Source organism: Lithobates pipiens, unplaced genomic scaffold (assembly GCF_037356315.1).
Source record: "Lithobates pipiens isolate NorthernLeopardFrog02 unplaced genomic scaffold, aLitPip1_a1.2 Scaffold_18, whole genome shotgun sequence".
In the NCBI taxonomy this organism is placed as follows: domain Eukaryota; kingdom Metazoa; phylum Chordata; class Amphibia; order Anura; family Ranidae; genus Lithobates; species Lithobates pipiens.
The window spans coordinates 559,717,892-559,840,476 of record NW_027507758.1 but is presented as its reverse complement, the minus strand read 5'-3'; the positions used below and the strand labels follow the sequence as shown (position 1 = coordinate 559,840,476).

Sequence of the window (122,585 nt, the reverse complement as noted above, 5' to 3'; positions counted from 1 at the left end):
GAGCTTGGATTCTTTTCTTCTTAAGAAAAGGCTTCCATCTTCCCAATTTTTCTTTATTAAAAGTCTTGCAATCAATAAGCATAAAATCACTATATATATATATATATATATATATATATATATATATATATATATATATATATATATATACATATTTACATAAATTAAAATAAATATAGCAAATCTGCTCTCAAACAAAAAAAGAAAAAAGTCTTTACAGCAAAAACATAAATCCTATTACGACTCACACCATTAAAGCAGACATGAAACTTGTGAGGTCAAGAAACAAACCCGCACCCATTATGCATGCAACCCTTCTTCAAAAAGAAGATACTAACCAACAAAAGCTAAGGGAGTGTAAGAAACAGAAAAAGAAAAGAGCTCCTCACCCAGAGATGGGCAGTTCACCAAAGGCAGGTCTGATATTCCTCCACGTTTATCCAGACTGCCCGAGGCTCCCTGCCCTTCTCAAGGCCCCAAATTTTCCCAACCTCACCCAGAATATCATGCACCACCACCTCAACAGAGAGGACTTTCTTCTGCAGGGTAATCTGGCACCGTGCATTCCATGTGAAGTAACGTACAACTATACGAACTAAAAACAGTGTATCCAAATCAAAATCCCAGTGAGTCGGGAATGCCCCATACACCCACTCCGCATAACTCATGCGATAGAAAAAGGGGATGCCTAGAGCCCTCCCCACCCTTTTATCCACTTCTATGTTAAAGGGACACTGGAGCAAAAAGTGGTCCATAGACTCCACTTTACCAACACACTCCGCTCTAGGACAATCCCGATCATCCACAGGGCGATGCTTCAAGTTCCCTCTCACATAGAGCCTTCCATGGAAAGCGAGCCAGGCTTGATCCCTAAATTTCAAGGTGATTCTTTCTAAATTTAGTAAACGTAACCCTTCCCTCATTACAGAGCCTGGGCAATCCCTTAAGGTCAGTGACACACTGAAAGCAGCAAAATCCCAAAATCCTCTTTTCCAGAAACTTCCTGGGGAGGGACTTGATATCCTCCACTGTCACCTGCCACTGCCGAAGTATTTTCAGACACGGGGCAACATAAGCCGGGAGCTTGCCATGTCGGGCTCTCAGACTTTTCACTGACTCGCCATCTTCCCAGCATCGCAGAAAAGGCCTAAAAGAAGAATGAATAATACCCACCCATCCTGGCGGGTTCTCTGTTAGCATGTTACCAAGATTGTACTTTAAAAACAGTAGAGAAAATAAAACTATTGGGTTAACCATTCCTAGGCCACCCTCCCTCCTAGACAGGTAAGTTACATTGCGTTTGATCAGGTTCACCCTACTTCCCCCATAACAGTTGAAAAAAACAACTGTACACCCTTGCATAGAGAGATACTGGCAAGATACAGACAAAGCTGACATATAAAAAAAATTGGGACCAGGTACGTTTTGATCAAGTCAACCCTCTCCCTCAAGGAGAGCTTCCATTTGTTCCAGCTTGCCACTTTGGCATTGGCACACACCAACCTGCTTTCCCAATTTCGATGACCATAGTCACCAGGACCAAATTTGATGCCCAACACTTTAATTTCCTGCTGGGGCTCTGGGAAGGCATCCGGAAGTTCGAAGCTTTCACCCTCCTCACCCATCCAGAAAACATCACTCTTTTCATGATTGACTTTAGAATCAGAAGCCTCTGTGTACTGCTCTATCATAGAGACCACCTCCTACGCCTCCTCCGTTCCAGTAACGGCTACATCATCGGCATAGGCCACGACCCTAAAAGGTGGCACACCAACAATGCCCAAAGGCACCCCACACAAAGATCCACTCTCTAGCCTTGGGTCGATTGCGAATACATATAACAGGGGGCTCAGAGGACATCCCTGGCGCACGCCAGAGCCAACCTCAAAAGGCCGCCTAACCCAACCATTAACCAGTGGGAAGCTCTCAGCCCCTCTATATAATGTCTTCAGCCAATCTATAAACCTCCCCTGCAGGCCGTATCTACCAAGTAGCAAATACAGGTACTCGTGATTGACTCTATCAAAAGCCTTCGCCTGATCCAATGCCAGCAAGTACTTTCACCATCCAGCAGCCCTGCATCGTTCCAAAGCCTCCCGGACAGCTAAAATCACTGAAAAGGTACTTCTACCCTGGACCGAGCAGTGCTGATGACTGGACAATAAATCGCGTGCCACTGATGACAAGCGCCAAAAAAGAATCTTCGCCAAGATCTTTCTATCAACATTGAGAAGACTGATGGGGCGCCAGTTCTCAATCATTGAGGGGTCTTTACCTTTTGACAGAAGAATCACAGCGGATTGCCTCATGGAGGGAGGGAGCGAACCCTCTTCTAGACAGCTGTTATAAACCTCTGCTAAAAAAGGAGCCAGAATGGACTTAAAACACTTGTAGAATTCATCCGTCAACACATCTGGCCCAGGCGATTTTTTTTTTGGTACCCAGCTTCTCTATAGCATGAACTACCTCATCCACTGAAATTGGTTCTGTCAAATCCATCAAAGACAATGTACCACTTCCCAATCCTGGAGTAGAATCCAGAAAACTTTCCATCTTGTCCCGACAAAGGTCCCTTCTTCCCAGAAGGTCTGCGTAATATGATCTGAAGATCTCCAGGATCCCTGATCTGGACTTCACCAGGGAACCCGTACTATCCCTCATGACCGTCTAAACTGCTATGCCTTGCTTACAGTTCTGGTAAGGATCAGGTGAGTGATATTTTCCATAATCCCTCTCCAGAACCAAGGAGGCACGCCGGTCATATTGACACTTTCTAAGAAGAAACTTCACCTCAGAGATCTCCTCTATACGAGACAAGACGATCAAGCTTCCTCCACAAATGCTGGTAGGCAATGTACATACCAAGCTGCTTCTTCTTACTTATAGCCTTGAAAAATCCAATCGCCCTTTGTTTCACAAGTTCCCACCACTCTGACTTACTGCTGCAAAAGTCCAGAATAGAAACCTGTGCCTAAAAAAAATCCTCAAAGGATTGTCTTACCTCTACATCTTCTAGGAGAGCCGAATTCAGTTTCCAGGTACCCCTTCCCCTGGGTGGAGTGTCCGAGGCATTCAGAGTCAGACAGCATACAGTGGTCAGAGAACTCCACCGCCCTCAACTCAGGAGCAGAGAAAGCAGAGTTCTCCTTTAAAAAAAAAAACTATCTATCCTACTCTGATTATTCCCTCTCTGAAATGTGAATCCCGTGCTGCCATGGCAGTGCTTAATATGCACATCTACCAGGCCTGCTTGTCTCACCATATCTCTAAGAAAAACGCTATCGTACAGAGCCTCTCCTGTCTTCAGGCCTAATTATGGTGTTAAAATCACCTCCAAAGACAACCTGCTGGGACATAAAAAGGAAGGGCTTGATCTCTGTGAGGTATTTCCTGCCCCATCTTGACTGCGGTCCATAGATATTGATCAGACGCAGGTCCTGCCCCCTAACAGACGTCCAAGACCATGCATCTCCCAATCTCTACCTCAATTACCCGCCAGAACGTTACCATATCGGTTTTAAAAAGGACCGCAACTCCGCTGCAGGGCTCAGCCACAAGAGACCAAAAGGAGGGACCGCATCTCCACTCCCTTTTTGCTAGATGGACATCGGCCAAAGTATTGAGCCAGGTCTCTTGCAAAAATAAAATCTCGGCATCAAACTTGCTGAGCAAAAATAGGGCAATATCACGAGCTCTTGCAGATTTAATGCTGGCGACATTAATGGTCGCCACCTTTTATTGGAGTGGGAACTGCCATTAGGATGATGGGGTAGTAGTTTCTTAACCTTTGCCACACTCTCATCACCAGAAACAGCTCAATTCAAATTATGTGACTCCCCCTCATCCATGGATGATAAAGAGAAGGCTATATCAGACATCCCATCACCTGACAAAACTGAAAAAGTATTACCAAGAGGAACCCCTCCTGGGTCCGACTCTGAGGAAGAAATAACCACCTTCTTTTTCTTCCTCCTAAACTTCCCCCACCCCTCATTATCCGAATCCCCCTCAACATAGGGTGAGACATGGGATATGGACACCCTTCCATCAGCCCCACCCCCATCCAGCACCCCCACATTCCCCTGACCACGTTTGCGCTGCTGAGGGACAGGGACTGGAGGCTGAGAAGGAAGATCCACTAAACCTGCCCCCCCAGCAGCTTCCGCTAGTCTGGAGGATCTACGTACAGCAGGACCAGGGACCACCACATGGGGGACAGACTCGGGGGACCACAACACTAGGGGAAACAGAATCCAAAACAACAGATGGAACAGACACAGGAGGGACAGACTCAGGGACCACATTACTAGAGGAAACAGAATCCGAAACAACAGATATAACAGACACAAGGGGGACAGCAACAGTTTCAGCAGCCTCATCCTCCTTATCTAGCCTCTGCAGCTCAGCCTCCAATCCTGGCAAGTTATGTAAAGCCTCCGAGCACTGACTATAAGGATGACCGAGCTTTTGGCACAAATTGCACTGAATTTCGGCACAATCTTTAGCCAAATGGTCCAGATCCTGGCATAGTGAACACTTCTTACGGGTGCAAGTAGATGCAAAATGGCCTTTTTCACCACATTTATTACAGACTTTGGGCTGACCCTGGTAGAATATAGTCTGCCAATCTCTCCCCAGAAAGGCTGAACAGGGCAGATGTTGGACTACATTTCCCAGCATCCCCAATTTTAGTGACACTGTCCAGGCCCCTGTCCATATGCCATGTTTGTCCAGGACCTTCTGCAGTGGAGTGAGGACCTCACCATATCGGCGTAGCCATACTATTAAATCAGCCTCTGGTATGGATTCGTTGCGCACCAGGAACGTCACCGATTTTATCAGAGGCTGCCTGGAAATCACCTTTGGCACCAAACCACTCCACTGCGGAAGGCCCTTGCACCTTCCATATCGCTCCCAGAATAAATCCAGACCCTCAGGCTTTACAAAGGACAAATCAAACTCATAACTCCCCACTGGGCAAATCAAAGCAAATATATCCAAGGCTTTAAACCCCATTTCCAAAACTAACTCCCCCCCCTTACTGATGGGGTCCCCTCCCAACTGAACCACATTCCTCCTCCTGTACCCACTACCCATTCCACCACCAAACCTCCCCAAATTGTGACCACTAACATTTGCAACATTCCCCCCACCCTCCTTGGTGCGACTCCCCAAAACTGACGCATAACTGCCCACTTTCTTCCCAGCAGAAAAAAACATTTGTGTGTTTTGAACCGTCTGACATTTCTAGCAGATATTGATTGTACAGATTTGGTCTGCACAATCGATGAGTCTTTCCTCTGAGCAGAGAGAGAAATGTCATTTTTATTTTTCCCAGCAGTATTAACCCCTTCACCATGACCACCACCCACCATATTCATTGTTTTATCATTACTGTCATTCTTAATACTTGCTGGTATATTCACATGTCCTGCAGTCTTCCCAACAGTGTCAGTTCCCACTGCTGTGCTGGTGGAATCTTCAGCTGGCCTGTTCTCTTCCATCAGGACAGGACTTTCTGCAGAGGATAGTGCAGGCTGGACTGACACATCCATGGCTTCCATTGCACATGGTGCAGTAAGCTGACCCCCTCCCCCACCAGCATCAATCAGCTCTGTTGGAACACAGAGAGGCTCAGGTGAGGCAATCTCATTGCAGGTGTCAGTCATACTGTGTGAAACCCATGCAGCAAACTTGGTAGTGGAACTACAGGTCTCAGCAAATGCAGGTGCAGCAACATCCCTGTTCAGGGGGTTTGGTGCAGGTTCATCTTCATTCCCTGGTTGATTTTTCTGCACATCCTCAGGGACCTCTGATAGATCATCAGAAATTACAAACTTGTCTCCTCTCAGGGGTGACTCCATCCGCTGGATGAAGGTCAGGATGCCATGCTCACTCTCAACCCCCTGGCTGGTTGCCGCCAGCGATTCAAAGGCCTTACATGGGGGGAAGAGGAGCAGAGGCAGATGGACCCCGGTCATCCATATCCTAAGGCTGATCCACTGAACATGCTGAGGACTGGCTGACAAATCTCTCGTCAAATTTTTCTTTAAATGCACCACTTTTTTCTTTTAGTTTTTCCAACAATAAGGTTTGCTGCTTTACTTTTTCCTCCAAATCCTGTAAGGCTTCATGGCTGTCCGATTTTTACTCCGGGCCTGGAAGTATTCGGCTTTGAAGTTTTTATGCTCCGCTTTAAAAACTTTAAGCTTCTCCTCCGCTATCCCAATCACCTTAAAGCGATTGACAACCTTCTGGCTGAAGACACTGGCATCCACACCAGTGCCCGGACCTATAGACAGATCCTCCATCTCCTCCTCACTGGGCCCGTGTCATCAGAGGAATCCCTCTCAGGGCCTCCCCCAGGATCAGGCATTATTCCTGGGCCAAGCTAGCAGGCAAGGCCCAGGCTTGAAAAAAAAGGGCTGGATCTCACAGAGAGCTCTTTGGGTGTGTCCTCCTTCCATCTTCCCACTCTTCCCCATAGCCTAGACATATGAAGAATACGGGAGATTGCTGTCACATGTACCGCACAGCCGGTACTTGCCAGCTATTCCTGCAGCTCCTTTAATGCTGCTGTAGGCCTCTTGCCATCCTCCCAACCAGTTTTCTTCTCGTCTTTTCATCAATTTTGGGGTGACATACAGTTCTTGGTAATGTCACTTTTGTGCCATATTTTCTCCACTTGATAATAACTGCCTAAAAAAAAAAAATATGGAGATTGGACGTTGGAGATTAAACATACCATTGTGATTGATAAAGCCAAGTATGAATCTGGGAGTTAATTTAATTTGTTTTGATTAATGTCATGGTCCCCTGATATTTAAATGCATAATAAATTAAATAAATAATACATCATTCTGAATATAATAAAAAATTGCTTTACTTGCAGGTTTTCTTCTGTAAGTATTTTTAGACAGTGGGTGCTTTTGATACTTCCCTCATAATTGAGGACTATGTATATTACTAGTTACTCTTTATTTGATTTTCCAGTATACACAAGCATCTTACTCCTGATGATTGGCATGAAGCCATGAAACGTGTTGGTTTACAACTTAAGGTGCCTACACAATGTCTATTTAAATCATGTATTTCAATTGTTGGCATATCCATTATGTGATTTATGTATTTAAGATCTGTAATTTTATTTACTTAAATATATATCTGGATGTATGGTCTTGATTATGCCTATTTATTTTTTGCATTAAAATGTATTATTATTAATAGAATGATCATGTTAATAAGTTTTCATGATTATATTCAGAATTATGTATTATTTATTTCATTTATTATGCATTTAAATATCAGGGACTACCCCTAGGGGACCACGACATTAATTTAATCAAAATTGATTAAATGAACTCCCAGATTCATACTTGGCTTTATCAGTCACAATGGTATGCTTCATGTAAAGTCCTACGTCCATTCCCCAATTATTTTTTTACAATACATTTTGGGATGGAGGAATGCCATTGTTTAAATTAAGGTTGCGATGGGTCACACTTGCTTTTGTTTTTGACGATGACTGTCTTCACTGCGTTCCATGGTATATCTAAAGCCTTGGAAATTCTTTTGTACCCATCTCCTGACTGATACCTTTTAAAAATGAGATCCCTCTGCTGCTTTGGAAGCTCTCTGTGGACCATGGCTTTTGCTGTAGGATGCGACTAAGAAAATGTGAAAATGTCAAGAAAGGCCTACTAGAACAGCTGAACTTTATTTGAGTTAATCAGAGGCAGTTCAAATAATGGCAGGTGTGTACTGACTCATATTTAACATGAGTTTGAATGTGATTGCTTAATTGTGAACACAGCTACATCCCTAGTTATAAGAGGGTTTTTTTTATTTCCATTTGTTTTTTAGTTGAGTTGTCACGTTAAAGTTGGAAAAAGTTCTTAAATGATTTTATCTTTGTCTAATTTTTTTACATCTGTCATTTTAACAGGGGTGTGTAGACTTTTTATATCCACTGTATAAGACTTTAGACACCGGAAATGCATTGCTATTTTTCAAAAGAAATTTAACAGAAAAGGCTACTGCTCCAGAATGCTTAACACCTATAGATGTTCTCTATAAGATAGTAAATCTTCCCTTTTTAATTTGGTTCCACTTTAATATACAGCATCCATTTAGCAGAGCTGATATGTAGGAATTTATGTCCCTGAAGTCCAAGTAAAATTTGCACTAAAGTACACAAAAATGAACAATAGAATTTGAGTATACTGATGGATGATGTCTGGTGACCATTAAAAAAATGACAGCTTGGCGAGGCCATTATCACAGTGTGGGCAACGAATGTTCAGTGTGAATAAACACCCAAGGTAAAGTGATTTACTTTTATTGTCGCTCAATGTAATTCCACTTACTGAAAACTTGCTCTCAGGAAAATGTGTTAATTAAAGGCATTTTGTTTATTTTGCCTTGCTAAGTAATGTGTGTGAACGTGGGAGTTCAGACCTGCCGGTGTAACCTATAGCTACAAAGAATCATTGTTCTGAAAGATAACAAAAGCAAGAAATAGTCAACGCATAAGAGGACTCTTATACTCCGAGAAATATTGTCCTTGCTGGACCTCAAGGATACTGGAACAAGCCAGAAACAAATTTGAGCTTCCGATATTGTTTTGGGTGAGTATTATAGAATGAATTTAAGTCATTGGATTACTTTAACAACAATAGAGAAGCAGTTTCAGGAGAAAAGTAATCAAATCGATCAAATGGCAGTGTTCATATTGCTTTTAATGCAGGTTTCCTTTACAGTTAAACTCCAGTCAATTAGCTATATATATGTGTGTGTGTGTGTGTGTGTGTATATATATATATATATATATATAAGAGAGAGAGAGAGAGAGAGATAGATAGATATAGAGTCCTTGGTACTCATACTGTGCACCAGCACTAACTTATTTGTAACTACTTCTGTCTGCAGATCAGTCGGTCCAGGAGTACTTTTGAGCCCATTTCAAGTGGTTCTAAAGTGAAAATGTTTTTTACCTTAATGCATTTCCTGCATTAAGGTAAAAACATCCAAGTGCCCGTTTTACCCACCCCATCCCTAAACACTAACCTGACTCCTGTCACTGTTCCAGAGCTGTCTCGGCTGCAGTACCCCTCCCCTCGTTTCCTGGCCACACAGAGATCAGTGGGAGCCGTAGGCTTCTGCTGCTGTCAGTCAAATTGCTGTGAAAGGGAGCCGGGGCATGGCTTACTGGCTCTGTGTATATATGGATGCATATTGCCTGGCTCGCAGCACATGTGAGCCTCCATCTTGCTAAGGAGGCACCTGGAGGAAAGAGGAGCAGGTAAGTATAGCATCCAGCTGTAATGAATGTTTGCCCCGAAAATGCATTGATTGTCTATTGACCTGCTTGTTGTAACTAGTTGAACGATAGAGTTTGGACTCCTAGTGTTTTGTTTTCATTTGGCATTCTCTTTGACCTATTACACTGTGTTGTAAAGAAGGAGACCTGATTATTCTCTAAATGAACACCAGTCTTGCCCCTCCACCAGTGGGTAGAGAATGTGTGTGTGTGCTGGTAGAGGGAACTCCTGGGGAAAAAGCCAACGTGTGTGTTCCGGGAGAGGGATCTCCCTGGGAAAAGACCAATGTGTTTGTGTGATGGAGGAGGGATCTCCCTGGGAAAAGATCAATGTGTTTGTGTGCGTGTGTGATGGAGGAGGGATCTCCCTGGGAAAAGATCAATGTGTTTGTGTGCGTGTGTGATGGAGGAGGGATCTCCCTGGGAAAAGATCAATGTGTTTGTGTGTGTGATGGAGGAGGGATCTCCCTGGGAAAAGACCAATGTGTTTTGTGTGTGTGTGATGGAGGAGGGATCTCCCTGGGAAAAGACCAATGTGTTTGTGTGTGTGTGTGTGTGTGTGTGATGGAGGAGGGATCTCCCTGGGAAAAGATCAATGTGTTTGTGTGTGTGTGTGTGTGTGTGTGATGGAGGAGGGATCTCCCTGTGAAAAGATCAATGTGTTTGTGTGTGTGTGATGGAGGAGGGATCTCCCTGGGAAAAGACCAATGTGTTTGTGTGTGTGTGATGGAGGAGGGATCTCCCTGGGAAAAGATCAATGTGTTTGTGTGTGTGTGCGATGGAGGAGGGATCTCCCTGGGAAAAGACCAATGTGTTTGTTTGTGTGTGTGTGTGTGTGTGTGATGGAGGAGGGATCTCCCTGGGAAAAGATCAATGTGTTTGTGTGTCATGGAGGAGGGATCTCCCTGGGAAAAGATCAATGTGTTTGTGTGTGTGTGTGTGTGTGATGGAGGAGGGATCTCCCTGGGAAAAGATCAATGTGTTTGTGTGTGTGTGATGGAGGAGGGATCTCCCTGGGAAAAGATCAATGTGTTTGGTCTTTTCCCAGGGAGATCCCTCCTCCATCACACACATAAACACATTGGTCTTTTCCCAAGGGAGATCCCTCCTCCATCGCACACACAAACACATTGGTCTTTTCCCAGGGAGATCCCTCCTCCATCACACACACAATGTGTTTGTGTGTGTGTGATGGAGGAGGGATCTCACTGGGGAGAGACCAATGTGTGTGAGTGCCGGAAGTGGGATCTCATTGGGGGAAAAAAGCATTCTGTATGCTGGAGGTGTGATGTCACTAGAAAAGAACCAGGAAGAGACAGAATATCCCAGTGGTAAAAAAATAAAACATTGAATTAGCCATTATCCCCATTGGGAATGTGAAATAGTTGTAATAACAAAACTCTAACTTAGGCATTATATTATCATGCATATCTGCCCAGAGTTTAGCTTTAAAAACAACTCTCTATCCTGACAAATTTAAATCTTTCACATCCTGTTTTTTACCCCCTCTCATTTTTGATTACTGGTTTGGCACATCAGCATTGTTAAGCCTGTTTTTTCTGAGCAACAACTGAAAATGGCTATCCATTTTGTTCCAAATTGCTTTTTAAATACAGTAAAGTACATTTTACCTTTTTATTCATAGCTGCAGGTAGTAATGTGAAGTAATCATGCAGGCCAAAAAAGGCAAAAAAAAAAAATAGCCACAGGTAGTCAATTGCCATTATTAGATTAAAAAATAAAAAGTTTTTTTTTTGTTGTAATGCTTTTTACGCTACTTATAATAAAAACATGTACACTCTTAGTGCAGGGTCTTTGTTACAGTGATAATGGGAATTAGACTGGGGAGAACTGTAACAAGGGGTGATATTTGTGAAAAAGGGCAGAATGCATGCTCAGTATGCAGAAATGTATAGGGTAACTGGTTATATGACAGCCCTAATTAATGTAACAGAGAGGTTTAAGTAGCGCTCTAACTTGGGAAAAAAAAAGTAAGTGACATTGACACACAAAACATGAAAATAGAACCATGGTCTACCTTTTTTAAAAGAAATGACTGCTGCGGCACTTAAAGTAATTGTAAACACAATTTTTTTATTATTTAGTAGCAAACGGGTTTAAACTTACCTGCTCTGTGCAATGGAATTGCATAAAGCTGATTTGAATCCTGTCTAAATTGCCCTAGTGTATGAATGTGAGTTAGGGACCTTAGATTGTAAATTCCTTGAAGAAAAGAGACTGATGTAGGCATACAATATGTTTTTGTAAAGCGCTGCATAAATCAATGGTGCTATATAAGTCCCTGAACAAATAAAAATAAATAAAGCAGCCCCCAAACCTCCTGTTCTCAGGTCCCCTGCTGGCACTCCTGGCTCCTCTTCTTTTCGGTCTGCCACCAAAAGAAGCCACTTCCTGTAGCCACACACCAACTCTCTGCTAAGCTGAGTTGCCTGCTGCTATAGACACAGACAGCAAGGCTCTGCCCTGCCTCCCATTCCCTTGTCACAGGATTTGACTGACATTTGGTCCTGCTGCCTTGACAAAGTCTGCAAGAGGGGAGAAGGGAGAGAGCCACTACAGACGACAAAGCACTAAATCAAATGAGAGCTCAGGTAAGTATGGGAGGCTGTGGTGGTGAGGGGGCATAGTGCTACCTAAATATTTTTTTTACCTTCTTAAAAGGAATGTATTGGGTAAAAAAAAATGTTTATGCTTCAGAACCACTGTAATTGGAAGCACACCTGCACTTAGTTATACTTTGGTCCCCCCTGCAATGTCACACAAATACCTGTTGATCCATCTAGTGAAGTCCACCTCTTGCTGCTTTTTGTGATGGGGTGTGAATGCTGCTTTACAGTTCTTGACTTCAGAGCAGCATTGACACCTTCACATATGCAGTGTGTTCCCCATTAACTCATTGGGCATCAAGTGGAGGCCTACCCCATGGTGGGTTCTTCTGGACTACTCAAGGCGGCAAGGGTCCCTTGTTATAACACAGGGATTGCACTTTGCCTGAACATAGCTCTGGGACCAGACGAGAGCTACGGTCATGTGAAAGTCAAACATTAAAGTACCGGTAGTCCCCCCAACTCAGATGAGCCACTTGTGTGTAGTGTTATATGGAGTTCTTCTAAGGATAGAGACTCATATTCTACACACTTGAACAAGTGCTTGAGTTGCATTAGGAGGCACACCCAGAGCCTATGCCAACTCCATCAGTCAGCATAACTCTATCTCACTCCCGGTAGCAAAATGGGGTCGTGCCAAGCACACAGCGTGGACCTCATGCATGCTCACTTAACTCTTGTTCCTCCGCACCCAGTGAGCAGGACATAACTCTCTATAATGCTAATCTGCTCCCAGGGACCGACGTAGACAGACCGCTAGGGAGGTAGCCGTGACACCGGACCCCCTCTCAACTGGACAACTTGTCACCTTACCAGGTACCACAACAACAACAGCTGTTTTCAGTTAACCTTTTGTTGCTCTGATGTTACTAGAACCTTTTTTTGTGCTGTAGTTGACTCAGACGCTTGTATGTGCTCCAGGGTCCTTTGTGCACCCCTTGAGTAACTTCATAGCAGGCTTTGTGTGGTTAACAACTTTTACTAAAAGCTCAGCATGATAAACACAACATGGCAAAACATCCTTTTTCTAGCTAACGCTAACAGTGGCTGGCCCAGGGTACCTGCGTAGGTAAAGTTCTTGTGGGTGTAGTCTGTAGCTGGCAAGATTTGATTAGAGAAGTTCATGACTTGGGTGTACTCTGAAGGCCAGTGCTCCGTAGAAGAACTACAAGTATCAGCATGTCCTGCAAGGTTTCTTTTGTTTAGCCCATTGATCTGTATTCTCTTGAGACTTGATCCTCTGCCTGTTTATATGCTATAGGGCAGGACAACCCCCCCCCTCCCCCTTAACCTTGGCAGCCATACTGGTCTGGCGAACGTGAACACAGTATTCATCCTGCCTAAAAGTGTATGTTTTAGAGTGGGATGACAGGATGTTTTAGGGGACATGGCTATGAGCATTGTCATTGCTTGTCAATCGGCATCTGGCCGCACCTACACCTACCCACTGCTTTCTCGATTAAGCACATTGCCTCTGCTGTTGAAACCCTCCCAGTGTGAGCTGTTGTGTCTGTGAGGGGGAATGGATGAGGCACAAAAGAGGGAGATTAATGCCATGTACACATGACCGGGCTTTTCCTCAAACTGAACTCCGTCTGACTTTTCAACTGACTTCCATCGAATCGGACTTGTCTACACACAATCACACCAAAGTCCGACAGATTCGACCGTGATGGCGTACGACCGGACTAGAATAAGGAAGTTCATAGCCTGTAGCTAATAGCTGCCCTAGCGTCGGTTTTCATCTGTCAGACTAGCATACAGATGAACAGATTTTTCGACCGGACTCGAGTCCATTGGAAAGATTTGAAACATGTTCTAAATCTAAAGTCCGTCTGATTTTTCGACAACAAAGGTCTGATTAAACCCACACACGGTCACATTGTCCGACAGATTCGTTCCGTCGGACCTTTGCTGTCCAAAAGTCTGGCCATGTGTACACGGCATTGGGCTTACCCAGGAAAAGAAAATTCTTTTTTTTGTTTGTTTTTATTTATTTGTTGGTATTGAATTTGCTTTGTCTTTTACATAGTTACTGGATTTGGGACCTGCTGTGGCTGTCACATTTCTTTAGAGACCTAAATGAACTTTAGAGGGGTCATTCTTATAATAATGAGTGATAACAGGGTTAGTCAAAGAAATTAACACAGAAAGAAGAGAAGGGAGAAAACAACAAAGGGCAACACAAGACTGTCACTGTATAGTTGTAGCATCCCAGCCTTGGTTAGTCCATGTTAGATAGATAGATATAGGTGGCCTGGTGCACTGCAAAAGACAGAGTTGCAACCTTCCTTGCCCTGCTAAGAAAGACAGCTAATGAGATGAAAGCTGATGAGCAACAATTATCCCCATTCTTTTTTTCCTAGCGACTCTTCACTTTGACAGCTTGGGTCCTAGGCTACCAAAAGTATTAATAGTGAGTCATTATACTTTTGCACACATATTTTAAAGCATAATTCCAGGCATGATATGGTATACACTTAGCAGCTGCAGCTAAACAATTTGATCATAGGAATACTTGCATAATAGTTTCTTCTGGCTTGGGATTTAGTGGCATGGACAGGAGAAGGCAGGAAATCCCTACACACACACACACACACACTCACATTTTGGGATCTTACAGTCTTCACTAGCAGAAGGCAAGGGGGGGGGGGGTGGGGGGTTAAGGGGCCTCCTCTGAACCATTCAGGAGGCAGGATAGCTCTAGACAGCGGATGGAGGGTGAGAGCTGGAGCTGCCGGAGTTAACTTTTCAAGTGTCCCAGCAGGTGATTGGTTGCTAAGACGCCCTTCATTCTAACAAACAGTCACCCGCTGGGACACTTGAAATGTTAACTCTGGCAGCTCCCACCCTCCACCCAGAGCTGCTTTGTCTCCCGCTGTCAGCATTGTCCTCGTGGCTGCCTTTCCGCTCTGCTATGATGACAGCAGGTGAAGAATGGGCTCTTAAATGGTGGTCAAGATGGCACAGCTTCTCAGTCCACACTTGGCGCATGGTCTGGCATTTAGTGATGCCTGCTGTAAGAGGTAATTATTTATATGAAATAATTCCTATTTACCTGGTTTTAGGAAATATATACAGTATATTTAGTACAGAATACAAAAAAACGACATGTTTGCAGTTTTTGTATTTTTTTTTCCGCATTCATTTTAGACACAATAGAATTAAATAAAGGATTGAAGAGACAATAGGATTAAATAGAGACATCGACAAGAATGCTGCATCGGTAGTTTGAATATGTGAACATACTGTGTAAAAGAAATTGGTAAGAATGAATCCATAAAATTCTGCTGTTTATAGCTTCATGTGTTTGTTCAGCAACTGCTCCATATATGGATAAGCTGCTTTTTCCAAGAACTTCACTGATATACTGGCTACGTTTACTGATAATGGGAAAATTATCTTTTCAGAGCGATGGGAGTAGAGAAATGTCTTTGACACCTTAATTCCATGCAAACAATAATCTGCAGTCTGAATAAAACTCTATCATTATCTTTGTAAACTGAATAATTTATGTTGTTAATACTGTGGAAATGTTGGTGCCACAGATACTTCCCCAATGCGTTCACCGATGCTTACAGCTAAAACCTGTATTTATTTAGACAAGCAGATATCTCCCAGTGAATGGCAAGAAGAGACATAAGCCTGTTGTATGAGAATTGGGATTTGATGATCCACAAAGATCTGAGGAGATCAGCCCCAAAAGACTAGCAAATGGTCTCTGGAGCAGCTCAATGTGCACACCCAAAAATAAGGGAGTGAGCTGAGAGAGCCCCCCATAGCAGGGATATGCAATTAGTGGACCTCCAGCTGTTGCAGAACTTCAAATCCCATGAGGCATAGCAAGACTCTGACAGCCACAAGCATGACACTCAGAGGCAGAGGCATGATGGCACTTGTAGTTTTGTAACATCTGGAGGTCCGCTAATTGCAGATCCCTGCCCTATAGCGTAGGGTTCAAAAGGTCCATCAATTGAAAAAAAGGTAAGTGACTTACATCTGTTGAGGCTGCGGTCAACCCTATGGGGTGGAAACAAGCAACCTTTCCGTGCCTGTGTGTGTGGAGAAAGCCCTGTCACCACACAGGATGAGGATATTTACTCTTGATGCCATGGAATTCCCAGTCCTTTATCCTTTATGGGGTTCTCTGGTGGTTGTTTGAACTAGGTGAGTAAAAAAATGTAAAAATAAAAATCCTGTTGGTGCTCCGATCAGCAGAAGCACTTGAAGTCCTATGTCTACATAGCTGCCACCTGGCTACATGTCTAAAAATGGATTGGAGACATCTGGTTTAACGAACATCAAATTGCTTTATTTCACCAAAAAATAAAGCATTTCGACATCTCTGACTAATTCTCAGTCATGTAGCTAGATGCCAGCTACTGCAAAATGAATTAAGACTATTCAGTTCCCTCCTAATGCCCAGGGTGTCTATTGTTACATCATTTTCTGTGGGGGAACGGTTCTTCCTGTCAGAGAGCAGAGGATAGTGGAACCTGAAGTCCTGCTGCCAACCCCCTTTTGAAATACAAATCCCAGAAGAGCTTAATCAAAAAGGGATTATGGGAAAGCCTATAAATTTGACAGTGTTGGTCAGGCTCACTCTCTTGGCCCAGGGACTTCAGAGAAGACGGTGGGATGCTGCCGTTCTGCACATACATTCAGCAGCTCAGCCCATGCTAGGAAAAGATGACACACATCTGCACAGTTTTAATACAGATCACTACTCTGAGTGTTCACAGCTGCTCTCAACAGACCAGAGACTTTCACAGTTCCCATCATTACTCATCATGGTTGCCAACACATTAACAGCTGGCTGCACGCTCACTCCTCCTCTGGTAAAGGGGTATAAGACTTGCTCGGCTCATCCTGCAGTGCCGAAGATCTTATCTGAACTGGGATTGGTGTAAGGACATTTGCTTACTTGTTGAATAAAGACACTGCTGGCAGGCATGCGTATACATATATTATAAAGTATTGGCACACCTGCCTTTACACACACATGCTCTTTAATGGCATCCCAGTCTTAGTCCGTAGGGTTCAATATTGAGTTGGCCCACCCTTTGCAGCTATAACAGGTTCAACTCTTACGGGAAAGCCATCCACAAGGTTTAGGAATGTGTCTATGGCTATGTTTGACCATTCTTCCAGAAGCGCATTTGTGAGGTTGGGTACTGATGTTGGAGGATAATGCCTGGCTCTCAGTCTCCACTCTAATTCATCCCAAAGGTGTTCTATCAGGTTGAGGTCAGAACTCTGTGCAGGCCAGTCAAGTTTCTTCACCCCAAACATACTCATCCACCAGGCATGCGCATTGGCTCCCAAGTGATGCAGCGGGCACACCCCCTAGACGGCCAGGATGCCAAGGACGTCATATGACACCCACCCAGGATGGGAGATCCTTCCTGCGGATGTCATTTGACTATGAGCGGGGAAGCAATTGGTTAAAGTTGAACTTAACTCTCTCAATCAACATTGACTATTTTTAATCCTCATGCTGCTAGCATTAGTAAATAGATAGGAACGTATATCATATTTACTTGTTTTAAACTTTTTTTTTTGTACGTTTCTTCAGTTACTTCCTGGTTTCTTGTCAAATTATGCCATACATTCCAGGAGTCTTTAGGAGGGTCAACAACTGGGTTACTTTTTTTGGGAAAACCCAGGAGTCTTCAGTTGGAGAGGAGAAGGGGTTTTCTCTTCTAAATCCAGTTTTCCTCAACCCTTTTTTCAGTCATGGCACCCTTTAAAAAGGTATGTATAATCTTGAGGCATTATGGACAGTCTCGAGGCACCTCATTCTAAAATGTAAAAACTATTCTAATAGTTTTACATAATGCAGCAACATCCACACAGGTGTGACACCCAACCATGGAGGTGATTTAGGCTACTTTCACACTGGGGCGGGCAGGCGCCTGCGGTAAAGCGGCGCTATTTTTAGGTTAGCGACGCTGCCCCATTGTTTTCAATGGGAAGTGGCGCTTTAGGATCGGTGATTACACCGCTCCTACAGCGCTGCAGGACTTTTTTGCAAACGCACTGCTCCGGTGTGAAAGCCCTCGGGCCTTTAACATTGGAGTGAATTGAGTGGCTCTTTCAGGGCGTTTTGCAGGCGCTATTTTTAGCACTATAGTGCCTGCAAAGCGTCTCAGTGTGAAAGTATCCTAATTCTCCCAAAGCCAATACACTTTTCCAAACCTGTACTGACTTGTATTCAAATGTTTCTCTTCTGCCTCAATTTTTCTCCATCACTCAGCTAATGTGACCCCCAATGCTTATAGAGAGGGGCAGGGGTGGGTCAAACAAGGTTGCTATGCAGGGGATTGACATTCTCCTTATCAACTGATCATGCAATTGATCAATAGATCGACAGCAGCTAGAAGGTTGAAATGTTGCACAATGAAAATCTCTGGGTTTGTGTAACTAAAAGGCGCCTTCATCCACACACCGGTTTGTATACAATTTTTGGGGAATTTTTAGGCATTTTTCCAAGGCACCCCTGAAGAAACCTCAACTTCAAGGCACCCTGGTTGAAAAAGGCTGTTCTAAGCAAATTCTCCTAAATGCATGAGCTTGAGCTAGGGGCATATGGATTCCAGGAAGTAAATGCTACATAAAGCATTTGCCCTTACCACCGCCATAAATGCTAAGGGGGTGTTTTTCAAAGCGATTTCCCAACAAAATAAAACACAGAGACATGGATGGTTGGGAGAGCTTGCTTTGGATATTAAAAATGAATTAAATGGTGTTTTTGGTTTGTGATGCTCAGATGCAGTGAAGGTCCATGTTAAGTTTTGCTTTACAAGTCATGTGGTATTTTGAAGTGTAAATCCTCTGTCATAGATGCATAACAAATAAAACATAAAAATTCTAATTAGGTTTTGTAAAATGTGGTTTTATTGCACCGCATCTGAAATTGTGTTTATAATAAATATATTTTTACATGCTGTACACACTGCTCAGCTCATTAACAGCAGTTGGCTTCAATCTCATTTGGTGATAATATTTTGCAAAACATTGAAAAAAAAAAATGTCTTGGTTAATTAAACTGTACCTCCAGCCAACATTTTTTTTTTTGTATAAAGTGGTGAAGGGGCTAGAACCCCTATCAAGTTTTTTTTTATCGTTGTCCAGCACATTGTTGGAGAGATTTTTCCCCTCACTTCCTGTCCATCTGATACCTTTGTGTCCACAGCAAGTAAGAGGGAAATTTCATTAGGGACACAGCATTAAACCACTTTTTTGATGGTAAAATACAGGACAGAATTCCCTGCCGGCTATTTATTGCTGTTTGGATTCCCATTGTAGAATTGGTCTCACTTTCTCGAACAAGAAATGAAGGGAAATCTGCCCAATGAGACCTCAGACAGTAATAAAAACTTGACTGGGGTTTTAAGCATTTTTGGTCAATTTTACACTTAGATGAAAATAATTATTGGAATATCAACAAATGACGGTTTGGTCATTGTTTCCCATGTTCAATATACAGACATTTTCTAGTCCAAACTCATATTAGTAAGTATGAGGCCTAGCCTTCTGCTACAAAATCACTGTAAACCATTTGCAGCGCTGAGGCACTTACTGACCGGTGTTAATGAACTGCTTCCTACATCAGCACATGCTATATAATCAGGTCTACCTAAACAAAGCACACAATTTACCCGCATGCTGTGGAAGTCACCATTTGGTTGGCTGAACCAATAACATGAGAACTTGGTATATCACTGAGGTAGAACTAATAATTGTTCAGTAGGGGCCAGTGACTCGTGATTGTCCTCAAGTGGGGTTACTAGATCCTAACGAACTATAAAGGATGCGTTTTCATGAGTATTGGTTCTTTTTTCAAAATGGCCTCCACTGATGTGCTTATTTAACATGTATGTTTGAGTTAGTAGGAAGCATGATCCTGTGAAGGAGAAGAGGAGTGGTGTGAGATACTGCACTTGGTTTTTACAATACTGAAGGTATAGTGAATTCTGGTAATGACATGGCTTAAGGCTTGCTAAGGTCCCCTGTGCCTTCATGGTGTTTGCCTGTTACTACGGCAGTGTTAGGCAGTTAACTTGTGGAACAGTTAGGTGTGAAAGACTCAACCACAATTCTGGCAAGAGAGAGAATGCTCAAGAAAGGAAGCAAAGGAGAAAGGCATTTGAGCCCTGCTGTCTGGTTTTAGTATTGGTTTCCCATGTATATATTATATACTGTATATTGTACATGTTCCCATTATTTAGGTTCTAGTTCCCTTAAGGGGGATGATTGGAAGATGTTTTGTGTACTCTGGGGTTCTCACCCATGCAGGGGGAAGGTTTTCAGGGTAGCTTACTTGGAGAGGAGAGGGTTGATTTACAGTTCTCTCTGGATTGGCAAGTCCTCATTTAGCATGTGGAATCTGGAGGCTTGGAGAGACCTTGGGTGAGAAAGAGTCTTTAATCCTGGGACTTTAATCCTGGGACTTCATCGTGAAACGGTTAACCCATCTGCAGGAGAGGCCAGTAAAGGAACAGGAAACAGCGGTGGTAGAGTGGTTTACAGCCATGAGAAAGTGTAAACTGTCTGGCAAATGAGACATTGTTTGAGGAACTTATGCAGCCTTTGTGGTAGATGGGAACCCTGAACCCTGGTGTGGAACTGGTATAATGGCAGTGAGTCAACTTGTTATTTTCATTATACCAGAATTATGGACTGTTTTGCGGGAGAAAGCTGTTTTGTGTGCTTGTTTTTGAGAGTACAATATGTTTATTTTTAAACTTGGCTGGCCAGTGATCCAGCGTTCCCCAATGTATTTTTATATATATATATATAAATTGGGGAGACTGGGATCACCAACCAGCCAAGTTTAAAAGTTATATATATCATTTTTTTTGTAGTGTCTTCAATTTAGAACTACCTTGCACCATAACTCCCCAACAACCTAACTTCCTATAGCTGCCATAGCAATGCAAGTAGATGAAGGGGAGGGGCTGAAATGATTAAATGAAAAGGAGGTGGAGCTTTAGAGCTTTACATCAATTTGCTATTCCACTAAAACCAAAATAGTGTCTATTTGTTCTTCTTTTACTAGCTTATCTTCCAAAGCAAAACCACAAGTGCACTTCAATAAGGCAATGCAAAGAGCAACGAAGATTTACAAAATGCAGTCACCCCCAGCAACAAATAATTTCATGGAGGCTGCCATTGCTGTTTCTCTTTTTACAGATGCTAGTAGATTGGCTTTCACTTTGAATCACTAACTTGGGACAAACATTCAGATAAAGACCTCTGGCATTCTCAATCCGACGTGAAGCCAAGGGGTTAATAGTCAGGCAAATAGTATTCAGAAAGAGGTCAGTGATGGGAGCCCCCATGTGTTTTCTCAGGAAAGGCTTATTTTAAAGAAGACTGATCCAGGACTGTGCTTAGCCATCACACTGCACTAGGCATGCCTAAATGACAACACCCCCCTTGTTTAAGTTCCTCTCCTTGTGCCATGTGATTGTTGTAAAATTACTGTTAAAATGCGCTACAGAAAGTGATATGGAGGCTAGTGCAAATGATGGTGTTATGCACAGGCTTAACTAGAAATAACAGTACCCCATAGGAACGGATTGATTGAAACCTCAAATTTAGGTGGCCTGTTAAGCACCTCTATAGTACTTATTATGATGCCCTGTCATAAAAGGGTTAGTTCACCTTTATCAAAAAAACTGCATATGCAGATAAGGTGTGTCTGTAAATAAAAACAAATGTGCAGCTTTGACCAAAGTTGAATAATGTCCTTAATATAGGAGTAGGCCATTTGCACACCTCACGAAGCCTCACTGGAAAACTCCTAGGACTTTACTACAGATGTTACTAATAGACACCTAGGTGTTACTGTTTATCTTCACCATCACAGGAGAGAGCTCTCAAATGCTGAGCTCTGAGCTACTCCATCAGGGGAGAGAAAGAGCATGTGAGGGGGTTTGAATAAGAGAAAGAGCATGTGAGGGGGTTTGAATAAGAGAAAGAGCTTGCTCTTGTGATGGTGGGCAATTAGTCACAAATGTCTAGAGGTGGTCAAAAGATGGAAATAGGTATGGAAAAATTTGTCACAATGTATGAATTATGGCGCTTGATGCAACCCTTATAAACCCTGATGCCCTAGGCACTGGCCCATGTGTACCATCATGATAAATACAGTCCTGGTCGGATCCCATTCCAGAACAATTCTGTTTGGATGCTGGGGGTTACTGCATGTTTCCATAGCCATGTTTGTAACCAACAGGTGCCCTCTTGTACCCTCATAGCAAAAACATTGCTCATTGTGTTATTGTTGAGCTGGTCTGTCCTTTGTTTATTTGAAGAGCTGAGGAGAGCTGTATGTTTTCTCTTCCTGACCAGATTACAGAGACCGCTGGATTATCCGCTGAGTTCTCTGACTGCACGAAATGGATTCTCCACCCACAGCAGCACTTCAGTTGTTTCACTTTCTGCCGGAAGGTCTTGCTGAACGTGTAGTAGATGATGGGGTTGAAGGCAGTGGAGGACTTGGCGAATAGGCAGGGCAACAGAGATACAGTTGGGGGTATGTTTGTGCTAGAATGAAACATAGACCAAAAGCTGACAACGGCATAGGGGGTCCAGGAAACCAAAAAACCAACACTGACCAGTATTGCCATCTGTGGAGAGATAGAAAGGTTGTGATTCTAAATATGTAAATGAAAGTCATTAGAACCAAGGAGAATGAAGATAAAATGTTGCATTGGAAAGCATCAAAGGTTGTATATTGTTGTTTGAAGTAAGAAAAAAATAACTGACATAAGCTTTTAAGGCACAATGACCCATCTTAGACTGCATACAAATAAAGTACCTACCAAATATGGTTTTCAACATCAGTGGTCCTTAGGAAGTGCAACCAGGTCAACACAGTTGGTAAAAAAGATAGATGGGAAAGACACCAGTTGAACATTTTACTGGGCCAAGCCATAGCTTAGAGCAGCCATTCTCAACCTTTTCTTGTTTATACATTTTTATTAGCGTATACCAGTAAAACAAAATTACAAAGAGGATCTCCTAGTCCACCCATGCAAAGGCTAGGACTGGCAACATTAGTAAAGACAGACTTACACATTATGAACAAAAGAGGAGGTACATCCTCCCACAGGCAATTACAATATACATAAATACGCCACAGAAAAAGGGTTTCCGAGGAGCTAGCATTGCATGTCAGAACATGTGGAGTTCCAGACAACATTGCGGTTGACCATTGCCTGGACTCAATGAGAATTCGAAAAGGGGCATAGGGACCCTTCAAGAAAGAATGTCCGGTTCACAAAGGAACAAAATGGAGAAGTGGCCCCATGGGATTGTCACCCCTAACACCCATTTGTTTTAGAAATCAATTTTCCTCTTAATAGGGGGCTATGAGGATTAAGTACATGTCTCTCTTTGGCTGCTTTGCTGGTTCTTTCTGTTTTTCAGGTGACGAGCTGCCTGCTGGTGCTATGAAGGTTTACCTCAGCTGCTGAGCACTGGATTGGTGAAAAAATCTTTTGGCGGGGAAACATCTAGCCAATGAGTGTAACTTTGTACTTGTATCCTCTCCTGTCACTGGGCGCAGTCAGCATTTACCTCAGGTCTGTCAGCTGGACTCACCTCTGTATTCTCCTCAGCCTTCCTTCTGGATCTTTTGATCTGCTCTCCCACCCTCCCTCCCTCCTCCTTTGTTATTGCCCCTCGTCACGGTCCACCTTTATGTGGGTAATGTCGCCGGGGGGGGGGGGGGGCAGGAGGAGGGGGAAGTGCAAGGACTTGGGACCCACACGGGAACATTGTAAGAAGCATGGAGCAGGGTTAACTGGAAGATCTGGGTGGCTAGGCAGTATTTGGGGATGTGGGGAACCCTCAATCCCTTAGCAATCTACAGTGCCTTGAAAAAGTATTCATACCCCTCTTTAAATGTTCCACATTTTGCCATGTTACAACCAAAAACGTAAATCAATTTTATTGGGATTTTATGTGATAGACCAACACAAAGTGACACATAATTGTGAAGTGGAAGGAAAATGATAAATGGTTTTCCAAATTATTTCCAAATAAATAAGTGAAAAGTGTGGTGTGCGTTTGTATTCAGCCCCCCTGAGTCAATACTTTATAGAACCACCTTTCACTGCAATTACAGCTGCAAGTCTTGTTGGGGATGTCTCTACCAGCTTTGCACACCTAGAGAGTGACATTTTTGCCCATTCTTCTTTGCAAAATAGCTCAAGATCTGTCAGACTGGATAAAGAGCGTCTGTGAACAGCAATTTTCAAGTCTTGCCACAGATTCTCAATTGGATTTAGGTCTGGACTTTGACTGGGCCATTCTAACACTTGACTATGCTTTGATCCAAACCATTCCATTGTAGCTCTGGCTGTATGCTTCGGGTCGTTCTGCTGGAAGGTGGACTTCCGCCCCAGTCTCAAGCCTTTTGGCGTCTTTAACAGGTTTTCTTCTGAAATGTTCCTGTTTTTTTTTTCTATCCATCTTCCCATCAACTCTGACCAGCTTCCCTGTCACTGCTGAAGAAAAGCATCCCCACAACATGATGCTGCCACCACCAAGGTTTGTTCAGGGCGATGTGCAGTGTTAGTTTTCCGCCACACATAGCGTTTTGCTTTTAGGCCAAAAAGTTCAATTTTGGTTGCATCTGAGCAGTGCACCTTCTTCCACGTTTGCTGTGTCCCCCACATGGCTTCTTGGCTTCTCGCAAGCTGGACTTCTTATGGCTTTCTTCTTGCCACTCTTCTATAAAGGCCAGATTTGTGGAGTGCACAGATTCTCCAGGCAGGGTCTCTGCAGCTCATCCAGAGTTACCATGAGCCTCTGGGCTGTTTCTCTGATTAATGATCTTTATGTCAGCCTGTTGGTTTAGGTGGATGGCCATGTCTTGGTAGGTTTGCAGTTGTGCCATAATCTTTCCATTTTTTGATGATGGATTGAGCAGTGCTCCGTGATATGTTCAAAGCTTGGGATATTTTTTTACAACCTAACCCTGCTTTAAACTTCTCCACAATTTTACCTCTGACCTGTCTGGTGTATTTATTGGCCTTCATGATGCTGTTTGTTGACTAAGATTCTCTAACAAACCTCTGAGGGCTTAACAGACTCCACCTGTGTGTAATTTAATCTCAGTATACATACATCTGTTCTATTTACTAATTAGGTGACTTCTGAAGGCAATTGGTTCCACTAGATTTTAGTTAGGGGTATTAGAGTAAAGGGGGCTGAATACAAATGCATGCCACACTTTTCAGGTATTTATTTGTAAAATAATTTGGAAAAGCATTTATCATTTTCCTTCCACTTTACAATTATTTTCCACTCTGTGTTGGTCTATCACATAAAATCCCAATAAAATACATTTACGTTTTTTGTTGTAACATGATAAAATGTGGGAAATTTCAAGGGGTGTGAATACTTTTTCAAGGCACTGTATGCATAAAAAGAGTGGCCCTAGAAATTCTAGGATGCTTATCAGCCCAGATGAATCGCAAAATCCTACTTTGGATTAGACAGAGAAAATGGTGGGGGGGGGGGACCCGAATGGGTAGGGTACAGAGTAATACAAATGTTTGGGTCTTTCCCAACCTTTTTAACACAGAGGAACCCTTGAAATAACTTTCCGGTCTCGGAACTCCTGCTAAAAATGACTATATCTACAACACATGATGCATTAGTGTGATGGTCAGTGGGAAGAATGCTCCTTATATTTGGGAAGAAAGCCCCATTAAGCCACTATTAGTTCTTTTTCATTCAACCCAGTGGGCTGAATGACAAAAAACTGAAGAGCTGTATGCTAACTATGCATTGTTGGTACAACGATCTCCCCGCTGAGCTATTGTTTTCTGGCGGGGGGGCAGCCCTCACCAGAACCAACCGGTCGGTGCTTTCAGCCATTGGCTGAGAGCTCTGTTCGGATGCCGATCTGCAGACCTTTTTCGGTCATGCTCCTTCGACAGAAGCTGGCCGAGCTACTGAAACCGCCCAATTTTTTATCCTTAATGTATTTGTGTGTGCACCAATGTAGCACTAACCCCCGAAGGAGCTTCTGGTTATTTTTGGGATTAACACTACCTTCCGTTCTCTTTTTTGCACATCTAGGGGATGTCCCGTGGTAGATGGCCCAGTAACTTGAGACTGACAATAGATCCACTTGAATGGATTTTATTTGCAAAACTCAGACAATTGAACAGTCTTTCAACTTGGGATCAGAAGGTTGGAAGGGAAGTTCAGGTACTCCTAGTATCAAAGTCAAAAACACATTGAAGAACTTGCTTACATTGCATCCAGAGAATAGCCACTCACAGCTGGATGATCACTCAGGTTGGACAGTTCCTATCTCACAAGGCCTAGCAGCCAACTTGGTGCTTACTCAGGAACAAGTCTCTGCCACAGACGTTGTTGTAGAAATGTACAAGATAATTTCTCTGCCACAGACTTTGTTGTAGAGATGTAGGGAATCTAAGCTGTAGAACACTTGTAGGATACCTGGATCTTTCAGCCTGCTTGGTGATATCCACAAGATCGGATTCTCTCGGTTACTTCAGCCCTTCCAGGCTCTTGCTAAGAATGCAATGGGGCTTTGGGGGCGTAGTTTCTGCAGCCCTTTTCGGCCATTAGCGGGGCCTTTTAACACCTGCCAATGGCCGAAATAGGGTAAAAAGCTCCACTGCAGCAGCGGTTTGTCAGCACTTTTTAGCACCGCTGCCCATTGATTTCAATGGGCAGGAGCGCTTTAGGAGCAGTGTATACTCCGCTCCTACAGCGCCTCAAAGATGCTGCTTGCGGGACTTTTTTTTTAGACCCCTCACATTTTTGTAAATATTGTAAACAACTCAACACACAGCCATTAATGTCTAAACCGCTGGTAACAAAAGTGAGTACACCCCTAAGTGAAAATTTCCAAATTGGGCCCAAATTGTCAATATTTTGTGTGGCCACCATTATTTTCCAGCACTGCCTTAACCCTCTTGGGAATGGAGTTCACCAGAGCTTCACAGGTTGCCACTGGAGTCCTCTACCACTCCTTCCATTTGAGGATGCCCCACAGATGCTCAATAGGGTTTATGTCTGGAGACATACTTGGCCAGTCCATCACGTTTACCCTCAGCTTCTTTAGCAAGGCAGTGGTCGTCTCCGAAGGGAGGGGATCATGCTCTGCTTCAGTATGTCACAGTACATGTTGGCATTCATGGTTCCCTCCATGAACTGTAGCTCCCCAGTGCCGGTAGCAATCATGCAGCCCCAGACCAGGACACTCCCACCACCATGCTTGACTGTAGGCATGGCACACCTGTCCTTGTACTCCTTATCTGGTTGCCGCCACACACGCTTGACACCATCTGTACCAAATAAGTTTACCTTGGTCTCATCAGACCACAGGACATGGTTCCAGTAATCCATGTCCTTAATCTGCTTGTCTTCAGCTAACTGTTTGCAGGCTTTCTTGTGCATCATTTTTAGAAGAGATTTCCTTCTGGGATGACAGCCACGGAAACCAATTTGATGCAGCGTGCGGTGTATGGTCTGAGCACTGACAGGCTGACCCCTTCAACCTCTGCAGCAATGCTGGCAGCACTCATATGTTTATTTCCCAAAGACAACCTCTGGATATGATGCTGAGCATGTGCACTCAACTTCTTTGGTCATCCATGGAGAAGCCTGTTCTGAGTGGAACCTGTCCTGTCAAACCACTATATGGTCTTGGCCACCATGCTGCAGCTCAGTGTCAGGGTTTTGGCAATCTTCTTATAGCCTAGACCATCTTTATGTAGAGCAACAATTCTTTTTTTCAGATCCTCAGAGAGTTCTTTGCCATGAGGTGCCATGTTGAACTTCCAGTGACCAGTATAAGAGAGTGAGAGCGATAACACCAAATATAACACACCTGCTCCCCATTCGCACCTGAGACCTTGTAACACTAACGAGTCACATGACACCGGGAAGGGAAAATTACTAACTGGGCCCAATTTGGACATTTTCACTTAAAGGTGGACTCACTTTTGTTGCCAGCGGTTTAGACATTAATAGCTGTGTGTTCAGTTATTTTGAGGGGACAGCAAATTTACACTGTTATACAAGCTGTACACTCACTACTTTACATTGTAGCAAAGTGTAATTTCTTCAGTGTTGTCACATGAAAAGATATAAAATATTTACAAAAATGTGAGGGGTGTACTCACTTTTATGAGATACTGTGTGTGTGTATATATATATATCTATATATATATATATAGAGAGAGAGAGAGAGAGAGAGAGATACTGTATATCATTTTAGCATACACTCCCTCTTCTGACTTCTTCTGCTCAGTGCACATGTGACACACCATCAGAAGAAGGTGTATCCCGATCCTGCCCATGCAAACTTAGTTGCAGTACTGGAAGAAAGCAAGGAGGAGGCATGGTCCATCTTGGGGATGTTCCTGCAGTCCTCCTGAGAGCCGGGAGCACCTGAAACTGCTGGGGGAAGAGTTGGAGGAGGAGATTTGTCTTGGTAATGTGCACGTCATTCAAGACCATTGGTAACTTTGCACAGGGTGTGCCATGTGTGCCTGGGCCCACCCTAATCACCCAAACACCTATGGCTGCCATGCACAGCTGCACCAAATTTAGCACTTTCCAGTTTTAGTAAATCAACCCCATATTGTTACATGGTCTTTTTTTTTTCTTTGCTGGCAAGCTGGTAAGTGTACTGATAAATACTTTGTGTGTCGCTTGCTCTGTGCAAAACGCTTTGTTTTGTGCGCATCTGAACGCAGCACTAATGAATCTTATGGCCACAGCTGCATCTTGCATTGTAAATTTGCACAGTGTTTAAAGATAATTTTTTGCTGTAATTAATGATGTACGCATGTAAATGTTTGTGCATTGTTAACATGCGTGCCAGCATGCAGCGTGCTAGTACTAATACCCACTACCACTGTTCAGGGCTAATTTATAAATAACAAACAGACCTGACATCCCATTCCCATGGTAGGAAAAGTATAGGTCTTTTTTGGTTTTGGATGGAGTGGGGAAGTATTAAAAGTATTCGAACCCCGCTCTGTTTTTACTGCAATCTTATGCTCAGTTAAATATGTAGGCATGCAAAGGTTACTGTTGCTCCAGGCATCAGTACAACAGTTAATACAGTGTGAAGATAGAGTGGTTCTTAAGTGTGTACATGTGGCAGTTTAGTTTTTACATGTGGTCTCTTGTGGCGATGGAGATGTTTTTGCCACTCCATCGGCCACTATTCGTCTTCCATAGCAACAGAAGCAGATCTGTACTGCTGGTTTCTTCATCCTGAAAAGACTCAAAATGCGTCATTGAATACATGTTGGGGTTTTTGCTTTCCAAAATGTGGTCATTTTGTGGGCATTTTCATTGTCTTGGTGCTCCAGGGCCTTCAAAATTGTGATAGGTTGTCAGGAAATGATATGTGTAATTTATGCTCCTATAATGCCTGTAGGTGCTCCCTACATGTTGAGCCTCTGTATGTGGCCAGGCTGTGTAAACGTATCACACATGTGGTATCGCCATACTCAGGAGGAGTAGCAGAATGTATTTTGTGGTGTAGTTGCAAGTAGGTTTATACAGTGTGTGAGAAATAATTGGTAATATGACAATTTTGTGAAAAAAAAAATCTTCAGTTTGCAAAGTTGTTACTTACAGTTACTATTGGGCACAGGAATAGGCCCTGCTATGACATATTATATCAATAATTGTAATTGCATGCCCCTGTTAAACAGGGGCAGAAAGATTGGGCTTTGGGTGGTGGTGGTGCCACAACACTGTAACCCCTGACAGATACTCTTGTTGGGTGCAGAAATGGACCCTGCTGTAAAATATTAGATCAAAAATTGTAATTACATGCCCCTGTTAACCCATTTCTGACCAGCCACAGTAGTTGTACTGCAGCAGGTTGGCTCCCCTGGGCGAACCAACGTAACTGTACATCGATTTGCCTTTTGACCACTAGGTCATGCGCCGGAGCGGATGCAAGTGCCCAACTGGCACAATGACCGCTGGGCACCCAGCAATCGCACAGAGCAAGAACTGGGATCTGTGTGTGTGTGTATATCTGCAGAGGGTGCGCCATGTCCACGAATATCACTGTTGACTGTAGACACAGAGGCTGCTTGTACTCTTTTAGTAGCCTGTGAGTTTCTTCCTCTCCTTGGTGGCCTTCCGGACATGATTTTTTATTTTTTTGCAACACCACACTACATTGTATTAGATCAGCCATTCTCAACCAGGGTTCCGTGGAACCCTGGGGTTCCTTCAGAGGTTGCTAGGGGTTACTTGAGCTGTGGCTTATGAACCACCTATTTGATGATGCCTACTGAGTTCCAGGTTCAGCACCACATAGCAAAGCCAGCAGCATGACACCAAATATATTGTTAGCTGTCTTTAAAGGTGGCATTCTAAACACCAATTTAAGGGGGACATTCTTCCTATGACCACTAATATAAGGAGCATTGTTCCTATTGAGCCCTGATGATTTGGTTTTAGTAAGGGTTCCTCGTGACATTAAAAAAAATTTTGTGGTTCCTCTAGGGTTAAAAGGTCGAGAGTCTGTATTAGATACTGTGTACGTCGCCTAAAGTGTATTAGAAACAGTACACCACAGAATGCACTGTACATATAGGCTACACTCTGGATGCAGAGTGTGTGTGTGTGTGTGTGTGTGTGTGTATATATATATATATATATATATATATATATATATACGCTGCCTGCACTGACTGACTAAATATCGAGTAAACACTGAAGAATATATAGTCTATGCTAAATGCAAAGTGTATATATACTAGACTGACTGTGTGTGTGTATATATATATATATATATATATATATATATATATATATATATATATATATATATATCAAATGCATTGCCACTAACTGAATAACCTGCCTGTTTAATCTAAATCAAGCTATCTCTCTGTCCACGCCAACAACACTACACACGGCTGCCGTGTAAGCAGCCTTATATAGTGTGGGCCATGGACTTGGTGCCCTTGAGCCATGATTGGCCAAAGGCACCCTGCCTTTGGCTAATGATGGCTCTCAGTAGAGCGCGCTATGATTGGCCAAAGCATGCAGGTCAGGTGCATGCTTTGGCCAATCATCATACAGCAATGCACTGTGATCTCACAGTGCATTACAGGGCATTCTACAGAGCTCAAATTTCCTGGGAACGCCCTAAAATGTTCATTGTTCTGCGAACAGGCGAACACCCGATGTTCGAGTCAAACTCATGTTCGATCCGAACATCAAGCTCATCCCTAAGTAAGATGGATATGGCTTGATATATATAGAGGAGCCTAGGTAAGAAGTTAACTTTTAGCATGGCTGCCTGGACAAACCACAAAAATTTTAAGTTTTCAAATCAAAAGCAAGCAGAGTTTGAATGTGGGAGAAATTGAGAGAATATACATCATTGAGACTAAATGGTAGGTAAATTCCCAGATATTTTATAGACTTGAAGGTCCAGGTAAATGGGAACTTAGTCTTTGAGAAGTTCCATCACTCAATGTCAAGGCCTTTAGCAGGGTGGGAAGGAAGGTTAAAAGTTTGAGTAAGAATGAATAAGTTGTCTTCAAATGCAGAAAGCTTAAATTCTCTTGTTGGTGTTGGTAAATCATGTATGTTGGGGTTTTGCTGAACCATTCTCAGAAACAGCTAAAGTTTTATAACATAAATCAGTGGGGATAGAGGATATCATTGTTTAGTTCCATTTTGTGTGTCAAAGGCATTCAACGGGTGTCCTTTAATGTAAACGCTAGCTGTATTTATTGGCGTATAACACTCACTTTTTCACCATGAAAATCGGGTGCAAATAGTGTGTGCGTGTTATACGCCAATACTTAAAGTGGTTGTATACTCAAATTTTTAACTTTTACCTACAGGAAAGCCTATAATAAGGCTTACCTGTAGGTAAAAAAAATATCTCCTAAACCGTACCCTCGGTATGCGCCGCTGACTGCAGCGGCGCATGCGCACAAGGGGATTCTCGGCCTGAAAATCCGGCAGTGGCCGGCCGGCCGGAATGAAATCTCCCAAGCGCTCGCACGGGAGTGACGATATCGCGGCTCTGGCCACTCACAGCGCCGGAGCCGCGATACCCGGAAGAGACGCCGAGGGAGCATGTCAGCTCCCTCGGCGTGGATCGGGCCAGATGTCGGGGCCTCGTTCTAAGGTAAGTATTTCATAATGAGCTAGTATGCGGTGCATACTAGCTCATTATGCCTTTTGCTTTGCAGGTTTAAAAAAAAAAATTTGCGGGTTTACTACCGCTTTAAATTTTAGCTGCCTCGGACGGGACAGGGAGGGGGGCGGGACGAGCGCTGTCAGATTGCATACAGTAAGAATCTCCTGTTTACTTGGCAGCCTCTGTAATAGGAAGCTGCTGCATTGATGGCAGTGGTGAGGCTGCTGCATTGATGGCAGTGGTGAGGCTGCAGATGGGCACTGACCCTTATTTTTGCTTCAAAGTTTCTCATTTAAAATTTACGTTTTTTCCTGAAACCTCCCTCCTAAAATGAATGTGCGTGTTATATGCCGATAAATACGGTATTTTTGAAAATAGGCAGGTGTATTATAATCCATTGACAGTCATTTATAGACTCTAAGCTCCAGATCACCTCTCTCCTCTGCAGTTATTATACATTGAATTTAATTTAATTAGGCCATTCTTTGCAGCTTCTAGTCGTGGCGACAGCAACCGCTGCCTCTGGCCAAATACCATCAAATACTAAAGGAAACCAAACACCAGTCTCTTCACATTGTGAATACAAATCTTTTTAAAATTCCAGGACTTCTAATTAAGTTAAGTTAGCACATTTCAAGTTTAATTATTATCTTCTTTTATATATTTCAACACTTGTTACATTTGTTGTCTCTTTACTGGGAAAACACAGTATGTAACAATTTAATTAGTGTTTGAGCTTTCATGAGACACTATCAATGCTAATAATCCCTTTTCTTTATATCATCAATACTGACAAAGTAAAACAAAAAAAACAAACAAACAAAAAAAAAACATTCTTGCTGACTATTTTTAACTTAAAAAAAAAAATCTATTTTAAAAAATAATAACAACAAAAAGGCTACATAGTTGTTAACATAGCATTATATGTTATGCCTTTTTAATCTTTTTTTTTTTTCATTATGATTTTTATAACCATTGTTGTAGCTGAGAATTCTAGCTTATTCCAGGTGGTTTTGTAACTCGGCCTCTTTTATGTATTTCGGTACTTACATTTATTGTCTCTTTATTTGGAAAACACAGTAAAGTGGCGTCACTAGTTTTTTTTTTTACAATGCTGTTTGGGGGGGGGGGGGGAAGAGAAAGGAATTGAGGACACAGATTCTTCAATTCCCTTCTCTTTAGCCTCAGTTGCACTGAAGTTGAAGGAACAGGAGATGGGGGCTCTTGTTCATTCATAAACGGAGGCAGAGTAGTAATCACAGTTTACTATGCTCTGTTGTGAATAGACACAGGAGCGAATTTGTACCATTTACTCACTGTGTCCAATTCAGAAAAAGAAGGGGCCAGTAAATGACATATCAACCAGTCCCTTCCCCCACTCTACATCCACCTGTGCTCCTGCATCATCTGGCGGGAGAGGGAAGTCAGCGGTGCTGCAGGGGGGCAAGAGGGGCCCAGGCACATGGGGGAAATCAGATGTGGCTAGCACAGGGAAGGGGATCGGTACAGGAGGACAATTATAGAATGAGGCACTATGTCTGTGTCTTTCTCTCCAGCAGCTGAAAGCCAGAGGGAGGGAGAGGAGGAGAAATCGCCTTTCAGCTTCTGGATGGAGAGAGACAGTGCATCTTTCTGTAAATGACCTCCTGTCTTGCCACACCAATCCCTCTGCTTTCTGGGCCCTTCTGTGGTACCCCCATATAGGTGCCACTGATGTTACCCCTCTGGTGTGTGTTACCTGGCTGCAGTCCACACATCCTGAACCCCCCATAGCGATGTCACTGGCACATTATGTAACAAGTTAATTACTGAGATCTCATGAGGCAATATTAATGCTAACTATCCCCTATATCATTAAGGCTGACAAACTGTAAAAAATAATTCTGGCTGACTATTTTTCATAAACAACCCCTCACTGTTAAAAAAATACTTTAGGGCAACGTTATTGTTAACATGGCATTATATGTTACAGCTTTTTTTTTTTTTTATCTCTTTTACATTTTGTTTTTTTAACTATTGTAGCTGGGAATTCTAGTTTATATCAAGTTACATACATATTTATATATATATATATATATATATATATATATATAGTTACATAGTTAGTAAGGTTGAATAAAGGCACCAGTCCATCCAGTTCAACCTGAGTGAGTGTCTACAATTGTCCCTATCCCTGTACATTGCACACTCACATCGGTCCCTACCCTCAAGGAGCCCACAATCCAAGGTCCCCATTCATATACTAGGGCCAATTTTGGACAGAAGCCAATTAACCTACCTGCATATCTTTGGAGTGTGGGAGGAAACCGGAGTACCCGGAGGAAACCCACGCAGGCACAGGCAGGGCATGCAAACTCCAGGCAGGTAGTGTCGTGGTTGTGATTCAAACCAGCGACCCTTCTTACTGCTAGGTGAGAGTGCTACCCACTACACCACTGTGCCGTCATTTTTGTTGGTTGGTTGTTTTTCAAAGAAATTCAAATTGCCCATATGCCCACGAAGGTTCTCATTTTTTGAGATCAATGCATCGTTACTAGTAATTTGTCTAATTTAGCTATACTTGTTAGGCTGTTGTTAGGCTGAATTTCACTAAATACTACTAACTACAAATTGCCACAACTAACACATTGTGGTGCTATTAAATCCCATATAAAATAGATATAGAATAGATAAGTAGTCTGAAAAAAATGTGTCTAAATAGGACTGTAGGGTGTCTAAATAGGATTGTTCAATCCAATAGGCACCAGTTAGACATAATACACTCAATAATCGGCACAGTGGTCAGACACACCATTTTTCCCTTCAATACAAATGTAAGGAAACACATGCTGAGGGGAGTGGCTATCACTCAGCTATGCCAGTACAGACCACTACAGTGTGAGGGAAGGCAGTATAACTTGTACTGATAGAAAAAATGAATTTTAATACATTTCCAAGCTAAAATGTCAGTGTGAAATCATACTATGCAAAGACATAAAAAAGTGTGAGAATTCAGTTGTGCGTAAATAAAATTTTTAAGGAAATCTAAAATAATCGTCAAGCCTTTGGATTAGCACAACAGCCAGGCAGCAAGCATTTTTAAAAGGAGATTTCAGTAGTGGTAGCCTAAGTAATTTGCCAGGACAATTTTCTTAATTATACTTCAGAGACTAGTCTGTAATAGACTTCAAAGTATCTAATGCATTTATTTTCAGTACTGGGCTTTCTACAGCAATCCAATTAAATCAGCAGACCTTCATGATTGATTTACTGGAAATATGTAAACACTGCATTGGACTTTTATTTACTGTGTATTCAGAAATTCTGCTTTCTGCAGAATGTGGAAAACTGTTCTTTTATATTTTCAAGATGATACTCAAAAATGATTGGATATATACAATGCTCAGCATAAATGAGTACACCTCAACAGATTTGTCAGAAAACCTTTACTTTGCTTCCAGAATCAACATTTTCTACGGGACACTATACTACAAAATACTCCCACAAATGTGCAACCAAGATTTGTAAAATTTGCACACACAAAAAAGTATTCTAAAAAGCTTCTAACAAATTAATTCATGACCATGTTGCAAAAATGAATACACCCCATTAAAAAGCCTTAAATGCAAAGCTAAATTTTAGACAACAAAATCCTAATTACCAAGAATTCAAATACAGCTGAGTCTATTTATTAAACAGGTGACCAGCAGACAGTTTATGATAAAATGGCATTACTTAGGCTACTTTCACAATGGCGTTAGGGTCATCAGCAGTAAAGCATCACTATTTTTAGCGGCCCTTTAATATCGTTTTTGTGGAGGTTTGTGGCTGCCAGCGAGGCACTTTTAACCCCTGCTAGCGGCCATAAAAGGGTTAAAACAGCCCTCAAAGCACTGCTGCAGTGGTGCTATGCCATACTCAAAAAGGAGAAGACTACTGGACTCTGTACTCTGGAGTGACGAGGCAAAGATAAATGTTTTTGGAACTGATAATTTTAAAACTGTATGGCATGGGTCTTCAAACTATGGCCCTCCAGTTGTTCAGGAACTACAATTCCCATCATGCCTAGTCCTGTCTGTGAATGTCAGACTTTTACAATGCCTCATGGGATGTGTAGTTTTGCAACAGCTGGAGGGCCATAGTTTGAGGATCCCTGCTGTATGGCATCGCAAAGGTGACGCATGGTGCCTACAGTGAAACATGGTGGTGGCAGTTTCCTTCTGTGGGGCTGCATGAGTGCTGCTGGTGTCGGGGAGCTGCATTTCATTCATAGCATCTTCTCTTTCAATATAGAGCAGTACACTGTTAATTCATGATACTAACATTAATCCGTGCCCTTGGTTGTTGTGCACTTTTCCAACATGACAATCATCCAAAACACATCCCTCTAAGGACACTTGCATTTCTTAAGAAAACAGAGTGAAAGTGATTCAACGGCCAAGTATGTCTTCTGATCTGAACCCAATCAAATACCTATTGGGAATTCTGAAGAGACAAGTTGTGCCTCACTCTTCATCCAGCATCTAGGCTCTAAAAGAGGTAATTCTTGAAGAATGGAAAAACATATGTAGCAACGTCTTTAACCTCTTCAGCCTAATGAGGACCTTCAAGGCCAAAGACAGCTGACATCCTTCAATATGTAGTGGGTTGTGAGGCATAGGGGGTGTAAAGATGGTGAAAGTTATTGGGCGCCAGACACTTCTTGGATGCAAAAGAGGTTTTATTTCTTTTAACAGTCCTTTTTATATTTTGAAGGGAAAGCGGGTTAGGGCCAGGACACCCTTAAGTAGTTGCAATTTCTATTGGCAGGCTCCAAGACTTCAATAGGAGGACGGCCATGCAGGAAAAGGCACCAGCAAGGTGCCACTTCTGCACGTGCAGGATTGCTGTCTCCTATGGAAACAGTACTTAACAGTTCCCAACACAAAGTTCAACAATTCAATCAGCTTGACTACAACTTATACTTGTAGTTCTTCAGCCCCTTGAGCTCCTACTCTCTCACTGGACACTCTGATTCACTGGCTCTGAATCCTGTGAGCTTCTCAAGGCTTTTGCGGTGGTATCCCCCTTAAGCATCACCCACGCTTCCCTGCTGGATCCCAAGCTTGGCACTCCAGATACTTTTGAAGCTTCACCCACTGCTAAATAGCACAGTCCCTGGCTTGACACATGAGGCTGCTCTGCAAGTGGCACCTCCACTGGTTGGGTCCCTAACTTGATCATCGCCTGAAATTTGCCAATTCTCCACCATGCCCGTTCTGTGAGAATACTGCTCCGGTCCTTGCTTCAGTTACTCACTGTGGTCCCTGGTTAAGGTGGCTAGCCCCTTAGCTTCCCTTCTACCTCCGACCATGACAGGTTCTCCGGCTGGCAGAACTGTCACTTTTGGTTGGATTGCAAGCCGCAGTCCCAACCCTGCACTGCCCTCTTAATTCTGAATAGGCCCTCACACAGCCTGGCAGCCCAACGCCCCCCCCCCCCCGGGATAGGCCCAATCTCCAGCCTAGCAGCACGGAGCGTAAAACACATGTCCACCCAGACAGCAGTCCGGGTGGCACAGAACATAGGTCACCTGACCTCACCTGAAGATATAGGTTTTCCCAGCAGGCCAAGGGATTCAAGAAACCCCTTGCCCATTGGCTGGGATACCCCATATACCCATAAGCTGACCTTGGGTTGCCCTTCGTACCACCAAGTTCCCGGCCACCTAGTGGTAGAAGAAAAAAGTGCAACAAGGCCAAACAGGGAGAAATCAATAGATCTCTATCAATTAACTGCAATAGCTACTCCTGATGAGGAATTTTGGGAGGAGTTCCCTGACAAAACCCCAGGGGGCTACAGATAGATGTTGCAATATGTCGCCCACTTGTTCATTCCATGTCTAGAAGATTTGGTGGCGTCCTTACAAATTGTGGTGGTCATACAAAATACTAGATGTAGTCATTTTTTTGTGGGGTTTATACATTTTTGCATCAACTAATTTAAGTAAAACTAAAGATTTTATAATCTAAGTTATATTATTAACCTTTCATGTAATGAGCTAAATAAATGTTCTATAAAACAAAATTTTGTCAAAATTTGGGAAATTGTTCTTGTTCATTGAGATATTGATTCAAATCTTACTTTTCAAAAGGGTTGTACTCATTTATGCTGAACGCTGTATATAGAAAACAAAAATAGGAACACCAGTAGGAGAAAGATATATAAACTACCATTGTCTGGCTACCATGCTGTTGCACTGGCATGACGTCCAGTGCTACTCCTGAATGTAAAAATATGGTTTATTGTGATGCAGAGGACTGCAGTTCAGATTGCCCAGGCTTGCCAAGTCAACATTAGAATGCCTAGACCAGAGACGGACTGACTATTCGAACACTCAGGCTAGTGCCCGAGGGCCAGTGCCACTAGAGGGCCCCATGAGAGGCTCCTATTAGTTTGTATAGAGAGGAATGAGTTGAGAAGGAGCGGAATGACATGGGATGGGGGTGATGTGAACATGGAGACAACCTGATGAGAATCTTACTGCAGAGCTGGGGGGGGGGGGGTCTAGACTGGTGCCCCGGGAGCCGCTGCTGCCTGCTGGCCAGCCAGGTTGCTCTTTACATTGCTGCTGAGGCAGAGAGAGGCAGAGCAGCCAGTGTGCTAAGCCCAAGCTGGCCATTGCCTAATAGATCAGGTGGTCAGCCCTAGTAGGGGAAATTAGATATGAAGTCTGCAGCAACAAACAAACGAGCTGTTCATGGGGGGAATGTGAGCTGAGAGCTGTGGATGGAATGGTGTGCAAAAGTGAGAGCTATGGACAGTGAGTGCAGAAGTGAGATGTTGAAGAAGGCAAACTTCAGATGTCGAATAGGTGCAGAGATGTACCATGGACTGGGACGCAGAGGTGATATGTGGACAGGGACGCAGAGGTGATATGTGGATGGGGACACAGAGGTGATATGTGGACGGGGGACACAGAGGTAATATGTAGACTGGGACGCAGAGGTGGTATGTGGATGGGGTCGCAGAGGTCATATGTGAATGGGGACGCAGAGGTGATATGTGGACGGGGACGCAGAGGTGATATGTGGACGGGGACACAGAGGTGAGCTGTGGTTGGGAGATGCAAAGGTGAACTGTGGACAGGGACGCAGAGGAGAGCTGTGGTTGGAAGGCGCTGTAATGAGGAGGGAGCCTGCCCATCATTGTCTGCTGTGTTCAGGGACAGCTCCGCCTGTGTCCTTTCCTCTCTGGGTTGGATCCCCCTACCTGTCCTTTTCTTTCTCTGCCTGATTGGGGACTATGTGGCAGGGGAAAGCGTTTGCTATGCCTGAGCTGGGGGACAACCGTGAGGCCAAGCCTTACCCCTGAGGCCACACATTACTGCTCGCTATCGATAACAGCTCAGGGTGTGAAAGAAAGAATAAGGAGGGAGAGGCTTAAGGGACGTACACACGGGTTGAATATCGAACAGCATCAGCCGGTTCAATATAAACCTGCATCACATGGGGGGGGGTGGGGGGCAGGACTGAAAAAGGTCTGTTGATCAGCATCCAATCAGAGCTCTTAGTGGGTATGTTCTGGTGGTGGGGGCGTCTCCCTTCAAAATACAATAACTCAGTGGGTTGAATTTGTTGTACTAAGTTGGCATAATTAATACAGCTTCTCCTCCCGAGCTCTTCAGTTTTTTTTATTGTTCAGCCTGATAGAAATCAGGAGATAGAGAGAGAGAGATGTGGGTGTGGCTTGAGTGTGGGCAGGGACAGAGGGGGGGGGCATGATCTCCTTTTTTTCTGGGGGCCCCATGAGTTGTCAGTCCGCCCCTGGTCTAAGACTGGCAGTAGCAATTTCCACGGAAAAGGTATTCATCTCATCATAATTTAACATTTGAGAATAGGTCTGGTGTAAAGTGAACTTGTGCCTCGAACATGCAGGGCAAAGCAGCTGGATCTCTTTATTACCCCCTCCTTACCTTCACTCCCTTCACTCTCCTGCCATACAGGAGATCAGCCACCAGGAGAGAGAGGAGTGAAATCCATATTTAAACTCTGAGTCTTTTCAGTCAGAGCTTACAGAGGGTTTAAAGACTCTTCCGACCTTCATGTGACCATACTGGGCCAATCACAAAGCACCAGTGCTGTCACATGCTCCTCCTAGAGGTACTGTGTATCTTCTTCAACCTTCAATGAAAGCAGTGATGAGGAGGTGAAGGAAAGTAAAGCATATACTGCTGAGGAAGAGTTTAGTGAAGCAAATGTATTGTGTTGTCCTGCATGGGCAAAGCACATGTTTTCTTTAAGGTATAATTCCTTTCAAGCATGTAACTATCAAGGCTGCTTGTATTTTAGGCTTATTGGGCCCCTATAGGAACTTACCAGGGTGAGCTTCCTCTCCACTCTGGCTGCATTGGGGATCTTGTCATAGTTGCGGATCTCTTGGTATGCCTTATGAAGCTTCCAGGCTATCCTGGTATAACAGGTGATAATGGTCACAGCAGGAGTGACTGTGCACAGTATGAACATGCTAATGATAAATGAGAATCCATTGGAGGAATTCTGAAACTCAGCCCAGGCGATGGTGCAAGAGAGCCCAAATGGTTCTGGCCCATAGTGGCCCCAGCCAACCAACGGGAAAATTGCCCACAGCAATGCGTACAACCATATGCCAGCTATTAGGATGTAGACCGCTTGCTTCTTAATGGTATTACCTGGAAAACACAATTAACAGTTCCGAGTGATAGATACAGTTATCAGAAGATTCAGTGAAAATGTAAAATTCTTAAGCTAGCTATAAACCTCAGATTATTGTTGAATGTGCAGGCTAGATCAGTCTTTAGATGAAATTTCTTAGGGCAGATGCAGCACAAGTAGGTGGCCTTAGCATTTATTTTCTCAGATCTGCCCAATTAGCTATTTCCCATAGAAAAATGGTGATCCAGTGTCGTCTAAATGTCCATAATAACGAGATTGAGAACCAATCTAGCTGAAAACAGGCAGATCAAGTGACACTCATTTCATATCCGCAGACTACTTAAAGTAGACCTAGCATTAGATTTTTTATTATAAGTACTGTACATGCATTCTAAGTAATGTGTAAGTGTTATGCCCTGTACACACGGTCGGAAATTCCAACGGAAAAGGTCCGATCGGATTATATTGTCGGAAAATCCGATCTTGTGTGGGCTCTATCATACTTTTTCTGTCAGAAATTCAGACGGAAAAAATTTGAGAGCAGGATCTCAAATTTTCCGACAACAAAATCCGATCAGACTTTGTCCGATCGTTTGTAGACAATTCTGATCGGACAAAGTGCCACACATGCTCAAATCAAATTATGAGACCAAAGCTATTGGCTACTAGCCTGAACATAGTCCCGTCGTAACGAACGAACGGCATCACGTTCCGAAAGATCGGATTTTCCATCAACTTTGTCCGACTGTGTTTATACAACACCAGTTTCGGACAAAAACCGTCAGAAAAAATCAGACGGATTTTGTGGTCGGAATGTCCGACCGTGTGTACGGGGGCTTAGACTTCTAAGCATTTATCATAGTACTCCCCCTAACAATGCCTTCATTTGCTTATCGGTCCTTGACACAATCAACTCATGATACCTGTAAAGTTCTTGGCTCTTGTTTTGTTTCTTGCTACAAAATAACAATATACAATCTGATCACTATGGAAATGCTTCATCCTGTCTGCAGCAGATTGAGGGTATCATCTTAAAGCGTTTGTTACCCCAACACTTCATATTCCTGATATGTGCCTGCAGTACCATGTACCTGCATGAGAAAGTATCCTTTTCTCTTTGTATTGCTTCCCTTTGTGTGAAATCACTGGTGTTCCTGCCAGTCCCTCTGCTTTCCTATTCAAAACTGACCACACTAAGCAGGGGAGCACATCATGGTCAGTTCCCTAGCTATGCTGTGAATTCAGTGCGCTCTCCTCCAATGATCAGACTTGTCCTGACACACCCTAGCTGCACAGGCATTCACTGGCAAGCTGTGTCTACAATTGTCCCTATCCCTGTACATTGCACACTCACATCATTCCCTACCCTCAAGGAGCCCACAATCCAAGGTCTCCATTCATATACTAGGGCCAATTTTGGGCAGAAGTCAATTAACCTACCTGCATGTCTTTGGATTGGGGGGGGGGGGAACCGGAGTACCCGGAGGAAACCCACGCAGGCACAGTGAGCACATGCAAACTCCAGGCAGGTAGTGTCGTGGTTGGGATTCGTGGTTGGGATTCGAATCAGCGACCCTTCTTACTGCTAGGGGAGAGTGCTACCCACTGCACCACTGTGCCGCCCGTTATGTGGAATGTGATCACTTATTAAAAAAAGCATTATAAATACCTCTTTTTTCCCTTTTTTATATCTATACAAAAATGTTTTGTCTTTCATTTCTATTTTAAATGGAATGGGTTGTTTTACAAGGTGATTGTTTACAATCGCTTTAAGCTTGCCATAGACTGATCAAATGTTTAGTGCCGCTATCAGAATGCAATGTCCTAGCGGAGGGTGGGGGGGTTATTGTTTGTGTGGACAGATCATTTCTTTTAATTGAATTAACAGACACGTTTTTTTTGTTCAGCCCCCTGGCTAAATTAAAAAGAAGACTAATGCCGTGTACACACGACCGGACTTTTCAACGGTCTAGGTCCGACGATATGAATCCGTCGGATATTACGATCGTGTATGGGCTTCAGCTGACTTTTTTTCCCCAAAAGTCAGACGGACCTAGAAATAAAACATGTTTTGAATCTTTCCAACGGACTCGAGTCCAGTAGAAAAATCTGTTCGTCTGTATGCTAGTCTGATGGACGAAAACCGATGCTAGGGCAGCTATTGGCTACTGGCTATGAACTTCCTTATTCTAGTGCGGTCGTGCGTCATCACGTTCGAATCCGTTGGACTTTGGTGTGCTTGTGTGTGGCCAAGTCTGTTCATTCAGAAAGTCTGTCGGAACTCTGCCGAAAGTCCGTTGGGAAGACCGTCTGATCCAGTCCGTCGAAAAGTCCAGTCGTGTGTACGCGGCATAACTGTGTATAGCCAACATTAGCCTGTCACATGGCTTGAACCCAAGGACAACTTTTTAGTGATAACTTACTCAGAATTGTGATGTTACTGAAAGATCACATTTAGTCCTCACAGGGTTATTTTGAGGAATTTGCCATTCTCGAAAAATGTATAGCTGCCCAGAGGACAATTACTGTATTTATTGGCATATAACACACACTTTTTCACCCTGAAAATCGGATGCAAAGGGTGTGTGTGCATTATACACCGATACTGCAATTTGGGCTGCCTAGGAGGGAATGGGGAGGGGGGGGGGATGAGAGCCGTCAGATTACATACAGTGAGAATCTTCTGTTTACTCAACGGCCTCTGTAATAGGAAGTCCCACCTCCTGGGCCGGCATTGGACCGTTGTTCTGTCTATCATAGAAGCCGGACCAGGAGGCGGGACTTTGTATTAAAGTGGCCGCCGAGTAAACAGGAGATTCTCGCTGTATTTAATCTGACCGTGCATGTCCCATCCCCCTCCCTGTCCCCTCCGAGACTGCAGTAATCTGAGGTGAGGCTGCATATGGGCACTGATCAGGCTACATTGATGGCAATGGTGAGGCTGCAGATGGGCATTGATCAAGGTGCAATGATGGCCAATTGTGAGGCTGCAGATGGACATTGATCAGGCTGCATTGATGGACAACTGTGAAGCTGCAGATGGCCATTGATCAGGCTGCATTGATGGTCAATTGTGAGACTCTAGATGGGCATTGATCAGGCTGCATTGATGGGTAATTGTGAGGCTGCAGATGGGCATTGATCAAGCTGCATTGATGGTCTATTGCGTGGCTGCAGATGGGCATTAATCAGGCTGCATTGATGGACAATTGTGAGGCTATAGATGGGCATTGATCAGGCTGTATTGATGGGCAATTGTGAGGCTGTAGATGGGCACTGATCAAGCTGCATTGATGGGCAATTGTGAGGCTGCAGATGGACATAGATCATACTGCAGATGGGTTGTGGCAAGGCTGCATTAATGGGCATTGACCCTTACTTTGCTTCAAAGTTCTTTATTTAAAATGTACGTTTTTTCCTGAAACGTCCCTCCTAAAATGAAGGTGCGTGTTATGCGCCTGTGCGTGTTATACTCCGATAAATACGGTATATAATTTTGAACGGAATTATGGATTACACCAACTTATTTGCTACATGAAAATATAGAAAATCGATGATTCAAATGGAAAACTTGAGGATTTTCCTTTTGTATTTACATTTTTATTTAGAAAAAAAGGCATGCAAACATAGACATAGCAATAAAACATTTAAAAGCTCTGCCAAAAAAATGAATGTTATTGTAAAATAAGGGCAGAGAGGTAGTCCAGATTTCAAAGTGTTTCTAAGGATCCCACGGCCAGTGATTGCTCATCATCGTTGCATCAAACGTGAAGAAAAAAGTTTCTTTTGCAGGGGGTCTGTGTTCTACAATCCATACAGAACAGAACATTCAGCCTCCTGGCTAGTTGTGAGACAATTGGAGTCTCCTTATATGTGCTGGATGTTCCATCACATCCTGCATGCAGCCTCTTTCTCAAAACCTCCATACCATTCATCTCAGTGAAGATTTAGGAAGATATTAAACCCAAAAACACAAGTGTACTATATTGCAGCTTACCAATTCATAGATGTTGTGGTTGCATTCATTTTTTTAGGCCTTTCACTTCATTTTCACCTAGTGATCTGGCCAGTAATTCTGTTAGAGTTTAACCACTTAAGGACCAAGCCTCTTTCTGAGTTAAAAAGTTATTTTTTTTGCTAGAAAATTACTTAGAAAAAAAAATGATAATGTTTGGGGGTTCTAACACCTAGAGAATAAAATGGTGGTTGTTGCAATACTTTCTGTCACACTGTATTTGCGCAGTGGTCTTACAAGTGCACTTTTTTGGAAAAAAAAAGACACTTTTTTTGAATAAAAAAAATAAGACACCAGTAAAGGTAGCCCAATTTTTTTTTATAATGTGAAAGATAATGTTACACCGAGTAAATTGATACCCAACATGTCACGCTTCAAAATTGCACCCGCTCGTGGAATGTCGACAAACCTTTACCCTTAAAAATCTCCATAGGCGATGTTTAAAAAAATTCTACAGGTTGCGTTGCAGAGGAGGTTTAGGGCTAGAATTATTGCGCTTGCTCTACCAATCATGGCGATGCTGCACATGTGTAGTTTGGACACCGTTTTCATTTTCGGATGTTGCTCACGTATGCGTTCGCTTCGGCACGCAAGTTTGGCAGGCGGGGCGCTTTTAAACTTTTTTTTTCTTATTTATTTTACCTTTTATTTTTTATTTTTACACTGTTCTTTTAAAAAAAAAATGTGCCACTTTTATTCCTATTACAAGAAATGTAAACATCCCTTGTAATAGAAAAAAAGCATGACAGGACCTCTTAAATATGAGATCTGTGGTCAAAAAGTCCTCAGATCTCATATTTACAGTAAAATGCAGTAAAAAAAAAAAAAAAAAATTTGGTCATTTGAATTTGTTTTTTTAAATGGCCCTTTAAGAGCTATGGGTGGAAGTGACGTTTTGACATTGCTTCTGCCCTGCAATGGTATAGAGATGGGTGGGGGCCATCCTCGTCTTCTTGCCTAGCAGGAAGAAGGATCCAATTGTCTCGGACGCTGCCAACGTCCCTGGTAAGCGGCGGAGGGCACCAGAGTGCGGCGGGAGAGGTGTGAGGCCCTCTCCCGCCGCCAAAAAAAGTGATCTTGCGGCAAATCTGCCACAGAGACCACTATTATCAGAAACCAGACCGCCCACTGAATAAGAGGATACCGGGGTTATGACAACTATCTGCTGTCATAACAAAGATATCCCTCTTCAAAGTTAGGACGTATATCAGTGTGCGGCGGTCCGGAAGTGGTTACGTTTCTAGAATAGACCAAGCTGTCAAGCAAAAGTGGCAGATAAAGGAATGAGACAAACCATTTAACACTGATGGGGGTGCTTACAATGGTCCACTTTTATGCATTTATGTAAAACCTCTACCCCAAAAGAAAAGAAAAAAACTGTTGCTGTAACTGCTTATAAAGTGTTAGCTGTCCAAAGATGTCCTTGTTGCTTCTCCATCCAGAATGCAGACACCCCAAGACAAGAAGTATGTCACTGGCTCGCTCGCCAGGGTAAAAACAAAGAAAAAAGTCTCAAAAAAGCACACTTCATTGAGGCTTGGTTCACGCTATTGCAAATTGGATGTGGCATCCAATTTGCATGTCAGGAGATTGTGACCGGCTCTCTAAGGAGCCAGTTCTCACATTTCCGGAGTGCCTCCGATGCGAATTGCACAGGGGTCCTGTGCGTCCATTTCAGCTCTGAAATAGGCCAAAAATTTGGGCTGAAATTGGATCTGAAATGGTGAATGGAGATGCACCGGACCCCTGCTGCAAGACGCTCCTTCCTTCAGTGTGAACCCGGCCTTAAGGATTGGTATACTGCAGCAATGTATCCACTTTTTGTTTTCGGGTTTATTACCACTTTAAATTATACAGCGGAGGGGGAAAGGAGTTTGGACAGTGTTTAACTCATCTCACACTGCTACACAGACCTACGACTACCACCATCTTATCTCATAAATTGCTATGGACTAGTTGGCAGGTAAATCCCATTCACAATGCGGCCCTGGAACCAGTGGGGCTGTTTATCACAACTGGCCAAGGGGCATGGCAAGAAAGCGAAAAGAATAAAACCTGCACTGTTATAAGAGAAGGTCTCTAAAGACAAAAAGACAAAAGACTTTTGTCCAAACCATGAAACATCGTAGCAATGGAAGCTGAACTCAATGCATAAAAAAGTCCTATCTTCTTCCCTCACTTTTTGTCATGTTGGCGCTTATATTGTGAAAAATGCTCTATCAATGAAGCTGCATGTTCCTTTTGTAACCCATAGACAAGTAGGGTATAGCTAGCAGGGCCCACATCACTAAACTTTTCATGGTTCCCTTGCAAAATGTCTTGCTTGTGGGTGTCTCAATGTCTGTGATAGTGGGTTGCATTTTGGCAGGACGGAAAGGGTGTCCTTTTGGAGAAAGTTTTGAGCGTTCCAACATGGAGACATGGAGCACTATGGGGAGTATCATGTCATAATGTTCCAGGAAGTGACCTGTCACTTGTACAAAGGACAGGTTACCATTACAGAAAGTTACCACTGACTATAACATGACCATAGCTTCAAATTGGAAAGAACCCAACCATGGGTAGAAAGTCCACAACTTACGAGTGATGCAGAATTTTTGTGGGAATCCAGACAAAACTTTTAGTTTTGTATAGATACACTTGATAGGGTATAAATAGGGTTAGGACCTCTCTTTAAATTTTTATTTGTGATCCTACTTGGAGCTTTCACTATTCCTTTTTGTTCGAGTGGATTTGAGAAAACCTTTGTGTAGATCAAGAAGACATTATCAAAAAATGATAGGGCCTGTGCTTGCTTGTCCTAGAACTTAAGTAAATCTGATGCAGTGTCTGTTAGCAGGTCTCTTCAAAAATCAGTCCACCAGATTTTGTTCTGATTCGCAGCAGATAAAGCTCTCCAAAAGAAACACTGCCTATTGTCTACAGCAGCCTTTCTCAACCCTTTTCAACACAGAGGAACCCTTGAAATAGTTCTCCGGGCTCGGGGAACCCCAGCTAAATTTTAGAAATCTACAACTCATGATACACTAGTGTGATGGTCAGTGGGAAGAATGGTCCTTACACTTGTGGTCATTGGGAAGAATTACCTCCTTACAGATAGCTAAAAAGATCAATGGTGTCAGTGGGAACTTATCTGAAATTGCCCAATGCTGAAGGAACCCCTAGCAATCTTTGGAGGAACCCTAGGGTTCCAGGGAACTCTGGTTGAGAATCACTGGTCTACAGTATATTTATTAGATACCATTTTTATGCAGGTCTATATGTGGATGTCCCTTCAACTGGATCTTTAACCACTTGTCTACCAGCAATGTTTGTAAACGGTGGCTGGTAGACAGGAATTCTCCCTGGCTGCTATAGCAGAGGATGTGCAAATTACTTTGAATATTACTCTCCTCCTTTCAGTAAGAATTTTAGAAAGAAAGAAAAAAATTATGAAAGGGTTACTAATATGGGCCAAGGCAGTGAGACCACTAACCAATCATAATTCAGATTAACACAGACGTCTTCCCACTTCCCAGTATTGCCAATTCATATATTGGCATGGTTGGAGTGTTCCCTCCGCCCAACCCAAACACACCATTCGTTTTATTACCTGAGTAATATTTTAAAATAACATCTCTCAAATGTTGTAACATTTCTCAAATGTCTCGAGCTCTACTGTCTGTGTCTATAGGCACACACAGCTCATCTCGGGATCGAGCCTGCATGTCTGCCTCCACAACGAGCCGCTTGCTAAACTGACACACACAGAAGAGTGGAAAGTGACAAAGGGGGACCCCAGAGGAGGAGGTTCAGGCTGCTATGTAAAATGCCATTGCACAGGTATAACATGTTTATTATTTAGGGGGAAAAGTTATCTTTACGACCACTTTAAATGAATTGATGATGCTCTGCTTAGTCATAGGAAAAATGTGACACTAGGCTCAGTGAGAATCCTTATTCCTGGTCTGGGGTTAATCGGACCTCGTTATCATCACAAATATATTATTAATATATTTGTAAAGACTGATGTCCCAATACTTTTGACAGTATGCTGATAACATGCAGATTAATCTGTCCAACAAAAGTGACAGAGGCCTGCATCGGACACCCCGACAGTGTTATGTTTGTTTGCTTGGTGTACATTTATGGATTTAAGCACATGGGCACATTTGGTCGCCAAGCCCAAATACATTGCATATTTCTGGGGCAAGGTTGTCCTGGAACTGCATACAACTTCCCATAGACATGAATGGGTGAAGTGAGCTGTACAATATGGTCCATCTGTGTACATGCTTTGTGTGATCATCACATTCAATATTTGACTGACACCACTGTTAAGAACTTTCTAACCACTGTTTAGGTAACAAAATGCAATTTCAACAAAAGTCAACCCTTTCTGTTAAGAAAATCATTTTATCAGTGATAGGCCCCATCCAATGAAGTACTACTGCACTCCTTTCCTCATTCTTTCTCACCATTGCACACTTTCTTTGTAAATATGCATGAGACTTTCTTTATGGTCTCTTTCTGTTTCCAACTTGCAGGTGTAAACAAGTGTAGAAATGTGAATTATAATATCCCAAAGGATGTAAAAAAAAGACTAATTTAAAAGTACACGTTAGTGACTTACGCTTAACAAGCAATGACTTTTGAGCTGACCTCACCCAGAGGCAGTGGCGTCGCTGGGGGTGGCTTTTGGGGCTATAGCTCTGAATCTGGGGCCCATGGCCCCAAGTCTCTGCAGAGATCCCCAAGGGGAGGGGGGGGAGGCTCTCTGGTGACCCTGATGTAAGCAGGGGCTCTCTGGGGACCCTGATGTAAGGGGAGGGTCTCTAGGGACTCTGATTTTAAGGGGGAGGCTCTCTGGGGACCCTAATGTAAGGGAGGCTCTCTGGGAACCCTGATGTAAGTGGGGGGCTCTCTGGGGACCCTGATGCAAGGGGGGGTTCTCTGGTGACCCTGAAGTAAGCAGCTCTCTGGGGACCCTGATGTAAGGGGAGACTCTCTGGGGACCCTGATGTAAGGGGGGGGGGTCTCTGGGGTCCCTGATATAAGTGGGGGGCTCTCTGGGGATATATACACACACGTATATTACTGTATATACATGTGTATGCCCGCCCAAGCGCATGACTTTCTTTACTAATCTGCTATGGGCTCTAGCCCCAGATCTTTTGTAGACCTAGCAACGCCCCTGCCCAGAGGTCTTGTTAAGAAGGGACTCCACCCTACAAGTTTTGTATATCCACTTCACATCTATGTTGGTACCATATATGATGTCATGCGGTCAATGTTCTTACTTACGGGTGCTTGTGGTTGTGCTGGTCACCAGATAGCGAATCACTGCCATTGCCGTTAAAGTCGTCATACTGGCTACTCCAAAGAAGAATCCCATTAGAGCATAATAAAGACAAGTCGGCTGTCCACCAATCCAGGCATGATTCCAGGCAGAGGCAATAGCCAGGGGGTACATGGTGATGGCCATACCAAAGTCCGTTATGGCTAAGTTTATTGAAAGCAGGTCCGGAGGCTTCAAGTGGGATGAACATTTTATGGCTGTGGCGAGTACAGCCAGATTACCAACCGCGCTTAAAATGGCTGCAGAAAAAAGAGATGCCAATAAGTGTTTTGTACAAAAGGGCTTTACACACAGTACAATTAGTTGTAAATCAGTAGCTGTATACATATTCTGGGTTAATAGATCACAATGCAAAGCACAAGTACATAGCTCCCAATTGTCCATGATTTGGAGGGACTGTCCCTGATTTGGAACAAAGTCCCTCTGTCCCTCATTTTGGTCTCATCTATATAGTTGTATATAAAATGCACTATTTATCTTTCAAAAAGTGTTTCCAAGGGCTAAACTTTTCATCCAAATTGCTGCATTTGTAAATTTCGAAAGCCAGTATAAAGGAGTAGTAGTGGTAAAAAAATGCACTTGTGGGTTAAAGTGGTTGTAAACCCTTACAAACCACTTTGACCTACAGGTAAGCCTAGATTAAGGCTTACCTGTAGGTCCAAGAAATATCTCCTAAACCTATACGGTTTAGGAGATATTTACCTGAAGACAGCCACCGCATGTGCCGCAGATAGAGGCGCGCAGGCGCACTGGGTAAGCCGCAGATCGCGGCGATATGCCGCGAGTGTCGGCTCCCGTGCGCATGTGCAGGAGTGACGCCATCGCTGCTCCGGCGAATCACAGCGCCGGAGCAGCGAGACCCACGGAGACCCACCAAGAAGATGGACGCTCGGAACTACAGGGGACAGTGGTGACTTCGCTGGCTCCTGTGTCAGGTAAGTGACACATAATGGACTACTATGTGATGCAAAGTAGCCCATTATGCTTTACCTTTGCAGGGAATCAAAGAGGAAGTAAACTCATCAGGGTTTACTTCCTCTTTAACAAATATTTTTTTGTATAATTCTCCTTTAAGGGGGCGTGATAGGGGGGCGTGTCCTATACCTACATACTTTTGCTAACTGTCCCTCATTCCCATCTTAAAAAGTTGGGAGGTATGCAATTATTAGATACAAAGAGTATAAGCATTTCAGCCAGGTAACAAGCAGTTCTAATAAGCCAGAAATGGTTGTGCTATAATTACTATTATGACAGGTTCACTTTAAAGATTCTTTTACATAACGCAGATTATTTAAAATACAGCAACAAGGATATTATTTGATTTCCTTAAACTTATGATAGCTGATGAATATCATATGACTTTACACACTGTATTTTTCCTCTACATTCCCCTATCGACAAAATATATTTATTTCGAGAAAACGCTTTCCTGCTGTTTTTTGAGTTTTTGACATTTGTTTGAAGGCTGATAAAATATCGGCATTGATATCAGCATGATATAGTGGCTGTTTGATGTTGGCGTAATAACAGTGGCATGCTGATAGCAAAATTGCAAACTAAAGTAGAACTTCTTACTTTAAACCCACCCCACTCTCTTTGCCCCCCCCCCCCAAAAAAAATCTATATGCCACCTAACAAAACAAAACAAAATCTAAAAGTCCCTTTTATAGGTATGCACACTGCACAGCCTATTATAGCACCTCAAATCTCAAACACATATGCGTGTGTGCGTGTGTATATATACTGATGGTGTCAATAAAGCAGTAGACAGTGTCAGTAGGGCAGAGATTGGAGTCAGTAGGGCAGTGAATGGTGTCAGTAGTTTTAATTTTTATTGTCTTTTTACAACTTTATGTTTTTTATTTTGTAGGGGGCTTGTTAGGGGGCTTTGGTGAAATATCGGCAGTTTAGACAGGGGGAATCTGAGCCACACAAGGTGATTAGGGTGTGCCCAGGCACACCTGGCACACCCTGTGCGCATGCCTATGGTCCCTTTTAATTACCTAAATCCATTTTTTTGGGACATGCCAAGTCCTGCGTTTTCTATTTTCTTCACTGCAGCAAAGGATGGTCCTTCTGTGGATGCCCATGCCACTGCCTGGGTGACATGGACACTTCCTATTGCTTGTTTAGTGGCGTGGTTCTCTCAGGATCCAGAAGACTGTACAGAGTGATGAACCACAAAGAGTTGACTGGTCGGCATGGGCACAGACTGGAGCGTTGGATCACTGGTCTCCAAAGCTGGAAGCAGAGCCGATGAGGGACATGAACCAGACTTCAGTCAGTAAAAGTTAGCTTCAGATTTTCTTTTTTTTCTACAAAAGACTGTGAATTGAGTCATAGCACTGGTGTAGCGGGAAAGAGGTTGTAGGAGGAAGCACTGGGAGGGAGGGTCGTGATTTAGGAACACAGTCTACATACTTAAGCTCACCGTACACTGATTGAAATTTATCTGATCCAGCAGGAAGTGGTTGAATTTTGATCAGTGTGTGGCTTTTCCACTTGACAAAAGTTGATTATTTAATTGATTTCTATAGAAGGGACATGCTGGAAAACGTTGGGACAATCAGCAACTGCAGTCAATCAACTGGTGCCACTGATCAACGTAACAAAGGTGAGTGTTGCTGTTAGGATACAATGTCCAAGTGGGTGAGGTTCATCCAACCACCTTGTTTGTGTGGAATCCACACCACTGGTGTAGCAAAAAAAAAAAAGTAACCGTATTTTCCCGGCCTTGGTATGAGTCAGTCAGTCAGCTACCTCTTGGTTCTTACGTTGTCAATGCCCTGAGAATCTCGCTGATGATGCAGGAGAAGAGTTCCCAAACGCATCCACTACAACCACTTTTTTGTGTTTCAAATCTGGAAACCCTTATGGAAAAACATAAGAGGAAAAATGTTCTCACTGCCACGAAATTGGGCTTTATCCACACAAATAACGTGTATGGAGGACCACAACCCCAAGGATGCCCCCTGCCCTTCCTCAGGACATTGAATTCTGATATTCTGAAACAAATCTGCCCTGGGAGTTTAAATGTGATTGGTGCTGCATGAAGCAGAGAAAGAAGCAGTGTATAAAAAAGTATTATGCTTGAAATAAAAATACAGCTTACTCAGTAAAAAAAAATTAAACTAGCTTTTTCAAATGTTATTTTTTTTTTTTACAAATCGAAGGAGGGCTGTATATATTAACCAGTTGCCGACCGGGCCATAGCCGAATGATGGCTACAACATGGTCGGATAACTCTGGGAGGGGGCGTACTATGACGTCCTCCCAGAATCACGCTCCCATGCGCCTCATGTTCAGTTCAGTTCCTCTCCTCGCAGCGATCTGTACATTGTGCGAGGAGAGGAAGAAGCCGGGTGCAGGAGTGCTGTGGGCTGGATCTGAAGTGCTGATCTCTGCTCATTCCTGCCCATCCATGCTCAATCCTTGGCTCATCCATGCCCAGCCATGCTCAGCCATGTCCAGCTATGCTCATCTATCCCCAGCCATGCTCACCCATGCCCAGCCTTGCCCAGACATGCCCAACCATGCTCATCCATGCCCTGCCCTCCCCATCCGTGCTTTTCCATGGCTCATCTGTGCCCATCCATGGCTACCCATGCTCATCCGTGCCCATCCATGGCTCATCCATGCTCATTCATGCTCATCCACGCCACGTCAGTGCTCATCCAACACTCAACACTTTTTTTTAGTTATCATTTTTTTCCACTTTTTCGCCAAAAAATTAAATGTTCAGAAGACTCATTATGCCTCATAGATTATAAATTGGGGTGTTTGCTTTACAAAATGTGGTTCTTTTTTGGGCGTTTCTATTCTCCTGGTTAGTGATGGACGAACGTTTCGCCCGGCGGTCGTTTCGCGGCGAATTTCCGACTTTCGCCGTCCGCGGGTTCGAACGCCTTTTTCCGTCGTTCGCCCCGGCGGACTTACGTGTTTAATGTATACAAGAACTTTAACCTTTCGTGACACGTTTATCATGTGTTACAGGACAACCAATTGAGACATGACAGCTCATGGACACTTGGACATTCCCCCTAACCTATAAATACACCCGATCCGGTGGCCATTTTACATTCTTTCTTCTGTCACTGTAGGGAAAGGATCCTGTGTGGAGTAGGGACAGAGAAAACGCTAGCTATTTGGTACACAAAAGTTCTTTTCAGGACTGGTATAGGTGTTAGGTCAGCAGCCTGAGTTTCTTTTGTCAGTTTAGATAAAGGGACAGAGCGCTGTATGCTGCTATTTTAGGGACAGCTCAGCCAGATTAGTCTTTCTTCATCATCATCATCATCATCATCATTAGCTGTTACTATCAGGTCCACAAAAGAGCTGTTCCAGCTAATCGTTCCAGCCTACTCTTTTTTGCCAATTTGTATAGGGACAGGCAGGAAGCAGTGTGTCAGGCAGTGAGGATAATTTTAAAGACTTGCTGTTACTATTAGTTCCACAAAGGTTCTTTTCAGGACTGGTATCAGTGGTACGGTAATAGGCTTGTACACGTATAATATTCTTTCTTCCAAATATAGAAAGAATATTATACTTGACTGCTGCCCTTCTGCTGCAGTCTGCTAATCATTCACAACTCACTTGTTCCACAAAGCTCTTTATCAGGACTGGTAACTTGGTCTGTCTAGGGTGCTACGGTACATAGGCTTGGGTGCGGTACAGTCTGCTGTTCTGTAAGGACCGCTATCGGTCCACAATACATAGGGTTGCCGTGCACTACTGCTGACCGCTGCCCTATACTGCAGCAGTCCTTCAGCGGTATAGGGACTGACGCACAGTCTGCTAAACACTAATACACAACCTGCTTGGTCCACAAAAGTTCTTATAAGGACTGGTAACTTGGTATAGGGTGCTACGGTACATAGGCCTGAGTGCGTTACAGTCTGCTGTTCTGTAAGGACCGCTATCGGTCCACAATACATAGGGTTGACGTGCACTACTGCTGACCGCTGCCCTATACTGCAGCAGTCCTTCAGCGGTATAGGGACTGACGCACAGTCTGCTAAACACTAACACACAACCTGCTTGGTCCACAAAAGTTCTTATAAGGACTGGTAACTTGGTATAGGGTGCTACGGTACATAGGCCTGAGTGCAGTACAGTCTGCTGTTCTGTAAGGACCGCTATCGGTCCACAATACATAGGGTTGCCGTGCACTACTGCTGACCGCTGCCCTATACTGCAGCAGTCCTTCATTGGTATAGGGACTGACGTACAGTCTGCTAATCACTAACACACAACCTGCTTGGTCCACAAAAGTTCTTATAAGGACTGGTAACTTGGTATAGGGTGCTACGGTACATAGGCCTGAGTGCGTTACAGTCTGCTGTTCTGTAAGGACCGCTATCGGTCCACAATACATAGGGTTGCCGTGCACTACTGCTGACCGCTGCCCTATACTGCAGCAGTCCTTCAGCGGTATAGGGACTGACGTACAGTCTGCTAATCACTAACACACAACCTGCTTGGTCCACAAAAGTTCTTATAAGGACTGGTAACTTGGTATAGGGTGCTACGGTACATAGGCCTGAGTGCGTTACAGTCTGCTGTTCTGTAAGGACCGCTATCGGTCCACAATACATAGGGTTGCCGTGCACTACTGCTGACCGCTGCCCTATACTGCAGCAGTCCTTCAGCGGTATAGGGACTGACGCACAGTCTGCTAAACACTAACACACAACCTGCTTGGTCCACAAAAGTTCTTATAAGGACTGGTAACTTGGTATAGGGTGCTACGGTACATAGGCCTGAGTGCAGTACAGTCTGCTGTTCTGTAAGGACTGCTATCGGTCCACAATACATAGGGTTGCCGTGCACTACTGCTGACCGCTGCCCTATACTGCAGCAGTCCTTCAGCGGTATAGGGACTGACGCACAGTCTGCTAAACACTAACACACAACCTGCTTGGTCCACAAAAGTTTTTATAAGGACTGGTAACTTGGTATAGGGTGCTACGGTACATAGGCCTGAGTGCAGTACAGTCTGCTGTTCTGTAAGGACCGCTATCGGTCCACAATACATAGGGTTGACGTGCACTACTGCTGACCGCTGCCCTATACTGCAGCAGTCCTTCAGCGGTATAGGGACTAAGAGTTTTGTCACAGGGTGATTTAAAAAATGACAGGCAGAGGAAGAGGCAGGCCCTTCCGCAGGGGTGGTAGGGGTAGGGCAGGAGCAACAGCCTTGAGCCAAAGTGGGAAGTTGCAGAAGGTGCGTTCAATTACTTTAAAGGACGCACCAGACTTGGTTGAGTGGCTCACTCAGCCTTATTCTTCTGCACCCTCCTCATCCTCTCGATCTGCACCCTCTTCTTCACTCTCTGCTATGTGCACCCCCAAAGACACTACCACCAACAACACCACCACCACCACATACCTTCCGCTTGAGTGCAAATGGGGGCCTTCATGCTCCAGTGTTTTAATAGGGACCCCCGTATAAAAAGCATGAGGGTCAAGGACCAGTACTGGGTGGCAACGTACTTAGATCCCCGGTACAAACACAAAATGGCGGAAATGTTACCGCCGTCGCAGAGGGCTGTCAGAATGCAGCACTTCCAGGCCTTGCTTCGAGAAATGCTGCATTCTGCTTTTGCGTGCGCTGGCAGAGGAGCAATTCCCACTCCCAGAGAAGGATTTGCGGGTACCAATCCAACAGCGCCTGCAAGAAGAGGCCGGTTTGAAGATGTGTTGGTGACTTCGGATATGAGGTCATTCTTTCAGCCGACCCATCGACAGGTGTCATCCGGATCCAGCATCAGGGAACGCCTAGACCGTCAGGTGTCCGACTACATTGGGTTAACGGCCGATGTGGACGCTCTGAGGAGTGATGAACCCCTAGACTACTGGGTGGGCAGGCTTGACCTCTGGCCAGAGCTTGCCCAATTTGCAATCGAACTGTTGGCTTGCCCCTCATCCAGTGTCCTGTCCGAAAGGACGTTCAGCGCAGCAGGGGGGATTGTGACCGATAAGCGTACTCGCCTAGCTCACGACAGTGTTAACTACCTCACATTTCTAAAAATGAATGAGGCATGGATCTCGGAGGAATTCAACACATGTGATCAGTAGACCATGTATATGTCTATAAACAATTTTTGGAATCAAGCACACAGACCTTCTTAATTCATTTGGCTCACTTCCCTGACCCAAAAAAGCACACCGTACTATATGCCCCTACCCTCCTCTTTGAAGAGGTTGAGCGGTGTCATATTTCTACTGGGGCTGCTTATTATGAGGGGTTCCCACCATCCCTGTGCTGTGCTGACTTCCTCCTGGGTGTTCTTATTATGAGGGGCTCCCACCATCCCTGTGCTGTGCTGACTTCCTCCTGGGGGTTCTTATTATGAGGGGATCACACCATCCCTGTGCTGTGCTGACTTCCTCCTGGGGCTGCTTACGGTGCTGCTGTCAGCGCTGTATGTCACGGAGCTGCTGTCAGCGCTGTATGTCACGGAGCTGCTGTCAGCGCTGTATGTCACGGAGCTGCTGTCAGCGCTGTATGTCACGGAGCTGCTGTCAGCGCTGTATGTCACGGAGCTGCTGTCAGCGCTGTATGTCACGGAGCTGCTGTCAGCGCTGTATGTCACGGAGCTGCTGTCAGCGCTGTATGTCACGGTGCTGCTGTCAGCGCTGTATGTCACGGAGCTGCTGTCAGCGCTGTATGTCACGGAGCTGCTGTCAGCGCTGTATGTCACGGAGCTGCTGTCAGCGCTGTATGTCACGGAGCTGCTGTCAGCGCTGTATGTCACGGAGCTGCTGTCAGCGCTGTATGTCACGGAGCTGCTGTCAGCGCTGTATGTCACGGAGCTGCTGTCAGCGCTGTATGTCACGGAGCTGCTGTCAGCGCTGTATGTCACGGAGCTGCTGTCAGCGCTGTATGTCACGGTGCTGCTGTCAGCGCTGTATGTCACGGAGCTGCTGTCAGCGCTGTATGTCACGGAGCTGCTGTCAGCGCTGTATGTCACGGAGCTGCTGTCAGCGCTGTATGTCACGGAGCTGCTGTCAGCGCTGTATGTCACGGAGCTGCTGTCAGCGCTGTATGTCACGGTGCTGATGTCAGTGCTCTGTATTACGGTGCTGCTGTCAGTGCTCTGTATCTCCTGCACCCTCTTGTTTGCCTACCCTGGTCCCTGACCTTCCCTCTCCTCCATTGCCTTCATTAGCTCCATAGTCCTGAATTGTCAGAACAATTTCCCAAATAAAATAAAAATGCTTGTAGTTATCGATCCCAAATTCACCTCATACATGTATTATGCTATTGTCCAGGTGGTGGGACTACGTGCTACCCCCTAATAATTACCCCGTGGCCGCAAATTCGACCTAAAGGTTTGCGAAATTCGCCTCCCATTGAAGTCAATGGAGCCCGCGGCGAACGGTCGTTTTCGCGAACGTTTGTGTCCGTTCGCGTTTCGCGTTCGCGAAACGTCCCGTCGGAAGTTCGTCCATCACTACTCCTGGTGCTCCAGGGCCTTCAAAAGTGTAAAAGGGCCGTCAAGAAATGAAATGTGTAATTCATGTCCCTAGAACGCCTGATGGTGCCCCCTGCATGTTTGGCCTCTGGCCTCTATGTAGCCAGGCTGTGTAAACGTCTCACACATGTGCTATTGCCATACTCAGGAGGAATAGTAGAATGTAATTTTTGGTATGCATATGGTGTGTGTGAGATTATAACAATTTTGTGGAAAAAAAAATTGGAGAACATTAATAGGAATAATTTAAAGGTTATAAAGATAAACTAATTTGTCAGACAAATTGACCCTCTTACCTGTCAACAAAGGCATGAGAGAGCAGAAACTATCATCTACTGGATCTCAACAATCACCCAACTGTAGGGGGTACAAGATGGAGCCCACATGCAAACTAAACTGAAGCCTTTCCCCTGCAGTGCCCCTAGTGGCAGCAATGCAGTTTCCTCTTGTTTGAGAACTGCTTTGAGAAGCTCAGTGTTACTTGAGCTGATACTTGAGGGATTTGCTTGTCTTCATAGAAAACTTGCAATAATTTAAGTCTTTACATAAAGTCTCAGAAATCATTCATTAAGGTCTTCATGGTATATAGTTTGAATACCATGTCATAGATATATTATTTATCATTGTAAAAGGACATATTCCACTTTTTTCTTTTTTTACCAATTCTTCTGGAAAACAAAAAAAAATGGCTTGGGGGAAAAAAAACACATTTTATTTCCCCCAATCATTCTGTTTTTTTTTTCATTTTTTCCAGGCCTTCCCATCTCAAGTGCAGATTCCTACAAACCCGAGGAGGTGACCTCCAGATACTGCCTGTACTAGACTGCTGGAATTTCTCATTAAGATCACTAGTTAAAGTCTAACTAAACCCAAAACAGTAAAATCAGTCTGTGTACAGTATGCAGTAAAACATGCTTCTTCCACATACTCACTGTGGAACCTAAGGGGTTAATCCTCCACATTGTGTAAAAAGTCCTGTATTCTCTGATCCTCCCCTTCTTCCACAGTCCCCAATTTATTTCCTGATAGTACAGATCCTTGGAGGCACTCTGCGCATGCTCAGTTTAGTGTGTATTGCAAGAGAGTTTTTTTTGGAGGGTGCTTGTGATCAGCACAGGGCCAATCAGCACTGCCCATACAGAGTCAGGGGTCATGCAGTCTCATAGGACAGCTCACAGGAGAATGAAAACTCCTCTACAAGCTTTAATCAGCCACTGATAGAAATCATAAGACTGCTATATACTGCTGATGAGAAAAGTTATTCAGCAGTTTATATTTACTAAAATAATTGCATTTCCATGTTCTGTGTACTGTGGGAGACCAGCAGGGCCAGACTTACCATTGGGCTTGATTGGGCTCAAGCCCATGGGCCCCCGTCCAATAGGGAGCCCCACCGAGATACATAGCTGAGTGTACTCGGCTCGGCTCTGCTCACAATCACGCCCAGTCCTGCTCTATGATGGAGATAACACAGGGACTGGGCGTGACTGTGGGCCGAGCCGCGTACACACGGCTACTCTCGGCTTCGCTCGGGACTGCGAGGGGACTCGAGAGCCGCCGAGAGAACCCGAGAGCCGCCAAGATACAGAGGACTCTGTATCTCGGCAGGACCATTTTTAAATGTCAAGACTGCAATGACAAGGCTGCAATGAAACTGGACAATGCTGCAGATGGACACTGATAAGGCTGCATTGATGGGCATTTAAATGTACGTTATTTTCCTTAAACCTCCCTCCTAAACATTTCTTTCCTTAAAATTGTGTGTGTTATACACCGATAAATACGATAATGTATAGAAGGTAGGGCACGAAAGTGACTCAAGCCCAGGGACCCCCACCACCCTAAGTCCTGCCCTGGAGACCAGATATAGTGAATGCCGGGTCCTGGGTTTAGTAACACTTTAAGTATAAAGGGCAAAGCAATAGATCTACTTTCCAACTCCACAAAGTTCCCAAACAACAGTGTATACTGCACACAATTTACAAAGCCATATGCCCTCATATGCAAAACAAAAAGCACTTACAATACAAGTAAACAGGAGATCCTCACATTATATGTTCTCACAAATATAACTGATTACTCATGGAAAGCATGGTGCAGCTAATGTGTGAGGCCGCCTGATAAGTTAATAGCTACAATGACTTTTCTGGCTTGATTATCAATTGCCTAGTAATTTACAGTAATTTACAGATTTGGTTATCAAAGCCAAAATTATTAAAGCAACAAAACAAATCTGGTTCTCTTGTTATACACAATGATCCCTTTTGATGACTGGTATATGGAGAGAGGCATTGCAACACAAATTAAATGAATGAACGTCCCGTGGATGCAGCATAGGGACATCTCAAAACAGAAGTAGTTAAATGGAAAATAAGAAGGAAAAGAAAGAAGAAATAACGAGGAGGGGGGGAGTAACTACGTGCCAACTTTACAGTTCAGGAGCGTCGCCTAAGAAGGGTTGCCCAGGAATCCCCAGTCGAATATTTAATCCAGTTGTCCCAGAATTTCACAAAAAGTTAAAATGTATCATTCAGGATTGCTGAAAGACCCATTTATTATGATCCGAGACAGTTTAGCCTTTTAGCCTTGACCAAATCAAATGGTACCATGACCGACCTCCAGGAACTTGCTATGGATATTTTTGCTGCTGCAACAGATTTACTTTAATGGCAGCCCAACCATCAGCACATAATCACCTCATCTTTTATCCACCGTTGCTCCTTTTTGCCTAGTAAGGCATAGAAATAGTTTATATTTTTGGATATAGGGGGGCAAAGCACTCATTCCTCTTCTTACATAATAGTCCTTGTGTTGGTGATCGGCCCTTTAGTGCTGTCATTTTAGGGTAGGGAGGGAATTGCCTTGGTGGTGGTGATGTTAAACTGAACTGGGTGCTTTGCATGGGGAAATCACAGGTTTTCTTTAAGGTAACTTAGTTAAAGGTTGGATTCTACGAACACTATCAAGTTAAGCTATATAAAAGGGTAATACAGAGGAGGAGAAGGAGACCCGGGCTGTGTGTGCATTATGGGGGGATGAGGAGGAGATTTCCTAAAACACGTGTGTCTGTGTGTGTGATCCGGTCATATGTGTGTGACTGCAGAGACATGACGTCATAGGACACGTCATACATATGGTCAGTGTGTAGTGCAGTGGTCAGTGCGTATTGGCCAGTGTGTAGTGGTCAGTGTGTAGTGTAGTGGTCATTGTGTATTGCAGTGGTCAATGCGTATTGGCCAGTATGTAGTGTAGTAGTCAGTGTGCAGTGTAGTGGTCAGTGTGTAGTGTATGACTGAATTCACAGCGCATTGGGACCAAAGTCGGGGGGGGGGGGGGGGCGATACAGATTTTCACCAAGGGCGCTGGAGACCCTAAGTACGTCTCTGCTGGCAGGGCCTGAAGAGGGCTAACTGGGAACAGTAGTCCACCATAGGAAAGCTAGCACTAAAGACTTCCTATTATATTTATGCTTCATTAAAGGGACCTGCGGTCCCTGCTTGCAAAAGGCTGTTGTGCAGGAGAGAGAGTAATGATCTGCAAGCAAGAGATGTAATGGAGGAGACTGGAGTAGCCAAGTGTATATAGTTGTCCCAACTGATTGATATACAATCGACCAATTGCTTGTTTACTGGGCATTCCATATATTCCTATCCTATACAAGTTCAAATCCCTCAATAAAAATACAAAAAAAGCACAGGGACTGTTCATTGTCTCAAGAGTGACTGGGAAGGGAATGCTGGGCTGGGCAGGGTGACGGGTGGACCACAACTTTCAGCAGCCTCTATGGGGTTAGAAATTTTCTTGTCTATTTAGGAAGTAAATTACCCATCAATCCAATGATATATACAAGCCATTGAGTTCATAGATGAATAATGCTAGCTACACATGGTTTGCGTGTACACAGCATATGTGTTGCTAGTTGTTTGCTTTCTAACAGCTAGGAGGTGATCACACAGGATCAATATGCTTTTTGTGTTGGCTGTGGAAGGTTGGGGTGTTAGTGTTGGAGCATGGAGTGACAGCAGTAGCTGCAAGAGCAGGCATGAATGTGGCCCTCTGGTTGCCAGCCACTAAATCCAGAACATGCGTGTAGTAGGGATAGTGCTGCTCACCACACAGCACCCCCCAATGCGTTACAGTTCTGTGCCCAGGTCAGCTGCCCCTCTTGCACCCCCCACCTTTGTCCTGGCCCTTGATACCTGTGTCTATTTGCATACTGTGGCTCATTTTTATGACCCCTACATCACTACTAAGTCCATAGGTGTGCGCACAGGGTGTGCAGGATGTTCCTGGGCACAACCTAATCACCCCGTGTGGTGCTGATTTCCCCTGCTTTCTGGTGCCCCTTGTCTACCCCCCCCCCCCCCCCAGTGCTTCCAATTTCCCTCCTCTCCTGCCAGCTACTGTGGAAGATATTTTAGGATGGAGAGCAGGGGAAGGGGCCAGTAAATATTTAGTTTACTGGCCCCTTCCTTTTTTGAATGAACACAGTGAGTGATCTGTACCGATCGCTCCGGTGTTCATTATTAACCGAAACATAGTGAACTTTGCTTACTATGCTTCAGTTTGGGAATAAACACCGCCTAGCAAAGAGCAATTCCCATTCATTCACTGTTCGGTGCAGCTGATGCTGCCGAGAAAGGGACTGGGGAATCTCTGTCCTTAAATGGGCAGCACAGTGGTCTAGTGGTTAGCACTCTCAACTAGCGGTAAGAAGGGTTGCTGGTTCAAATCCCAACCTTGACACTACCTGCCTGGAGTTTGCATGTTCTCCCTGTGCCTGCGTGGGTTTCCTCCGGGTACTCCGGTTTCCTCCCACAATCCAAAGACATGCAGGTAGGTTAATTGGCTTCTGTCCAAAATTGGCCCTAGTATATGAATGGGGACCTTGGATTGTGGGCTCTTTGAGGGTAGGGACTGATGTGAGTGTGCAATGTACAGTGTGCAATGTACAGGGACAATTGTAGACACTCACTCAGGTTGAACTGGATGGACTGGTGTCTTTATTCAACCTTATTAACTATGAAATTATGAAATTATAAATCCCTGATGTCTCACTTTTGAGAAGGGAAAGGGACTGTTTAGATTCCATATATTTAACCAAAGCCCCCCCAAATTTTTAAAATACAATTGTAAAAAAGAATAAAAATAAAAAAACTACTGACACCAATCTCTGCTCTACTGACACTGTCCAGTGCTCTGCTGATATACATGCATGTGGGCCCTAATGCAATGGGCTGCACACACCAAGTCCTATATTAAAGCGATGTTCCACTCACTTCTGAGAGGTGGTCTTAAACAAAAGACCACCTCTCCACCCCTCCAAGTGAGGAGTACAAAGACTGGTGTGTCTTGCCTACAGTCAAGCATGGTGGTGGGAGTGTCATGGTCTGGAGCTGCATTAATGCTGCCGTCACTGGGAAGCTACAGTTCAATGAGGAAACCATGAATGCCAACATGTACTGTGACATACTGTAGTCAGTAGAGCAGTATTCCCTTTCTTCGGAGACTGGGCTGCAGGGCAGTAATCCAACATAACGACCCCAAACACACCTCCAAGATGACTACTGCCATTCTAAAGAAGCTGAGGGTAAAGGTGATGGACTGGCCAAGCATGTCTCCAGACCTAAACTCTATTGAGCATCTGTGAGGCATCCTCAAACGGAAGGTGGAGGAGCGCAAGGTCTCCCAACATTCACCAGCTTGAAGTGGATTCAAAGGGCAACCAGCGAAGCTCTGGTGATCTCCATACCCAAGAGTGTTAAGGCAGTGCTGGAAAATAATGGTGGCCACACAAAATATTGACACTTTGGGCCCAATTTGGACATTTTCACTTAGGGGTGTACTCACTTTTGTTGTCAGCGGTTTAGACATTAATGGCTGTGTGTTGAGTTATTGTGAGGGGACAGCAAATTGCTACAATGTAAGTAGTGAGTGTACAGCTTGTATAACAGTGTCAAAGTACCATTTCTTCAGTGTGGTCACATGAAAAGATATAATAAAATATTTTTAAAAATGTGAGGGGTGTACTTACTTTTGTTAGATACTGTATATACTAGCCCCTTCCCCAACTCTTCATTCTGAATCATCCCCTTCAGCAACCAGGAGGAGAGAAGATGAGGGAAGCCAGCAGCACTACAGGGGGGTGCAACACGGGGGGAAGCCCAGGCAGTAGGGGGAATTGGCACCGCACGCAGCGGTTAGGGTGTGCTCAGGCACACCTAGAACACCCCCTGTTCAGCAACCCTGCCAAATTTATATAGGGGTGTCCCCACTGGAGAAATTCACCCTCTCTGTCTGTTGTGGTGACCATAGTCACAGGTACTGGATATAGAGGAAAATCCAACATTTTGAGTTGCCATCAGAACAGGTATAGGGTGGAAATCTTCCAATGGCTACACACTTGTGTAATGCCGCGTATACACGATCGGAATTCTCGTCTGATGGTTTTCCCATCGGAATTCCGCTCAAACAGTCTTGCCTACACATGGCTACACCAAATACCGACCATCAAGAACGCGGTGACATACAACAGGACTAGTAAAAGGAAGTTCAATAGCCAGTAGCCAATAGCTTCCATCTCGTAGTTGAATCTGAGCATACGCGAGTTTTTGCGCGTCGGAATTGCATACACACGATCGGAATTTCCGATAGAACATTTTTCCATCGGGAAAATTGAGAACATGCTATCAAATTTTTGCTGGCGGGAATTCAGCCAGCTAAATTCCGATGGAGCATACACACGGTCGCATTTTCCGATGAAAAGCTCTCATCTGTCTTTTGCTGGCCACAATTCCGATTGTGTGTACGCTGCATTAGTGAATAGTTTCTGGCTGCAGCCTTTTCTCTATCCATGGTATAACCTTTTATGTTTTTCATTCTTGTGTGGTAGCTGGGGCTGACCTCGCCTTAGGCATGTCAGCGTCATCCATTTCTGATTTCGCATATAAGCCATTACTCATTCTATTACATAGTGTATCTTTCTTTTTCTAAAAATGCTGGAGTGCAGATGAGAGCTATTAAGTCAAGATTTCATTGATCTCAATGATATTTTTCAAAGGAAATCACTCTTCCCTCTCTTGCATAATTTCTTTATTTCATCTTTAGTTTCCCACTGGTCTCATTATTTGTCTCATTTTCTGTATGAAATCACCCGACCTTCACAACACCCACACCTGTGTGCCCCCTTCTAATATGTCTTTCCAGGAATAATGAGAATGAAGTGCACTTATATGCTGCCTGTTCCAGCTACAAAGAATATTAAGTAACTCGCCCCATTCACACCTGAGTGAGAACCAGATTGGGGGAGGGGGTCTATGGAGGGGCAGGTGGATGAATGGAGAGGAGGGATAGGTGGGGGGAGGGCAGGGTCCAGGGACAGGGGTGGAGGTGGTGCTGGGAAAGTTGTGAGTGGAGGAGTAGGGGTCAGACATCCTCGCTGGGGGAGGGCAGATGATGATATCCTTCTATCACATTCTTCTATGGCATCATTATGGTCACCGCCTGGCTTTAGGGTACATGACCCTATCAAAACATGGCATCTGGTGCGCAAGGTCCTGGGTAAGACATGCGCTGTACACAGGGCAGGTGGGGGCCCCTGGGCTTGAGTCATTTTCGGGCCCTACCTTCTATACATTAATGGATTTATCGGCGTATAACATGCAGCGGCGTATAACACGCACCCGAAGTTTACTTACATTTAAATGCCCATCAATGCACCCTTATCAGTGTCCATCTGCAGCCTTGCCCATCCATCTGCAGCCTTGTCCAGTGTCATTGCAGCCTTGTCAGTGTAGCCTTGTCATTTGCAGCCTTGCCCCAGTGTCATTTGCAGCCTTTTCATTTGTAGCCTTGTCATTGCAGTCTTGAAGTTTAAAAAATGGCGTCGCCGAGATACATCTCGGCAACTCTCGGGTCCTCTTGGCGGCTCTCGGGTCCTGTTGCAGTCCCGAGCGGAGCAGAGAGTATCCGAGTGTACTCGCCTTGGCTCACGTTCACTCCCAGTCTCTGTGTTATGTCCATCATAGGGCGGGACTGGGCGTGACTGTGAGCGGAGCTGAGCCAAGTACACTCGGCTATGTATCTCGGCGGGGCCCCCTATTTGGCGGGCCCCATGGGCTTGAGCCCAGTCAAGCCCAATGGTAAGTCCTGCCCTGGCTGTACACATGGAACGATTGAGCAAAATGGGCATACGTACAAGTGGACAGCATTTAAGCTGAGCTAAACTGCTTCAGTGGATCGCCACTTTGATCGATCATTCGTGAGGGTGGTCTTGCTAGTACGAGTGTGGGGGCCAGGTCTATTTGCTCAGGGCCGTCTTTAATATTGATTGGACCCTGGGCAAAATGTTTTCTTGCCCCCCCATACAGTTTCACTCTCCACCTGCTCTGAGACATACAATAAATAGCAGCTAGACTTAAAATCAGTCAGATCAGGAAGCGATTGTGACTGGTTGCCAGAGGTTACAGTGTATCATTACCCTTACTGGCTGGTTGCTAGAGGTTATATCACACATTACGGCTCACTGATTAGTGGCTAGATATTACAGCACATGATTTCTGCTTGTTGATTGGTTGCTAGAGATTACTGTACAGTAATACTGCTCACTGATTGGTTGCTAGCGGTTACAGCACATCATCTCCTCACTGTAGAGGGCATGATATACATATGAATGCTGCCTTTATTTGCATATCTATGCCGCTGAAGGCTTCTATTTATATATCAATGCTGCTGCTATTTACATTAACTGCTGGTTATTTACATGTAAACACAGGGTCTACAGGTGAATCATCTGTACACAACAATAGGGCATAGTTGGGCAGCATTAGTAGCAGCACTTCACGCTGAGATATCGGGACACAGCAAGGGACTAAAATTTCAAGGGACAAGGGAATTTAAACTGGGATAGTTGGCAGGTATGAGGCAGCTGCTTTGGGTCCAACAATAATGGCAGGGCCCAGAGCAGCTGCCCCTTTTGCCCTGCCTTAAAGACGACCCTGTTGACACCCCCCCCAAATTGTGACCATCAGCTGCCACTGTTGTATTGGCTACCACTTGGTGTGAGACAATAGTTTGCCTTGCACTGCACTGGAAGGAGTTCAGTTTGAGGGATCATGCTCTTCACTCTTTATTCCTGCACCTGGCATGATCTTATGTAAAGCACTATTAACACAATTCAGAGTTGTTCGGCTCCCTACAACTGAGACATTCCTTGGTACTACTTGGATACTTTTAAGTTTATCAAGTAGCTGGGGCTGCATGGAGTTAAGCCCAACCACCTATACCCACAAGAATAAGACAACGTGTGCACCCTGACCCCGAGGACTCTGGACCAGAGAGCAGATCTGTGTATGGCAGAATACCTTCAACTGGGATTAAGCACACACACTGTGCAAATTACAGGCCAGTGCTCATCACACAGCCTGCTGGGGGACAAGTATAACAAGTGACAGATTGTGCCGTTCTAGTGTCCATTTCAGCATGAGTCCAGCTGCAGGGCACACATGCAAAGACTATGACAGATCCGCTTTCCGCTAAGGGATGACAGCCTGACACCGCTCTACTTAATCCAGTGAACTGACAGCCAAGAACGTGTTTTTCATTATTTTTAGGTCATGAAACACAGTGATCTGCATTTGGGTGTGGGTTTCTCCACTTCCAGAGCAAACAAACCCCTCTGATCAACCTTTAATAATTACGTATCCCTTATCATTACATTTTTACTTTCCAAGCCTTACTAACTAACATACCCCTAACACATATCCTACCCAAACACTTAAAGTGGTATAAAACCCAAAATAAAAAAATGTAATATATTACAGCTCAACAATCATTAGATGTGGTGGCTGCATTCGTTTTTGTTTTGTTTTTTAGGCTTCTCCCCACTCGGCTTTCACCTGATGATTTGACCAGTAACACACCTCCTGTGCTTACACCATACCTCCCAACTGTCCCTGATTTGGAGCAATGTCCCTCTGTCCCTCATTCCTCCTCATTTGTCCCTCATTTTGGTCTGATCCATATAGATGTATATGTAGCGCCGGCTCCTGAAGAGCACGCACTGTGTTTTGTCATTTAACTATTCCTGAACCACAGTTTGGTTTTGGGTTCAAGTACACAAAATTTTGGCCTCAGTACCAGTCTGGCTGGATTGCATGGTGTTCTGCCTGACCATAGGTGGTGCTGTCATCTCTGGCGGGGTTTAGAACGCAGTCTAGTTGGGTGCATTAAGTGTTTATTCTCTCTTGGAACCAGCCCAGTAGGAGTGTCCTCCTGCTGTGCATGGTGGGAGAGGGTACTTAACCACTTGGGATCCGCGCTATTGCAAAATGACGGCAATAGCGCGGACCCACATTTTCGGGACTACGTCTATTGACGTAGTCCCGGTTACGAGCGGCCTGCGCGCCCCCTGAGGGGCGCGCGCGGCGCGCTCTGTGATCGGCGAGTCCGTGAGACTCGCCTGATCACCGATCCGTGTAAGGGGTCGATCCCGACCCCTTATCACGTGATCAGCTGTCAGCCAATGACAGCTGATCATGTGATAAAACGGAGCCGGTAATCGGCTAGTATTCCTCCTCGCGCTGTCAGCGCGAGGAGAAAAAAAAAAAGCCGATCGCCGGCGGCCGTGTTCGGGACATCAGTCCCGAACACGGCCAGCAATTTAAAAGGACACCTGCCCCCTGCCAGTGCCCACCTGCCACCCGCAGTGCCATCCTGAAATAAAGTAAGTGCCCCCCTGTCAGTGCCACCCAGCAGTGCCCATAGTGCCCACAGTGCCACCCAGCAGTGCCCACAGTGCCACCCAGCAGTGCCCACAGTGCCACCCACAGTGCCACCCAGCAGTGCCACCCACAGTGCCACCCAAAATCTGCCTCAGGTGCTGCACCCCAGTGCCGCACATCAGTGCCCAGCAGTGCCGCCCATCAGTGCCCAGCAGTGCCGCCCATCAGTGCCCAGCAGTGCCACCTATCAGAGCCACCTATCAGTGCCACCTATCAGTGCCCATCAGTCCCATCTATCTGTGGTACCTATCAGTGCCCATCCGTGCCACCCATCCGTGCCACTTATCCGTGCCACCCATCCGTGCCATCTTATCTGTGCCCATCTTTGCCCATCAGTGCCGCCTTATCTGTGCCCATCGGTGCCGCCTTATCTGTGCCTATTAGTGCCGCCTTAACTATGCCTATCAGTGCCCACCAGTGCAGCCTATCAGTGCCCACCAATGCAGCCCATCAGTGCCCACCAATGCAGCCCATCAGTGCCCACCAATGCAGCCTATCAGTGCCGCCTAATCAGCGCACTTCAATGAAGGAGAAAAATGACCCGTTTGCAAAATTTTATAACAAACTATTAAAACATGATTTTTTTTTTTTTTTTTTTGCATCTTTTTTTGTTTGTTTAGCAAAAAATAAAACTCCGAGCTGTAACTAAATACCACCAAAAGAAAGCTCTATTTGTGGGAAAAAAATGATAAAAATTTCATTTGGGTACAGTGTTGTATGACCGCGCAATTGTCACTCAAAGTGCATCAGCGCTGAAAGCTGAAAATTGGTCTGGGACTGAGGGGGGTTTAAGTGCCCAGTAAGCAAGTGGTTAAGGTGCTGACGTCACGTGCTTCGGGGTTCCAGTCCAGAAGATCTTTCTGTCTGTTTGGTCCTGGTCCTCCTGACCAGCCCCCAGGGCTCTTATGGCCTGGGGTGCGGATCCACCCGACTCCAAATCTCGGGACTGGCTAGCCCGAGGCAAAGTAACTGAGGGAAGGATTTGAAAGTGGTCCGGTGGAGAGACCCAGCAACTATAGAAGCATTTAGGGTAGGACTCTTCGGGGGAAGGCCACGAGAGGGTTGGTTTCTCGGAAAGAGCCTGGAGGCTAAGTTGAAAGACCCCAAGCGAATCTGATCTCATATGGTATCGCCGGACCGGCTGCCAGATACTGGTGCTGTACGAGGGTTCTCTAAGTTGCTATATCCTTTCAGTTATTCAAGTGTTCTACATCAAGTCTGTGGCAGAGACTTTATTCAGGTGTCCTATAGCAAGTCTGTGGCAGAGGCTTCGCATTGTTTGAGTTAAGCCCCCTGTTGGCTCCTAGGCCTGGTGAGAGAAGGACTATCCGATAAGGGTGAGGATCAAGTTGTGAATGGCTATTCTCTGGATTTCCTAATGTGAGAGACTTTTTCCTACTTTGACTTAGTACTAAGAGTACCTGGACTTTCCTTCCTAAACCCTCTAACCCTACGTTGAGAGACTGTGTTCGTTAACCCTTTTTTGCAAATAAAAATCCGTTAAGCGGATCTGGCGTCAGTCTCTACAGTTCTTGGGCCGTCTACCTCGGGAAACCCCTAGACACGCACGAGGTGAAGAAGATAACGGGAGGTCAATTAAATCAGCCGCTCCTTCGGGGGTCAGTGCTACATATATAAAATGCACTTTTTTATATATCAAAAGTTTTTCCCAGCACTAAACCTTTCATCTGATTTCTCAATTGCTGCATTTGTAAATTCCAAAAGCCAATATAATGGAATAGTAATGGTAAAAAAAAAGCACTTGTGGGTTTAACCAATCTTGTTTTTTTATACAATTCTCCTTTAAGGGGGCATGGCAGGGTGTGTGTTTACAATTCTCCTTTAAGGGGCGTGGCAGGGGGTGTGTTCTGTGCCTACATACTTTTGCTGATAGGTGTCCCTCATTCCCATCTCAGAAAGTTGGGAGGTATGGCCTATACTCTGGATGAAGGAGAAACAGAGTCATCTTTGGACAGCAGCAGAGGCATCGCTAGGGGGTGGCTATTGAGGCTATAGCCCCGAATTTGAGGCCCATAGCCCCGTGTCTAGGGCAGGGGTCAGCACCTGGCCCTCCACTGCTGAATATGGACACCCGGCCCGCGGACATGATCACAGGGCTGGATGGGGGGCGGTGCAGTGGGATGGGGTGCAGGGGACAATGGACACTACAGTGGGGGCTGCATTGCTGGCCACTGGTGAGGCTGCATATATGGGCACAGCTGAGCCCTGCATTCTTTATGTAGCCAACTCCTAAACTGGGGCTCTCTGGGGACCCTGATGTAAGAGGGGCTCTGGGGACTCTGATGTAAGTAGGGAGGCTCTCTAGGGACCCCGATGTGGGGGCTGTGTTAGAGTTCTGCCTGGTCATGTGTACAGTTAATTGCACATGACAGGTTTAGAACCAGGCCTGGTTGGACGTTTTTGGTGTCAGCATTCCTCGGAACCAATCAGTGGGTGTGCCAGGCCCCACTGAGGAGTCTGGGGAAGGGTACTTAAGATGTTGAAGTCATGTGTTCTGGGGCCATAGTGGCCGGTTCCCGATTCTGGACCGGGGTAGCCCCGCAAGGGGTCCTGGTCACGGGAGCAGGTGTCGCTCCGCAACATGCTTCGGTTGGTTAGACCCGCCTGGTCTGGGGTGAGGATCCGTCTGTTCCCGAGTCTCGGAACCGTCTGGTCCTAGGCGCAGTAACTGAGGGAGGATTCAAGGCGTCCGGGTGTGCTCTCAGCTTAGAGGGGAACCGCAGCTCGTGTAAGCGACCGGGGAAGGACTCTTCAGAGGAGGGTCGACAAGTTGGCATCCTAAGAAGTGCCTGGTTACTGGGTTGTGAAGGACACTGACGAATCCATGTTTTTTCCATTACTGCCAAGGAGACGGAGAATGTTCCAGGTGATGAGGAAAAAGGTTCCTGTTCACTTTCAGTTACAACTTGTTCAAGGTCAGAGATTTCACAAGTTCTGATTGCCATAATCTCTGGCTAGAGATTTGTTCAGCTTTGGAGCACCCAGCTGCGAGTGGCAACTCTCTGGGTGGTATTAGAGACTTTCTTATATTTGCAGTTCAAGGTGCCTGAGTTCTTTCACCCTTACCCTCTGTCCCCATACGAGACTGTGTTTATTGGATCTTACCCCTGCAAATAAAAACCTTTCTAAAGGACTTTTATGGTGTCAGCGTCCACGGTTGTTGGGTACTAACCCTGGGAACCCCTAGACGTGGAAGAACAAGCCAAGCAGAGGTAACCGGTAAGCCCAAAAGTTAAAGCCGCCCTATATATATTCTATACATGTGTATGCCCACCCAAGCATATGACTTTCTTTACTTCACTGCTATGGGCTCTAGCCCCGGATCATTTCTAGACCTAGCAACGCCCCTGGACAGCAGCATTGTCAGTCTGCCAGGAAGGCAGTGTTAGATGTACTAGCAGATTTAGATACACTAACAAATTTAAGCCAATCTCCAGCTAATACTTTATAGGCAGTTACAGTAAGTTTTTTTTTTCCCTTTTGCGATAAAGGTTTTATATACTGTATATAAACACATTCTGATCATTTTAAGCACCCCTGTCAGTGGTAAATTATTTGTCTCATCCCTGTAACTGCTACATCTGCAGGACAGCTTGTTCTTTTGAAAAACAACAGAGATACTGGCTGGATCACCATTTGAAAATAAAGGAAAGAAAGTCTAAAAAAAGAAAAGTAATTCAGCCATCACATCTAAGAATTGGTAACCTGCAATATAATCAGGCTTGGTTTACATACACTATATTACAAAAAGTATTGGGACACCTGCCTTTACATGCACATGAACTTTAATAGCATCCCAGTTTTAGTCCGTAGGGTTCAATATTGAGTTGGCCCACCCTTTGCAGGTATAACAGCTTCAACTCTTCTGGGAAGGCTGTCCACAAGGTTTAGGAGTGTGTCTATGGGAATGTTTCACCATTCTTCCAGAAGATCATTTGCAAGGTCATGCAGTGATGTTGGATGGAAAGGCCTGGCTCACAGTCTCTGCTCTAATTCATCCCAAAGGTTTATCGGTTTGAGGTCAGGACTTTGTGCAGGTCAGTCAAGTTCCTTCATCCCAAGCATGGTCAGCCATGTCTTTATGGACCTTGCTTTGTGCACCGGTGTGCGGTGATGTAAGAACAGGAAGGGGCCATCCCCAAACTGTTCCCACAAAGTTGGGAGCCTAAAATTGTCCAAAATGTCTTGGTATGCTGGCGCCTTAAGAGTTCTCTTCACTGGAACTAAGGGGCCAAAACCAACCCCAGAAAAACAACCCCACACCATAAATCGCCCCTCCACCAAATGATTTGGACCAATGCACAAAGCAAGCTCCATAAAGACATGGATGAGCGAGTTTGGGGTGGAGGAACTTGACAGGCCTTCACAGTCCTGACCTCAACCCAATAGAACATCTTGACTGCCCCACTGCAACCACGGCCGCATATGTGTGAACCTGGCCTCAATGTTTGCTTTTGAGTTTAATATTGCTTTTACCTAAACCTTAAAAAAAACTCTGACACCCAGTGGCGGAATTATAGGGGTCGCTGCGATCGCCAAGGCGACCGGGCCCCGTGCTGCAGGGGGGGCCTTGAGGGCCCCCCTGTATAATTGAAGGAGCGGGCGGCTGTGACCGAGCTCCCCGATCTTCAGCCGAAGTGTAATCTGCACTGTGCGGGGAGCTCAGAGTCATCACATTGCTTGTAACTAAAGTGAAAGCAGTGTGTGCTCTTTGTCTCCCCCTACAGTGCAGTACCCGGCAGGAAGAGGTAAGATAAAGCACTGCCGTTTTTGAACAGACTTTATGTGTGTGTGTATTTGTGTGTATGTATGCGTGTATGTGTGTGCATGTGTGCGTGTATGCAGTGGCGGAACTACCGCCATAGCGACCCGTGCGGTCGCTATGGGGCCCGCAGCTGAGGAGGGCCCGGTGAGCGGGCGGCGGGTGAGCCGCCGAGCTGCCTGTCCGCTCGGCGCTCATACAGTCACACTGACTGTATGAGCGGACACAGCCAGGTGACTCGGCGGCGGTGGGGGGTTGTCGGGGAAGCTGCCAGCGGGGAGGCTTAGTGGGTGGCCAATCAGCGGGTGGCGGGGCAGAGAGATGACATCATCTCTCACCACCCCGCGCCCGCCCTGCAAACTGACAGCTCCGCCCTCACTCACTGTGCAGGCAGCAGAGAGATCACATCATCTCTCTGCTGCCTGACTTAGACTGGCAAACAGAGTGACAATCCCATTCCCCATCTTAGCAGGAAAGTGACAATCCACAATTTGTGGCAGGTGACGTGGCAAGTGGACAATCTGCAATGTGTAGCAGGTGACGTGGCAAGGGGACAATCTGAAACTTGTGGCAGGTGACGTGGCAAATGAACAATCCGCAACGGGTGGCAGGTGACGTGGCAAGTGGACAATCCGCAATGTGTTGCAGGTGACGTGGCAAGTGGACAATCCGCAATGGGTGGCAAGTGACGTGGCAAGTGGACAATCCGCAATGTGTGACAGGTCACGTGGCAAGTGGGCGATCCGCAATGTGTGGCAGGTCATGTGGCAAGTGGACAAACCTCAATGGGTGGCAGGTGACGTGGCAAATGGACAAACCGCAATGGGTGGCAGGTGACGTGGCAAGTGGACAATCCGCAATGTATGGCAGGTGACGTGGCAAGTGGACAATCCACAATGGGTGGCAGGTGACATGGCAAGTGGACAATTTGCAATGTGTGGCAAGTGACAATCTGCAACTTGTGGCAAGTGGACAATCTGAAATGAGTGGCAGGTGATGTGGCAAGTGGACAATCCACAATGGGTGGCAGGTCACGTGGCAAGTGGACAATCCGCAATGTGTGGCAGGTCACGTGGCAAGTGGACAATCCGCAATGTGTGGCAGGTGACGTGGCAAGTGGACAATCCATAATGGGTGGCAGGTGATGTGGAAAGTGGACGATTTGCAATGTGTGACAGGCGACGTGACAAGTGGACAATCCGCAATGGGTGGCAGGTGACGTGACAAGTGGACGATCCGCAATGTATGGCAGGTGGACAATCTGCAACTTGTGACAAGTGACAATCTGCATCTGGTGGCAGGTGACGCACTCGGGGCTCCCACTGATTCTGCATTATGGTGAGTTGAACTATTTAATTTTCTATAACAATGTAATAATAGAAATAATGTGTTTCAATCATCCTGACACCATAACACAAATGGTGCCGTGATAATTGAAGCGCCAACATCAGCCATTGCCCCAATAAATTGCCCCCCATAAAAGTATTTTCTATCAGTGCCCCTCCCGAGACTAGAATCTGGATCCGCCCCTGGGTGGGGGGGGCCCATACAACATTTTGCTATGGGGCCCTGTGATTTCTAGTTACGCCCCTGCGTGTATGTGTGTGTATGTGTATGTGCATGTGTGTAGATGGCGAGCGGGCAGGGGGGGCACACTGGCGGCATTCAAGGACACACAAGCAGCATTTGATGGCACACTGGCAGCATTTAATGGCACAGTTGTAGCATTTGAGGGCACAGTGGCAGCGTTTGGCACAGTGGTTGCAATTCATGGCACAGTGATAGCGTTTGATGGCACAGTGGCAGTGTTTGAGGGCACAGTGGCAGCGTTAAATGGGCACAGTGGCTGCAGTTGATGGCACAGTGGCAGTGTTTGATGGCACAGTGACAGCTTTTGATGGCACAGCCCCCGACGCCCGCCTCATTGGATTTTATTAACAGCAGTGGGAGCCAATGGTTGAGCTGCTATCAATCTATCCAATCAGGAGCCGAGAACCCCGGGCAAAGGAAGAGCGCATCTCCACCTGGTGAAGTTCCAGGGCTCAGGTAAGTAAAAAGGTGGGGGCTGGGGTTCCTGTGACTGCCAGGTGTTTTTTCACCTTAATGCATAGGATGGATTAAGGTGAAAAAACACGAGGGTTTACAACCCCTTAAATGCATCATCACTATGCTGCAACTGCATGCAATGCACACAGTTGCAGGGTGGTTGCAATGCAGCCCCATTCACCTAGGGATGTACTTAAAGGGCGCCCTGACTGGAAAAAGCTTGAGAAACACCGACATAGAGAAACCCATCTCTCCATTTTCCTCTTGCAGCCGCTGAATGCCTGTGGAAGGGAGAGGTGGAGAAGCGGCGGCAAATGGAGAAATTGGTTCCTTTACATGTAGCCACCCACTTGCAACCGGGTCCTGTTGTTCCTCCACCGAGCTCGGAGTAAAGGGCCCTGTCAGGGGGGCCCTTCATGGTTTCTTGCATCGGGGCCCTGAAGGTTCTAGTTACGCCACTGCTGACACCTAAATTTACCTGGTAAATTGTGTTCATCAGACAGATCAAATCTAAATCTGACTGTGTGTGACCAGTTATGGTCATCTGTAGCCTCATTTTCTAAATTCTTTTGAACCTGGAAAAAAAAAATTCAGACCATGTGGGGGACTATTTCTAGAAAAAAAATTTGCTAAGGCATTCACACAGCTGGCACAAATCATTCCTATAAGTCGGGGGTCAGCAACCTGTAGATTGCGATCTACCAGTAGATCTGGGACAGGTGATTGGTAGATCGTGGTCTGGGTTTGCTGTCTCGCCATTCCAGAGCATCAGAGTGCAATGCAGAGGGACTACTTGAAGCCGTATACGCTGACGCCTTCTCTGTAGTGCCAGCTCCTGTCCCATGCCGAGTGATACCAACTGCACTCCATTTCTTATCCCAGCTAACGGTCTCCAGAGTGGTGCCAACAGCAGGAAAAAAGAGATCTTCAGGTCAGTGTGGAGCAATACACTGGGCATAATAGAATATGGCTGCTTTCACACTGATGTCCTGCTGTTTAAACCCACGATTGCTGTGCAGTGCATGCGATTGCGACACGGTAGTACTGCAATTAGAGATTTAAATTAGGTGTGAGGAGGAGATTCTGTGTCGGGGGATCTTTGACTTCTTTCATGTTGTTCAAGTAGATCTCCACCGCTTGCCTACCCCTGCTATAATGTGTATAATATGTTTGAAGTATTATTGTCACTAGGTGGAGCTGACAATCATAAGCAACAATCAGGAAAAAAAAAAACATTATAGCCACTAGAAGGCACTGTCACAGCAAAGAAACATATTAGACACATTACGGCAGGGGGCTCAAACCGGTGGCCCTTGCAGAACTACAAGTCTCATCATTTCTCTACCTGCGTGAGTCATGCTTTTAACTGTCAGCCTTGCAATGTCTCATGGGACTTGTAGTTCCGCAACTGCTGGAGGGCCGCCAGTTTGAGACCCCTGCATTACAGGGATCATTCACCATGGCTGTGTCAGTGCTGAGACATTCTCACAGCAAATTAATTTATTTATTTTTTGAAAAAGACCCCCAACTGTTTTCAAATTTCAAGTAACAGGATGCTTCAGCCCCACCCAGAAACACTGTAAAGCTGGCCATACACCATACAATTTTCTTATTCAATTTTCTTTAGATTTACCTTCAACTATGTAGTGCAAGGGCTTGCCTGATTGCATCCAAATTGAAAGGGTTTAGGTTTGACTTCATATTATATTGTAAATCTAAAGGAAAGGTGTACAAGAAAATTGTATAATGTATGGCCAGCCTTTCTGGCTGCTGAAATTGTCTGGAAATCTAAAGAGTTTTCTTACTTTAGCACGGTTGCAAAGTTTCCTGGATTTGATCACTTATCATTCAATCCTCAACACTTTTTCTTCTGTCTGCCAGTTATTTATTGTATTTTTTTATTTTTTTAACCAAAATTGCATTCACGCACAATGACAGTTCTGTTTATCCCTGACCTTATTTCATTTTTTTTCCTCATTCCTTAAATCATCAAAACTGTTTCCCAGATTGCATTCAATTTGTAGTTTACTGATCAGCAGGGAAACATATGAAGCATTGCAAGTAATGAATATTCATGAATCCCTTCTGAACCGCACACAAGGGTTGTGTAAATTTGTTATTGATATCTTGCTGCGGCTATTAACTCAAGAACCAGGATGAGAAATACTGCATCGTAATCTGGTGCTGTATAATTATAAGAAAGAAAAAAAAAATCAATGTATCGGTATCCCCCGTAGGAGCTGCTTGAATATTTGTACCCGGGTCTCCCACTGATTATCCTGCAGCCAGTAACATGGTATTTTCACACAACCAGGTGCACACAACTTTCCCTTTGTTGCCTCCAATGACCAGTCTAGGGGATTTGTTTTTATGTTTTATTTGGAGACTTGGGTAGGGGAAGGGAATTAGTAGGAGGCTCCTAATGAACTATTCACAGGTGATTATCTGCTGAACCATACAGTGTCTGTATGGATTAAACGTGTCCCTTTGTAGCAGGAGGAACTCAGTGGACTTTGTTTCCCCTTTGTGTCCCCTTTAGCTCACCCACCCAGTATGCTGGCTTCTAGGACCACAAAATGTCCAGGGACAGCTGGTAGCCTCCTTCCAACTTCCAAGTAACATTTAGGCCGGGTTCACACTATACTACACGACAGTAGTATGACTTTCATCCTACTTTGCTCTGCAACATCAGTCCTACGTTGGTGTTACATTGGTCCTACATCCATCCGACTTTCATGAACAGGATACTACTTTGATCCAACTTTTCAGATAGTACGACTTGTCCTTTGACCAATCAAAACTAACACACAATGGGAGGGGCTACAGCAGGGGGCAGGAAATAACACAATGTCGGATGCCAAAGTCAGATGGTTAGGAGAAGGATCCGACTTTGATCCTACTTCAATGATAGTCAATGGGCTGAAGTAGGATCAAAGTCAGACCAAAGTAGTACAGGGAGCATTTTCAAAGTCGGACTGACTTGTATCGGACCAGTTAAGACAGATCCCATAGGGAAACATTGATTTTCACACGTCATGCGACACAAGCTCCCAATGTTGGAGCGTTTGTCGTACCAGTGTGAACCCGGCCTTAGTGTTGCCACCTCATCCCTTTAAACCCGAACACATGTGAATTACACAGGCTCTGAGGCTTAATTACCACCTTAATCGGCCACAGAACCAGTGTAATTAATATGTGTTCAGGTTTAAAGGGATGAAGTGGCAACTGTAGGGACTCTATACCAGTAATACCAGAACAGATGCATGGACATCCTCCCTCAGTCAGCTTGCACAGGAACCCTGGGTTGTAGCTTTAAGAATTCAGACCATCAGGCCGACCACCCAAGGCCCCAGACTGTGCTGGGGCGAGGCGTCAGCCTCCTCCCCACCTGCACCTCTCTCAGAGAGAGAGACTGGACCATGAGCCCATGTGCTCTTCAGATTTTTTTTCACGGGCCCCAACTTTGCTGGCCAACTTTTTTTTCATCAATCACTGACCAGTGGAATAAAACAAGGACTGTTATAGCAAGTTAGGACTGTCATTAAATACTGTTGCTAAGTAAAAACAGTTCAACTCTGTTAACCACTGTTAGAATCAGGACCGGTGCTAGACTATTTTGTACCCTAGGCAAGACCAGCTACTTTTGCCCCACGAAAAAAAAGAAGAGATTTCCCTTGCCGTCAGTTCAATTTCAGACACATCAAATAACACATTATGTATGCGGGACAACTAATCGGCTGACCAACTAATCGATTATGAAAAAAAATAATTTCATATTTCATATCAATTATGCCAATTAGTTGTTTCAGCCCTATACTTGAGCTCTGGAATGTTTACTGCATTACTTTAACTGACAATTGCGCGTCGCATCACGCTGTACCCAAATAATTTTTTTACTTTCTGCTATAAACCACATCCAATAAAAAAAAGTAAAAAATCGAATTTCTTCATCAATTTAGGCCAAAATGTATTCTACTACATATTTTAGTAAAAATAAAAATCCCAATAAGCGTATATTGATTAGTTTGAGCAAAAGCTTCAGTGTCTACATATGTTGGTAAATGGCACACAAGACTGCTGTTATATACCGTATATACTCGAGTATAAGCCGAGATTTTCAGCCTCTTTTTTGAGGCTGAAAGTGCCCCCTCGGCTTATACTCGAGTCATCGCTGTCTGCCCGCTCGATCAGCGTGTCGAGCAGACAGACAGCGGCCATTCTATAGTTCAAAAGCCGCGCCTCCGGCTCCGCCTTCGCCTGTGATAGGCGGAACACTGAATTTCCCAGCAGCCTGTGTTCCGCCTATCACGGACATCGTATCATCCTCGTACTACGGACGAGGATGATACGATGTCCGTGATAGGCGGAACACAGGCTGCTGGGAAATTCAGTGTTCCGCCTATCACAGGCGAAGGCGGAGGCGCGGCTTTTGAATTTTACAATGGCCGCCGAGGCGCCGACGAAGAGGGCACGGGACGGAGGCAAGGCAAGGCACGGCACGGCACGGGACGGGACGGGACGGAGGCAAGGCACGACACGGGACGGAGGCAAGGCACGACACGGGACGGAGGCAAGGCACGGCACGGGACGGAGGCAAGGAGGCAAGGCACGGGACGGAGGCTCGGGACAAAGGCTCGGGACACAGGTAGGCTGGACACACACACACACACACACACACACACACACACACACACACACACACACACGGATGGATACACACACACACAGGGATGGATGGATGGATGGAGACACACACACACAGGGATGGATGGATGGAGACACACACACACAGGGATGGATGGATGGATGGATGGAGACACACACACACAGGGATGGATGGATGGATGGACACACACACACACAGGGATGGATGGACGGACACACAGGGATGGACGGACACACAGGGATGGACGGACACACAGGGATGGACGGACACACACACAGGGATGGACAGGCATGTCTCACCCTCGGCTTATACACGAGTCAATAAGTTTGCCAGTTTTTTTGGGGGTAAATTGGGGGCCTCGGCTTATATTCGGGTCGGCCTATACTCGAGTATATACGGTAATTTACTTCTGATATCACACATAAGTCCGATCCCATCTCTTCTCTCATCTAGATCATCAATCCAGTATCTAATATTTGTCCATGACCATACTATAATAAATATGTATATGATACCATAATACTGTACACAGGGAATTCCGAATATAATTGCTGCAGCCTGTGTATAATACTGTTTGTCCACAGCTTGAGCCAGGCAGCAATTATTACAGGCTATAAATTATGGCCTGTAATAATTGCTGCCTGGTTTATGCTGGTTTTATAGACTGAGCGTTCAGCAGTTGGATCCCAGACGCTACAACTCCTATTTTGGAGTAAACTTTTTGTTGCTAAAAAGTATGTAAAGTGGCAAAATGAATGACATGCACCTTCGCATAATTACAATGGCTGAGGATTAAACCCTTGGGTAATAAAGGAAACATGGAAGAAAGTCCATCTCAGAGGCCTAGCTTGATGCAAATTACATCCACAGCTGGTATTGGCAAATACAGAGAGTCATAGATGTCACCTCTAGCTTTCCCATACACCATTCTCACTAGATGAAAATATTGGTTGTATCAACACAGAGTGGTCACGTGAATACTAAAAGAGTAAACAGTGCCGTGTCCTATTAGGTTAAGGAAGAAAAATTGAAAGAGAGGCTTGGCCTTTTTAGGCACAACCAAACAATTGATGCAAAAATATATTTTTTTTGTAAACATAGAAAATCTATAATAAAATCCACATTCATAAATCAAATATAAGATAAAATGCAGCTACTGTATATAACCAATTGACAACTACATGGAAACTTGGAGATGAAAAAAATCATTCCATTGTGATGATGGATCCAGAGGTGTGTTTATACTACAGGGAAGCGATGTAGAAATGTTATAGGCTCTACATGTAACGAGCCTTGCGCTTCTTCCGGAGCATTAGAATGACTAACAAAAATGGAAAGGAAAAATACAAAATATAATACAATATACTATAAATAATACAATATACCGTATATACTCGAGTATAAGCCGAGATTTTCAGCCCCTTTTTTTAGGCTGAAAGTGCCCCCCTCGGCTTATACTCGAGCCACCGCCGTCTGCCTACCCGATCAGCGTGTCGTGCAGACAGACGGCGGCCATTCCACTATTCAAAAGCCGCGCCTCCCTGTCTGTGATAGGTGGAACACTCAATTTCCCAGCAGTCAGTGGTCCGCCTATCACGGACATCCGCTCATCCTCATACTACGGACGAGGATGAGAGGATGTCCGTGATAGGCGGAACACTGACTGCTGGGAAATTGAGTGTTCCGCCTATCACAGACGGAGGCGCCGGTTTTGAACAGTGGAATGGCCGCCGTCTGTCACAGACGAGGAGGAGAGGTGCGGCGATCCTGGCATGGCTGCCGTATGTTTTTTAAACATGCAGATCGGTGCAAAATGGCACACAGAGGCTGCAGAAGGACAAAGAGGCATGCACAGGACACAGGTAGGCTGCGATGGACACAGTGATGGACACAGTGATGGACACAGGGATGGACACAGGGATGGACACAGTGATGGACACAGGGATGGACACAGTGATGGACACAGGGATGGACACAGGGATGGACACAGGGAGGTATACAGCTGCAGATGGGCATTGTTGACCCTCTTTTCCACTCTTAAGCTGTAACAGTAGCTGCTGCATGTCTCACCCTCGGCTTATACACGAGTCAATAAGTTTTCCCATTTTTTTTGTGGTAAATTAGGGGCCTCGGCTTATATTCGGATCGACCTATACTCGAGTATATACGGTAGTTAGTAAGGCATACCGATTCACATAACCCTAAGGTGGCCAGTCTACAGTGGCAGGACAAAGCAAAGCAAAGCAAACAACCTACAATTACACAACATACTGAGGGTATGAGAATAAAAAAAGGTTTGTATGTCTGGGCCTCATTGATCATTCCAGGGGCATGGATGGCATTAAGGCAACCTGCATTTTGTCTACTCTAATTTGTTTTTAAGCTGTGTGATTAATTCCTATACTCCACATTATTTAGTAGGTATGATATCTGCTTTTTTGTGTTGACTTTGTTAGTATATACTTCAGATCTATATACATTAATCTTCCCTAGCTCAACATACATATAGGTTTGCTTTGTCCTGCCTTTTTACAGACACTGTAGACTGGCCACCTTAGGGTTATGTGAAACGGCATAGCTTACTAACTATATTGTATTATTTAAAGGTATATGGTATTCTATTTATATTTTTCCTTTCCATTTTTGTTAGTCATTCTGTTGCTCCTGAAGAAGCGCAGGGCATGTAACATGTAGAGCCTAGAACACTTCTACCTTGCCTCCCTGTAATATAACCACACTTCTGGATCCATCATCACAATAGAATAATCTTTTTTTGTCTCCAAGTGTCCATGTAGTTGTCAGTTGGTTATATACAGTAGCTGCATTTAATCTTATATTTGTGGATGTGGATTTTATTATAGATTTTCTATGTTTACAATAAAAATATATTTTTGTATAAATTGTTTGGTTGTGCCTAAAAAGTCCAAACTTCTCTTTCAATTTTTCTTCCTTAACCATTCTCACTAGGTCTGCTTAAAATATACACCAATGGTCTTCAAGTTTTTTTTTTTTTTAGGTCAACTGACTAAGCAGGAGAACAAGACTCCTCGTTAACCTTGCCTTTGGGTCCAGAAAACAAGTTAATCTAAATGCGTTTCACTCACTAAGGGCTGAATCGTACAGGATGATCGATGATGTGGCACATCATAATCTATGATTAAGCCCTTGGTGAGTGAAACTCTGGGAAACAGTAAGGGCCTGGATATTCTGTACCTTTAGCCATAAGGGATGCAGGTTTGCATTATACAATACCTCTCTCACTGGCAGGTTTTTTGTAACAACAGTGTGGTTTAAATTGTGCCACGTCCATGCCAAAACCAGTATAGAGCTAAATGGCAGCTTAAAGTATACATACACCCTAACATTGAACTTTTTCACAAAGTGAATATCAAATACACAAAATACAGCGCTGAAAACAAATAATGAATAAATTAGTTAGGGGACCCCCCTTGAAAAGTTATTTACAGATATGCACATTAATTTGAAGAGCGGATTATGTTAGCACTAATTTATTTATTAATTATTTGTTTTCAGTGCCGTATTTTGTGCATTAGATATACACTTCTCTTCTACTAAATAGTGAAAGTCTGTTACTAACCCTAATGGAAATATCCACTCTTTCCACAATTTAAACTCTAAGACAATCTGTCCTGGAGTTATGTTTTACAAAGTGCCTAGCCATATTACTATTTTCATTTGTTCTAATTTGGGACAAATGGTCATGGTACGCTCAATGGTTGTGCTGCCTACATATTGCATGTGACATGCTTAGCATGAAAAAACATAATCACATATTTAGTATGGTGGTTAACCATTTGATTGATGTTAAAAGAACTAGTCCTGCTGAAATTATTATGAGAGCATCACAAGAAGAAGCACAGCTCCAGCATCTGGCTGCTCTGCATTTGGAAAACCCAGTGGTATCTAACCTAGTGGCATTTTATTTTTTAATACTGAATAAGCCATATGCCAAAACAATTCAAATATCTGGTTATTTTTTGCAACAAATGCAGTCTAGGTGTTCAAAATTGGATGCCTGTGCAATCATAGTAAATACTAATAAAACATTTTCTTAATACGTTTAAACTAAAAACTGGGTTGGATGGCAATAGGGTAACAGTACAATATACTGTAGTGTATCTCCTATAACCCCTATCACAAAACCTTTTTTAACCTCTTTAGCTTCTTGTTCAAAATCTTCAATATTGGAACAGTCCTGTTGGACTCTTATAAACTGTTCCTAGGTATAACTCTTATAACTAAGATGACTACTCTTGGCATGGAGAAGAAAGTTTTTTTAGATTGTTTTCCAATAGGATAATATAGAGATTTTGTTATCTGCGAATGACCCGCATAATGTGGGATACAAAAAGTTGCTGTGCACTTCCTGTTCCCGAAAAGTAAAACTTTTACATTATAATAATTAATATTCAAATATCTTATATAATTTTTTTGTTGAAATATTGCAATCTACTATGAAATTCAAATCATCTATATATCTGGAATAAAATTTATATTGGATCTAAAAGAGTTACTATCGCTGAGGATGTGGCACCCTTCCACCAAAGCATGTAGCCCATGATTGGGAACAAACATGGTTCCCATAGAAGCGCCACCTCTGCAGATAACAAACGCCATACAAAAAGAAAATATTGTGTGCCAACTGAAAAAGCACACCTAGGATAAAAGGAAACTAGGACAAAATTCTTAGATAACGATAGCCAAATGACCAATTAACGATCTGAATTTAACAACATAAAAGAATGCTCTATAAACTCATAATAATTATTATTGAAATTATCCCCACTTTAGGTCTGTGTATATGTACACCCTTTGTTATTTTTGGACATCTCAAGTTAAAGATTTTGTCAGAATATTGCTCCCAATTGATTTATTGGAAACTAGGCCCTTTGTTAGTAAAAGGTATTAATTTCATATTTTTACTAGTAAGATGTTGATGAATATGGTTGTGCAATATATCCAAATATATATTCAAATGTATTTAGATCTATATATTCAAATTTGTAATACAATTATGTTTTTTCATATCAGCCTAGGCCATTTTCCTCCCTATGGCCGTCTACCCAGCTACCTAGGCTGTCGCTCTATGGGCTCCCTTTACCATTGCAAGTGTGTATAGATTTAATGTGAGATTTAACAGGTATGCAATTTAAAAACAATAACCATAAAGCAGTCAATACTGTATCGATTATGTAACATAAATATATATACCAAAAGAATTTCTGATCCTAAAATGTTTATAGTGATTTCTTGGTATATATATATATATATATATATATATATATATATATATATATATATATATATATATATATATATATATATAATGTATGTTGAAATAAAAGGAAAAAATCTTTTGGACAACTGTACATATATTTAATTATTTTTTCTCTTTATAGATAATGTATCATTCAGTTCATATTAATGCATAAACTCCTGAAGAAGCCGAAAAATTGTTTAGCAAAATATGTTAAGATTGATGATGCATCCACTGTAATATGAAACGTTTGAACTATATCTGTTGAATAAACAAGTCAATTTATGATTTTGTGTTTTTACGAAAGATGATTTTAATTGCTGTGAAATAAACAATGATTACATGTTATGAATACTAATTCACAACTTTAAAGTTGTGAATTACTGAACTGAACAACTTTAAAGTATTGACTTTAAAGTCCCTGAAACTCTTTTCAATTGTGTATAACAAAATTGGGATGTGGTGCTAGATACACAAATCATGTAATCTTGGACTAAACATTGTTACAATCTAAACCTACAAAGTAATCAGTATAATGTTTCAGATGATAATTTAAAGCTCTGAGACCTATTCCATGGGGAATACATGAATATAGGCCTGAGACATCACAAGACAACCATTTGTTATTCCCTTCCCATTATTTAACCTTCAAGTTTCTGAATAATGTGTTTGGTATCTCACAACTAAGAAGGTCATCGCTACTAAGAATTTAAGTAATCTATCATTCAAAGTTCCCCAAGGTTCACAAAAAGAAAAAATACTAGCCACTATAGATCTACCAAATAAAGGGGAGGTCCTCTTATGAACTTTTGGGAAGTGATGATCAGGAATGTAGAAATTCAGACACCAGTTTCTCCAGTTTCTTAGCCAAATCATTATCTTTCACTCCTACTGAAGTAGCAAAGCGAATGATGGCTTCTAATTCTTGATTAAATCCCTCAGTAGGTTCTCCATTCAGACAGCTGTAAGGGGGAATTCAAAACAGCCCACCTGACAGATTTATACTAGCAAAATCCAGGCACGCATTTTTGCCAGTATTGGTAATATTCAGGTAGTTTTTCTTACCGACACTTATGGCAACGACAAATTCCTGAAGAATTACTACCAGTACTTGAATTGGGAACCTGACAGTAATTAAGACAGACTCTGAGCAGGCAGAGGTATGCCAGTACTTAAAGTGGGTTGTGCCTGTGCTGGGAAGCTGTCATGAATAAAACAGCTTCCCCTACAGAGCTGTAGTCCTGGCTCCATTTAGCATTTGGCCAGGAGATTCCCCAGCCAAATATGTCAATGACCATTTTTGGGAAATTACCTGTCACTAGGTGGGTGGAGCCTGAGGGGAATTGAGAGCTTAGTTCCCCATCAGATCCACTGCTATGTGCTGTCAATCAAAAGAAAAGAAAAGTGGACCTAATGAGGAACAAGTTTCTTAGTTCCCATAGCTCCACCTCTACCAGCCACCTTGATGGTAATATTATAGTTATCTTTGGTCAGGATGGTCATTTTGTTCTTCCTGACTTTAAAATCTGATTTTACTATCTCTGCTAATGAAACTAGCTAAATGTGATGGGGCGAAGGTGCTGTGAGCTTTAGTCGCTCTTTTTCCTGGCACCACATTGACAGGAGAGACTGCAGCGTCCTTTTAGAAGGAGCATGAACCTTGATCGCTGCTGGAGGGAGGATTCTGCTCTCTCCACCTTCTAACAGCAACTTTCTGTCAGCAGGATAGAGCAGGCACCTGCTAAGAATACACCTTTGTCTTGGTGTGGCACCACCGGGGAGTGAGGGCAGACTGCCCTTCTTTTTGTCTCCCCTAGTCATATGACATATTACATGACTTGAGACGAGAAGGAGAAGCGGCCTTCACTCCTAGGGAGTGTTGTGCTGAGAAGGAGGTCTGAACTGGGTGAATACACAGAAGGTGGTAGGACACTTTGTGTCCACCCTCCCCTCTCATCCTTAAAACCCCACTAGAGCCCCTTAGCCTCCTCCCTCCCTTAGAGCCCATCAGCTACCCTTCCTCCCTCAGAGCCCACCTAGACCCCATTACTACTATGCACCCTATAGAACCCGCCTCCCTGCTCTCCTCACCTTCCTCCTTTCTTCCACTTACATAGATGCCAAACCAATCCTCCAGATTACATCACTCATGCAGGAGCATTTTTTTGACTTCTTAACAACACCACCACAGACTCAGAGTCACTTTTTTCCTTCCAGTGATACCACAAACACACGTACATTTTTTCTTTCCATTGACACCACTGACACAGGGATATTTTTTCTTACCATTGCTAGTGGCACCACAGACACAGGGACATTCTTTTTTACAGTGACGCCACAGACACAGGTATATTTTTTCTTTACAGTGACACCACGAAGGCAGAGACATTTTTTTAACTTTTCAGCATGTGCCACAGACATGACATACATTTTAGCATGGCACACTTCAGAAGCTGCTATTAGCATCTTCCCATCTCCCCCCCACCCCCTGGAATCAGGGGGTGTGGGGGTTGCCAGGTTTGTCCTGGTTCCCAAGGCCCTGATCCTAAATCAATATCTATAGCCAGTTCAAAAAATTTGCATTGAATAATTATCAATAACATAGTAACATAGTTGGTAAGGGTGAATAAAGACAGTCTATCTGGTTCAACCTGCTCATGTCAAAAATCATATCCCATATCCCTGTATAATGTACTCGTTACGATGCTCATCCAGGAGTTCTTTTTTAAACTAGCAATACTTCCTGCTGACACCACCGACTGTGGAAGCGAGTTCCACATCCTTACCATCCTTATAGTGAAAAAAAAAAACAATGCAGTTTAAGATTACACCGTTTCTCCTTCAATTTAATTGAGTGACTATGTGTCTTCTTACACTTCCTGAGAGTGAATAGTTTCCTCCCTATGCTGGAAGCACCATTGAGGTATTTGTATATTGCTATCATATCTCCTCAAGTGTCTCTTCTCCAGGGAGAATGTGTTTAATGTTTGTAGTATTTGCTCATAACTGAGGTCCTTTTTCCTAATTGATAAAATTAAAATGATCCAAATTTAATTTTTGGTGCAATCTGAAAAGTCATTAGTTGAGAAAACGAACTCACCAATATTATAATGCTTCCTCAGTGTATATTTGTATACAAAATTATTATCTTCTATCAAAGTGATGAATAAATCAAAATAATTTGAAGGTGCCAAGTTTAGTCCAAGGGATAAAACATGAATCTATGCTTGTGCCAAATCATAACTTTAGAAATTCAAAAAATGTATAGTATGCAAACCAATGTCAGAATGTCAGTTTCCATTCCTTCTCCATCCAATCCATCTCAGTTTTTCCATTTTCTTTTTTTTTTTTTTGTGTGTGTTTATTTTACTTTGTTTGGTATCATCAGAAAATGTATCCATAAGTTTCCATCTCCTGTATTAACTGATCCTGGGTAAGAACTTGATCAAGCACTTGACATTCGTGAGGTTTCATATATTTGGTCTTAGAGGTTATGTTTGGGGGAGTTTTCTCCAATTCAATCCTTTTCCATGCCATTTTCTTCATCAGGACTGGAGTAGGTGGTAGGTGGTAAGGTAAGATCAAATCTAAAGTATGGCAGACCTTGGTCACCTTATTAAAAACAGTGACATTTTATGGGATGGTTTTAATTCAGTCCTATAATTTTTGGTAGTTTGCATGACTTTCAGTGTTTTTCATTTATTAATTCATATATTTATAAAATTCTCTCCTTCTGACCCCTCCTCGTCTTTATGTTCAAGCCCATTTGTGGACGAAGACTTCAGATGATGAGGATTTCTGTTGTATTGTGCCCAGTTCAATAAATGTCTTCTCTTTCATTAGAATAGTCTGGTGTGCAGCCAGTCTCTCTTTGTTGTGTGGTGGATCTTCAGAGGTGGGACAAGCAAGCTCTTTCCAGTATCAACACCCAGCAGTTCAATGAGTAAACCCATTTTCGAGATTGTGAGCAGAACTTTTCTAGCACAGCCAAGTTGGTGCCATGAGTTTTCTATACTGCATTCAAAGTTTAGCTAAAAAACAATTTTTTTCACTGAAGCTTTATTTACTTTACTTTTATGCAATGAAATGTGTCCCACAGTGTTCAGGCTTATGGATTCTGTAGACATGTTACTGGTTTAGGAGTGTGCCTATGGGAATGTTTGACCATTCTGCCAGAAGCACATTTGTGAGGTCAGAGACTGATGTTGGATGAGAAGGCCCAGCTTGCAGTCTCTGCTCTAATTCATCCCAAATGTGTTCTATCAGGTTGAGGGCAGGCCAGTCAAGTTCCTCCACCCCAAACTCGCTTATCCATGTCTTTATGGACCTTGCTTTGTGCACTGGTCCAAATCATTTGGTGAAGGGGGGATTATGGTGTGGGGTTATTTTGCAGGGGTTGGGCTTGCCCCCTTAGTTCCAGTGAAGGGAACTCTTAAGGCGTCAGCATACCAAGACTTTTTGGACAATTTCATGCTCCCAACTTTGTGGGAGCAGCTTCCCGATTAGCCACGAGAAGGATCAGTGTTGCAACAGTGAGTATTCATACACACCTGACACAATGCTCTGCACCCTGAGCCCACCTTATTTTGAAGCCTATTAGAGCCTCTGGCTCCAATCAGGTTCTTCAAAAGTCACTTCCCCCACCTAACCCCCCAGGGGCCGGGCACATGGATAGGGAGCGTGGCGTAGTGTTGGGGGCGGGAGCGCACGTGCGTCCACAATGCATGGGCCGCTACTGCTGCAAAGGGTAGGCCAACTCAATATTGAACCCTACAGACTAAGAGAGGGATGCCAGTAAAGTTCATGTGTGTGTAAAGGCAGGTGTCACAATATTTTTGACAGTATAGTGTATATTATATTTTCTTGTTTTAAATTTTTTTTTACAGTTTAGTTACTTCCTTGTTTCTGCCCTCGATCAAAATGATGTCATAGATCCCAGGAGTCTTCATAGGTAGGACTGGTAAGCTGCAATATATTTGTTTTTATGGGTTTAAATACCCTTTAAACCAAACCTGTCATTAGATAAATGTGTAACAAATTAACAAGGTCCCTAACATGCTCCACTTAAGCCTCGCACACACGGTACGATTGTTGGCCAACCGAGCCTCTGATTTTTGTCAAAAGAGCGTGTGCCAGGATCTTGTCTTGCATACTAATGGTACACAATTGTCGTGTAAAAAACACAAGCGTAGTGAGGTACTATGAGCAATTTCAGCTCTTCAGAGCCACACTTTGGGCCCCTTCTGCTAATTTCATGTTTGGTGAGCATTGATTCTGAGCATGCGTGTTTGTACTTTCGACTTTTGTGTGATGGACTTGTGTACAGACCATACGAAAAATCAGACAACAGACCGTTGTCCACCGAAAATTTTCTAGCCTGCCATCCAACATTTGTTGGCCGAAAGTTGGACAACAATTGTCAAAAGGAGCCTACTACCGGTTGGATTTTAGGACAACAGTCTGTCAACAGACAATCCCCTTCCAATAATCACATTGTGTGTACAAGGCTTTAGATAAGCTTTGTGCACATTTACCCACGATTTTCATACTTTGCCATTCAATGCTCAATACCAGGGACTAAGATCCCAACACTACCTGCAGCAATAGGGCAATTAAAGGGCTAACAACAAGCACAGTTACTAACCGTCAGTGAAGGTCTACCCTTCCTATGACGACAATTCCAAGTCCTGGCCACTCCAGTTTCCCTTAATATGGGAGAGCAAAGAACAATGATGCTGTGCAGTAAGTGATGCATTATAGGATCAAATAAGCTATTCGATTTCACCTATCAGGACAATGAAATATAAATTCCAATTGTTTGCTGTATAGCGTGCGTTGCAAAAAAAAAGGCAAAATTGTAAGGACTTAATTGATTTATTGTCAACTGGGAAGATGACAAAATGCAAACATTTACAAGTAATCTGCCTTTTTTTTATCCAGCACTGGACACTGGAAATCTAAAAAAACTTTTCTACATTATTTCAACAAAACAAAAAGTCTAAATATGAATATATCTGAAGATACATGAAATATATAAACCAGGGTCATGGTGTCTATATGTAGGGCGTGCTTTCTGCTCTAATCTCTAGGATCACCCTCACCCACCGGGACATCAAAAGCAATGAATACATTAAGATCAAGCTCACCTTCTTAAAGGAACACCAATATGTAAGGACCTTCCAGCTGCATATCTTACATGTGTACATGCTCAATAAAACAAAAGAAGACAAATAGCAAGTGTTCAATTTATTGCTGACTAGAAAGGTGTGCAATGTGCAGTGGGGAAATAATTACAAAAAAAAAAAAAGTCATCAAGTTAAGACCAACAGGATTCTGTATTTGCCTACATGCCTCCATATTACTCATATATATGAAATTTTAGTACACAATAGCAAAATCAAGACAATCACGTAAATAAAAATAACACTATAAATAAATAGGTAAAATTAAGTATAAGGATAAAAGTAAAAATAATAATAATATTAGTAGTAGTAGTAGCATTAATAGTAGTAATTTTAATAACATTAAATTAACTCCAATGTGTTTGGTATGAGCAACAATACTAGAATAAACATGGTGTCTATGTACAAAAAGTCTAAATTTGTATATATTTGAAAATACATGAAAAACATAAACCAGAATCACGGTGTCTATTTACAGAGTGCTTTCTGCTCTAATCTCTAGGATTACCCTCACCGACCGGAACATCAAAATCAATGAATACATTTAGGCTGGATTCACACCTACGCATTTTTAGTGATTTTTGTATTTTTACAGATTTGCACTACAGTCCAGTTAACATGGTTTCCTATGGAACACGTTCTGTAGTGCAAATCTGCAAAATGCAAAAATCACTAAAAATGCATAGGTGTGAATCCAACCTAAGATCAAGCTCACCTTCTTAAAGGCACACATACAAGGCAGCAAGTTGCTCAATACAACTGAAATATTATTAGAGCAGTGTTATTAATCTCAAATTGCAGAAATGTCCAGAAATAATAATAATAATAGCAATAATAATTTGGGCTACATTGGCGATTATCTTTGCTCTTTAAAGCCCCAGCCTTAAATCCACAAATTTGTTCTGAATACTTTTATTCTAGCATATAAAATCACGAATGTAATATTTTGAAGGCTTGATAAAAATGTTGGTGCAATCTAAACATTTTATGCAGCTAATTTGTATTTTTTATTAATTAATATTTATTTATATAGGTCTATATTTCAAATCTTAAAAAAGGGATGGTTGGGCCAGATGGCTTTTGGTTTAAAATATAGGGCAGTTATGATTACTTTAGCGGGATTTTTTCAGTATCATCTTTTATTGATGTCCCCCAGATAAACACAGCTCCATTTTTCCTTACACTGCAACATTCTATCTATGCAATGAGGGAGATGTACTAAAACTGGTGCACAGATAATCCGGTGTAGCTGTGCACAGTAGCCAATCAGCTTCAAGCGTCAGCTTGTTCAATTAAGCTTGGATATAACTTTAGACTACCTGTTCATGGGCAGCAAGTATTTACAGGTGATTTATCCAATAAAGTTACGGTATATCCAATAGTAGTGGTTTTCCTTGTCAAAGTATTTTATTGTGTATTCAAAGGTCAGTTATACAAGTGAATAATATAATCATTTTACAGTCAAATTGATGAAGCTCAATTACATAAATCCAAAAACAATTTAGAATATTGTTAAAAACAATAAAGTGATGAATCGTTAAGGCCCCATTCACACCCGAGCGTAGCGTTTTTAGGCAGAAAATTGCGCGATTTTACTGCGTATTTTACGGCGTTTTGCCGCGATTTTGTGCAGGGCAAAAGGTCATCAATGTAAAAAGAAGAAAAACACCCAAATCTGCCCGATTTGAGCGACAAAAAAATGGTCCAGAACTTGTTTGAGCTCCAGTCGACTTGGAGTGGTGAACCATCTCCATAGAGAATAATGGATTTTTTCCCCTCCAGCCTTTTGTAACTTCAGGCTTCAAGCTACAAAACGCTCAGATGTGAATGGGGACTAAGTAATTGTTGATCGATAATTAAGTTGATCATCTAAACTATCATATCTATGGTCAAAATAGAAATATTTGTATCTATAATAACTCTATAGGTGAATAAACAGCAAGTGTAGGAGCTTCAAAAGCACAAATTGAATATAGATAGAAACAGTAGTAGGGGTTTTAAACTCAAAAGCAACTTGGATATGTAGCTGCATTTGTTTTCTTTATTTTTTGGGCTTTATTTTCATCCAACTCTCAACATTTGGGTTCCTCCAGAGTAGTGTTTCTCAACTCCAGTCCTCAAGGCGCCCCAACAGGTCATGTTTTCAGGCTTTCCATTATTTTGCACAGGCGATTTGTTCGGTTTCACTGCCTTAGTAATTACCAGAGCTATTTCATCTGAGGGAAACCCTGAAAACATGACCCGTTGGGGCGCCTTGAGGACTGCAGTGGAGAAACTGCTCCAGATTTTGCTAGGGGATCCTTGAACAATAAGCAATTTTTGCCTCTCAGAAAAGTTCTTACTCACACCATTGATCTCTTTATCTCTTTCAAAGGGGGTAACTCTTCCCAATGACCACAAGTATAAGGAGCATTATTCCCACTGACCATCACACTAATGTATCATGGGTTACAGAAATAGTACATTTTATCAGGAGTTCCTTGAGACCAGAAAGTTATTTCAAGGGTTCGTTTGTGTTGAAAAGGTTGAGGCTGGGTTCACACTGGATGCCAATGCGGCTCCCAGCAGGGGCACTGTGCGTCCTGCTTCACCTTTTCAGGTCCGATTTCAGGCCAAATTTTTGTCTGAATTCAGACCTGAAATGGACCATAAGACACACAGGACTCCTGTGCAAATTCTCACTGGAGCCACATCGTTTGAACCAGCTCCATAGAGAGCCAGTCACAATCACCTGCTATTGTGATTTGGATGCGTGAATACCGCATCCAATTCGCAATAGTGTGAACCTGGCCTGAGAGAAACTGAGTTCGAAAGTTGGGACAAACCATTTCAACTGCCAGGGGTGCTTACAATGATCAGCTTTTATTGATGCAAAACCTTTAGCCCAAAAGTGAAAAAAATCTGTTGCTTTGACTTCTTTTGTAACTGCAGTGTGAGCTGGAGTTTGGTTTTATTTTTTTTAGTGTATCTATATCTGCTAGTACTTCTAATATCCCCCCCTCCCCCCAGACTGACAATGCTGCTGTCCAAAGCTGTCTCTTTTACATTTTCATCCAGAGTGGAGGCACTCTAAAGCCACATACACACGATCGGATTTTCGGCAGGGAATTGTGTTATGACAGACTGTTTGCCTAAAATCCAACCATTAGTACACTCCTCCAGACAACTGTTGTCCAACTTTCCGCCAACAAACATTGGATGGTAGGCTAGTAAATTTTTGTCAGACAATGGTCTGTTGTTAGATTTTCCTATTGTGTGTACACAAGTCCGTCACATAAAAGTACAAACACGCATTCTCGGAATCAATGCTCACCAAACACGACATTAGCAGAAGATGCCCAAAGGGTGACGCTCAAATTCCACATAGTACATCACTATGTTTGTGTTTGTTGGCCGTCAATTGTGTGCCGTTAGCATGCAAGACAAGCTCCTGCGACACACCCTTCAGATAAAAGTCTGACACTCGGTTAGCCAAAAATCTGATAGTGTGTTCAAGGTTCTAGATCCCACACTATACAACTTTTGTTGTCTGATTTCCTTTAGATTGACCAAAACCATGTAGTGCAAGGGCCTGCCTGATTTCATACAAATTGAAACTCTTGTGATTGTTATTTTTAAAAAAATACCCTTACCCTACTGTGCAGCTCATTTTACACAGAGTGGCCCCGAACCTGCTCTTCTGGGGTCCCCCAGCAGCTCTCACAGTTCCTCTCCACATCTGATAACCCCCTCAGAGAAGCGCTTCCCCCGAGAGGGTTACCTTGTGGGCGCCCTCCCGAGTCCAGCATTTGCATCTATAGACACAGAATGTGGTCCCACCCCTCTGTGCCTGTGTCATTGGATTTGATTGACAGCAGCGGGAGCCAATGGCTGCACTGCTATCAATCTATCCAATCAGGAGCCAGGAACCCGTGGAGAAGGAGCCAGCGCATCCCTGCCGACTGAATGAAGGGGTTCAAGGAAGTAAAAACAGGGAGGGCTGGGGGGGCCGGTGACTGCCAGATGTTTTTTCACCTTAATGCATAGGATGCATAAAGGTGAAAAAACACATACCTTTACAACCCCTTTAATGTTTGACCTCATATTATACGGTTTTGGTAAATCTGAAGGAAAAAATTGTATAGTGTGTATCCAGCTTTATACAGGAGGTGTGATACTGGCCGCATCACCAGGGGAAACCAGAGAAGAAAAATGTCTAAAAAAGAAAACAAATGCAACCACCACAACTAATAATTGGCTAGCTGCAATATATTACATTTTTGGTTTTGGGTTTAAAATCGCTTTATGTCAAAAGGATATAGACACCTATGAAAAACATATCAATATTTTCTACTATATACACATATAAAAAGACAGACAATTAAAACTTTAAAAATCTCATAAAAGAAATGATTTCTTCTTGCTTATACATAAACATAGACAGACGTAAATAAGCTCCTTCATTCCTTCCTAATAGATGAAAAACTCTTCAATAAAAAGTGCAAACGGGAACATTTCCACATAAAAACCAGATGGTCAATAAATCCACGTAAAGTTATGATACGTTCCAAGTAATCACAACAGACACATTGTGCAATCTGATTAGATCTCAAGAAAAGAAAATTCTTTGTCTAATCCAACTTTCATTTTAGGAGAACCCGATGCCAGGCTTACAGTTGGATGTGTCTCCAGACTTTGTACAGTTCATCCTAGGTTAAGTAGATTGTACAATGTGATGTTGTAAGGTGTGTGGTACCTTTGGTGTCTTACCAATGGCAGCAAGTCCCCAGTCCACTTACCTATAATGACCAAGAATATTCCAGCTGCGTAGTCCACCAGTGGATGTAGAGAAGATACATATTTGTCCTCCATGGTCCAAGTTTTGGGGATGGAATTTGAAGCCCTGTGCTATGGATGTGCACTCATGGTCCTGTCTGTAATCATAGAGACTGGGCTGGAGAGGCTTCTGAAGAGCAGGCGGAGGGGGGAATCTACACAGAGTGGAACATTACTGAAACACGCTGCTGTCAGGAGGGATAGCGGAATCCTTCAGACTGCTGGAATCAAATCATTATAAGAGAAGGATGTGTGCTGTGCCGGAGAGGAGGGGGCTGCCATACAACTCTGTGTGTGACATATATGTAGATGAGGCATGTGTGATCAAAGGGGCAGATGTATAACAAGATTTTACAACCCAATACTGTTATACAGCCTCTGACAAAAAGAAATGTATAAATAGTTTAGCATCAAAAAAACATATAGCATTAAAAAAACATAGGTTACAATTGTACCATACAGAAAACTCTCCGTGTGCTTTCAGTAAGGTTCATACATAGTGTATGAACCTTACCAAAGGCACATGGAGAGTTTTCTGTATGGTACAATTGTAACCTATGTTTTTTTAATGCTATATGTTTTTCAAAGAACAAAATACAATACATGGGAGCTTAGTCCTTAGATGTCGTGGTTGCATTTCTTTTTTAGGCTTTTTCTCCTTTTTTTTCACCTGGTGATCCTGCCTAGGGTGACAATGCTTAGTTAGTGGTTGTAAACCCTTCGCCCTTGTACACACGATCGGAAATTCCAACGGAATGTGTCCGATCGGAGCGTTTTGTCGGATATTTAGACTGTGTGTGGTATGCATCGGACTGTTTCCGTCAGAATATCCGTCTGACCAAATTTTCCAACTTGCCGGAAATATTTTCCGACAAAATGCTCCGATCGGACATACTCCGATCATGTGTAGAGAATTCCGATCGGACAAAGTGCCATGCATGCTCAGATCAAATTCCTACATCAAAGCTATTGGCTACTAGCCTGCACGTGGTCCCATCATAACGAAATAACGTCATGACGTTCTGAACGATCGTATTTTCTGACAACTTCGTCCAACCATGTGTATACAACAGTTTCGGAGAAAATTTGGTTGTCGGAATTTCCGATCGTGTGTACAAGGGCTTCCTATATGTAGCACTACCCCCACAAGGGTCGCTGAAGTTTGGATCTCGCTATTCCTGCACAGCCAGGCAACACGCATTTACAACTCTCATGCCGTGTACACGCGATCGGAATTCTCGTCGGAAGAAGCTCTGATGGTTTTCCCGTTGGAATTCCGATGGAATTCGGCTCACGCTGTTTTGCCTACACGTGGTCACACCAAATTCCGTACAACACGTACGACGTGACTAGAAAAAGGAAGTTCAGTAGCCAGTAGCCAATAGCTTTTGTCTCGTAGTTGATTCTGAGCATGCGTGATTTTTTGGAGTGTCGGAATTGCATACACACGATCGGAATTAGCAATAGAAAGTTTTTCCGTCTGGAAAATTGAGAACATACTATCAATTTTTGGCTGGCGGAAATTCGGACAGCTAAATTCCAATGGAGCATACACACGGTCGCATTTTCCGGTGAAAAGCTCTCATCTGTCTTTTTCTGGCCAGAATTCCGACCGTGTGTACCCGGCATCATTCAGACACAAGGAATCAATCTATGGGCTTGTTTTTGTTGTTTTATTGGGGAAACAACTTGGATAGAGTATCGGGATTATGGGATGCCCAACTTGACTTAAAGAACAATGATGAGGACAACTTCCTTCTCAATGTGATCCAGGAATATGAACATACACTTGATTGTATTCCTCCAGACCAGCAACAGTCTCTATGAACTTGGTAAAGAAATACCCCTTTACAGGAGCTCTGTTTGTCAGAGTAGAATTGTAGCAGAATCTTACTTTTAGGAGCCCTATGTCCCCTTTTTTGAAAATATCAGCCCACCTGGCTGCTTAGTGAAATGTCCCAGGACAAGGGATTGGGTCACAGCTTGCTAGCACAGTCCCAGAAAAGCTTGTTTTCAGCTTGCAGCTTTAACCTTTTCTGCTCTGGGGAACATAGAAGTACTCACCCTGTCCCCATGAATCCAGCTGCCCTACAAGGGATGATAGGCTTCCTGCTGTACAAGTCCTTCTCCACAAGCCAGGGTGTCTCCCAACTGAGACCATGGGATAGTGGAGATCTCTCAGTACAACTTCCTTACTCAGCTCCCAGCCTGTAGGCAGAGCTCCCCTCAGCCCTCAGCTTGGGGTCCCCTCCCAGGCTACACAATTTGAATCACTTCCTCTCTCCATCTCCCACCCAACTCCCCTGCTGGTCAGGCTCCACAATATTTAAAGGGATTGTAAAGTCTAGTTTAAAAAAAAAAATAACAAACATGTTATACTTACCTGCCCCCATTGCAGTGGTTTTGCACAGAGCAGCTCAGATTCTCCTCTTTTTCGGGTCCCTGGCTGGAGCTCGTGGCCCCTCCTTCCTGTTGAGTGCCCCCACAGCAAGCAGCTTGCTATTGGGGCACCTGAGCTGAGCTGCAGCTCCATGTATCCATTCAAAGACAGAGCTGTGGTTTGGCCCCGCCCCCCTCTCTCTCCAGATTGGCTGAGTTTAATTGACAGCAGGCACCAATGGCGCAGCTGCTGTGTCTCAGCCAATCAAGGGAGAGAGAGTCCCAGATGGCTGAGTCTCCCGTGGACATCGCTGGATAGAGATGGGGCTCAGGTAAGTATAAGGCGGGGTGGGAGGGGGGGCTGCTACACATAGAAGGCTTTTTATCTTAAAGTGATAGTAAAGTTTCTTTTTTTTCTATAAAAATAACTTACCTGCCCTGTGCAGTGAATTTGCACAGAGCAGCCCAGATTCTCCTCTTCTTGGGTCCCTTGTCCATGCTCTCGGCCTCCTGTTGAGTGCCCCCACAGCAAGCAGCTTGCTATGAGGGCACCTGAACCGAGTCACAGCTCCATGTATCCATTCAGACACGGAGTGTCCCAGTCCCGTCCCTCTCTCTCCTGATTGGCTAGCCAACTTTGATTGACAGCTGCAGGCACCAATGGAGCCGCTGCTATAACTCAGCTAAGGGAGAGTCTTGGATGGCCGAGACCCTCATGGACATCACTGAACAGAGATGGGGCTCAGGTAAGTATTAGGTGGCTTAAGGGGGGTTGCACATAGAATGCTTTTTATCTTAATGCATATGAGTATTTTGCCAACATTTTTGTATTTATTTCAGGCTTTACCCATAGCTATTCCAGCTGTCTTTTTTCATCAAATAGGTAACCTTTTCACAAAATTTATATGGGCGAATAAACAACCAACGATTAGCAGAAGCCTCATGATAATAGTGCTTTGGTGGTGTAGCAGTCCCGGATGTATCTAAATATCATCAAGCGGCCCATATAGGCAGAGTGATTGACTGGTGTAGACATACAGAATTTAAGTTGTGGACGCATATGGAACAACAGATTAGCCCGGTACTTTTGCGTAGAGCACTTTGGTGCTATTACTTGACTCTCTTAAAATGCATCCCCTTATAGGCCCTACCTTGCGGATAGATCCGTTAGAACCCCAAATACTCATCTGCACATTCACCATTGTTTCCCATTATGGGAAACTACAGTTTTAGCCCAGGTATGGAACCAGGGTTGTTTAAAGGGCTCTTAGAATGTAAGAAATGTAATGCCTGAATACAGCCCTTCTCTGAGACATGGCCTACAGTTGCCTCACTGAGGGCCGATATGAATTTTTTTTTATCGCAGGCATTACAATTGCGCCAATTCTTTGGCTTGCTGGGACCAGTGATTAATTATTGATTAATTAGTGATTAATTATTGACAACCACTGACCACGTTTGAATTATACTTTGAGGAGAAAGAACCTCTCCCCCGGGCAATCTCTAGGATATATATGTGTTGTTAATTACCCCTTCAGAGGACTTTGAGATGCCCGGAATTGGAAAATGGGAAAGCGACCTTAATAAGACTTTTACGTCAATGACAGAAGATGATATATCTGTTGTTGAATTGATCAATTTGCACGTGGACCCAGGAGTCCAATTACAAAGTCTTGACGGGGTGTAATACCATCTCGTCAGTAATTTATAAGTTCTTTCCATAGGCCTCAGATCGCTTTTGGCGATGTAATAAGGAACAAGGGACCCTAGTCCATATATTTTCATCCTGTTCAAAGATCAGATAATACTGGAGGGAGGTACAAAGGATCTCCCAAAAATGTACAGTCTTTCCAATACCACATGACCCTGACTTTTTTCTGCTTCACTGCACACAAATCCCTTTACAGACATACAAAAACTCTGTTCTATACCATTTAGTTAATGTGACTAAAGCTTGTGTTACTTGTGTGTTGGAAAGACCCAAAGCCACCATCGATTGCATTGTGGCTTAACAGGGTCAGAAATGTTGGGGCCATGGAGGACCTGGTGCTCTCAGCTCAAAATAAAAAAGAACAGTATACTAAAATATGGGCAGAGTGGGGCACATATGTCTATTCAGAAGAGGGGAAGAGATTGTTGGGAAACATAAATGAGGAGGGAGGTCCGTCTATCTAGGAATCATATAAGAATGTGGTAGTCGCCCTGCCCCCATAGGAAAGGGAGATATGGGGCGAGGGTGGGGGTGTTTTTTTTTTTTTTTGGTTTGAGTTTAGTTTTTGGGGTAATAGGTAAAAAATAAAATAAAAGGAAGGAACAGGAAGCCCAATAAGAAGTTCACGCAATAGAATCGGAGGCCACGATGGAACCCCTTCTTGTTTAGATCATAAAGATAGGTATATGCCTGGGTGGTAAAGATTAAGGATGAATATGGTTATATATCTGGGCAGGGGTAAACATATCTCTCTCTCTCTCGCTCTCTCTCTCTCTCTCTATAGTTGTATAATCTGTGGAATATTATTCCCGCCCTAAAATAATAAGGTTTATAAGAAACTATATATGTTTGTACCTGTTGGAATATGATGTCATTACGTTCTTATTGCTTCCTTTCTTGTATAAATAAAGAATTTGAAAAGATAAAAAACCTTCTGACTTTACAACCACTTTAAGGGCTGATCCAGCCACCCTGCCAGGGCCTTCTGCCTGGGGATTGGCCAAATTCCCTCCAGCATGCAGATCAGGACATGCTGGTCTCTGCCCAATAACTTCCAGTAGCTTCTCTAAGCCTCTAGAACGAAGGAGAGGTACCAGAGACCTGCCCTCTAGAGCCCTCCAGCCTAACCTAGACTAACCCAACCCAATTAGAGACTAACACAGCTACCATGAGTCACAAAAACATGTTTACCTACACTAGTCTAGCACTAGAGGGTGCTGTTCATCTACAACTCTCTCTTCCTCTCTTGTGTGTCAAAAGTCCAGATATGTGTCAAACGTCCAGAGTTTGTACAGAATTTCTGAGCTGTAGGGGGCAGGAATCTGATGTCACATGCTGCACAGCATATAATAGAGAGCTGAGTGTATTCTGAGACTCGATTGGAGGGAAACATGTACAGCTGAGGCTATTAACCACCTGCAGTGTGCTCCGGGGATTGTCTGGTGTCGGAATCAGAAGTGACTCATGCAGTAATCAAAGGAATGAGAGGGGGGACAGAAATTACACTAAGTGCTTTGGATTGAACTAACTACACACTATTGAAAGATAAGCTTTGTTCATTGTTAATTTCAGAGGTTTACAACCACTTTACTGTACTGTAGCTATGGAGAAAAAATGGTGTTGCTATAGGAGTGGACAACAATTAACCCCCCTCCTCTTGTTCATAACATAGAAGGGAGGTGTTCTGTTGTTCTTAGTTTTGCTGTTCACAGCTGTCTCTGATAAGGGACAGAACAGAAAAAGATATTAAAGTGGATGTAAACCCTAGTCCTGAAATTTGATCTGCGCACATATATCTGCAGCGTTTCCTTATCTCTCTTCAAAGCCCTATGTCCCGTAGCTGTCTTCTGCTCCATTTTTCTGTTATCAGCCTGATAACTTCTGACAAGTTCTCCGTCAACTGAGATAAAAGCAGCCTGAAATTTGTGTTGGGGAGGATGCTATAAATAGATTAGCACAGAGCTGAACGATTCAACAAACAGTTCTGAAAGTCTCTATCTATGAGGAGAGGGGGTGTGTGCCTTTCCTCCAGTCAGCTTTCTTGGCTGTATGTCCAGGCTTCACTGCAGTGCTGGCCAGGAAGAGAAAATCTCCTAACAAGATCTGAACTTTCTAAACAGCATATAAAGCTGAAGGCAACAGATATACATGTAAAACTTATATAGGGAGATTTGTTTCATCCCTGTGTATCATCTGAGAATGTTCAGTTCTGTGGGTATATGTGAGGGTTTACACCCACTTTAACTTGCAATATTTCCTGGCAAGACCAACAAGTATTATTCTTCATATACAAACAGATATAAAAAAAAGCTTTCAATGAAAAATTAAACAGACCAACTGGAAGCAAATAGGAGAAGTTTGTTGAAGATTGCATATCTGCTGCAGTTTCAATATGCCTTCCATAGGGACAGATATTATCACAGCTAAAGGGCATTATATTTGAATTTGTATTAATTTATTACATGCATAAGGCTACTTACTGAGGAGCTGCTGGATAACCAGCCCTTATCTGGATCTGAGAGACACTGACACATCTGAACAGTTTTAATAAGCCTTCTTAACAGATTTTCCGTGAAACTGAAATGGGTTGGTTAAGGCAGAGTAACCATAATAAGCAATACTTATGAACAATTACAGCAACAACAGCATTATACCAGATGTAGGTACCAAGATCCCAGGCCTCCCTTAGTCTAATGAGAACCTCCAGAGCCAAGAGCTGCTGATATCCTCCCTCGGTGCGCCCTCCTTCTTTTCTTTTAGTCTATGAATACCCATTATTCTGAGGAGGGCTGCAAGACGGCAGGCATTGCTTTATAAAGTTGGTCGCACCACTTAGAGACATTTCTACTGTTTTTGGGTCCCTGGCTTGACACCTGCTGAAGTTTTCCAATTCTTTACCATCCCGGTTGGTGAGAATACTGCTCCGTTACTTGCTCCATCTACTCACTGCGGTCCCTGGTAACAAGGTAGTTGGTCCCTTAGTGACGACAGCTTCCCCTCTACTTTCGACCATGACAGGTTCTCCGGCCGGCAGAACCGTCACTTCTGGTTGGCCCTCAAGCCGCAGTCCCAACCCTACACTGCTCTCTTGCTTCTGGATAGCCTCTTTGGGCCTATCACAGGTATATCTGGCTGCTAGGCTGTCTAACTCCAGCCTAGCATTCTGGGCAATACAACACACATCCACCCAGACAGCCGTCAAGGTGGCACAGAACACTAATTACCTGTCTCCACCCAAATATATAGGTTTTCCTAGCAGGCTAAGGGATTTAAGAAAACCCCCTGCCCATTGGCCGAGATACCCCATATACTCCTAATCTGTCCTTGCTTTGCCCCTGTCTTATCTAATGCCGCCAGATACCCGGCCACCTAGTGACAGAAGAGAGAAGTGCAGCAATTCTAGACTGAGACTTAGACTAAGACTTAGCCCTTGTACACACGGTCGGAGAATCTGTCGGAATGAGTCTTATCGGACCGTGTCGTCAGATAATCCGACTGTGTGTGTTATGCATCGGACTGATTCCGTCCGAATCTCCGTCCGACCCAATTTTCCAACATGTTGGAAATATTTCCCGACCAACTGGGCCGGACGGACCTAATCCGATCATGTGTAGAGCATTTTGATCGGACCAAGTGCCACGCATGCTCAGATCAAATTCCTACATCAAAGCTATTGGCTACTAGCCTGAATGTAGTCCCATCGTAACGAAATTACGTCATCACGTTCTGAAAGATCGGATTTTTCGCCAACTTGGCCCGACCGTGTGTATGCAACAGTTTCGGACACAATCCGTCGGACTAAATCCGACGGGCAAACCCCGACGGATTTGGTTGGCAAAATCTCTGACCGTGTGTACGTGGGCTTAGACTAATCCTAGACTGAATCTAATATATACAATGATAAAAAAGGTATAAAAGGGTTAGTGTTGTCATCAGGTTGAATCTCTGTCTATCCTTGTCCAGGGAAGACATTCTGATGCAGCAACACTTGAAAGAGATATAAACAGCAACACAAAGGCATCCTACCCTATAATAACATGGTGCAATATGTACATACATAATTGGTTTGGAATTATCCTCAGCCGAGAACAGCATAACAATGTAAATATACCCTATAATGCAGTTATATCCTATACATAATGAAATAATGACATAATGACAAAGAGGCACAGCTGCGTCTAGATAACAAGCAGCCAGGCCATGGTGCAAGGGACTGCACTTTGAGACATAGGTCCCCTTGCAATGATATCCTCAATGTGTCCATTGGACAGCCGGGACTGAGAAGATTTCCTTACTCAATTGAAGAATCAACAACCTGCGGAAGATCACAGGTCACTTTTCAGGGTGAAACACCCCAACAACTTCAAACACTTGCAAACGGGGCTCAGATGGGCACTCTCTGTATCTGCTGGCAGCATTCAATCCAGCACAATCCTAGCAGTAGTGATGGCCGAACGGTTCGCCCGGCGGTCGTTTCGCGGCGAATTTCCGACTTTCGCCGTCCGCGGGTTCGAACGCCTTTTTCCGTCGTTCGCCCCGGCGGACTTACGTGTTTAATGTATACAAGAACTTTAACCTTTCGTGACACGTTTATCATGTGTTACAGGACAACCAATTGAGACATGACAGCTCATGGACACTTGGACATTCCCCCTAACCTATAAATACACCCGATCCGGTGGCCATTTTACATTCTTTCTTCTGTCACTGTAGGGAAAGGATCCTGTGTGGAGTAGGGACAGAGAAAACGCTAGCTATTTGGTACACAAAAGTTCTTTTCAGGACTGGTATAGGTGTTAGGTCAGCAGCCTGAGTTTCTTTTGTCAGTTTAGATAAAGGGACAGAGCGCTGTATGCTGCTATTTTAGGGACAGCTCAGCCAGATTAGTCTTTCTTCATCATCATCATCATCATCATCATTAGCTGTTACTATCAGGTCCACAAAAGAGCTGTTCCAGCTAATCGTTCCAGCCTACTCTTTTTTGCCAATTTGTATAGGGACAGGCAGGAAGCAGTGTGTCAGGCAGTGAGGATAATTTTAAAGACTTGCTGTTACTATTAGTTCCACAAAGGTTCTTTTCAGGACTGGTATCAGTGGTACGGTAATAGGCTTGTACACGTATAATATTCTTTCTTCCAAATATAGAAAGAATATTATACTTGACTGCTGCCCTTCTGCTGCAGTCTGCTAATCATTCACAACTCACTTGTTCCACAAAGCTCTTTATCAGGACTGGTAACTTGGTCTGTCTAGGGTGCTACGGTACATAGGCTTGGGTGCGGTACAGTCTGCTGTTCTGTAAGGACCGCTATCGGTCCACAATACATAGGGTTGCCGTGCACTACTGCTGACCGCTGCCCTATACTGCAGCAGTCCTTCAGCGGTATAGGGACTGACGCACAGTCTGCTAAACACTAATACACAACCTGCTTGGTCCACAAAAGTTCTTATAAGGACTGGTAACTTGGTATAGGGTGCTACGGTACATAGGCCTGAGTGCAGTACAGTCTGCTGTTCTGTAAGGACCGCTATCGGTCCACAATACATAGGGTTGCCGTGCACTACTGCTGACCGCTGCCCTATACTGCAGCAGTCCTTCATTGGTATAGGGACTGACGTACAGTCTGCTAATCACTAACACACAACCTGCTTGGTCCACAAAAGTTCTTATAAGGACTGGTAACTTGGTATAGGGTGCTACGGTACATAGGCCTGAGTGCAGTACAGTCTGCTGTTCTGTAAGGACCGCTATCGGTCCACAATACATAGGGTTGCCGTGCACTACTGCTGACCGCTGCCCTATACTGCAGCAGTCCTTCATTGGTATAGGGACTGACGTACAGTCTGCTAATCACTAACACACAACCTGCTTGGTCCACAAAAGTTCTTATAAGGACTGGTAACTTGGTATAGGGTGCTACGGTACATAGGCCTGAGTGCGTTACAGTCTGCTGTTCTGTAAGGACCGCTATCGGTCCACAATACATAGGGTTGCCGTGCACTACTGCTGACCGCTGCCCTATACTGCAGCAGTCCTTCAGCGGTATAGGGACTGACGCACAGTCTGCTAAACACTAACACACAACCTGCTTGGTCCACAAAAGTTTTTATAAGGACTGGTAACTTGGTATAGGGTGCTACGGTACATAGGCCTGAGTGCAGTACAGTCTGCTGTTCTGTAAGGACCGCTATCGGTCCACAATACATAGGGTTGCCGTGCACTACTGCTGACCGCTGCCCTATACTGCAGCAGTCCTTCATTGGTATAGGGACTGACGTACAGTCTGCTAATCACTAACACACAACCTGCTTGGTCCACAAAAGTTCTTATAAGGACTGGTAACTTGGTATAGGGTGCTACGGTACATAGGCCTGAGTGCGTTACAGTCTGCTGTTCTGTAAGGACCGCTATCGGTCCACAATACATAGGGTTGCCGTGCACTACTGCTGACCGCTGCCCTATACTGCAGCAGTCCTTCATTGGTATAGGGACTGACGTACAGTCTGCTAATCACTAACACACAACCTGCTTGGTCCACAAAAGTTCTTATAAGGACTGGTAACTTGGTATAGGGTGCTACGGTACATAGGCCTGAGTGCGTTACAGTCTGCTGTTCTGTAAGGACCGCTATCGGTCCACAATACATAGGGTTGCCGTGCACTACTGCTGACCGCTGCCCTATACTGCAGCAGTCCTTCATTGGTATAGGGACTGACGTACAGTCTGCTAATCACTAACACACAACCTGCTTGGTCCACAAAAGTTCTTATAAGGACTGGTAACTTGGTATAGGGTGCTACGGTACATAGGCCTGAGTGCGTTACAGTCTGCTGTTCTGTAAGGACCGCTATCGGTCCACAATACATAGGGTTGCCGTGCACTACTGCTGACCGCTGCCCTATACTGCAGCAGTCCTTCAGCGGTATAGGGACTGACGCACAGTCTGCTAAACACTAACACACAACCTGCTTGGTCCACAAAAGTTTTTATAAGGACTGGTAACTTGGTATAGGGTGCTACGGTACATAGGCCTGAGTGCGTTACAGTCTGCTGTTCTGTAAGGACCGCTATCGGTCCACAATACATAGGGTTGCCGTGCACTACTGCTGACCGCTGCCCTATACTGCAGCAGTCCTTCATTGGTATAGGGACTGACGTACAGTCTGCTAATCACTAACACACAACCTGCTTGGTCCACAAAAGTTCTTATAAGGACTGGTAACTTGGTATAGGGTGCTACGGTACATAGGCCTGAGTGCGTTACAGTCTGCTGTTCTGTAAGGACCGCTATCGGTCCACAATACATAGGGTTGCCGTGCACTACTGCTGACCGCTGCCCTATACTGCAGCAGTCCTTCAGCGGTATAGGGACTGACGCACAGTCTGCTAAACACTAACACACAACCTGCTTGGTCCACAAAAGTTTTTATAAGGACTGGTAACTTGGTATAGGGTGCTACGGTACATAGGCCTGAGTGCAGTACAGTCTGCTGTTCTGTAAGGACCGCTATCGGTCCACAATACATAGGGTTGCCGTGCACTACTGCTGACCGCTGCCCTATACTGCAGCAGTCCTTCATTGGTATAGGGACTGACGTACAGTCTGCTAATCACTAACACACAACCTGCTTGGTCCACAAAAGTTCTTATAAGGACTGGTAACTTGGTATAGGGTGCTACGGTACATAGGCCTGAGTGCGTTACAGTCTGCTGTTCTGTAAGGACCGCTATCGGTCCACAATACATAGGGTTGCCGTGCACTACTGCTGACCGCTGCCCTATACTGCAGCAGTCCTTCATTGGTATAGGGACTGACGTACAGTCTGCTAATCACTAACACACAACCTGCTTGGTCCACAAAAGTTCTTATAAGGACTGGTAACTTGGTATAGGGTGCTACGGTACATAGGCCTGAGTGCGTTACAGTCTGCTGTTCTGTAAGGACCGCTATCGGTCCACAATACATAGGGTTGCCGTGCACTACTGCTGACCGCTGCCCTATACTGCAGCAGTCCTTCATTGGTATAGGGACTGACGTACAGTCTGCTAATCACTAACACACAACCTGCTTGTTCCACAAAAGTTCTTATAAGGACTGGTAACTTGGTATAGGGTGCTACGGTACATAGGCTTGAGTGCGGTACAGTCTGCTGTTCTGTAAGGACCGCTATCGGTCCACAATAGATAGGGTTGACGTGCACCACTGCTGACCGCTGCCCTATACTGCAGCAGTCCTTCAGCGGTATAGGGACTGACGTACAGTCTGCTAAACACTAATACACAACCTGCTTGGTCCACAAAAGTTCTTATAAGGACTGGTAACTTGGTATAGGGTGCTACGGTACATAGGCTTGAGTGCGGTACAGTCTGCTGTTCTGTAAGGACCGCTATCGGTCCACAATAGATAGGGTTGACGTGCACCACTGCTGACCGCTGCCCTATACTGCAGCAGTCCTTCAGCGGTATAGGGACTGACGTACAGTCTGCTAAACACTAATACACAACCTGCTTGGTCCACAAAAGTTCTTATAAGGACTGGTAACTTGGTATAGGGTGCTACGGTACATAGGCTTGAGTGCGGTACAGTCTGCTGTTCTGTAAGGACCGCTATCGGTCCACAATAGATAGGGTTGACGTGCACCACTGCTGACCGCTGCCCTATACTGCAGCAGTCCTTCAGCGGTATAGGGACTGACGTACAGTCTGCTAAACACTAATACACAACCTGCTTGGTCCACAAAAGTTCTTATAAGGACTGGTAACTTGGTATAGGGTGCTACGGTACATAGGCTTGAGTGCGGTACAGTCTGCTGTTCTGTAAGGACCGCTATCGGTCCACAATAGATAGGGTTGACGTGCACCACTGCTGACCGCTCACCTATACTGCAGCAGTCCTTCAGCGGTATAGGGACTGACGTACAGTCTGCTAATCACTAACACACAACCTGCTTGTTCCACAAAAGTTCTTATAAGGACTGGTAACTTGGTATAGGGTGCTACGGTACATAGGCTTGAGTGCGGTACAGTCTGCTGTTCTGTAAGGACCGCTATCGGTCCACAATAGATAGGGTTGACGTGCACCACTGCTGACCGCTGCCCTATACTGCAGCAGTCCTTCAGCGGTATAGGGACTGACGTACAGTCTGCTAAACACTAATACACAACCTGCTTGGTCCACAAAAGTTCTTATAAGGACTGGTAACTTGGTATAGGGTGCTACGGTACATAGGCTTGAGTGCGGTACAGTCTGCTGTTCTGTAAGGACCGCTATCGGTCCACAATAGATAGGGTTGACGTGCACCACTGCTGACCGCTGCCCTATACTGCAGCAGTCCTTCAGCGGTATAGGGACTGACGTACAGTCTGCTAAACACTAATACACAACCTGCTTGGTCCACAAAAGTTCTTATAAGGACTGGTAACTTGGTATAGGGTGCTACGGTACATAGGCTTGAGTGCGGTACAGTCTGCTGTTCTGTAAGGACCGCTATCGGTCCACAATAGATAGGGTTGACGTGCACCACTGCTGACCGCTGCCCTATACTGCAGCAGTCCTTCAGCGGTATAGGGACTGACGTACAGTCTGCTAAACACTAATACACAACCTGCTTGGTCCACAAAAGTTCTTATAAGGACTGGTAACTTGGTATAGGGTGCTACGGTACATAGGCTTGAGTGCGGTACAGTCTGCTGTTCTGTAAGGACCGCTATCGGTCCACAATAGATAGGGTTGACGTGCACCACTGCTGACCGCTCACCTATACTGCAGCAGTCCTTCAGCGGTATAGGGACTGACGTACAGTCTGCTAATCACTAACACACAACCTGCTTGTTCCACAAAAGTTCTTATAAGGACTGGTAACTTGGTATAGGGTGCTACGGTACATAGGCTTGAGTGCGGTACAGTCTGCTGTTCTGTAAGGACCGCTATCGGTCCACAATAGATAGGGTTGACGTGCACCACTGCTGACCGCTGCCCTATACTGCAGCAGTCCTTCAGCGGTATAGGGACTGACGTACAGTCTGCTAAACACTAATACACAACCTGCTTGGTCCACAAAAGTTCTTATAAGGACTGGTAACTTGGTATAGGGTGCTACGGTACATAGGCTTGAGTGCGGTACAGTCTGCTGTTCTGTAAGGACCGCTATCGGTCCACAATAGATAGGGTTGACGTGCACCACTGCTGACCGCTGCCCTATACTGCAGCAGTCCTTCAGCGGTATAGGGACTGACGTACAGTCTGCTAAACACTAATACACAACCTGCTTGGTCCACAAAAGTTCTTATAAGGACTGGTAACTTGGTATAGGGTGCTACGGTACATAGGCTTGAGTGCGGTACAGTCTGCTGTTCTGTAAGGACCGCTATAGGTCCACAATAGATAGGGTTGACGTGCACCACTGCTGACCGCTCACCTATACTGCAGCAGTCCTTCAGCGGTATAGGGACTAAGAGTTTTGTCACAGGGTCATTTAAAAAATGACATGCAGAGGAAGAGGCAGGCCCTTCCGCAGGGGTGGTAGGGGTAGGGCAGGAGCAACAGGCTTGAGCCAAAGTGGGAAGTTGCAGAAGGTGCGTTCAATTACTTTAAAGGATGCACCAGACTTGGTTGAGTGGCTCGCTCAGCCTTACTCTTCTGCACCCTCCTCATCCTCTCGATCTGCACCCTCTTCTTCACTCTCTGCTATGTGCACCCCCAAAGACACTACCACCAACAACACGACCACCACCACCACCACCACATACCTTCCGCTTGAGTCACTGGAATTATTTTCCGATCCATATCAAGAGGACATTTCTGATGCGCAGCCACTCTTGGTATTGGATCAGGAAGAGGAGGTAGCAACAAGCGCTACTCAGCAGTCTGACGCCAGTACCCAGATCAGCCCAAGGAGGAGGTTGGTCCCCGGTGTTGCTGCCTACTCTACTTATAGCGGTGGGGAAGGTGACGTTGATGATGACGTGTCTAGTGATGTCACGTGGGTGCCCACAAGAGAGGAAGAGGAGGGGAGTTCAGAGGGAGATATGGACCAGCAGATAGGGAGGAGAAGCAGCAATGACTTACATTGCACAGCAGGGACAAAGCAGACTGCAAATGTATCAGGAGCGAGTCATCGACCATGTACGGTCACATCTGGCGCTCCCAGGACACCGGCACATGGCTCCGCAGTGTGGGCTTTTTTTAACGTGTCCGCTGCTGACAATAGCGTTGCCATCTGCAATCTTTGCAGTCAACGCGTTAGTCGCGGTAAGCCCAATACTCACCTAGGGACGACCGCCTTAAGAAGGCACATGAGCAGCCATCACCGAGCCCAGTGGGAGCAACGGAACACACAAAGCCACACTGCAGGCTCTCACCGTCCAGCCTCGTCTTCTACTTCTCCTTCTCCTCTCTCCTCACAATTGTCCTCCACTCCACCTTCCATCACGCCAAGCTCACATTTTTCTGCAAAAAGGCAGGCTTCCGTGGGCCTAATGTTTGAGCGTAAAAAAATGATGACGCCGGATAACCCTCTTGCCCAACGGTTGGCGGCTGGCTTGTCAGAACTCATAGCCCGCCAACTACTGCCATATAAACTGGTGGACTCGGAGGCCTTTCGCAAATTTGTGGCCATTGGAACACCACAATGGAAGGTCCCAGGAAGGAAGTATTTCTCAGAGAAGGGCATCCCAGAGCTATATGGCCATGTTCAGCGGCAAGTGAATGTATCTCTGGCACACAGTGTCGGTGCCAAGATACATCTGACCACAGACACGTGGTCTAGCAAACACGGGCAGGGAAGGTATATCAGTTTTACTGCCCACTGGGTGAACCTTCTGACGGCCGTCAAGCATGTAACCCGTGGCACCCGTGTAGATTTGGTTTTACCGCCACGGATTGCATGCAGGCCTGACTCTTCTTCTCCTCCTCCTACTCCATCCTCCTCCCTCTCCTCCTCAGCTGCCTCCTCCTTTTCCGCTGCTAGCGTCTCTTCCACTGCACCGCCCAAGCTCCCCAGAACCTATTCCACATGCCAGGTGAGACGTTGCCATGCCGTGCTGCGTCTGTTGTGCCTGGAAGCAAAGAGCCACACTGGCCCGGCACTCCTTTCAGCTTTGCGTTCACAGGCAGATGAGTGGCTAACACCGCTCAATTTGACAGTTGGTAAAGTGGTGTGTGACAACGGTGCCAATCTGCTTAGCGCATTGAAACAGGGCAAAATCACGCACGTGCCGTGCATGGCACACGTCTTAAACTTGGTCGTGCAGCGATTCCTTGTCAAATACCCTGGGGTCCAGGACATCTTGCGGCAGGCAAGGAAAATCTCGGCCCATTTCAGAAGATCTTACACGGCCATGGCTCGCCTTGCTGACATTCAGCGGCGACACCATCTGCCGGTCAGACGTCTTATTTGCGATTGCCCGACGCGATGGAACTCAACCTTCTATATGCTTGATAGGCTGCTCCAGCAGAAACGTGCAGTTAACGTCTACCTGTATGAACTCTGCGAAAGAAACGGTTCTGGGGAGCTGGGTTTTTTTTCACCGCGCCAGTGGCTGCTCATGCGCGACACATGCAGACTTCTGCGGCCATTTGAGGAGATCACCAAACTGGTCAGTCGCAGCCATGGCGCCATCAGTGACATGGTACCTTATGCCTTCTTTCTGGAGCGTGCATTGCGTCGTGTCATTGATCAGGCTGTGGAGGAGCAGGAGCGGGAAGATGAGGAAGTCGCAATGCTGGATGAATTCCCAGGGGGGGCTACTCTATCTGAGACAAGTCAACAACAGGAGTCTGATGAGGAGTCAGAGGAGGATGGTGCCGGGGCGGATGAGCAGGAGCAAGAAGAGCATGCTTTAAACCTTTCTGGGATCCCTGTTGTGCGAGGATGGGGAGAGGAGAATGAAGAGGACGACATTATCCTGGATGATGAGCAGGAGCCAGGCCACCACACCGCTTCCACTTTAGTGCAAATGGGGGCCTTCATGCTCCAGTGTTTTAATAGGGACCCCCGTATAAAAAGCATGAGGGTCAAGGACCAGTACTGGGTGGCAACGTACTTAGACCCCCGGTACAAACACAAAATGGCGGAAATGTTACCGCCGTCGCAGAGGGCTGTCAGAATGCAGCACTTCCAGGCCTTGCTTCGAGAAATGCTGCATTCTGCTTTTGCGTGCGCTGGCAGAGGAGCAATTCCCACTCCCAGAGAAGGATTTGCGGGTACCAATCCAACAGCGCCTGCAAGAAGAGGCCGGTTTGAAGATGTGTTGGTGACTTCGGATATGAGGTCATTCTTTCAGCCGACCCATCGACAGGTGTCATCCGGATCCAGCATCAGGGAACGCCTAGACCGTCAGGTGTCCGACTACATTGGGTTAACGGCCGATGTGGACGCTCTGAGGAGTGATGAACCCCTAGACTACTGGGTGGGCAGGCTTGACCTCTGGCCAGAGCTTGCCCAATTTGCAATCGAACTGTTGGCTTGCCCCTCATCCAGTGTCCTGTCCGAAAGGACGTTCAGCGCAGCAGGGGGGATTGTGACCGATAAGCGTACTCGCCTAGCTCACCACAGTGTTAACTACCTCACATTTCTAAAAATGAATGAGGCATGGATCTCGGAGGAATTCAACACATGTGATCAGTAGACCATGTATATGTCTATAAACAATTTTTGGAATCAAGCACACAGACCTTCTTAATTCATTTGGCTCACTTCCCTGACCCAAAAAAGCACACCGTACTATATGCCCCTACCCTCCTCTTTGAAGAGGTTGAGCGGTGTCATATTTCTACTGGGGCTGCTTATTATGAGGGGTTCCCACCATCCCTGTGCTGTGCTGACTTCCTCCTGGGTGTTCTTATTATGAGGGGCTCCCACCATCCCTGTGCTGTGCTGACTTCCTCCTGGGGGTTCTTATTATGAGGGGATCACACCATCCCTGTGCTGTGCTGACTTCCTCCTGGGGCTGCTTACGGTGCTGCTGTCAGCGCTGTATGTCACGGAGCTGCTGTCAGCGCTGTATGTCACGGAGCTGCTGTCAGCGCTGTATGTCACGGAGCTGCTGTCAGCGCTGTATGTCACGGAGCTGCTGTCAGCGCTGTATGTCACGGAGCTGCTGTCAGCGCTGTATGTCACGGAGCTGCTGTCAGCGCTGTATGTCACGGAGCTGCTGTCAGCGCTGTATGTCACGGAGCTGCTGTCAGCGCTGTATGTCACGGAGCTGCTGTCAGCGCTGTATGTCACGGAGCTGCTGTCAGCGCTGTATGTCACGGTGCTGCTGTCAGCGCTGTATGTCACGGAGCTGCTGTCAGCGCTGTATGTCACGGAGCTGCTGTCAGTGCTGTATGTCACGGAGCTGCTGTCAGCGCTGTATGTCACGGAGCTGCTGTCAGCGCTGTATGTCACGGAGCTGCTGTCAGCGCTGTATGTCACGGTGCTGCTGTCAGCGCTGTATGTCACGGAGCTGCTGTCAGCGCTGTATGTCACGGAGCTGCTGTCAGCGCTGTATGTCACGGAGCTGCTGTCAGCGCTGTATGTCACGGAGCTGCTGTCAGCGCTGTATGTCACGGAGCTGCTGTCAGCGCTGTATGTCACGGTGCTGATGTCAGTGCTCTGTATTACGGTGCTGCTGTCAGTGCTCTGTATCTCCTGCACCCTCTTGTTTGCCTACCCTGGTCCCTGACCTTCCCTCTCCTCCATTGCCTTCATTAGCTCCATAGTCCTGAATTGTCAGAACAATTTCCCAAATAAAAAAAAAATGCTTGTAGTTATCGATCCCAAATTCACCTCATACATGTATTATGCTATTGTCCAGGTGGTGGGACTACGTGCTACCCCCTAATAATTACCCCGTGGCCGCAAATTCGACCTAAAGGTTTGCGAAATTCGCCTCCCATTGAAGTCAATGGAGCCCGCGGCGAACGGTCGTTTTCGCGAACGTTTGTGTCCGTTCGCGTTTCGCGTTCGCGAAACGTCCCGTCGGAAGTTCGTCCATCACTACCTAGCAGTACACCCCTCTGGAATGTTCTCCACTACCAACAACCTGTATGTGAATGTGAAGTGCTTCCCAGCATAGCGTCCTTTACATCACACAACTCATATTTGTAATCCACAGGGGTAAAGAACATATACATCTTCATGGAGATCACCAGTAGTATCCAGGATCAGGGGGTATTAAGGACTCCCCCTTTGCATTCACTGTAGTGAGAAAGAGCTTGATGTCCTTCCTATCTGGCCTATGGATAACTACACTGTCCAGATGAATTTTACCGCCATAGCCCCAGGTGTGTAACATGGAGGTATAGCTTTTGGCCACCTTGGGTGACAGTTTCAGAAAGTCTATCTGAAGAGGGATCCAGAGGAAACTGCACACAGCTTCATCCACCCATTGGGTTTCTTTAGCCAAGATTTCCTTTTCCAGGTGGGCCGGTATGTAGGGATATATATTGTTGGCTCAGCACGTTGCACTTTAATTTAGTGTATTTATCAAGTTACACTATCTGATTATGTATGGGACACTTTAATGTGCTTCACTGCGATCACGTAGATTTAGCTCTGTTTTTTTCGTTTTATATTATCATCTGTCACTCCTTGTTATAATTTTTTTGTACTTAATTAATCACTTTTACACTATACCCCTGTTTTTGCATTTTGGTGTTTGCAGCATAATATATGCACTTAGTCACTTTGTGAGCTATTCTTATATATTGTATAAATATTATACACTGAGTCACCTTTAGATGCATTAATGCACGTCTGCACTTTCAAATATTTTTTGCCATTTTATATTTGCACTTTACTAATTTTTTGCCTATTTCTAGGGTTTATTTTGTTTATTCACTATTGTCTCATATCTATGGTTGTAAATTAGCGCATCACACCCTTACCCTGTTTTAAATTCACACTAGTGAGAGCCAACTCATATAGTGTTTGCTGCTTTTTTTCGCGGTTTTGTTTGCTTCTATTGTCCATAGAGCGCAGAAGTCTCTAGATATACACATATGTAGGGATATAGGTACCCGTACTCCTCAGCCAATTTCTTTATAATGATGCGCTATACCATGGACAGCCGCGGCAGGGTCTTAGGGTCTCCATACCTGGGTAGAACCCATGCTTGGCTTATAATCAGGCATGTTACATGCATTGGCTTTGTAGGGCGAACCTTGGGAACCTATCAAGCCCAACGATCCTCCTCAAAAGACCTAGTAATGCTTATCAGCGGAGCTGCATTGGCAGACAGCTTAATTTCCACATTAGCGGTAGTAGGGAACTTCATCTTCCTGCACATCACTCATTGGCTCCTCATCACTGTCACTCTACTTCCCAGTACAAGATAAAGTATCCGAAAACAGTTCCGATAATCCATCAGACAAAATGTCTGAATCTGTTATAATAGAACACTCTTTGGCCGGGGTATAATTACACTCGGCTCTTGCCTTAAATGGCACAACTGCTTGATCCCCCTAAGGGCCACAGGCATCACCTTCCCTACAGGCACACTGCTTTCACTCCTTGCAAGCTTACCTGGCTCCAGTACTTTTTTCCTGGCGGCTCAGACATTAAGGCAGGCAGTTGGGCCCAACCTCAGCCTCAAGGAGCGACCAATGCGCTGGGTCCTGGGGTAGTCATTGATACAGGGTAGCAGCTTCCTGCACGACTCTGGTGATGGCAGGTGGGCTCTTGATATCACTCCCAGCTGGGATAGTGACATTCTTGTCCCAATTGACCTGTAGTATCCGCAGAGGCTGAGTTGGGGGGATTACTTCAAACTGGTGCTCTCCGCAACATCCACAGATGATTCAAGGCCTCAAATGCATGGTCAGACTGGAACATTTCTCACAGATAAGTCCCAAGGCCTTGTAGCCTCCATCTGTATACAGGGCAAGCCCACCCTTCCATGTATAGCTCACTCCGGTGTCAGTTAGGACAGGTTTCTCATCGCTCTGACCGAAACCAACACTGGAGCGTACTTTTTCCAATCCGCCATCTCGCTTATGAACTGTGCCACATCTTTCTCTCCAACCCACAACCAGGCACACGTGGTGGCACCTTTTACTTCTCTGCAGAGTTGGAACTCCTCCCCTGCCTACAGATTGGTGCAGATGTTCTCTAGAAACATTCACGCATGCCTTCTCCATGCTGCGGTGCGCCAAAACTGTAATGGAGTCTGTTTTCCAATTTCTTTATTTATTTATTTTTTCCCTTTCCATTTTTTTTTCCTCAAGTAAACAAGAATAGAATTTTACATAAACAATCTAAGAGTCATACATCAAGTTTCCATATTCATACATAATAAACAAAAAGAGCATAACAATTCATTCTATTCCCTTAGCCTCTTACTCCCTTTATAATGTAATGTATAAATCCAAAAAGAGAGCAGGCTAGGTTAATGGTAATATATATAATATATCGGGACAGTATCATAAAAACTTCTCTCTCAGTCCCACATACCCCATGTCTGGTCCTAGGTTGGTACTGTTCCCAATCAGGCCAGAGTTGTATTGTTATTCTCTTATTTCTCATCTTCCCCCCCTAATATTTCCCCCCCTATTCTTCTCCCCCCCCCCAAAAAAAAAAAAAAGGGGACCAAACCAAAGAGAGGGGGGAGGGGGGAGAGAGGGGGAGTTCTCATCTCCTTCCCCTATATCTCTCCCTCCTCCCCCTTAAATCGCATCGATCTGTCTCCTTCCCTCCCCCGAGGAGATATAGAGGTTCCATGGTGTCCATATTTCCAAGTAAGTTTTCCTTCTTTTCCTGGCTGTCCATATTAGGTCTTCCATCCTGTTCACCTCCTCAACTTTCTTCAACCACATGCTCACACTGGGGGGTTGTATTTGTTTCCACCTAAGTGTTATACATGACTTGGCTGTATTTACCAAGTGACACAGGATGGAATTCCCACCTATATTTCCTGAGGTCTCTGACAAGTTCAGGAGGAATACTGCTGGGTCCTCCCGTATTTCTACTTCACTGAATTTTTGAGCGATCTCTCGTACATCTTTCCAGTATTTCTTAATTTTTGGACATGACCAAAATATATGTAAAAAATTTCCCACTTCTTTCTGGCACCTCCAACACTTATTTGATATATGAGGGAAATATTTTTGAAGTTTTTCTGGTGTTCTGTACCACTGTGCGATAATTTTATAATTAGTTTCCTGTAATTTTGTGCATGTTGCTGTTTTAAAAATTGATTGTATCATATTTTTCTTCTGCTCCTCAGAGAAAGTCCTTCCTAGGTCTATTTCCCACTTCCGAAAGAAGGGTAACTGAAAATTTTCTACGGGTTTAATCAGTAACGCGTACATTCTCGAGATTACATGCGCAATTGGTTCCTTTTCCGTACAGAGTTTCTCAAATGGCATATAGTCTCGGTCTAATAACTCTGGCACTATCTCTGTTCTTTGAAAATGTCCTAATTGTGCCGCCTGCCAGAAATCTAATTGAAAGGGGCCTTTTCTATCTATCATCTCCTGCATTGTTGGCCATTTACCTTTTTTCACGAAATGCGAAGCTTGATATATTCCTTTTTTAATCAACTTATCAAAAGATCCTTTCTGTATGCCTGGTATAAATCGGGGGTTACCCAATATGGGGACTAGAGGGGAGTTCTGTGTCGATATCTTATTCTTAGCTAAGAGATGGTAGCATATCTGTAATGTGGGTCCTATTGTAGGGTGTAGCTTCGTGTCTGAGGTCAAATTTCTGTAGCACCAAGGTGCTCTATGTAGTAGCTCCCTACATTGTGCTTGCTCTAATTTTACCCATATTTTCTGATCTCCATGTCGACACCAGTCTAGTAATCTACCTAGATGTATTGCCTGGTAATATTTATATATGTCTGGTGTTGCTAATCCCCCGTATTGCTTTGGTAATGTTAATAATGTCCTCCGTATCCTTGGTTGTTTGTCTGCCCAAATAAATTTCATAAATAATGTTTGTATAGTTCTAAAAAAATTTCTTGGTATTAACATTGGGATCGCCTGGAGGAGGTACAGGAGTTTTGGCAGAATATTCATCTTGATTATATTATTTCTTCCAAACCAGGAATGTATTCCCTTGTGCCATCTCTCCAGGCATCCTCGTACCATCTTCAATACTGGTGCGAAATGTAATTCATATATCTTATTGAAGTCTGTTGCGATCGTTATTCCCAAGTATTTCAAGCCATAGTCCGTCCAATTAAATTTATAATTTAATTTTATTAGTCTCGTCATTTTCTCTGGGACTGCTATCATTAAGGCTTCTGACTTGGAGCAGTTTATTTTAAAGTGGGATAGTGTACTGTATGTCTCGATTTCCTTACATAGATTTGGGAGCGAGATTATCGGATTCGTCACTGTAAAAAGCATATCATCTGCATATGCTGCAACTTTATTATGAGTTTCTCCTATGGTTATTCCTTGGATATCCCTGTTGAGCCTTACTCTGCATAGAAGTGGTTCAAGGGTCAACGCAAATAACAAAGGGGACAATGGACATCCCTGTCTGGTCCCATTTGTTATTGGGAAGGATGTAGATACCACTCCATTTACTCTTACTTGAGCTGTAGGTTTTTCATACAAGCTTGTTATCCAGCCCATCATTTTCCCTCCTATCTTTATATGTCGGAGTACCGAGAACATGAACCCACACCCCACCCGATCAAAAGCCTTTTCTGCATCTGTTCCCAGAAATATGCAGGGGGTCTCGGTAGAGTTGACTGTATGTATTAGGTTTAAGGCCTTAATAGTATTGTCCCTTGATTCTCTTGTTGGGACAAATCCCACTTGGTCTTGATGAATCAAAAAGGGCAAATACTGTTGTATCCTCAAGGCTAGTAATTTGCTAAATATTTTCAAATCTGCGTTCAGTAAAGATATTGGCCTATAACTTCCACATTGTTTTGGGTCTTTACCTTCTTTCTGTATCACTGTGATTGTAGCTTTAAGTGTATCTGAGTGGAAAGTCGATATGTCTCCTATTTCATTAAACAGTTTAACCATATATGGACATAATTCCGGCATAAGCGTCTAATAATATTGGGCTGTTAGTCCATCTGGGCCAGGTGCTTTCCCACTTTTTATCTGTTTTATCGTGTTTTGTACTTCTTCTAGTGTGATTGGAGATTCCATCTCCTCCCGTGCAGTACTTGTCAGAGTCGGCATTTCACTTGATCTTATGTATTCATTTATCTTAGCTTGATCTGATGCCCTCAAGTTCAGATTATACAATGAGGAGTAGAAATCGCCAAACACACCAGCAATCTGTTCTGCCACTCGTTCTTCCTCCCCACCTTTTTTTCTAATTATAGGTATGTATGTCTTTGATTGTATTTCCCGTAATGCTCTCGCTAGTTGTTTTCCGCATTTATTGCCGGATTCATAGCTACACTTACGTCCTATCTGAATTGCCATTTTAGCTCTATACTGTAGCAGATCTGTAACTTGCCTACGTGTACTTATTAATTCTTGTTCAACTTCTAAGTTCTGGGCATGTTTATGTTGGGCTTCTAGATGTTGCATTTTTACTAATAATTCTGTTAACTTAGTTTCTCTTTCCTTCTTAATCCTTGCTCCATGCTTAATCAATACTCCTCTGATTACTGCCTTGTGCGTTTCCCAGATTGTTCCCGAGGAACTTTCTGGGCCTTCATTCTCCTGAAAGAAGAATTTTATCTCCTTTCTGACATCCTCCAGGACTAAAGGATCCTGAAGGAGGCTCTCATTGAGTTTCCACATCCTAGAGGTTAAATGTTTTTTCCCCGTTAAGTTATATTTTAAAAAGATTGGGGCATGATCTGACCAGGTAATTAGACCAAAAGTGGCTTCCTTAACTGAGGATAATTGTTTATGTGGAATAAAAAACATATCTATCCGTGAGTACACTCTGTGCGGATTGGAGAAAAAAGAGTAATCTCTTTCCTTGGGGTGTAATAATCGCCATATATCTACCAGTTTTGTTTCTGTTATTGCCTGGGCTATCCTCTTTCTTATTTTAGGTGTCACTGACGATGTCCCTGATGAGGTGTCTTCACTGGGGATTAATGGGATATTAAGGTCTCCCCCCATAATCAACTGTCCTCCTTCGAATTCCATAAGTTTATCAAGTATCTCTTTAACAAAGAGGTCTTGTTGTATATTGGGGGCATAATATGTTGCTAATGTAACTCCTACCCCTCCTATAGTCCCCTTTACAAACAGATACAGTGGTGTGAAAAAGTGTTTGCCCCCTTCCTCATTTCCTGTTCCTTTGCATGTTTGTCACACTTAAGTGTTTCGGAACATCAAACCAATTTAAACAATAGTCAAGGACAACACAAGTAAACCCAAAATGCAATTTGTAAATGAAGGTGT

At 44.3% G+C, this 122,585-nt stretch overlaps 1 protein-coding gene across 1 annotated transcript; it reads right to left on the bottom strand.

The window, feature by feature from the left end:
• Positions 1-18,820: 18,820 nt before the first annotated feature.
• On the bottom strand, positions 18,821-97,402 carry LOC143988983 (opsin-5-like). The gene is made up of 4 exons (XM_077488957.1): positions 97,139-97,402; positions 50,093-50,386; positions 40,480-40,811; positions 18,821-22,583 (listed from the first exon to the last, which is right to left on the bottom strand). Exons 1-4 carry the CDS (start codon positions 97,209-97,211, stop codon positions 22,224-22,226), a joined length of 1,059 nt encoding a protein of 352 aa, XP_077345083.1. The 5' UTR covers positions 97,212-97,402; the 3' UTR covers positions 18,821-22,223.
• Between the last annotated feature and the right edge of the window lie 25,183 nt (positions 97,403-122,585).

Coding starts and splice junctions, on each gene's coding strand:
- LOC143988983 (XM_077488957.1), bottom strand. CDS start 97,211: ATGGAGGACAAATATGTATCTTCTCTACATCCACTGGTGGACTACGCA. Junction 50,387..97,138: donor AATATTCTTGGTCATTATAG/GTAAGTGGACTG, acceptor TTTTTTCTGCAG/CCATTTTAAGCGCGGTTGGT. Junction 22,584..40,479: donor TGGAGAGGAAGCTCACCCTG/GTAAGTTCCTAT, acceptor ATCTCTCCACAG/ATGGCAATACTGGTCAGTGT.